Source organism: Tachyglossus aculeatus, chromosome 1 (assembly GCF_015852505.1).
Source record: "Tachyglossus aculeatus isolate mTacAcu1 chromosome 1, mTacAcu1.pri, whole genome shotgun sequence".
Lineage (NCBI taxonomy): Eukaryota > Metazoa > Chordata > Mammalia > Monotremata > Tachyglossidae > Tachyglossus > Tachyglossus aculeatus.
In genome coordinates, this window is record NC_052066.1 from 82,534,902 (window position 1) to 82,679,080 (window position 144,179).

Genomic DNA, 144,179 nt, shown 5'->3' on the forward strand with positions numbered 1-144,179 from the left:
GAGCAGAGTCGAGGATGACACCAAGGTTGTGGGCTTGTGAGATGGGAAGGGTGGTAATGCTGTCAACAGTGATGGAAAAGTCAGTGAGAGGGCAGGGATTGGGAGGGAAGACAAGGAGTTCAGTCTTGGACATATTGAGTTTTAGATGGCAGGCAGACATCCTGATGGAGATGTCCTGAAAGGCAGGAGGAGACACGAACCTGAAGGGAGGGAGAGAGAGCAGGGGCAGAGTTGTAGATTTGGGTGTCATCAGCATAGAGATGATAGGTGAAGCCATGGGAGAGAATGAGTTCACCAAGGGAATGAGTGTAGATAGAGAACAGAAAGGGACCAAGAACTGAACCTTGAGGAACCCCTACAGTAAGGGGATGGGAGGGGGAGGAGGAGCCTGCAAAGGATACTGAGAATGAACGGCCAGAGAGATAAAAGGAGAACCAGGAGAGGATGGAGCCTGTGAAGCCAAGGTTGGATAGCATGTTGAGGAGAAGGGGGTGGTCCACAGTGTCAAAGGCAGCTGAGAGGTCGAGGAGGATTAGGATGGAGTAGGAGCCATTGAATTTGGCAAGCAGGAGGTCATTGGTGACCTTTGAGAGGGCAGTTTCGGTGGAATATAGGGGACAGAATCCAGATTGGAGGGGGTCAAGGAGAGAGTTGGCATCGAGGAATTCGAGGCAGTGCGTGTAGATGACTCATTCAAGGAGTTTGGAAAGGAATTGTAGGAGGGAAATAGGGTGATAACTAGAAGGGGAGGTGGGGTCTTACCACCAACTCCTCGCCCACATCTTCCCTCTGACCTAGAACGCTCTCTCCTCAAATCCAACAATTACTCTCCTCCCCTTCAAAACCTTATTGAAAGTGCATCTCCTCCAAGAGGCCTTCCCTAACTATTTTCTTTCCTCTTCTCCCACTCCCTGCTGTATCACCAGCAGGCTTGCTGCTTTTGTTCATCACTTCTCCCAGCCCCACATATCTGTAATTTATTTATTTATGTTAATGTCTGCCTCCCCTGCTCTATACTGTAAGCTCATTGTGGGCTGGGAATGTATCTGCTTATTGTTGTATTGTATTGTCTCAAGCGCTAGTACAGTGCTCTGCACACACTAAGTGCTCAATAAATATGATTGCATGATTAAATTTCTCTGTGTCTCAATTCCCTTATCTGCAAAATGGGTTTCCTCTTCTCCCTTCTGCTTACTCTGTGAACCCCATGTGGGACCTAATTTTCATGTACCTGCCCCAGAGCTTAGTACAGTGCTTGGCACAAAGTAAGCACTTAACAAATACCACTATTATTATTAGTAATAATAATAGTATAGTGCCTGGTACATAGTAAGTATGTACTACTACTACATGAGAAGCAGCGTGGCTCAGTGGAAAGAGCACAGGCTTGGGAGTCAGAGGTCATGAGTTCTAATCCCGTCTCCACCACTTGTCAGCTGTGTGACCTTGGGCAAGCCATTTGACTTCTCTGTGCCTCATTTCCCTCATCTGTAAAATGGGGATTAAAATTGTGAGCCCCCCGCCTTGGGACAATCTGATTACCTTGTATCTACCCCAGCACTTAGAACAGTGCTCAGCACATAGTAAGCACTTAACAAATACCATGATTATTATTATTAATAAGTGCTTAACAAATACCATAAAAATAAGAAAAAAGAATCTGAGAGGAGTTTGGCAAAACGAAAACGTTCCTTTTTCTTCCCGGAGTCCTACAGATATGGAAGTTGCAAACTGTTCTCTTTTCTCTCTAAAGCATTAAGTTTAGTGCTTACACATAGTAAATATTCCATTGATTGATTTGCTCCCTCTGCCAAATATAGATGAATTCATCTTGTGGAAAGAGAAAATGCGGAATATATGTAGTGGGACAGGAGATAGACTGTGCTTTCTAAATCAACTTTTTGTAGGAAGTAGGATAAAAGCTGGTCTAAATCAGTTTCCTTGCCCACCAGTACATGTGAAACTCAGTCTAGGGACCAGGATAGAGTCCCCTTTGAGGCAGAACATCACCTAGCTCACTCTAGGAAGGACAGTCTCCCAAGACAGAAATTTTCCTTTATGCCCACAGACGGTACACAAGAGAGCCAACGAAATAGGGAGTAAGTGCTTTATCCAGAGCACTACTAAAAGACAACATAAAATGCATGGTCATTGGACAGATCCAGTGAACAGACCTGGGTTCTAATCCTGCCTCCGTCACTTGCTTGCTACGTGATTTGGGCAAATCGCTTAATCTGCGAAATGGGATTTAATACCTGTCCTCTCTCCTAGATTGCTAGCCCCATGTACGACCTGATTGTCTTTTATCCAACCCAGAGCTTAGTCTAGTGCTTGGCACATAGTAACAGATATGATTATTATTATTTTTATTTAATAATAATAGTAATAATGGCATTTATTAAGCGCTTACTGTGTGCAAAGCACTGTTCTAAGCACTGGGGGGTACAAGGTAATCAGGTTGTCCCACGGAGGACTCACAGGCTTCATCCCCATTTTACAGATGAGAGAACTGAGGTCCAGAGAAGTGAAGTGACTTGCCCAAAGTCACACAGCTGACAATTGGCGGAGCCGGGATTTGAACCCATTTCTTATTATCCACTGACACACCAAGGACAATGATGCCAGAATTCACCCCTTTCATTTTTAACTGTTCACTATTATAAAGAAATCAACAAAACGGGTCTCTGGGAAGAGGGTTAGATACAGAAATGGCTAAGAATCTTGCACACAACCTGCTTTCTCTCCCCTACTTCCCTTAGACAAGAAAGCAGGCAAAAATAGTCCAGCGTTTCAGTTTATAAATTCCTCTGGGTACCCCCATTCCTTCATATAACTTAATCCAACAGACCAAAAACCACAGCTCAAATTCCTCCTCTACGGTCAGAGGTAAAGACTTTATTTTTCCATGGACACTTCTTAAAAGGTATCTAACAGACAAAATATACAAAGCATTTAAAGTTTCATTTCTAAACAACTGCAAGGTTTGCCCTTATGAATTCACGATTACTTTAGTTCAGGTGATGAACCAAGGCCTGACTCTTGAGGTTCGGAAATTGCACGTGGTTAGCATATTCAATGACCAGGTAAATCATGCAAACTGAGAAGGAAAAGGAAAAATTGGAGCTTCCACCAGGAGACCAGTGGGATGAAATTTCTCAAGCAAGAATTAGTTCAGGGCTTAAATTTACCAGTTGGTTGGTTCACAATTCCTTCAGGCTCCCAATGATTCCCCACTCTGGTCCCGCTCCCCCTCCCCCGCCCCCACCCCCTGGTTCCCGGGCATGATTTCTATACAATTTTGTTTGTATAATGGCGTTGAGGAGGTGGCTTTTTCTTTCCTTTGTTTCCTTTTTAAAAGAACAATGGGTGTAAATCAAAAAGAAGCTCTCCGAACCTACGGACCTTAACCGAATTACAATTCATCACCATGAAATGCCTGACTGATATTTCTCATCCTGCAAATCATTTAGTGTCACTCTAAACCCAGATGAGAAATCCCCATTCTTCAAAGTCTGAATCTCTGGACAGATTCAGTTTCACAATCAATCTGATCCATTCTAAACGAACACATACACATTCTCTCTCTCTCACTCTTTTTCTTTCTCAATTGAGTCACCAGTTGAAATGCTGCTACCAGGTCATCAACATTCTAAGGCAGAGGGGCTTTTGGCTTGGAAGGAATAATCATTCTGAATTCTATCCCAGGACCTCAGGCCTTCCCATCCCCATTCTGCCCCTCCTCTTGAGACCTAAGGCACAACAAACCGAAGGAGAGAGGTCACTGTCCTTTGGGTTTGATGAGCGATTGTACTTGCTTCCATTTCATTGCTTCCTTCTCTGAAACATCAGGCTCTTTCAAGCAAACTGGCAGACTAAGCTGACCAAAGAGCTATGAAATAGGAATGTTCTAGAGAAAATTCTGAGTCTTGTGCTCTCTGTTCTGCCCTCTCCCACCCCCTGCCCCACAAAACGGAAAAAAAAAGGAGATGCTACCAAGATTTCCAATATTTCAGGAGGCAGTGGGCAGCTGAAATAGTCACATCATTTGCAAAAGGATAACGGAGGAAGCAAGGTCAAATATAATTACAACTTCTCCTATTTATTTTAGCCTACTGCTTGGCAAACTATATTTTCACTTTTTAAAAGAGGGGAGGGGAAGTAACCCAAGAGGAACATGGTGGGCAAAATCCAGCATTTTCATGGACTCGTGTAGAGTGGTTTCAAAATACGGATCGGGGCAAAAGCGTCTGCAGGAAAATTCATTAGCTGCTAAATGGTACTGCGTTTGGGAACAGCAAGCAACGTGTGAAGAAGTGTCTCGGTGGTGCTAGCAGCCCATGCTCTGCTGGGGAGACTACAGCGTCTGCCCTGAAGAGTGTCTGAGATCACAGCCTGGGGCCCTCTGGGAGAGGGACAGCAGAATTCTTGAGGGCTAGTAGCAAAACCATTGCTTGCACATAAATACATATTGATTTTGAGTATTCAAGATATAAATATGTTTATGTTTGTCTTCCACACTAGAATGTAACCTCCTTGTGTGCAGGGAACATGTCACTTCTTTATTCTGTTATTCCAAAGCATCTAGTGGGTGCTCAACAAATCTTATTACTAATACTGTGATCCAAGGGAAAAAAGGGTGTGGGGCGGGGAGGGAGGTAGGTAGGTTGACTTCCTGGGGAGGGAAGCTCAAAGTGCTCCATAACGTCAACCTGGAAGCCACTCAAGAGTGGCAGTTCCGACCTAGGGCGGCGGGAACGGGACCACCACTTTGGACCACCACTTTGACGGTAGCCAGAGCTCACAGCATTTGGGGAAACAATCAGTGCAGATAAGGCCTGCATGCCTCAGGCTGAAAACCCAACATGCCAAGGGAATCGCTCCTCAAAAGGAACTGAAGCTTCACTTCCAAAACCCAAATGAAGAAATCAGCCCTGCTGGCCCCAGCGAAGAAGCCAGCTGGCACCTTAGGCAGCTGACTATTTTAGTGTTACTTCAAAGTGGAGGTGCTACAGGACCGCTGAGGAAACTGGTGTTGGGGTCTTTCTTGCGCAGGGTTGAAGGCAGTGTGGGAGACCCATGGTCTGTGGAATTGGTCACCCCACAAGACTCTGAATGTCAGAACATCCCCGCTTCACCCAGTGGGGGTGCTTGGCCCAGCTGGGGACCACCATGCTTGAATTTTGCTAGAAATCTTTCATCTCAAACTTTTCTACTGGGTGGCAGTTTTGATCACCCTGAGAATGTTAATTAATAGTGGGCTCTAAGATTCTTGTTACTCCCTGCCTTCCAAGGTTATGTCCTTTTCTTCTATGCTGACTTTTTCCCCAACCATTTCTCCCACAACACAGGGTATTAGCCAAGGCCGAGGTCTAGGAAGTAAAAGCCCCAGACCCAGGGGAACCCATCCCCAATGACTCAACTGCCCCTTCCCCTCTGACCCTATCTCCAGACCTAGGAGGATTGAATTGCTGAAGACACCCCCTGCCGCAATGCTCAGATCACGAGGCCAGGCCTGGCATGCAACTGTTTCCATGTTACTAGGTAAATTTAAGCCCAGCAAAGCAAGTCTCGGGTCAGTGGTATGTACAGTTGAGAGACGCGAGAAGGGTGAATGTGTGATCACAGAGGAGCTGAGAGGTTACGGGGTGGTGCAAGCTGCAAGAAGGGCTGGCAAAGAAAAGTAAGACACATCACTTCTAAGGAGAGGCTCCGGGTGTGCAAGCAAAAGCAAAGGAGGACACACTGGCCAAGGGCTTTCACGACTTGTCACAGATCACAGTCTCCACCACAAAAGTATTTTCAAAATGGCGGATGTGGTTGCAATTTCCAGTTTCACGCCTGTTGATGCCTAGAAGGGAACACAAACAAAACAATCCAGTCAGTCCCGTGGCTATCACTGTAGGAAGACAGAATTGTAGCCATTCTGAAGTCTGAAGAATAGTCTAAAGACTCCCTCCCTTCTCCACAAAAACATAACTGGGATAATGCTGAAAGCTCACTGTGGGCAGAGAACAGACCTACCGACTCTCTTATGCTGTACTTTCCCAAGTGCTTACTACAGTGCCCTGCACACTGTAAGTGCTCAGTAAATACCATTGATTGATGCACTGAAAGAACAGTGCTGCAAAAAGGGGAGCCAGCAGCCGTCTTGTCCATGTGAACAGTCAGTCAATCATATTTATTGAGCACTTACAGTGTGCAGTGCACTGTACTAAGCGCTTGGGAGAGTACAATATAGCATAAGTGCCAATCCATGCCCACGCATTTGTATTGACGTCCGTGTATTTGTATCGATGTCTGTCTCCCCACCCCGAGACTCTGGGCTCGTTGTGGGCAAGAATTGTCACTTTATTGTTGTACTGTACTTTCCCAAGTGCTTAGTACAGTGCTCTGCACACAGCAAGCACTTAATAAATAGGATTGAATGAATGAATGAAAGAATGAATGAATGAATGAATGAGCTCTAGAAACCTAATCTAATGCTATGTCAGCAACCAAAGAAGCCTCATCTCTATTATTGATATTAACACTATCATTATTACCATGGTATTTGTTAGGCACAATGCCTGTCCCATATACTAACCAGCTGGCTTAACACCTCAGGTTAAGCAGTTCACAGTATTCAAGAGATGAAAACAACCAAATCAAGTTCTTTTTATTACTGGGCCCAGCAGCATATGGTTCTCTGGAAAAATAATAATTATAGTAGCGCTGGGGTAGATACAAAATAATAGGGTCCCACGTAGGGCTCACGATCTGGGTGAGAGGGAGAAAAGGTCTTGAATTCCCATTTTACAGATGAGGAAATTGAGGCCCAAAGAAGTTAAGTGACTTGCCCAAGGTCACACAGCATGTAAGAGGCAGAGTTGGGATTAGAACCCAGGTCCTCTAACTCCCAGAACCGTGCTCTTTCCATTAGGCAACGAGTTCATCTCAACCCTCCCTGCAATGTTCAGCATCAACAAGATGGAGACACCAAGACTGTGAGGGCTTAAAACAAGCTCAGTCAAGTTACACAACTGCGGCACTACGCAAATCCCACTCCTACCACAGACTTTCTCTCCGCCCTCGCTGAGCACTCAGTCCGGCAATCACGGTAAAAGATGTCAAGGGTCACTATATGTTGTCTATATGTATATATCATCATCAATCATCAATCGTATTTATTGAGCGCTTACTATGTGCAGAGCACTGTACTAAGCACTTGGGAAGTACAAATTGGCAACACATAGAGACAGTCCCTACCCAACAGTGGGCTCACAGTCTACAAGGGGGAGACAGAGAACAAAACCAAACATACTAACAAAATAAGATAAAAAGGATAGATATGTACAAGTAAAATAAATAAATAAATAAATAGAGTAATAAATATGTACAAACATATATACATATATACAGGTGCTGTGAGGAAGGGAAGGAGGTAAGATGGGGGGATGGAGAGGGGGACGAGGGGGGAGAGGAAGGAAGGGGCTCAGTCTGGGAAGGCCTCCTGGAGGAGGTGAGCTCTCAGCAGGGCCTTGAAGGGAGGAAGAGAGCTAGCTAGGCGGATGGGCAGAGGGAGGGCATTCCAGGCCCGGGGGATGACGTGGGCTGGGGGTCGATGACGGGACAGGCAAGAACGAGGTACAGTGAGGAGATTAGCGGTGGAGGAGCGGAGGGTGCGGGCTGGGCTGTAGAAGGAGAGAAGGGAGGTGAGGTAGGAGGGGGCGAGGTGATGGACAGCCTTGAAGCCCAGGGTGAGGAGTTTCTGCCTGATGCGCAGATTGATTGGTAGCCACTGGAGATTTTTGAGGAGGGGAGTAATATGTCCGGAGCGTTTCTGGACAAAGATAATCCGGGCAGCAGCATGAAGTATGGATTGAAGTGGAGAGAGACACGAGGATGGGAGATCAGAGAGAAGGCTGGTGCAGTAGTCCAGACGGGATAGGATATATATATATATATATATATATATATATATATATATATATATATATATATATATATATATATATATGTGTGTGTGTATATATATATATACACAGTCTATATGTATATAGACTGTCTCTATATGTTGCCAACCTGTACTTCCCAAGCGCTTAGTACAGTGCTCTGCACATAGTAAGTGCTCAATAAATAAGATTGATGATGATGATGACTGCCGAGACCAACCCCCCCGGAAGCCCAGATGGGATCTTACGTCTTCTTGTGGTTCTCCGCTTCAGTCTATACGTGTCTTTGCCACTGCACAGGCGGTAAATGAAGGAGCCCAGCTGTTCCATGTCATTGACATGCTCTGTGACAATCATCTCCTCCTGGATGATGTATGTTTGTGGCAGATACGTTCCCTTCTGCAAGAAGAGAGAGGGAGGGAGGGAGGGAGGGAGAGAGAAAGAGAATGAGCACTGTGGAGTGAGGAAAAGCACACAAGTCTAGCAATGTTCCAGGAACACTTAAAAAAACAGGCACACTTTTGACTCTCCCTTTGGGGATGGAGGAGGGCAGAAAATTCCTCTGAAATTCCACTAAAAGAGATGTTTAATATTATTGTTATTATCATTATTATCATTGTACTTGTTAAGCTCTTATTATGTGCCAATCACTGTACTAAGTGCTGGGGTAGATAAAAGACAATGAGGCCATAGTTCCTGTCCCGCATAGGGCCCACAGTCTAATTGGAAGGGGGGAGGATTTACTCCCCATTATTCAGAGGAGGTAACTGAGGCACAGAGAAGTGAATAGAGTAGCCCAAGATCCCACAGCAGACATGTGGTGGAGCCAAAATTAGAACCCAGATCCTCTGACTCCCAAGCCCATGCTCTATCCACTAGGCCATGCTGCTTCTCTAAAAAAATGAAGGAAACTGGGATTTTTAATCAGATGTTCAGAATTCCCTTTACAGGCTGGCTGAAAAATAAACCTCATTATGAGGCAAGAAGCCTAGCTGTATATTTACTCAGACCAACTTCCCTAATCAGTGTTCACAGGGCTCCCGGCTATAAATGTACAATGTAGCATGGCTTGCCGATCACTTCGGGAAATTCCCTCAGTCTAAAAAAAAAAACCCACCAAAGCACTTTTGAAGGAGGGAGATCATCAAACTCCACACTGGCTGTAGGATGGTACCCGCCTGACTAGTTTAGAGACTGGGCTTGGATGAAGCTCATCATTGTTTCATTTAAGTGACTGGAAATCCTGTTTAGCAGAGATGAGCTCTCTGAAATGTAAATTGGGGCAGCAAACGAAGTGCTGAACCCAGTACCTTCTTGGGTATCAAAATATCTGGGAATAAACCTCACCTTCACCACTGACTAAATGCGGGCCTGGCTGAAGAACAACTGTTTGCTGCCTCAGTTTCTTTTTATCATGCATCTGCCTCCCTCAGAAAAGGATGTCATAAAGACTTATGAGAGAAGTGCACCACATTTTAAATTGGTATTTGGAAGCCCTTTTTTACATGGTATTTGTTAAGAGCTTACTATATGTCAAACACTGTTCTAAGCTCTAGGGAAGATATGAGATAATCAGGTTGGACACAATCTTTCATTCATTCAATCAGTCATATTTATTATTATTATTATTAATAATAATAATAATAATAATGGCATTTATTGAGTGCTTACTATGTGCAAAGGGGTCCACACTTTATCCAGGGTGGGGGAGGGGTAATAATAATAATAATAATAATAATAATAATAATAATAATGGCGGCATTTGTTAAGCACTCACTATGTGGGAAGCAGCATGGCTTAGTGGAAAAGGCCTGGGCTTGGGAGTCAGAGGTCATCATCATCATCATCATCAATCGTATTTATTGAGCGCTTACTATGTGCAGAGCACTGTACTAAGCGCTTGGGAAGTACAAATTGGCAACAAATAGAGACAGTCCCTACCCAACAGTGGGCTCACAGTCTAAAAGGGGGAGACAGAGAACAAAACCAAACATACTAACAAAATAAAATAAATAGAATAGATATGTACAAATAAAATAAATAAATAAATAGAGTAAAAAATAATGTACAAACATATATACATATATACAGGTGCTGTGGGGAAAGGAAGGAGGTAAGATGGGGGGATGGAGAGGGGGACGAGGGGGAGAGGAAGGAAGCAGCTCAGTCTGGGAAGGCCTCCTGGAGGAGGTGAGCTCTCAGCAGGGCCTTGGTCATGGGTTATAATCCCAGCTCTGGTGTGCTGTGTGACTTTGGGCAAGTCACTTCACTTCTCTGGGCCTCAGTTACCTCATCTGGAAAATGGGGATTAAGATTGTGAGCCTCACATGCATGGCTCAGTGGAAAGAGCACGGGCTTTGGAGTCAGCGGTCAGGGGTTCAAATCCCGGCTCCGCCACTTCTAGACTGTGAGCCCACTGTTGGGTAGGGACCGTCTCTATATGTTGCCAACTTGTACTTCCCAAGTGCTTAGTACAGTGCTCTGCGCACAGTAAGTGCTCAATAAATACAATTGAATGAATGGGGAGGTTACAAGGTGATCCGGTTGTCCCATGGGGGATCACAGTCAATCCCCATTTTACAGATGAGGTAACTCAGGCACAGAGAAGTGAAGTGACTTGCCCAAAGTCACACAGCTGACAATTGGCAGAGCCGGAATTTGAACCCATGACCCCTGATTCCAAAGCCCATGCTCTTTTCACTGAGCCGCACGGCTTCTCTAGCGCTTACTCTGTGCAGAGCACTGTATTAAGTGGGGCTTAGTCTGGGAAGGACTTTTGGACTTCAGTAAGGCTTTGAAGTGAAGAAGAGTAATTGTCTGGCGTATTTGAAGCGGGAGGGCATTTCAAGCCAGAGGTAGGACATGGGCCAGGGGTCGTTGGCTAGACAGGTGAGATCAAGGCACAGTGAGAAGGTTAGCACCAGAGGAGCAGAGTATGTGCACTGGGTTGTAGGAGAGAAGGGAAGTGAGGTAGGAGGGGGCAAGGTGATGGAATGCTTTAAAGCCAATGGTGAGGAGTTTTTGTTTGATACAGAGATGGATAGGCAACCAAAGGAGATTTTTGAGGAGGGGAGTGACATGCCCTAAACGTTTCTGTAGAAAGATGATCCGGGCAGCGGAGTGAAGTATGGACTGGAGTAGGGAGAGGCAGGAGGTTGGGGGGTCAGCTGGAGGTTGATGCAGTGTAGAGTGAGTGATTGTATTCACCCTAAGCAGGATAGGGTGAGTGATTGTATTTCCATGGTAGCAGTCCCTGTTCCAACATAGCCTAAGTGAGGGAGGAGGATTTAATCCCCCTTTTACAGATGTGGCGACTGAGGCACTGGGAAGTTAAGTGACTTCCACAAGGTCATAAAGCAGGTAAATCTCACTTGTCTGCTGAGTTAATAATAATAATGGCATTTGTTAAGCGCTTACTATGTGCAAAGCACTGTTCTAAGCACTGCAGGGATACAAGGTGATCAGGTTGTCCCGCGTGGGGCTCACAGTCATCATCCCCATTTTACAGATGAGGTAACTGAGGCTCCAAGAAGTTAAGTGACTTGCCCAAGGTCACACAGCAGACATGTGGTGGAGCCGGGATTCGAGCCCATGACCTCTGACTCCAAAGCCCCTGCTCTTTCCACTGAGCCACGCTGCTTCTCTAAGTTTTTGGGCAAGTCACTTAACTTCTCTGTGCCTCAGTAAAATGGGGATTAAGATTGTAAGCCCCATATGGGACAAGGACTGTGTCCAATCTGATTTAGTTGTATCCACCCCAGAACTTAGAACAGTGCCTGGCACATACCACAAAGCAGATAGGCCTTGTCTGCCACTTTTCTGCTGTAAATTCTTGGGTAAGTCACTTAATTTCTCTGTACCTCAGTTACTTCATCTGTAAAATGGGGATTAAGACTGTGCACTCAATGTGGGACATGGACTGTGTCCAACCTGATTAACTTGTACTACCCCAGTGCTTAGTACAGTGCCTGGCACATAGTAAATGCTTAAAAAATACCATTAAAAAAAGTGACAGAGTCAGGATTGAAGCCCAAGTCCTCTGACTCAGGCCCTGAACTGTGGTTCTCACCTTTTAGGGTTTCTGGAAGAACAGGGCTATGTAAACTTGAGATCGAGATGTGGGATCAGGGCATGAGAATGAGGCCTGTATGATAAACCAAAGATCTAATAATAGCGTGGGAACCTCGCTATAAAAGTCAGTGTATTTCATTTCAATTTGTGTTCAATATGTTTAGTTCCTCTGGCCTGAGATGACACAAGTATTCCTTCTAATCTCATGGGATGTACACTCAGCTTGCCTTTCCGATGCTTCTAACAGTATCTCACTTCCTTGTCCAAGGTCAGTCAGAGATTAGACATACGCCTTAGGGCATGCTGTGCTAAAATAGCTTCCAGTGGGCAGAGTCTGGGCACCTAGAGCAGGGATGGGGAGAATGCCTGGCAACCTGCAGATTTCTGGCTGCTGTGGAGATGCTAGACCTAATTCAGAGAGGAAGATGAGTATGGAACAAAAAAAAATAAACCTGCAGCAGAGGCTTCATTCTCCTCAAAAACAAGGGGAAGCAAGTCTTCATGAAGGATCGCTCTGCCCACATCTCTCAATCAATTAATCAATGGCATTTACTGAGCACTTACTATATGAAGAGCACTATATTAAGTACTTGGGAGAGTACAATCTAACGGAGTTGGTAGACATATTCTCTGCCTACAAGGAGTTTACAGTTTTGAAGGGGAGGCAGATATTAAAATAAATTATTGATATGCATGTGAGTGCTATGAGACTTGGGTGACATAAAGGGTACAGATTCATTTATTCATTCAATTGCATTTATTGAGCATTTACTGTGTGCAGAGCATTGTATTAAGCCCTTGGGAGAGTGCAATATAACAATATTACAGATACATTCCCTGCCCACCATGAGTTTACAGTCTAGAAGGGGAGAAGACACTAATACAAATGAATAAATTAGATATGTATATAAGTGCTGTGAGGCTGGCAAGGGAGCAAAATAAAGGGAGCAAGTCAGGACAGCACAGAAGGGAGTGGGAGTAGAGGAAAGAAAGGCTGAGTCAGGGAAAGCGTCTTGGAGATGTGCCTTCAATAAGGTTTTGAAGGTGGGGAGGGTAATCATCTGTCGGATCTGAGGAGGGAGGATGTTCCTGGCCAGAGGCGGGATGTGGGCGAGGGGGCAGTGGTGCTGAGAAAGATGAGATCAAGGAACAGTGAGAAGGTTAGCATCAGAGTAGTGAAGTGTGTGGGCTGGGTTATAATAGGAGAATAGTGAGGTGAGGAAGGAGAGGGCAAGGTGATTGAGTGCTTTGCAGCCAATGGTGAGGAGTTTTTGTTTGAGAAGCAGCATGGCCTAGTGATAAGAGCACAGGCTTGGGATTCAGTGGATGTGTGTTCTGATCCCAGCTCCACCACATGTCTGCTGTGGACCTTGGGCAAGTCACTTCACTTCTCTGTGCCTCAGTTACCTCATCTGTAAAATGGAGAGTAAGACTGTGAGCCCCATGTAGGACAAGGGACTATGTCCTACTTGACTCCCTTGTAACTACCCAGTGCTTAGAATAGTGTTTAGCACATTAGTTAGCACTTAACAAATACTATTATTATTATTATGCGGAGGTGGATGGGCAACCACTGGAGCTTCTTGAGGAGTGGGGAAACATGCCTTGAAAGGTTTTGTAGAAAAATGATCCAGGCAGCAGAGTGAACTATGGATTGGAGTGGGAAGAGATTGAAGGCTGCGAGCTAGGCCAGAAGGCTGATACAGTAATCAAAGTGGGATAGGATAAGTGATTGCATTAACATGGCTGCAGTTTGGATGGAGAGGAAAGGGAGGATTTTAAGCAATGTTTTGAAGGGGTGGAACTGACAGGATTTAGTGATGGACTGAATAAGTGCAGAGGCAACGCAGTTGGGAGAAGGAGTAGGGGAAATGAGGACTTTGTCAGGGAAGACCTCTTGGAGGAGATGTGATTTTAATAAGGCTTTTCTAGTTGGAGAGAGTGGTGGTCTGTCAGATGTGAAGGGGTGGGAGTGAGTTCCAGGCTAGAAGGAGTATGGGGGCAAGGGGTCAGCAGGGAAATAGACTAGGTTGAAATTCAGGGAGTAAGTTGGCATTAGAGGAGTTAAGAGTGTGGGCTGGGTTGTAGTGGAAAATCAACTCAGTAAGGTACAAACAGACAAGCTGATTGAGTGCTCAAGAGCTGATGGAAAAGAGTTTGCATCTGATGCGCAGGGGCAAACACTGGAGGTTTTTGAGTGGTGGCGAGTTTTGAACTGCACTTTTTTTAGAAAAAATAATTCGGGCAGCAGAGTGGATTAAGGACTGGAGTGGGGACAGACAGGAGGCAGGGAGGTCAGAGATGAGGCTGCTGCAGTAATCAAGGCAGGATAAGTGCTTGAATCAACATGGTAGCAGTTCTGAAGGAGAGGAAAGGGTGGATTTTAATGATGTTTTGAAGGTTGAACCAATAGGATTTGGTGACAAATTGATTACATGGGTTAGGAAGAGCAGCATGGCCTAATAATAACAATGATGGTATTTGTTAAGCACTTACTATGTTTCAGGCACTGTACTAAATGTCAGGGTGGACACAAGCAATATGCCATATGGCGAGAAGCAGTACGGCATAAAGGATGGGAGTCAGAAGGTCATGGGTTCTAATCCCGGCTCTCCCACTTGTCTGCTGCATGGCCTTGGGCAAGTCACTTAACTTCTCTGTGCCTCAGTTACCTCATCTGTAAAATGGGGATTAAAACTGTGAGCCCCCCCGTGGGACAACCTGATCACCTGGTAACCTCCCCAGAACTTAGAACAGTGCTTTACACATAGTAAGCGCTTAACAAATACCATCATTATTATTTTTATTAATAAATACAATTAAATGAATGAAATATGGGCTTGGGATTCAGAAGGATATGGGTTCTAATCCCGACTGCCATTTGTCTGCAGTGTGACCTTGGCAAGTCATTTCATTTCTCTGTGACTCAGTTACCTCATCTGTAAAATGGGGATTGACTGTGAGCCCCATGTGATACCCATGTGTCCAACCTAAAATTAGCTGGTATCTACCCCAGCTCTTAGTACAGTGCCTGGCACAGAGTAAGCATTTAAATACCATTAAAATAAAAAGGACAAGGCTAGGACAATGCCAAAGTTACAAGCTTGTAAGACAGGGAGGATGGTGGAGCTGTCAACGGTGAGGGGAAAGACAAGGGGAGGATAGGGTTTGGGTGGGAAGATGAGGAGTTCTGTTTCGGACATGTTAACTCTGAAGTGTCAGTGGGACATCCAAGTAGCTATGCCCTGAAGGCAAGAGGAAATGTGAGCATGCCGAGGAGAGCCACCAGGGCTGGAGATCATCTGCATAGAGATGATAGGTAAAGTCATGGGAGCAAATGAGTTCTCCAAGTAGGTGGGTGTAGAGTAGAATAAAAGGGCACCAAAACTGAGCCTTGAGGGATCCCCACAGTTAGGAGGTAAGAGGCAGAAGAAGAGTCTGCAAAAGGGACTGGGAAGGAGCAGTCAGAGAAACAGGAGGAGAACCAGGAGAGTACAGTGTCAGTGAAGCTAAGGTTGGATGTTTCCAGAAGAAAGGGGTGGCCCAAAGTTTCAAAGCCACCTGAGAAGTCGAGGAGGATTAAGGTGGAGTAGAGGCCATTTTTTGACAAGAAGAAGATTGCTGGTGACCTTAGAGGGGGCAATTTTGGTGGAGTGAAGGGGGCAGAAACCAGACTGAAGGGGAGAACTGGAGGAGAGAAAGTGGAGGCAGAGAGGGTAGACAACTTTCTCAAGGAGTTTGGAGAGGAATTGTAGCAGGGCAATGGAGTGATAATCATAATGATCTGTGAAGTCAAGGGAGGGCTTTTTAGAATAAGTGGTACAGGGGCATTTTTGAAAGCAGTGGGGAAAAAGCCACTGGAGACAGAACAGTTAGTTGAAGGTGGCAGTCAGGGACAGAAGAGAAAGGGGACAAATATTTTGGTAAGGTGTGAAGGGATGGGATCAGAGGTGCAGGTGGAGGGATTCGTTTTTGCCAAGACATGAGAGTTTTCCTCTTGAAATACTGCAGGGAAGGATGGGCAAGTCAAAAACAGGACAGGAGCAGGGAGGGCCAAGAGAGGAACAGGGGAGATTTTAGGGACTAAGATCTCCCTGATGGTCTCAACTGCATCAATAAAGTACATGGCCAGGTCATTAGGAGCAAGAGAGGGGGAGAGGCAGGTGGACAGGGGGTTTGAGAAGGCAGTTAACGGGCTGAAACAGCTGCCGCAGGCAGTGGATGTGGCAGACAACAAAGGTGGAAAAATAATAATAATAATAATGTTGGTATTTGTTAAGTGCTTACTATGTGCCAAGCACTGTTCTAAGCCCTGGGGTAGATACAAGGTCATCAGTTTGTCCCACGGGGGGCTCACAGTCTTAATCCCCATTTTACAGATGAGGGAACTGAGGCCCAGAGAAGTTAAGTGACTTGCCCCAAGTCACACAGCTGACAAGTGGCAGAGCCGGGATTGGAACCCACGGCCTCTGACTCCCAAGCCCGGGCTCTTTCCACTAAGCCACACTGCTAAAGGCAAAGTTAATGTAAGGGAGGATGGTCTTAGGATGGCCAAGGTCACCCTGATGTCTGGGTTTTTCCTAACAGTGCCCCACAGCTCAAGCACAGGAGCGGATACTGTGGAGGTGTTCCGTGGCTGCAGGTTCGTTCATTCATTCATTCATTCATTCATTCATTCATTCATTCAATAGTATTTATTGAGCACTTACTGTGTACAGAGCACTGTACTAAGCACTTGGGAAAGTGCAATACAGCAATAAAGAGTGACAATCCTTGCCCACAACGAGCTCACAGTCTAGAGCGGAGACAGACATCAATACAAATAGACAGACATTTATATAAATAAAATTATAGATATATACATAAGTGCTGTGGGGCAGAAAAAGGGGGAAAGAGCAAAAGGAGCAAGTCAGAGTGAAGTAGAAGGGAGTTGGGAGATGAAAATTGGGGCTTAGTCTGGGAAGGCCTCTTAGAGGAGATGTGTCTTCAGTAAGGGTCTGAAGGAGGGGAGAATAATTGTCTCAAGGTTAGTATCAAGAGATAGGCAGAGGGAACAGAGGAGTAAGGAGTTGAGTTCAGTGGACAGGGAGGTGCTGAGGATGTAAATTTGTAAGTCAAGGGAAGGTAGTTTGGATATGGAGTCCAAATCGGGAATCATGATTTTAGAAAATTGGAAGGGGTTAAAACATCAGAGGTCTCGGTGGGGGAACGGGACAGATTTGCAGGGATGGGGTGTGTGGGAGAGAAAGCAGGTGAGGAGGTTGTGGCAGATAAAGGGATTTCAAAGTTAGTGAGGGTAGAGACTGTCCAGTGATTAGAGATGATGAGACTGAGTGTGTTTCCAAGTTGGTGAGTGGCTGAGGTGGGGTGGAGCAGGAGGTCAATAGAATTGAGCAGTGAGAGAAAGTGGGGAAGGGAAGGTTGTTGGAAATATCCACATGGATATTGAAATTCCCAAGAATTAATGTATTCTTTAATTAATTAAAGAAGAAAGAAAAAAGGAATGTGAGAAAGGGAGAGAAAGGGTCTGTTCTCAAGACCTTCCGCTAGCTTTCTGTGTTTCTCTGCCTCAAATTCAAACTCCTCTTACTTGGCTTTAAGGCTCTCCATCAACTCACCTCAATTTACATAACTGCTCTCTTCACTCGGTATCCCCCAGCCCCACTCTCTTCATTGCTTCCAAATTAACCTAAGCATACCTCTCTCTTGATCCTCCTGCCTCCATCCTTTAACTCACCCTTAAACCCTCACCCCCAACTTGAAGCTTCCTCCCTTCCCAAATGACCTAAGCTCTCTCCATAACTAAAGCCCTCCTGATATCTCCCCTTCAACAAGCCTTCCCTGATTCATTCCTAGCACTCTGAGTTAAAAAACCCATCACCCATCTCTAGCACTCATGCACATATCTATATCTATCCTCACCATTTCCGTATATAGTTTATTCAATCAATCAATCAATCAATCGTATTTATTGAGCGCTTACTATGTGCAGAGCACAGTACTAAGCGCTTGGGAAGCACAAATTGGCAACATATAGAGGCAATCCCTACCCAGCAGTGGGCTCACAGTCTATTCAGTTGTACGTTGAATATTCTTTTTGTAACTAGTCTAATGCTTCTAGGCTGTAAGCTCCTTCTGGACTGCAAGCTCATTGTGGGGAGGGAAGGTGTCTGTTTATTGCTATACTGCATACTTTCCCAAGCTCTCAGTAAAGTGCTCTGCACACAGTGAGCACTCAGTAAATATGACTGACTGACTGATTGCTCATCTCCCCTGTTAGAGTGTAAGCTCCTTGTGGGTGAATAACTGGTGCTCTTGTTGTACTTTCCAAACCACACAGTACTGGGCACTGCACCAGCTGAGGGCTCAATAAAAGCTATCATTGAGACTTCTATGGAAGCTTCAGAACAAGGACAGTTAGTACCTAGTCAAGGCTGGTGAAGAAGAGGCAGAACAGGATGGGGAGCGGTACGCAAAAGCCTCATTTGATGAGGCTGGCACAGCCTACTGAATCGATAGGTCCGTATTTTCACAGTGCAGGGATGTTCATCTCTCAGGGGAGATTCACTTAGAAGCTAACACACCATTCTATCAAAGTTAGACCATTAATTCAGCTTCATCAGAGATCCAGGGACTGCCCTGATGGGATTGAGTTATTGGTACTGCCTATGAGGACGGTTAGTGTCGGCGGATAGAAAAATGGATATTTTACAGCCTCTGGTCTCTGGGAAACCTCAAGTGGAGGAGAGGGAGATGCTTTGGCTCTGCAGCTGTCTGGGCCCTGCCTAGTCTCGAAGCAAAATGGCTTTCACTGTGTCTGCACCCAAGCAGGCCTTGCGGCAATGTCCATGTCCCCGGAAACAGGGATTGCTCAAGGCCGGGCCCAAACTGGTTCAGAAATACAGAAAGTGGCACAGTGCTGGTACCAGCTGCTGGGAGGCAGCTAGGCATAGAAGACCAATGAAAGCATGTCCCTTCCTATTTTACCTCACTGATTTCCTACTGCAATCTAGCCCACACACTCCACTCCTCTAATGCCAACCTACTCACTGTACCTCCATCTTGTCAAATCTCAAGGGCAGAGATGAACAGGGTGGTGCTGACTGGACCCCAGGCAGGTTGGGAGCCGCTGCAAGGGCAAGACCAATTGCCCCTGCCCATCAGTTCAGAATAATTATCATTACTAAGCACTCACTTTGTGCCAAGCACCGTCCTAAGCCCTGGGGGAGACACAGTTGGGTCTGACACAATCCTTGCTTCACAAGGGCTTCACACTCTTGGTGACGAGGGAGAACAGCTATTGAATTCTCATTTTACAAATGAGAAAGCGGAGGCAATGATTTGTCTAAGGTCACAGAGCTAGCAAGTTGCAGAGTCGGTATTAGAACCCAGGACTTCTGATTCCCGGGCCCGTGCTCTTTCCAGTAGGCCACGTAGTTTCTCATTTGGTGGTCAGAGCTGACGCCGGGACAAGAGTTGATCAACTGGGGTATTTGATTGGGCCCGCAAGCTGATCCGATGCGTCACTGTTCCAAGATCTCCCATCATTCCCTGCTACCTGTCCCCTTGGTTCATCGAAGAGAAGCAGCGTGGCTCAGTGGAAAGAGCCCGGGCTTTAGTGTCAGAGGTCATGGGTTCAAATCCCGGCTCCGCCACTTGTCAGCTGTGTGACTTTGGGCAAGTCATTTCATTACTCTGGGCCTCATTACCTCATCTGGAAAATGGGGATTAAGACTGTGAGCCCCCCCATGGGACAACCTGATCACCTTGTAACCTCCTCAGGGCTTAGAACAGTGCTTACCACATAGTAGGTGCTTAATAAATGCCATCATCATTATTATTATTATTATTATCCTCCTTCCCACCTCACTTTGCCACCTTAGGCCTGCCGGCAGGGGAGCCACAAACCAAAGATGCCTCCACTTCTACTGCTGCTGTCATTTTGCTAGCCCAGGCAGGGAGGATCTGAGCCAACATGTGGTGTGAGTGGAGGCTCCCAAGTCCGGAATCAAGCTGACCCTTTCTACCTTAGGTGCTCTCCTTCGTCCTGCCCACCTGCTGGAGTGACCCGCCTGTCTGAAAGCCCTTAATATCAGCCTCCTCTTTGAGACGGGGAGGGAGAGGGTGTCGCACATCAGTCAGAGCTGTGTGGGCAGGGCCCCAGGACCAACTGCCCCTGCCCATGCTCACCTTCACGTTGACCAGCAGCTCCCAGAGGTTACGTGGAGGCATCACGATGGTGGTGTTCAGCTCGATGACGTAGCACTTGTCCAAGGCTATGTCGTGATAAGCCGTCAGCCCCTGCGGCCGGAGAAGAGACAGCCATCTGGTCAGGTGATCAACTCTAACTACACAGAAGAGTTCAAGGAACCCCCCACCACCACCACCACACACACATCAGCAGGCACCCCGTCTCCCAGAGAGTCCAGCTCGGGGGCAGAGGAGGACAGACCCCACCTTTTGGAACTCTGAAACCTCAAATAATAATAATAATAATGGCATTTATTAAGCGCTTACTATGTGCAAAGCACTGTTCTAAGTGCTGGGGAGGTTGCAAGGTGATCAGGTTGTCCCACGGTGGGGCTCACAATCTTAATCCCCATTTTACAGATGAGGGAATTGAGGACCAGACAGGTTAAGTGACTTGCCCCAAGTCACACAGCTGACAATTGGCGGAGCCTGGATTTGAACCCATGACCTCTGACTCCAAAGCCAATGCTCTTTCCACTGAGCCACGTTGGGAAAAGAAGGGACTTCCGCTTCTAAAGCCCCTTGAAGCAACACCCTTGATAAATCTATGGTGACAGTGTCACTGATAGGAATATAATTACTAATGACAATAAATGGAACAGCCCCATGCCCTGCAAGCTCGAGGAGGGAGCTCCAGGAACTGAAGGCAGACTATTTCAGTTCTGCCTCTCTGAATTTCATCCATCAAGGCAAAGCTGGCATCAACACAACATCCCCCCCAGCGCTCCCTTCAATGGACACCCACATTCCTACCCCGCAACCTCACACCCCCAGTGCCTCATCATTCCTCCCACCGGCTCTGGGCCCTCCTCACCCGCTGGAAATCGTGGATGATGTCGGCTGGGTCACTGCCCCCAAACTGGGGTACAGGGACATTGATCTGTTCATAGTTCTCCTCGATGTAAATCTTCACGTCTTCATGCAGCTCCAGCTTCCCCTTGAAGGGGGAGTAGAGGGAATCTTCATAGAGCACTCCGCAGTGAAACACGCTCTCCCGAGGAAGCTGGGAAAACTGAGCAGAAACAAGACGGGAGGAAGGGTAATTACGGTAATTACCCAGCTCATTGGAGGGAAGGCAGAGGAGTCTTCATTACTGGGACTAAGCTCCTTATTTTCCCTATCTGTCCTCCCCTCTGCGTCAATTATGCAATTGGCTGAGTATCCATGAAAAACTTTTTTTATGGTATTTGTTAGGTGTTTACTATGTGATAGGCACTGTACTGAGTGCTGGGGTGGATACAAGCGAATTAGGTTGGATACAGTCCCCGTCCCACTTGGGCTTCACATTTTTAATCCCCATTCTACAGATAGGAGAAGCAGCGTGGTTTAGTGGAAAGAACCCGGGCTTGGGAGTCAGAGGTCGTGGGTTCTAATCCTGGCTCTGCCACTTGACAGCTGTGTGATCTTGGGCAAGTCACTTCACTTCTCTGTGCCTCAGTTCCCTCATCTGTAAAATGGGGATGAAGACTGTGAGCCCTTCATGGGACAACCTGATCACCTTGTATCCTCCCCAGCGCTTAGAACAGTGCTTTGCACATAGTAAGAGCTTAATAAATGCCAGTATTGTTATTATTATTATGAGGTAACTGAGGCCCAGAGAAGTGAAGTGACTTGACCAAGATCGCACAGCTGATAAGTGCAGAGTGGGTATTAGCACGCAGGTCCTACAACTCCCAGGTCTGTGCTCTTTCCACTAAGCCATGCTGCTTCCTACTTTGACGCTCACCCTAGCCTCACAGTACTTAAATAAATAGTCTTATGTACAATCTCCTTAAATGTATATCTCCCCCTGTAGACTGTAAATTTTTTGTGTGCAGGGATTGTGTTTATCAACTCTGTGGTACCGGGCTTTCCCAAGCATTTAGTACAGTGCAGAATATAAGCACTAAATAAATACCATTGACTGACTGATGAGTTGGTAAACGGCTGTGAGAAGGGGATTGGACAGTATTTTACAAAGAAGTCCTGCATGAGAACTAAGACAGATGGAGCCATCAAGGCAAAACAATGGAGTCATTTTCGAGACAACCCTCTTTCCCACCCTCCCTCTGGCCAGGACCTCCCTCTCGCTTCACATCTGAAGGACTACCACTCTTTCCATTTTCCAAGCCTTACTAAAATAAAATCTCTTCCAAGAAGTCTTCCCTGACAGACTTCTCATCTCCCCTTTTCTTCCTCCCTAATGTATCATCTAAGCACCTAATCCCATAATGCCCTAAACCTTTTTACACTCACCCTACCCCTACAGCCGTTATGGGCATATCCCTATATTATGCTATCCCTATGCTTTACCCCCTCTTCAAAGCCTTTTGAAGGAACACCTCATCCAAGAGGCCTTCCCAGACTAAGCCCCCCTTTCCTCTTCTCCCTTTCCCTTCTGTGTCACCCTGACTTGATCCCTTTGTTCTTCCCACCTCCCAGCCTCACAGCACTTACATACAAATCAGTAATTTATTTGTATTGATGCCTGTCTCCTCACCTCTAGACTGTACGCTCATTGTGGGCAGGGCATGTGTCTACTTACTGTTGTTTACTCTCCCATGAGCTTAGTACAGTGATCTGCACACAGTAAGCGCTCAATAAATATGACTGAATGAAACGAATGAACACCTGTAATTTATTTTAATGTCTGTTTCAACTGACAAATTGTAAACTCCATGAAGATGGAGATCATGTCTACCAACTCTAACATGCTTTCTCAAGTGTTGTGCATAGTGCTGTGCACACAGTAAGCACTCAATAAATACCAATGATTGATTGAGACACCAGCCTCTAATATAAGCTGTAGTAAAACATTCCAGTGTGTCCGGAGCTCTGTAGATGCAGCATACAGGAAAAATCATTAATTCATTCATTCAATCATATTTATTGAGCACTTGCTGTGTGCACAGCACTGTACTAAGCACTTGGGAAGTACAAGTTGGCAACATATAGAGACAGTCCCTACACAACAACGGGCTCGCAGTCTAGAAGGGAGAGACAGACAACAAAACAAAACATGTGGACACATGTCAAGTCGTCAGAATAAATAGACTTAAAGCTAGATGCACATCATTAACAAAATAAATAGAATAGTAAATATGTACAAGTAAAATAAATAGAGTAATAAATCTGTACAAACATGTATACAGGTGCTGTGGGGAGGAGAAGGAGGTAGGGCAGAGGGTGGGGATGGGGAGGAGGAGAGGAAAAAGGTGTCTCAGTCTGGGAAGGCCTCTTGGAGGAGGTGAGCTCTCAGTAGGGCTTTGAAGGGAGGAAGAGAGCTAGCTTGGCGGATGTGTGGAGGGAGGGCATTCCAGGCCGGGGGAGGACGTGGGCCGGGGGTTGACGGTGGGGCAGGCGACAACGAGGTACACTGAGGAGGTTAGTGGCAGAGGAGCAGAGGGTGTGGGCTGGGCTGTAGAAGGAGAGAAGGGAGGTAAGGTAGGAGGGGGCGAGGGGATGGAGAGCCTTGAAGCCGAGAGTGAGGTATTTTTGCTTGATGCATAGGTTGACTAGCAGCCACTGGAGATTTTTGAGGAGGGGAGTAACATGACCATAGCATTTCTGCACAAAGATGATCCGGGCAGCAGCGTGAAGTACAGACTGAAGTAGGGAGAGACAGGAGGATGGGAGATCAGAGAGGGGGCTGATGCAGTAATCCATTCAGGATAGGATGAGAGATTGAATCAGCAAGGTAGCGGTTTGGATGGAGAGGAAAGGGCGGATCTTGGCGATGTTATGGAGGTGAGATCAGCAGGTTTTGATGATGGATTGGTTGTGTGGGGTGAACGAGAGAGTGGAGTTGAGAATGACACCAATAGTATTTATTGAGCGCATACTATATGCAGAGCACTATACCTAGGGCTTGGAAAGTTGGTTAATTAAATTTATTGAATGCTTACTGTGTTCAGAGCACTGTATTAAAAGTTTAGGAGAGTAGAGTATAACAATAAACAGACACATTCCTGCCTACAATGAGAATACAGCAGAATTAGAAGACACATTTCCTGCTCATAATGAGCAAGAAAGGAAATACAACTACACACATGCACGCACATACGCGCACACACACGTAAACCCCGGAAACTACAGGGTGCACTTTTTGAGGAGATATTCTCTCTTCCTTGCCATCAAGTGAAGAAATTCACTCTAAAGTGGACACTTTTGCTTCTGGAAGTGCCATTTGGACATTGCCATTCAGTGAAACGTTTCAGGACTTGCGTTATGCTGCCCTGGAGAATGGTACTGTTTCCCCAGATTGCTTTAAGAGGAGGAGAAGAGGGAGAATGTTTCATCTAGAGAGGAAGCACAGCCATCCCCTACTGATTAAGAACATGATGAATTGTGAGGAATAAAACCTGAGGATAGACTCCTACAGCAGGAAGTGTGTGGAGGGTCGGGATGGATGGAGGGGAGAGGAGGCTTCTGCAATAAAGGGGAAGTGAGAGGATTGCTTTTTTGAGGGGGGCACATGGCTCTTCAAGAAGCAGGGGCATTTCTTTCTTACTCTATTCGCAGTTTCACTCATGTCTTCTTTTCTAGCCTAGATTCCAGGCTAGTGGAGTTTGGAAACGGGGACCTGAACATGCCCGATTTCCCCTGGACACTTAATCAGTATGAGAATCTAAACTTCATAAGCCTCCCTTTTCCTGATCTCATGGAGTGGACTCAAAACTGCATGGAAAATGTGTGTTTGTTATTTTCTTATGGCATTTGTTAAGTGCTTACTATATGCCACACATGTGGCTCAGTGGAAAGACCATGGGCTTGGGTGTCAGAGGTCATGGCTTCTAATTCCAACTCCGCCACTTGTCAGCTGTGTGACTTCAGGCAAGTCACTTTACTTCTCTGGGCCTCAGTTCCCTCATCTGGAAAATGGGGATTAAGACTGTGAGCCCAATGTGGGACAACCTGATTACCTTGTAGCTCCCCCAATGCTTACAACAGTGCTTGGCACATAATAATCGCTTAACAAATGCCATCATTATCATCATCATTACTAAGACCTGGGGGAGATACAAGCTAATCAGGTTGGACACAGTCCACATTCCACATGGGGCTCACAGTCTTAATTCCCATTGGACAGATGAGATAACTGAGGCATAGAGAAGTGAAGTAACTTGTCCAAGGTCACCCAGCAAACAAGCGGCAGAGCTGGGATTAGACCTCAAATCCTTCTGACTTCCAGGGCCATTTTCTATACACTAGGCCATGCTGCTTCTCTTTCCATTCTCCATGCTGTTCTTTCAATCAGCTTTCTCCCTCCTATCTTACCTCACTGATTTCCTACTACAAGCCAGCCCACACACTTCACTCCTCTAATGCCAACCTCCTCACTGTACCTCGATCTCGCCAATCTTGTCACCAGTTTCTCACCCACATCCTGCATCTGGCCTGGAATTCTCTCCCCCTCCACAGCTGACAGACCGTCACTCTCCCCACCTTCATAACCTTATGAAATTCACATCTCCTCCAAGAGGCCTTCTCCAATTAAGCCCTCTTTTCCCCAACTCCATCTCCCTTCTCTGCCATCCTTGCACTTGGATCAGCACTGTTTAAGTACTTACTATTCACCCCACCCTCAGTGCCACAGCACTTATGCACATATCCATAATTTATTTTAGCACAGTCTCCCCCTCTAGACTGCAAGTTACTTTGGGGCCGAGAATATGTTTACCAACCTTGGATGTATTGTTCTCTCCCAAATGCTCGGTACAAGTGCTCTGCCCACAGTAAATGCTCAATTAATACTACTGATTGATTGATTCTCTGTTATACACAGTCTGGCACCACTGAATTAATCCACACCTTATATCCCACTCCTCAGGGTCTCTTTTCCTGGATCTGACTGAATGGAGGCCCTAAGTAAAGGCAATGGATGAGACTATCCCCTTTTAGGAAAGTTAAGGCCTCACTGCACCAATACTTGCTCGTTGTGGGCAGGGAATGTATCCGTTTTTGGTTATGGTGTACTCTCCCAAGCACTTAATACAGTGCTCTGCACACAGTGACTGCCCAATAAATATGACTGACTGACTACTCTGCACATCAGAGTAGGAACGCATGTACGTATACATGTCTGCATTTGTGTGCTTTCTCCCCAGTAGGCTGGGAGTCCCCATCTTCAGTTTTTTGAGGGCCATAGCTCTCAGATGGCAGCACCAGATATCTTACCAGGTAGAATGGAAACTCCCCAGACTTTCAGAATCTGGATTAAGAGCGTGTCCATTTAGAACATAAAATATTTCCAATGTGTCGCTCTACCTTTGGTGATACGTCCCTAGCTCATAGTAAGGTGCGCTGCTCTCGAGCACTCAATATAGGAGTCATAGGCAGAGTCTCTGCAGCCCCTGAGAGCTACCTCTGATTTAGTAGTAACAGCATTTTTGAGCATTCATTGGGTGCACTATGTACTAATGTACTGGGTGTACTGTGCACTAAGAGAAGCAGCGCGGCTCAGTGGAAAGAGCCCAGGCTTTGGAGTCAGAGGTCATGGGTTCAAATCCTGGCTCTGCCATTTGTCAGCAGTGTGACTTTGGGCAAGTCACTTCCCTTCTCTGGGCCTCAGTTCCCTCATCTGTAAAATGGAAATGAAGACTGTGAGCCCCCCGTGGGACAATCTCATCACCTTGTAACCTCCCTGGTGCTTAGAACAGTGCTTTGCACATGTAAGCGCTTAATAAATGCCATCATTATTGTTTATTATTATTGTTTGACATGCACACATATGGCAGCCTCGTTGCTCCCGGACTGGAGTCTCTTTGCCCTTGAAAACTCATGGTATGGGTGTGGGCACATGTGTGTGCCTGTGGGGAATGGAGGAGAAAGGAGGGAGCACACAACTTCAGCCCTTCCCATTTTTATGATTGGTTATGACCCAGCTCAGGGGCTGACCTGCCATTTGGGAGAGCATATTTCATCACGGTCAGTGGTCTTTACTGAGCACTTACTGTGTGCAGAACACCATATTAAGTGCTTGGGACAGTACAACAGAGTTGGTAGACATATTTTCTGCCCACAGCGCGCTTACAGGGTGCAGTGGCTGATTCCATAGAAGCGCCTCTTGGCCATCCCTCAACAAAGAGATCGTCACCATTAGTGTTAGCCCCTCAAACTTATCGGCCCACATCCCAACCTCATCATGTAGCTGCTACCACACTCCCAGTAGTCGCCGTTCTTACTTGCTCCTTTATTCATCCTCCCTCCTGTCCCCACAGCATATACGCATATATCTGTAATTTATTTACTTAATCGATTTATTTATTTATTCATTCATATTAATGTCCTTCTCTTCCTCTAGACTGTGAGCTTGTTGTGGGTAGGAATGTGTCTGCTGTTATACTGTACTCTCCCCAGCGCTTAGTACAGTGCTTTGCATACAGCAAGGGCTCAATAAATATGATTGAATGAATGAATAAATAAATAAAGGAGTCGGGGGCTAAGAGCAGGGCCCAGACGTAGGTAGGGCATGTGTCTGGGGGGAGGGGGTGACATGTCCACTGAGTTCTCCCCTGTAGGAAAAGGAAGAGTCCCTTCCCAATGGTCACGGCTCACGTCTTCGGTGAGGGACATTCATTCATTCATTCATTCATTCACTCAATCGTATTTATTGAGCGCTTACTGTGTGCAGAGCACTGTACTAAGCCCTTGAGAAGTACAAACCGGCAACATACAGAGACGGTCCCTACCCAACAATGGGCTCACAGTTTAGAAGGGGGAGACAGACAACAAAACAAAACAAGTAGTCAGGTGTCAATACCATCAGAATAATTACCCTTCCCAAACTCACCCTGAAACTCAGAATTTCAGAATAGCAGGTGGGTGCCCATTTCCATCCAGGTGGTAATGGCCAGTGAAAATGTGCCCTGAAAACATTTGGTTAACACAGCCAAACGCCTTTTTATTTCCCTTTCCCTCAGCAGTGCTCATTTTCCCTCGGGGGCAAACGAAACCAACCGTAATTTAGGAATCTGACCCTCTGCTGAAGAAAAGTCGGGGTAATAATCAATCTTACCCACAGGACAAGGTGAGGGACAAATCTGAATTCAGGTCAAGGACCCTGTCCAGCCCAACAAAGTGGCCCCCCAAGTCGGCTGACGGTATTCTAAGAGAATCACATTCCCAAGGAAGAAAATTTTAGGGCTGCCCTTCAATTTCCTGCACCACAGGTCCTATTGATCAGTATCAGTGATTTGCCGGTGGCTCTCCTGCCTTAAAATCAGTAACTTATTAGGCAGAAACTCTTCAAACAATTACAACACGCCTGATCTAGCTTTCTCTGCACGAAGCCGGCCCAGATCTTGATTTTTCTGCAGAAGCACAGAAACCAGCTCCTTTTTAGGCCAGACGGAGAAAGTCTCTCTCTTCTCGCTACTTCCCATTTCCTTCCAGGAGCTTCCCAGAAGGGGAAGCAAAAGGGAATTTATAAGCGTAATGTCAGAATATTTACTTATTTTCCTGCCTGGAATTGGGGGCAGGGAAGGGGAATGTAGGAGCGAGAGCGAAACCAGAGAAATGGAGAGTGGCTTTTAATACTCAAACAGTGCAGCTGGTCTCACCTGTTCCTGTCACTGCTAATTAGCTTAAACCCAGAACTAGACAGAATTGTTTCTGAGCAGACTATTTAAACTGAGAAAACTGGGCCACTGCCTCCCCCATCTTGCCAATCTGTTTCTACGTCCCCAATGACAGTCTTCCCTCTCCGGCGATGGGTATTTCGAGTCCCTTTCTGGCTGCCTGCTTCGTTAGGATGATGCCTTTCCCTTTTGCGTGCCTTTATATCCCTTTGGTTTCCTGCTACTTCCTTTGCTGCCCTTTATTTGGAGTGGGCCTTTTTGCTTCCCAATCAATCAATCAGTTATATCAGAGAAGCAGCACGGCTTAGTGGAAAGATCCCGGACTTCGGAGTCAGAGGTCGTGGATTCTAATCCCTGCTCTGCCACCTGTCGGCTGTGTGACTTTGGGCAAGTCACTTAACTTCTCGGTGCCTCAGTTACCTCATCTGTAAAATGGGCATGAAGACTGTGAGCCCCATGTGGGACAACCTGATTACCTTGTGTCTACCCCAGCATTTAGAACAGCGCTTGGCACATAGTAAGCACTTAATAAATACCATAATTATTATTATTTATTCAACACATTGTGTGTAAAGCACTCTTTCAAGCACTTGGGAGAGCAAATACGACAGTCTAACAGACCCATTCCCTGCCCACGGTGAGCCTACAATCTAGAGATTCTAGAGTTCCCAGAGGAATTCCACCATCCTTAGCTCCAGAAACCACCTGACATACACCGTATTATCGACTGCTTTTCATTGGAATCCCTAAGCTGCCCACTCAAGGAAAAGACCCCAGGCTTGGGAGTCAAAGGATCTGGATTTTAATTCGGGCTCTGCCTCTCATATGCTGTGTGACCTTGGGCAAGTCACTTAACTACTCTGTGGCTCAGTTATCTCATCTGTAAAATGGAGATTATGACTGTGAGTCCACGCAGGACCTGAATTGTGTCCAACCTGATTATCTTGTATCTTCCCCAGTGCTTAGTTCAGTGTCCTGCACATAGTAAGTTCTTTAACAAATGTCATTAAAAAAGATACAAACAAAAAAACCCAACCTTAGGGCAGGACGGACACTAAGCAACTGAATCGGCTTTCCTTAAATTTGCTTCCCATCCTGTTCCTATTCCAGGCTTTATTTCTTTCCAAACCATCTGCTTGGACTATGGCATCTCAGCCTGAAAACATATCTGATGATGAGCCACGCGAGAAGCTGCGTGGCTCAGTGGAAAGAGCCCGGGCTTTGGAGTCAGAGGTCATGGGTTCAAATCCTGGCTCTGCCAATTGTCAGCTGTGTGACCTTGGGCAAGTCACTTAACTTCTCTGTGCCTCAGTTACCTCATCTGTAAAATGGGGATTAAGACTGTGAGCCTCCCGTGGGACAACCTGATCACCTTGTAACCTCCCCAGTGCTTAGAACAGTGCTTTGCACATAGTAAGCGCTTAATAAATGCCATCATTATTATTATTATTCTTAATGTTAGAGGGTGGGAACGAGATGGGTTGTCAACCTTGTGTCTATCCCAGTGCTTAGCACGGAAGTGGTTAATAAATGTCATTATTATTATTATTGTTATTATTATTGTGCATGGATCTAGGTAATGATACCACCCTGGTATGATACCATAGTGATATGATATGACATCATATCATATCATAATGATATCATATCGGTATGATAATGATAATGATACCATCTCGGTAATGATACCACCCCGGGGGGCGGCCAGGGTTGGGGCCGCCTCCGCGGCCCTTAGTGGCCCCACTGATAATGGCCCCCATGGCCCGCCTTTCTGCTGTCATGCCGCCTTATCATGGGGCCAAGTCGGCCTGCTCCGGTCGCCCCCTGCCCTGGGGCTCGCTGCCCTTGCCCTACAGCCTCGACCAGCCCCAGGCCCGACCTGGTGGCTAGAGCATACTCCGAGAGGACCTGGGTTCTAATCCCGCCCCTGCCCCTTGTCGGCTGAGTGACCATGGCCGAGTCACCTCCCTTCCCTCTGCCTCAGTTTCCTCTTCCAGGAAATGGGGATTAAGACTTCAAGTCCCACGTGGGACAGGGACCGGGTCCAACCCAATTAACCTGGATCTACCCCGGCGCTTAGTACAGCGCCTGGCACAGAGTCAGCGCTTAACAAATACGACAGTCATCATCGATCATCATTAGAGATGATTTCAAGAAGCAGCATGGCTCAGTCGAAAGAGCATGGGCTTTAGAGTCAGAGGTAATGGGTTCAAATCCCGGCTCCATCACTTGTCAGCTGTGTGACTTTGGGCAAGTCACTTAACTTCTCTGGGCCTCAGTGACCTCATCTGTAAAATGGAGATTAAGACTGTGAGGCCCCCATGGGACAACTTCATCACCTTGTAACCTCCCCAGCACTTAGAACAGTGCTTTGCACATAGTAAATGTTATTATTATTATTATAAAAATAATGATGGTGGTATACAACATAATCAGGTTGGACACAGTCCCCATCCCTTATTTAGAGCACAACCTAAGAGGGAAAAGCACATCTTGCCCCTTATCTTATCTCGCTTATTTCCTACTACGACCCAGCACACTCACTTTGCTCCTCTAATGTCAACCTACTCACTGTAACTGGATCTCATCTACTTGCCGCCGACCTCTTGCCCATGTCCTGCTCATGGCCTGGAATTCCCTCCTCCATCATATCTGGCAGGCAATCACTCTCCCCAACTTCAAAGCATCTTTAAAAGCACATCTCTTCAAGAGACCTTCCCCCACTAAGCCATTTTTTTACTCTTTCTGCATTGCTCTTGCACTTGGATTTGTACTCTTAATTCACTCACCCTCAGGCACACTGCACTAATGTACATATGTGTAATTTATTTTAATGCCTACAGGGAACATGTCTTTGTATATTGCACTCTCCCAAGCACTTAGTACAGTGCTCTGTACATAGTAAGCACTCATTAAATATGACAGATTGACTGAATCCTTAATTTACAGATGAGAAAACTGGGGCACACAGTAGATAAGGTCACCCAGCAGGTTGAAGGCTGAGCCAGTATTAAAACCCAGGTCCTCCTCCTAGATTTCGAGGGGTGAGGTGGGCATTTGTGGGAGGGGAGTTTGCTAAGGGCACAGGAGTTGCCTCAGGGAGAAGAGGCAGCTAAAGCAGATGGTTCTCAATCCAATCCGGTGCCCTACTCTGGTACACTTGTCTTCTAAAACTGTTTAGAAAATTATTGAGTGACTCATCCATTAACATCACAAATATGTGAAGAACTATGGTCAAGGCAACTAAGATTGAAAAGGGGAGAAGCATCATGGCCTAGTGGAAAGAGCACAGGCCTGGGGGTTGGAGGACCTGGGTTCTAATCCCTACTCCTCCTCCGCCTGCCTGCTGTGTGACCTTGAGCAGATCAGATTCATTTCTCTGTGTCTCAATTTGCTTATCTGTAAAATGGGGATTAAATCTTCCTCCCTCCAATTTGCACTGTGAGCCCCATGTGGGACAGGGAGTGTGTCCAACCTGATAATAGTTGTATCTACCCCAGCACTTAGAACAGAGCTTGACACTTAGAAGGCCGGTGTCCGAAAACCCTGGGCCTGCACAGTAACCTTCCCGGGCATGCTCAATTCATATACTGGGCATGGTCAGGTAAGCCAAATTGACATCCTGTTCCGCTTCAGCTCACTTCTGGTCTGGTCAGGTCCTGGGGGGAGTTACAGTCTGGGGCTGGTATGGCCAGGCCTCAGATATCAGGCAGCAATACAGTGTTACCTATCTCCACCCACCAGTTTTTCTTGAGGAACAGTAGACGGTAAACTGTTGTGGGCAGGGAACGTGTCTACCAATAATAACTGTGGTATTTGTTAAGTGCTTATTGTGTGCCAGGCACTGTACGAAGCTCTGGGGTGGATACAAGCAAATCGAGTTGGACACAGTCCCTGTCCCACATGGGGCTCACAGTCTCAGCCCCCACTTTACGGATGAGGGAACTAAGACACAGAGAAGTAAAGTGACCTGCCCAAGAAGGTCACACAGCATACAAGTGGCAGAGCCAGGATTAGAACCCATGACCTTCTGACTCCCAAGCCTGTGCTCTATCCACTACGCCATGCTGCTTCTCCATCAACTATCATATTATACTCTCCCAACAACTTAGTGCAGTGCTATGCACACAATAAAGCACTCGGTAAATACCACTGATTAATAAGGAAAAGTAATGAGCATTATGTTTTTTTTTTATGGTACTTGTTAAGCACTTACTATGTGCCAGCACTTATTACATGCCCATGTCTCTCCCATCCTAAAAAAAACCCTCTCTTGACCCCACCTCACCTTCTAGTTATCGTCCCATATCCCTCCTACCATTCCTTTCCAAACTCCTTGAACGAGTTGTCTACACGCGCTGCCTAGAATTCCTCAACAACAACTCTCTCCTCGACCCCCTCCAGTCTGGCTTCCGTCCCCTTCATTCCACGGAAACTGCCCTCTCAAAGGTCACCAATGACCTCGTGCTTGCCAAATCCAACGGCTCCTACTCTGTCCTAATCCTCCTCGACCTCTCAGCTGCCTTTGACACTGTGGACCACCCCCTTCTCCTCAACACGCTATCTGACCTTGGCTTCACAGACTCCGTCCTCTCCTGGTTCTCCTCTTATCTCTCCGGTTGTTCTTTCTCAGTCTCTTTTGCAGGCTCCTCCTCCCCCTCCCATCCTCTTACTGTGGGGGTTCCCCAAGGTTCAGTGCTTGGTCCCCTTCTGTTCTCAATCTACACTCACTCCCTTGGTGACCTCATTCGCTCCCACGGCTTCAACTATCATCTCTACGCTGATGACACCCAGATCTACATCTCTGCCCCTGCTCTCTCCCCCTCCCTCCAGGCTCGCATCTCCTCCTGCCTTCAGGACATCTCCATCTGGATGTCCGCCCGCCACCTAAAGCTCAACATGTCGAAGACTGAGCTCCTTGTCTTCCCTCCCAAACCTTGTCCTCTCCCTGACTTTCCCATCTCTGTTGACGGCACTACCATCCTTCCCGTCTCACAAGCCCGCAACCTTGATGTCATCCTCGACTCCGCTCTCTCATTCACCCCTCACATCCAAGCCGTCACCAAAACCTGCCGGTCTCAGCTCCGCAACATTGCCAAGATCCGCCCTTTCCTCTCCATCCAAACTGCTACCCTGCTCATTCAAGCTCTCATCCTATCCCGTCTGGACTACTGCACCAGCCTTCTCTCTGATCTCCCATCCTCGTGTCTCTCTCCACTTCAATCCATACTTCATGCTGCTGCCCGGATTATCTTTGTCCAGAAACGCTCTGGGCATATTACTCCCCTCCTCAAAAATCTTCAATGGCTACCAATCAATCTGCGCATCAGGCAGAAATTCCTCACCCTGGGCTTCAAGGTTCTCCATCCCCTCGCCCCCTCCTACCTCACCTCCCTTCTCTCCTTCTACAGCCCAGCCCGCACCCTCCGCTCTTCCACCGCTAATCTCCTCACTGTACCTCATTCTTGCCTGTCCCGCCATCGACCCCCGGCCCACATCATCCTCCGGGCCTGGAATGCCCTCCCTCTGCCCATCTGCCAAGCTAGCTCTCTTCCTCCCTTCAAGGCCCTACTGAGAGCTCACCTCCTCCAGGAGGCCTTCCCAGACTGAGCCCCTTCTTTCCTCTCCTCCTCGTCCCCCATCTTACCTCCTTCCCTTCCCCACAGCACTTGTATATATGTATATATGGTTGTACATATTTATTACTCTATTTATTTATTTATTTATTTATTTTACTTGTACATTTCTATCCTATTTATTTTATTTTGTTGGTATGTTTGGTTTTGTTCTCTGTCTCCCCCTTTTAGACTGTGAGCCCACTGTTGGGTAGGGACTGTCTCTATGTATTGCCAATTTGTACTTCCCAAGTGCTTAGTACAGTGCTCTGCACATAGTAAGTGCTCAATAAATACGATTGATTGATTGATTGCCAGGTACTGCATTAAGTACTGGAGTAAATACAAGATAATTAGGTTGGACACAGTTCACGTCCCACATGGAGCTCACAGTCTTAATCTCATTTTACAGATGAGGTAACTGAGGCACAGTACCAGGGTCACACCACAGACAAGTGGCAGGGCAGAAATTAGAACCCAGATCCTTGTAACTCTCCAGTCCATGCTCTAGCCAGTAGGCCACACTACCTTGGGATTCGACACAAGAGAGGCTGCATTCATACTGCATCACTGTCCAAGAGCTGGATTCCTCCCTCCCCGCTACCCAGTTTGGATTCACTAATAATAATAATGATAATGATAATTGTAGTATTTGTTAAGCCCTTACTATGTGCCAAGCACTGTTCTAAGCACTGGAGTAGATATAGACACAGTCCCTGTCCCACATGGGGTTCACAGTCTTAATCCCCATTTTACAAATGAATTAACGGGTACACAGAGAAGTTAAGAGATTTCCCCAAGGTCACATTAGCAACAAGTGACAGAGATGGAATTAGAACCCAAGTCCTTCTGACTCCCAAGCCTGTGCTCTATCCCCCACGGCACTTGTGTATATATGCATATATCTATAATTCTATTTATTTATATTGATGCCTGTTTACTTGTATTGATGTCTGTCACCTTCTCTCTAGACTGTGAGCTCGTTGTGGGCAGGGATTGTCTGTCTATACTGCTGCATTGTACTTTCCAAGTGCTTAGTACAGTGCTCTGCACACAGTAAGCACTTAATAAGTACGACTGAATGAATGGATGAATTTCCACTAAGCCACACTGCTTCACTGATATGAACTGTGGGCCACAGACTCAAGGCCCAGCTTTTTACAGAAACAAGGGCCCCAGTTGATTGGCAATATCTGCATCTCACCTTACCTGGGTAATGAAGAAGTATCTGTAGACATACATGGAGGCAAACACAAGTCCCAGGAGCAAAACGATTAGGCCCATAGTCAAGTAGCATATCCCACTAAGAGAAGACTTCCGAGTCTGGGCTGGTGGAGTTGGCTCCTCCTGGGAAAGAGAGACAACTGAAAATTAGTCACTTGCAGGAGGGAGGAAGACAAAGAATAGTGATATTTATTAAGTGTTTACTATATACAGACACCGTACGAAGCACTGACGTGGATACAAGCAAACTGGGTTGGACATAGTCCCTGTCCCATATGGCGCTCACAATCTTAATCCCTACTTTACAGATGAGGTAACTGAGGCACAGAGAATTAAGCGACTTTCCCAAGGTCACAAAGCAAACGAGTGGCAGAGCTGGGAGTATCAGAGGTCCTTCTGTCTCAGAGGCCTTGGGTCTTCCCACTAGATCATGCTGCTTCCCAAAGTCACTTTGCTTCCAGCAAAGTCATTCATGGGTTCCACCTTAAACACCTGGAGTTGGATTGTCAACTCAAGGGCAGGGATGGTGTCCACCAACAATACTGTACTATTCCAAGCATTTAGTACAGTGCCCTGCTCACAGTGAATGCTCATTAAATAGTTAGGCTGATTGATGATAAGTGGGCTGACTGATGGCTGAAAAATGCTCACCCAGAAAGAGTTCATCCAACACAAATAAAATAAAAAACAAACAGGGGTCTAGCCCTCCAAAATCCTGGGAGCCATGGGATGATTTAATGGAGGTATGTGATGGTTTGACTAGGAGGGTCCCATCGGGGTTAAAGGTAAAGGTAAAGGCAAGGAAGAACTACAATTGGTCACCACCAACAGATGAGTACCAGGCACTGTATGTCTGCAAACTGGGGTGTCATCATTAAGATAATGCTAAGTGCCGGGAAAAACTGGGGAACTCTAAGGCCTGTCTGCTAGATGGTATTAGCCACATTACTCAGGCAGGTAAACCGAGGGACAAAGCAAAGTGAGAACCTCTGTCAACACTGAAAATTCAGTAGTGTCCAGTCCCTTACAGCTCCTTGAGGGCAGGAATAGTGACTACTAATTATATAGTACTCTCCCAAGCATTTAGTACATTGCTCTGCACATAGTAAGTGGTCAATAAATCATCTTCCACATCCAAACCAACTACTCTCTAGAAAATTACTTTCCTAATTTGGTTGGGGTGGGGGGGGGGGGGGGGGGGGGGGCTCGCGCGGGGGAGGGGGAGGGAGGGTGAGAGCAGCTTCAGACTCTGCCAGTATGGAAATCTCTGAAGAAGTATTTGCTTCCTCTACCTAAACCCAAATGAAACTCCACTCACAGTTTATTCTCTGGAAGGCTTTCTGTAGGAGAGTTCAATGGGAAAGGTTCAAAATACTTTCCGCTAATACTTTCTATTTTATTATTATAATATTTGTTAAATGCTTACTCTGTGTCATGCACTGTCCTAAGCGCTGGGGGTAGATAAGAAGTAGCGTGGCTCAGTGGAAAGAGCCCGGGCTTTGGAGTCAGAGGCCATGGGTTCAAATCCCGGCTCCGCCACTTGTCAGCTGTGTGACTTTGGGCAAGTCACTTAACTTCTCTGGGCCTCAGTTCCCTCATCTGTAAAATGGGGATTAAGACTGTGATCCCCCCCGTGGGACAACCCAATCACCTTGTAACCTCCCCAGTGCTTAGAACAGTGCTTTGCACATAGTAAGCACTTAATAAATGCCATTATTATTATTATTATTATTATTATTATTATTATTATTATTATTATTATTACACAAGATAATCAGGTCAGACTGAGTCCCCGTCCCACAAGTGGCTCACAGTCTAATCTGCCTTGTCTTATGTTTTTGAGTTGCCTTCAACCCGTAGCAATTCCATGGACACATCTCTTCCAGAGTGCCCCACCTCCATCTGCAAATGTTCTGGTAGAGTATCCATAGAGTTTTTTGGTGAAAACACAGAAGTGGTTTACCAATGCCACCATCCGCCCAGTTAACTCGAGTCTCCACCCTTGACTCTCTCCCATGCCACTTCTGCCCAGCATGGGTGAGTTTTGACTTGCATCAGATTGCCTTCCACTCGCTAACCACTGCACAGCTAGGAATGGAACGGGCATACTGCTGCTTGACTCTCCCTCCCGTAGCCGAGACTGGTAGAGTACAGGAAACTCTCCAGGTGCAGTCCTGAGAAGGGGACAGTCTACTTTGTCATTAAAGGGCAAATGGCCATATAGTTTCCCTCATTATCAGAAAGAGCAAGTAATGGTCAGTTTTTAATGACAACATTAAAGCACCTCAATCGACGAGGTCAGAGTTTTGACATATGAGGTCTTGTAAGCTAATCTGCTGAACATTGGCCCAGGTCCCAAAATGACAAGCTACCAAACAGCTCACTTTGTCTGTAGCCCTGTACATAACTTTGACAGTGACTCACAAAAATTTCACAGATAGAAAGGGACCCACTCTACCTCCACAGACTCATTTAGGAAGAAGTTAAGGTAGAATATGCATTTAGTATAGTGCCCCCATCATAGTATACCTTTGCTCTGCAATTTATGCTGTTTACTCACAAAGTGTAGTCTACAATTAGCTACATTATGCAGTCGGTCATTGAGTCACATTTATTGAGTACTTACTGTGTGCAGAGCACTGTACTAAGCGCTTGGGAGAGTTCAATACAATAAACAGACACATTACCTGCCCTCAACAAGCTTAGAGTCTAAAGGGGGAGACAGACATGAATAGAAATAAATAAATTACAGATATGTACATAAGAATGAAAGTGGCAGAGCTAGAATTAGAACCCAGGTCCTCTGACCCCCAGGCACTAGGCCACGCTGCTTCTCTGTGTTCCCTAACTAGACCACAAACACTTCCCAGGCAGGGCTGGTGTTTTTAATACTGGTGATGAAAAAAGAAAAGCAAAAAGACTTCAGTGATGTTCTGAATAGGCTTTTCATTAACCTCAATGTAGTTGCTCCTAGGAGCTCCCTTGACTAAGAAGTACTTGTGTAGTCAAATGTCAATATTTTTCCAGTGCCTTCTTAGAAAGATTAGCCAGTTTTAGATGAATAAACTAAGGCCTGCTTCTCCCCTCAACCACCACACTGGCCAGGGTTCACTTGGCTAAACAGAGGCGGCTGTGGATTCCCCAAGGTGTGAACAGCAACCAGCTTTCTTTGGGATTTTCAAACCACACCAAAAGGGTCAGAGAGCTTTCATGAAAACTGGGGTCGGGCAGAAAAGCTGGCCAGGTAAATGGAAAAATCAGGCTGTTCAAATTAAAGGTTCTTTGAAAGAAAGTAACAAAAAAGATTAATTCAACAACATGGGGAACTACTCCAGAGAACCAAAAAGCAGACATCTTCTCCCCATACTGGGTGGTGAAAGTTTTCCTGCAGAAGGTGAGGTTGATGGAGGATAAAAAATGATAACGTTGGCATTTGTGAAGTGCTTCCTATGTTCCAGGCACTATACTAAGTGCTGGAGTGGCCCTGCCATTTCCACGTGGGCACATTGATGAGGAACTAGAAGGTTTGGCAGTTCTGCCCGAATGCTCTAACCCAGTTACCGTCATAATTTGAGGTAGTTGAGAAACAGCATGGCCCAGTGGAAAAAGCAGGGACCTGGGAACCTATGTTCTAAACCTGGTTCCACTGTGTAGCCTTGGGCAAGTCACTTCACTTCTCTGTGCTCTAGTTTCCTGTAAATTGGGGATCCAATACCTGTTCCCCCTCCTACTATGAGCCTCATGTAAGACAGGGTCTGGGTCCAACTTGGTTAGTATCTACCTCAGTGCTTAGAACAGTGTACTGCATATAGTAAGCACTTAAGTAGTAACAGTAATCACAATAATAATGCCTGATGCATGAACTTAGGCATGTCACTTGGCTTCTCTGTGCCTCAGTTGCCTCACCTGTAAAATGATGATTAAATACATGCTCTCCCTCTTATTTAGATTGTGAGCCCCATGTGGGACATGGGCTGTGTCTGATCTGATCGCACTGCATCTACCCTAGCACTTAGTGCAGTGCTTGATACATAATAGGTGCTTAACAAATACCTCCATCAGTATTATTACTGGAATTATTATTAGTAATAATAATGATGGCATTTATTAAGCGCTTACTATGTGCAAAGCACTGTTCTAAGCGCTGGGGAGGTTACAAGGTGATGAGGTTGTCCCATGGGGGGCTCACAGTCTTAATCTCCATTTTAAAGATGAGGTAACTGAGACACAGAGAAGTTAAGTGACTTGCCCAAAGTCACACAGCTGAAAATGGTGGAGCCGGGATTTGAACCCATGACTTCTGTCTCCAAAGACCATGTTCTTTATTGTTAGTATGTGAGTGTCCTCCCCATGTGAGACCCGTGAAGGGCAGGTCTTCATTGCCTTCCATATATCTTCCCCAGTGCATAGTACTGTGACTTTGCACAACGTTAGCGCTTAATAAATGACTGTGACAATGGCTTCCCATCTCATTGGGAAAACTGATTTTAAGGACTTGATTCTCCGAAAACCATTTCCCAGTGCCGCTCCAATCTGAACCTACTAACTAGTTTAATTTGGCTCGGAGAAGGATTCGCTCTCAAAGCCCCAACACCAGCCAGAACTATTAATGAAAGATAATGACAGCAATGTATGCAATAAAGGGGATGTTGTCTGTGGAAAAGCCCAAGGGACTTTTATGAGGTCCAGTCTTATTTAACATCTTTATTAATGGGCTGGAAGAGAAGTAAACAGTGTGTTAATGAAATGCACAAATGACACCAAACTGACAAGGGTTTGCAGGCAGCGGTGAGATCAGAGAAATTAGCACAAATGAGCCTGAAGAGGCTTGGGCAGAAAACCGAGATTCGACATGGAAAAATACAGGCAACTGTATTTCAGGAGATGAAATTGGAAACCCAAGGGAGTCAACAGCAGAAGAAATCTGGAAAAGAGAAATATCAAGAGTGATAGAGGGATGGCAAATTAGAAACACTCTGAAATGTGAGACAGCAAGAGGAGAAGAAACCCCCTGCACTCTCCCTATTTGCGAGCACCTCACAGAACTGAGAAATGATAGTTTCATTCTCCACGATTCCGAGGACGCTCCAGCCAGGAATGCTGAGTTCGGTCTTGGGCATCTCATTCCCAGGAAGGCATGAATGAATAGAAGGGATTTGGGAGAAGAACAGCTCAATTAGGATAAGGAAGACTGGGACTGATGGAAGATTGAGCAGGGTGACTGAAAAGGAACAGAGCCCAGGTCTGAGAGTCAGAAGGAACTGGGTTTTAATCCTAGATCCACCACTTGTATGTTTTGTGAACTTGGGCCAGTCATTTCACTTCCCTTGGTCTCAGTTCCCTCATCTGTAAAATGGGGATGAAGAATGTGAGCCGTATGTGGGACAGGGACTGTGTCCAACCTGATTAACTTGTATCTACACTTAACAGGTACCATAATTATTATTATTTTATTTTCAGGATATAGTAAGATAGATCCAATTTCAATTTGGAGGGACCTGCCTTCTACTGGCTACACTGCAAAGTCACTCAGCCCGCTCTAGCTTTTGTGGGTTTTCTGCTCCCCGTAGGCAGGGGTCTCATCTACCAACTCTGTGCATTGAGCTTGCCCCAGTGCCTACTGCAGTGCTCTGCACATAGTAGGCACTCAATCAATACAAGTAATGGATTGATCGATGCTAATCTGGCTAGTCACCAGAGGAGAAGCATCCTGGAACTGTATCCCAGTCACTGTCACATCTCAAAGGGTGAATGTTTCTGAAAAGAGAAAGAAATGGAAGTTTTCATACCAAACAAAGACCTCGGAACTGTTGAATCCTGGCTGAGATTTGGGGGGGGGTGTGCTCGCAAGTATGTGTGTGTGAGAGAGAGAGAGAAAGAGAGAGAGGGAAAGGGAGATGAATAATGACGTTCTTGATAATAATAATAATAATGATGATGATGGCATTTGCGAAGCACTTACTATGTGCCAGGCACTGTTCTAAGCACTGGGGTAATTACAAGGTAATCAGGTTGTCCCACATGGGGCTCACAGTCTTAATTCCCATTTTACAGATGAGGGAACTGACTTGCCCATGGTCACAAAGCAGATGAGTGGCGGAGCCGGGATTAGAACCCATGACCTTCTGACCTTCTAAGCCATGCTGCTTCTCCTAGCATGGAAGCTAATGGTCACCTTCACACAGCTTCACTGAGTGGGGCATGATAGGCGAATGTGCAACAGTAGGACACCCAAACAGCTGCTGCACAGAGTGTTGAAACTGGAAGCCAAAAACCAAGAGGGCAGAGGAAGCATTTTAATAGCAGGGTAAAACACAGCCTCAGACGGTGACACATGGCAGCTGAAAACTGGGAACGATGTGCTGAGGATAGACATGCACGGTGCACTGCCATTAAGTAAGGAAACATTTCCTAAGGAAGATGGAACAGGAGGAAACCATGTTAGATCTTGCAAACATCAAGTACAACAAAACAAGAGACAACATCTTTGCTTTTTCTGCATGCAATATGTGACCAAGACTATGGGTTCCTCCTTGGTCATTTTAGCCACCCTGAGATTAACTTCATTAATAATAATAATAATAGTATTTGTTAAGTGCTTAATACATGCCAAGCACTGTTGTAAGTGCTGGGGTAGATACAAAGTCATCAGGTTGCCCTTTGTGAGGTTCAGAGTCTTAATCCCCATTTTACAGATGAGGTAACTGAGACACAAAGAAGTGAAGTGGCTTGCCCAAGGTCACACAGCAGACCAGTGGCAGAACTGGGAGTACAACTCACATCCTCTGACTCCCAAGCTCATGCTCTTTCCACTAAGCCATGCTGCTTCACTGTAGCAAGGATTCAAATACCAAGGATTACTCCCTATGTATATGTGTTTGACAGAGAATAAAATTCCTCAATAACACCGTTCCTGAAAACCAGGGCTGGGAAGAGCTGCCTGGTAGGGAATGGCAGATTGGTTTTTAAATCCTCTCTCTCCTCCACATTTCACCCTCGAGAGGCTATGCAGCACTCACTCCCAAGCTATTTTCCACCTCCTTCAACTAACAGAATTCTGAAAGCCCTTGGCATCTTTCCTGTAGAATAAAATACTTACATTGAAAGAATTTGACCACTTATCTTGGAAGACCCCTCTTCTGTCATTGTTCAGTGCTGTCCTCCCACTGTATTGCTGAGCCAACACTGATCCGGAGAGTCATGGTGGATACTTAGGTGAGGTCTCTCGTAGCCTCCCAGAAACAAAATAGCTCAGCCACAGCTGAGCAGAAGGGTGTGGGGTGGGCTCAAAAAACAGCCCCTCCAAGCCATTGTTTTCCTGCCCCCCTAGCAATGACATGAGAAGCAGTGTGGCTCAGTGGAACGTGCCTGGGCTTTAGAGTCAGAGGTCATGGGTTCAAATCCCAGCTCTGCCAATTATCAGCTGTGTGACTTTGGGCAAGACACTTAATTTCTCTGGGCCTCAGTTCCCTCATCTGTAAAATGGGGACTAAGACTGTGAACCCCCTGTGGGACAACCTGATCACCTTGTAACCTCCCCAGCACTTAGAACAGTGCTTTGCACATAGTAAATGCTTAATAAATAGGATTGAATGAATAAATGCCAGTTATGATTATTATTATTATTATTATCCTTCATAATAATAAGAATCATGATAATATTTGTAGTATTGGTTAAGTGATTACTATGTGCCAGGCACTGTACTAAGCGCTGGGTTGGATACGAGCAAAGTAGGTTGGACACAGTCCCTGTCCCGCGTGGGACTCACAGTCTCGATCTCCATTTTACAGATGAGGCAACTGAGGCCCAGAGAAGTTAAGTGACTTGCCCGGGGTCATACAGAAGATAAGCAGCAGAGTCAGGAGTAGAACTCACAACCTCTTGACTCTCAGGCCTGTGCTCTATCCACTATACCACACTGCTTCATAATGATCACTGTGGCCTTTGTTAAGTGCTATGTGACAAGCCCTATACTAGGCACTGAGGTAGATACAAGATAATCAGATCAGACACGATCCCTGTCCCACATGATGCTCGTAGTGTATGCAGAAGGGAGAACAGGTATCTTATCCCCATTTTAGAGAAGAGGAAACTAAGGGAAGGAGAAGTTTAGAGAATTGTTCACAACCATACAGCCGGAAAGTGACAGAGCCAGGTTTAGAACTCAGGCCTTCTGAGTCCCAGGTCTGTGCTCTCTGCACTAGGCCACGTTGATTCTGCCCATCTCCTGATCATCTTACAGAATGATAGGGAATGGGATTGCACTGAGCACATTAAAGGACGAAGAAAGTGTTGAGGTGTTGGGAGACATTCTAGGGAGTGGAGGCTTGGGGGTGTTGGACTGGTTCCAGGACGCAGTGAGCATGATCTTCTTTCCCTTTCCCGGATTTGAGGGGAAGTTTTCTGGACCAAGCTCTGCCAACAGCCAGGCACTCTTTTCTTTAATGTCATCTATTAAGTGGTTAACTATGTATCAAACATGGTTCTAAGTACTGGGGTAGATACAAGTTAATCAGGACGGATAGAGTCCCCATCCGATGTGGGGTTCACAGTCTAAGTAGGAGGGAGAACAGATATTGAAACCCCATTTTGCAGTTCATTCATTCAATCGTATTTATTGAGTGCTTACTGTGTGCAGAGCACTGTACTAAGCACTTGGAAAGTACAAGTCGGCAACAGATAGAGATGGTCCCTACCCAACAACAGGCTCACAGTCTAGCAGGGGGAGACAGACAACAAAACAAAACATGTAGATAGGTGAAGAAACTGAGGCACCGAGAAGTTAAACGGCTTGCCCTAGGTCACACAGCAGACAATGGAAGAGCTGGGATTAGAACCCAGGTCCTCTGGCCCTCAGGCCTTTGTTTCATCCATTAGGCCACATCGCTTCCCACTCACTCAAGCGAGGAATTGTCCACAGATTTGCAGTGACTGACCATCATCCTGTATGGTCTACAGCATCAGTCCTTGGATAGGCAGTCAATCAATTAATCAATCATATTTACTGAGCACTTACTATGTGCAGAGTACTGTACTAAACTCTGGAGAGTGTACAATATAACAGAGTTGATAAATTCCCTGCCCTCAATGCACTTCCAATCTAGAGGGGGAGACAAACAGTAATATAAATCAATCAATGGTATTTATTGAGCATTTGCTGTATGCAGAACACTGTACTAAGTGCTTGGGAGAGTAATAATAATAATAATAATGGCATTTATTAAGCGCTTACTATGTGCAAAGCACTGTTCTAAGTGTTGGGGAGGTTACAAGGTGATCAGGTTGTCCCACAGGGGGTTTACAGTCTTAATCCCCATTTTCCAGATGAGGTAACTGAGGCACAGAGAAGTGAAGTGACTTGCCCAAAGTCACACAGCTGACAGTTGGTGGAGCTGAAATTTGAACCCATGACCTCTGACTCCAAAGCCCGTGCTTTTTCCACTGAGCCATGCTGCAATATAACAGAGTTGGTAGACAAGTTCCCTGCCCACAGTAAACTTAAAATCTGCACTCCCTCTATGAGGCATGAGCCCCCAACAAGGCTGGATGCTAACCAGGTGGAAAAAAGCACAGCACAGTCTCTCCACTCCACAAGGAGCTCCAGTCTGCTTCCTCTTAATTCTACCCTTTTTTATGGTATTTGTTAAGCGCTTACTATGTGTCAGACACTGTGCTAAGCCCTGGGGTAGATACAAGTTCATCAAGTTGGACACAGTCCCTGTCCTACATGGGACTCACAGTCTTAATCCCCATTGTACAGATGAGGCAACTGAGGTACAGAGAAGTGAAGTGACTCATCCAAAATCACAAAGGAGACAAGTGACGGAGCTGGAATTAGAATAGTGACGGAGCTGGAATTAGAATACAGGTCCTTCCAACTCCCAGGTCTGTGCTCCATCCCCCAGGCTATGCTGTTTCTCACTGAGCCTTTCCTCCTTAAGGGGGTAGGCAGATATGGATTGCTCTGTTCTGATTCAGGTGGGTTGATTTTCAAGAGAAAGAAAGTCGGGAGAAAAAAAGTCTCAGGAGGAATACCATTCCCCAACCTCCCCACAGTTTTCAGCTTGGCCTACTTATTTTCCCCCTTGCTTCCTCAGACTTCCCACTCTGACAGAGGTTCAGAACTCCCAACAGTATGATAATAGTGATTAACCCATTCCTCAAGCAAAAGACACAGAATGAGTGAGTTGTCAAGCTATTTTAAGCTTCACCTTCTCCTCCTCCTTCCCTGTCTCACCCTTCACCAACGGCAATAAAGGGGCCACTATGACAAGCTACCCAATTTATTCTGAATGCTTATTCACCCTTGCCTGAGAAGACCAGGGGACTGAGAGCCAGTCTTTACATCATTGGTCCTAAAAAAAATGCATTTCCCTTGGTGGTAGAGATCCCCAGGTGCTCAGAGGGATTGAATAACAGGAATGATGCAATATGCAGAAAGGCAAAAGGAGTGGAGGCAGGTGGTAAGACTCACCTTTCTCTGAAAAAATAAAGCAGTTTCAAGCAAGGAAAGCAAGACACACTTGTGTGCATGGAAACTAAGTCGAAACACCAAGGGGCTAGGTCAACCCTCTAGACTGTAAGCTTGTTGTGTGCAAGTAATTTGTCTGTTTGTTGTTGTATTGTACTCACCCAAGCGCTTAGTACAGTGCTCTGTACACAGTAAGCACTCAATAAATGCAACAGAATTAATGAATGATCCTCCTGGATCAACTAGGACCCAGAGGTGGCCGAGAAGGAAAGGACACAGGCCTGGAGAAAGTGTTCAATGCATACTGAATGTTTGCAGTGGGCCGAGCACTGGGCTAAGCACTCAGGATAATACAATAGTGCTGGGAGACTCTGATTGCTCCCCACCACTGAAAAATGGGGCTGTGTTTACACATAGCTGGAGTGGAGGGCTCCCTGTGTTCTCTGCTCACCGGCTCTGGGCAACCTATTGGCAGCTTGTAATGAAAATAATAATAATTATGGTATTTGTGAAGCACTTACTATGTGCCAAGCACTTTACTAAGCACTGGAGTGGATTCAAGCAAATCAGTTTGGACGCAGTCCCTTGTCCCATGTGGGGCTCAAAGTCTCAATCTCCATTTTACAGATGAGGTAACTGAGGTACAGAGAAGTGAGGTGAGTTGCCCAGGTCACACAACAGACAAGTGGAGGAGCTGGGAATAGAACCCATGACCTTCTGATTCCCAGGCCCGGGCTCTACCCACTAAGCCATGCTGCTTCTGCTCATATGGATCACACCGTAGCCTTATTTGGAGAGGATGTGCTCACTCTCCATTTTCAGGGGGAGTCTCTGGATGTGTGCAAGGAGACAGACTGGTTGGCATTTTCCAGGGGATGAAACGGTAGTCCATCTCAGGAACAGCTGAGATCACAGGATAAAATGACACAACATGAAAAAAGAAACCAAAGACTGAGAAGAGAAAAATGGAAAAGTTATTGAAGCTGTAGAGTTTTCATTTGTGCCATTTCATTGAAGGCATCCTCAGCCAGTAGGAAATGGGTGCCCTCCGAATTAGGAGCAGGATGGCCTAGTGGAAAGAGCACAACCCTGGGATCTAATCCCGGCTCTGCCACTTGTCTGCTCTGTGACCTTAGGCAAGTCACTTCACTTCTCTGTGCCTCAGTTTCCTCATCTGTAAAATGAGGATTAAGACTGTGAGCCTTATGTAGGACAGGAACTGAATTCAATCTGCTTAACTTGTATCTACCCCAGAGCTTACTATAGTGCCTGGTACATAAGAAGTGCTTAACAAACACTATTATTATTATTATTAATATTATTATTCCCAGTGCAGGGTTGAGCAGCAACCCTGGCTTCTGGTAATATCAATTACAGCTGTCAACAATAAAAAACTTTGCTGATGGCCCAAACTGTTCTACAAAAATTAACTAGCAAAAAGATCCTGGAGCAAAACTACGAAAGTCTAGCCTCCTGTACAACCCATCCCAATCAATCAATCAGTGGTAATTGTAGAGCTTGGGTACAGAGTACTGTACTAAGCACTTGGGAGAGCACAGTATTTTACAGAGACAAAATCCCTACCCTCGAGAAGTTTCAATCTAGCTGGGATGAATACAATAAAATACATTTACAGGACACAACTAAATATTGAGAAGCAAGTAGCAGAGTGGAAAGAGCAGGGTCCTGGGAGTCAGAGAACCTGGGTTCTAATCCCAGATCTGCCAGGTGCCTGCTGTGTGACCTTGGACCAGTCACTTAACTTCCCTGTTTCCTGTAAAATGGGGATTAAATACCTGTTCTCCCCATGCAGAACAGGGACTTTGTCTGACCTGATTAACTTGTACTTACCCAAGCATGTAAAGCAGTGTTTGCCACATAGTAAGCATTTAACAAATACAATTAAAAAAAGGATATGTAGCTAAGTGTATGAGGTTGGGGAGGAGCAAGTAGCTAAGTGTTTAAGGGGGTTTGTACTGAGTGCAAAGGTCACTCAGAAGGGAGGGAAAACAATAATAATAATGATGGCATTTATTAAGCACTTACTATGTGCAAAGCACTGTTCTAAGCGCTGGGGAGGTTACAAGGTGATCAGGTTGTCCCTCGGGGGGCTCACAGTCTTAATCCCCATTTTACAGATGAGGTAACTGAGGCACAGATAAGTTAAGTGACTTGTCCAAAGTCACACAACTGACAATTAGCGGAGCCAGGGTTTGAACCCATGACCTCTGACTCCAAAGCCCATGCTCTTTCCACTGAGCCATGCTGCTTCTCTAAGGTGGGGAAGATAAAAGAGTCAGGAAAGGCTTTTCAGAAAGGGTATAATTTTAGTAGAACTTTTAAGATAATGATGGTATTTGTTAAGCACTTACTATGTGCCAAGCACTGTTCTAAGTGCTGTATGGAGACAGCAGTGATCTGTCAGATATAATAATAATAATAATGGTACTTGTTTAGCACTTTCTATGTGTCAAACACTGTTCTAAGCATTGGGGCAGGTATAAGGTAATCAGGTTGTCCCACCTGGGGCTCACAGTTTCAATCCTCATTTTACAGATGAGTAACTGAGGCACAGAGAAGTGAAGCGACTTGTCCAAGGTCACAGGGCAAACAAGTGGCAGAGCCAGGATTAGAACCCATGACCTTCTGACTCCAGGGCCTTTGCTCTATCCATTACGCCATGCTGCTTCCCCTACTGTGTGCAGAACACTGCACAAAGTAGTAAGAAAAAAATACGCAAGTGAAAATTAGACAAGGCCTTGGCCCCTTGAAAGCTTTACAATAAGGGAGGGGAGGGAGGACAGATAACAGACAAAAGATGCAATGATAAAAACACAAAGCTGACATAAAAGACAAAGAAAATCATCATGAATGCTATTATCGAACACATCCGATGATAGATACAACAAGAGATACAGGGGACCATGGCTAAAGGAATAGAATTTCAGACTTCATCGATCCTGTTAAGGTCTGATTTTTCAAGGAAAAAGGGATCAATGGTATGACATAAAAATCAAACCGGTAGCAAAGTATGGTCAGAATATGACACCCTTCTCTTCCCCAGATAAATGAAAGACCTTCCTATGACTTTGTATTTCACTGCAAAGTCTCATTCTTTTGGACAGTATAAGAAGCAGCATAGTCTAATATGGAACAATAATAGCATTTGTGGTATTTCATTCATTCATTCAATCGTATTTGAGTGATTACTGTGTGCAGAACACTACTAAAGTGCTTGGAAAGTACAATTCAGCAATATAGACAATCCCTGCTAAGTGCTATCAATCAATCCATCGTATTATTAAGTACTTACTGTGTGCAGAGCACTGTACTAAGCACTTGGGAGAATACAATACAACAGAGTTAGCAGATGTGTTCCCTGCCCACATCAAGCTTTACCATTTAGAGGAGGAGACAGACATTATTATAACTAAGTAATTTATGTGTCAGGCACTGGGATAGTTACAAAATAATCAGATTAGAGGCAATCCTTGTTCCACATGGGTGTCACAATCTAAAGGGAGGGTACAGCATGTTTTTAATACATTAAGTTGTATTTATTAATGGGAGAGTATTTTACAGAGGAAACTGAGGTACAGAGGTCCCTTCTGTAGGCAAGTGAGAGAGCCAGGATTAGAACCCAGGTCCTCTGACTCCTATGATGGTGTTCTTTCTTCCAATCCATACTGCTTCTCATTTAGTGGAAGGAGCACAGGTCTGGAAACTGGGCGATCTGAAGATCCTGGGTCCTAGTCCCAGGTCTGCCAATGACCTGCTATATGAACTGGGGCAAGTCACTTCACCTCCCCATCCTCCATTTCCTCAACCGTAAATTCAGAGTGATAATAATAATAATACTTATTATTATGGCATTTGTTAAGCGCTTACTATGAGCCAAGCACTGTTCTAAGCTCTGGGGTAGATACAAGGTAATCAGATTGTCCCACGTGGGGCTCACAGTTTTAATCCCCATTTTACAGATGAGATAACTGAGGCACAGAGAAGTTAAGTGGCTTGTCCAAAGTCATACAGCAGACAAGTGACAGAGCTGGGATTAGAACCCACATCTTCTGACTCCCAATATCACACTCTTTCCGCTAAGCCATGCTGCTTCTGTCTCTCCCTAGATGGGGAATCAGTGGAAAGAGCACGGGCTTTGGAGTCAAAGGTCATGGGTTCAAATCCTGGCTCTGCCACTTGTCAGCTGTGTGACTTTGGGCACGTCACAACTTCTCTGGGCCTCAGTTCCCTCATCTGTAAAATGGGGATTAAGACTGTGAGCCCCCCGTGGGACAACCTGATCACCTTGTAACCCTCCCAGGGCATAGAACAGTGCTTTGCACATAGTAAGCACTTAGTAAATGCCATCATTTTTATTATTAATAACAATGCCCAAAGGGCTCTGGAAAATTCAAGATGGGACAGAAAACTCAAGGTATGATTACTAGGAATGTAGCCAGAGCTGGTCAGGGAGCTGAACACAGCCAGCTGATGTCCCTTAGATAATAATAATAATAATAGTGGTATTTGTGAAGCACTTACTTTGTGCCAGGCACTTTACTAAGCGCTAGAGTAGATTCAAGCAAAACAGGTTGGATACAGTCCTTTTCCGAAATGGGGCTCACAGTCTTAATCCCCATTTTACAGATGTGGAAAATGAGGCCCAGAGAAGTGAAGTGACTTGCTCCAGGCCACACAGCAGACAAGTGGCGGAGGCAGAATGAGAACCCTGGTCCTTCTTACTACCAGGGCCGTGCTCTTCCACTAAGCCATGTTGTTTCAAAGGCAGTCCTGTCCAGGGCTGAGGGGGCCTTCTCTGTGGATTCTAGCAACCAGCACCACTTAGAGAAGCAGCGTGGCTTAGTGGCAAGAACCCGGGCTTGAGGGTCAGAGGTTGTGAGTTCTAATCCCGCCTCCGCCACTTGTCAGCTGTGTGACATTGGGTGAGTCACTTAACTTCTCTGTACCTCAGTTACCTCATCTGTAAAATGGGGATTAAGACTGGGAGCCCCCCCATGGAACAACCTGATTAACTTGTATATCCCCCAGCGCTTAGAACAGTGCTTTGCACATAGTAAGCACTTAACAAAAACCATTATTATTATTATTATTAAGCTCTTTTGGAGGGAAGAGCGGAATCCCAACACGAACCCACACCAAGCCCCGTATCCACTGTTCCAATGAGTATGTTCACTCAACCTTAATTTTTTACAAAACTTCTACATCTTAGCTAGTAAGTCCAGCATGCTGGAAGGAGCAGCTTTCATCCAGAACTTCATCCCTTCATCCAGAACTCGTACTGCCATGGAAAAACTCAGAAAGGGTGGAAAACAGCACCTCTGGAGAAGAGCCTTTCACCTCACCTCACACTGTGCTCAGAACAAAGACTATTTTGATTCAACCTTAGACCCTCTGGTGCAGAACAAAGGAGAAAAAAGAAGGGGCAGACGTGCTGTGTGTGCATATTTCTGAATTTTTTATAGGTAACAGTAGGTGAAACAGCTCAAGGGTATTCTGAGGGGGGGAAGGGGGTAGTGTGTGTGTAATTAATCGCTGAAGTCAGTATGCCCCTGGATTTTCAGATCCAACCCCCAAGGAAATGAAGCCACAAACGTCCTCTGAGATTTGGGTTGTTCAGCCAGGGCTAAGAGGGGAGAGAGAGATGGTGGGGCAAAAACTTCTCCCACCAGCTTGGCAGCAGAGAACCGTGCCTGGAGCCTCTCTGAAGGCCGCTCTCTTTTATGAGAGGTGTGGTGTCTGGCATGTGACATTACATCACCGTTCTTACACCCGTAGGACTTGGCTCCAAGGCTCGATAATGCTAATTCAATGCTGGAACGGGCAGCCTGAGATCTGACAGGATGGCGAAGGTCACGGCACAGAGGAAGCTACTTACAGCTGGGCGGATGGTCTTAAATTATTCAAAATGGAGAAAGCACCACCTAATGAGACAAGTACACACGTCGGCTTTCTGATTTAACAGGAAGTTCATCACACATTGTGCCTTGAATAGAGAGAGCATCCCAACTAGATTTTCCCCAGAGGAGAGTGGGGAAGAGGGAGCTCATGGAGGAACTTCATAACTAAGCCGGGAAGCTTGCTTCTCCTGGCTTTTATTCAATCGAAGCTCTCTTGGGAACGACGCCCTCTGCCATGATTAGAAGGGCCTCCATCAAAGCCAACAAGACTAAAATTCACCCGCTGGTGGCTCTACAAGTTGAGGAGGTCCCATGCTCCATTTCTGCAGACTCACATATCTACCATTTTATTTATTTATATGAATATGTCTCCCTCTCTAGACTGTAAGCTCAATGTGGGCAGGTGTGTCTGTTCTATTGTACTCTCCCAAGTATTTAGCGCAGTGTTCTGCACACAATAAGTGCTCAATAAATACAACTGACCGACTGCAGGATATTGCAGTGCACACTGCTCTCTATCTCAGATAAACAATGAGTCTTGTCTGTTTTGATCCCTGGCCTGATGAGGGAACAAAGCAGATAAGAAAGCACGTGGGGAGGGAGAAAGGGGAAATGAAATGTTCGGCTGTCCTTAAAGATGACTTATCCCAGCTAAGCACTGTTAACCTCCCAGCTTCCAAACTCAGGACCTCACAAGCCAAGGTCCTGAAGAGGTTAGAGCTGGGCTGTAAACTCTACACTTTAAGCTCATCTCTAGACTTTAAGCTCGTTGTGAGCAGGGAACGTATCTGTTCTATTGTACTCTCCCAAGAGCTACATATACAGTGCTCTGCATAAAGAGCTCGATAAATACAATATGACCACTGGTCTGAAATATAGTGAAACGTGTGGCTATTAACGAGCCAATCGGTGCAAAACGACTTTGCTTAATTAGCTGGGAAATCTTAGGTTGACAAAACCTTTTGTTACTCAAATTAGTCTGTTGACCCAAAGGTAAGAATTGGAAATTGCTTGGATAAGACAAGTCCCCACCAGCACACAAACTTCCTTCCCAGAGATGCAGCTTCTTCGGGGGCCAGTCCCTGCTGTGGGATAAATGCTATCCATGTAGAAAGGCAGATGGGAACCAGGAAGGGGTGGAGTAGGGTGGAAGAGGAGAAAGATGTCTATTGTATGAAGGCAGTTGGTCCAAGTGAAGAAAGCACCTCCGTCACCTTTGGACACTTGAGAAGCAGTGTGGCCTAATGGATAGAGCATGGGCCTGGGAGTTGGAAAGACCTGGGGTCTAATCATGGCTCTGCTGCTGTGTGAACATAGGCAAGTCACTTAGCTTCTCTGTGCCTCAATTCCCTCATCTGTAAAATGAGGATTAAGACTATGAGCCCTGTGTGGGACAGGGATTGTGTACAACCTGATTATCTTCTATCTACCCCAGCACTTTGAACAGTGCATGGCACAGAGTAAGCACTTAACAAATACCACAATTACTATATTCTCCCCACCACCACCATCACAGGACTTATGTGCACATTTTTATATTATATATTATGAATTATTTATTCATATTAATGTCTGCCTCCCCCTGTAGACTGCAAACTCGTTATGAGCAGGGAATATGACTGTCAATTCTGTTGTACTGTACTCTCCCAAGAATTTAGACTGACTGAGGGTGTGGGTTTGGGCATCAAGAGAAGGGAGGTTGGGTAGGAAATCCAAATCAATCAATCATATTTATTGAGTGCTTACTATGTGCAGAGCACTGTACTAAGCGCTTGGGAAGTACAAGTTGGCAACATATAGAGACGGTCCCTACCCAACAGTGGGCTCACAGTCTAGGGGGTCATGCTGTCTTGGGATAAGTGGATGGAGATCTAGAGATCAGAAGTTGCTGTGCAGGGAGAGTGGTTTTCTGGAGAGGGGTGGGTGGGGGAGAAGGCGGGTCAGCAGGTTGTGGTGGAACAGTGAAAACTCAGGGTTGGGGAGGTTAGGTGTGACGTAGTGACTGATGATGATGGGATCCAGTGTGTGTCCAAGCTGGGGAGTGGGAGAGGAGGTTGGAAGGGTTGAGAAGTACAAGGAAGTGGGTGGCTGGAGGGAACAGTCATCAAAAGCATCGGCATGGATGCTGATGTTTCCAAGGAGCAGTTTAGGCAACAAGGAGAAGGAAGGTGAGTTATGGGGAGCGAAAAAAGGGGAAGCCCCCTCAGGAGTGGTTGTCTCAGTGATCTCAGTGACAGCAAGGAGGGGGCAGTGACCTCTTGAAGGTTGCTCTCCTCTCACCGCCAGTAAGCTGGGTGGCCAATAATACCTCTCTCCCCAGAGTTTCTTAGGTGGAGCACCAGAGAATTTTTATGGAGATATTTGGGAAATCCTGGCCCCTGAGACCCCACTGAAATAGGAATTCCACGGAGGTCTAGGTAGGAGGCAGGGGAAAGGAGGGAGCTAGCACCAGCAACAGGAACTCTACCAGGAAAGGGGACAGGGCAAAGCTCCCATATTACCATATTACTGCTGGCAGGAGGGCAATCTTTGTGTTCAACCCCAAGATGACCTAGCCATACAGGCATTTCCCGGGCCATCCTAGAATACAAGTGGAAGCAGGGACCAAAGAGCCAAGCTCGTTGTGGGCAGGGAATGTGTCGTTGATGTTATATTGTACTCTCCCAAGCACTTAGTACAGCGCTCTGCACACAGTAAGTGCTCAGTAAATATGATTGAATGAATGAACAAGATAGGGTGTGAGAGAAGATACTTAAAGTGGGGAAGGGGTTGTGAGGGAGGGAGGGAGAGAGAGGGAGAGAGAGAAATGAGTAGCAGAGAGGAGAGAAGGAAAGAGAGAAGAGAGGAGGGAAGAGGGAGGAAGGAGGGGGGAGAGAAAGGGGAGAGGAAGGGGAATAGAATCAATCAATCAATCAATCAATCAATCGTATTTACTGAGCGCTTATTGTGTGCGGAGCACTGTACTAAGCGCTTGGGATGTACAAGCTGGCAGCATATAGGGACAGTCCCTACCCAACAGTGGGCTCACAGTCTACAAGGGGGAGACAGAGAACAAAACCAAACATACTAACAAAGTAAAATAAATAGAATAGACAGGGGGAAAATAGAGGTGGAAAGAGAGGGAGAAGGGCAGGAAGAGAGGGGAGAGAGAGAAGGGGGAAGAAAGAGGACAAAAGAGGCAAGGGGAGGGAGGAGGGAGGAGGAAGAGAGAAGGATGGGGTCAGAGAGAGGGCTGAGGCTCTATGCCACTTTACACCCCATCACTTTCCCATCCTCTTCCTCTCCTTTCCTTATCTCATTTTCTGGTTCTTCCTCCCGTGCATACATACATTCATTCATTCAATCGTATTTATTGAGCGTTTATTGTATGCAAAATACAGTACTAAGTGCTCGGGAGAGTACAATGTAACAACAAACAGATACATTCCTGCCCACAACAATCTCACAGTCTAGAGACAAACTCTGAAGACCTGACAGGGAGGCTTCTGAGAATGGGGGAGAGAAGCAGCCTGGCCTAAGGGAATAGCACAGGCCTGGGAGCTAGGAGACTCAGGTTCTAATCCCAACTCTGCCACTTGCTGGCTTTGTGACCTTGGGCAGGTCACTTAACTTTTTTGTGCCTCAATTTCCTCATCTGTATAATGGGGATTAAATCCCTGTTCTCCCTCCCCCTTAGACTGTGAGCCCCATATGGGATGGGGCCTCTATCACACCTGATTATCTTGTGTCTCCCCCAGAGTTTAGTACAGTGCTTGGCACATAATAAGTGCTTAACACCACAATTACGATGATTAATATTCAATCAATGCAGTCACCAAAACATTGTGGTGGCCAAAGCAGTCTGAGAAGCACCATGTGCCTTTTCCCAGTGGAGTGGCTCAGCCTGAGTGATGTGTTCACAATCCCTGAACCAATTAGCTGCCTTACAAGCCTTCTTTTTCTCTTCACCTCATGAGCCGCTTAGCCACAGAGCCTAACTTTGTGTAATCCTGAGGAATTCATTTCAAATGGACCATCCTCCCACTCCCTTCTAATTTTTAGCATTCACACTGATAAAGTCAACCTTATGGCCATTGGTTAGGGTGGATAGCAAGGAGCACCTATTAAATGGTAAAAGGGTGGGCAAGGGGGAACTCCTTTTATCCAACTTCATCTCAGGGAGCCTCAGATGAAGGGGGAAGTGTATTCTGAAGACTAATAATAATTATAATATTTATTAAGTACATACTATGTGCCAGGCACTGTTCTAAGTGCTGGGGCGGACACAAGCAAATCAGGTTGGACACAGTCCCTGCTCCACATGGGGCTCACAGTTTCAATCCTCATTTTACAGATGAGGTAACTGAGGCCCAGAGAAGAGAAATGACTTGCCCAAGGTCACACAGCAGACAAGTGGCAGAGCCGGGATTAGAACCCATGCTCTATCCACTACCACTACGTCATGCTGCTTCATAAGTATAATCACTCTCCCCCTACTTGAAAACCCTATTGAAGGCACATCTCCTCCAAGAGGTTTTCTCTGACTAACCCCTCATTTCCTCTTTTCTCACTCCCTTTTGCGTCACCCTTGCACTCGATTTGCTCCCTTTAATCACCCCTACCTCAGCTCCATAGCACTTATGCACATAACCATAATTTCTTTATTCATATGAATGTCTATCTCATCTTCTAGACTGTAAGCTTGTTGTGGGTAGGGAGCGAGTCTAAGTCTGCTACATTATACTCTCCCAAGCACTTAGTACAGTACTCTGCCCACAATATCTCAAAAATACAATTGATTGATTGATTGATAGAAGAAAACAAGCAGCTGCCAGAATGCCCCCGACACATTTAATAACAGTCAAATGACTGGAAATCAGTGATTTTAAGTCTATTTCCTATTTCCCTTAAATCTCTTCAACTTCCTTCTCCATCACACTGATTTGCTCCCTTTATTCATCCCCTGCTCCCAGCCCTACAGCACTTATGTACATATCTGTAATTTGTTTATATTAATGTGTCTCTCCCCCTCTAGACTGTAAGCTCACTGTGGGCAGGGAATGTATCTGTTTGTTATTTTGTACTCTCCCAAAAGCCTAGTACTATGCCCTGCATACAGTGAGTGCTCAATAAATACAACTATCTGACTGACTAAATTCCTGTGTGTGCACCCAGGTATTGGGTGGGCTGGGGGCAACCGTTTACTGGTAGTTCCATTGGCTGCTCTTGCCCACCACGTTGGCTCACAATAACAATGTCATTGACTTCAGGAGCTCTAAATGGCAGGCCACCTTGAAACAAACGATGAGGTTCATTCTAAAAAGACAGACAAATACCAAGCCTGTGCTTTGTCAAATCACTTTTACACACAGCCTCATCCTAGATTTCACAAAAGATTCATTCAGAGCCTGGGTTTCCCAGCAAGTCAGGGGCTTTAATAGGTGAGAAAAACAAGTGAGCATCAGGCAAAGAGGCATTAAGGAGAAGCAGTTTAATTTATTTGCAACTGATGGAAATGAATCGACCCAAGAGCTCCTCTGAGTTTAGAGAGGGCTAGAAGAGCATCAGATTGAGTGAGAGCCCATCAGCAAACAAAAGCAGCACATTGCCAAGGCTCCTTGGCTTCTGTGGCTGGACCAGTCTCTCAGAATTGGTCAACTGAGGAAAGGCAATCCCACTCTAGACAGGGGCAAGGTTGAGAAGTCAGGCAAAGCACTGCATCAGCCTCCTTTCTGATCTCCCATCCTCCTGTCTCTCCCTGCTTCAGTCATTCATTCATCCATTTAATCATATTTATTGAGCGCTTAATGTGTGCAAAGTACTAAGTGCTTGGGAAGTACAAGTCTGCAACATGTAGAGACTGTCCCTACCCAACAACAGGCTCAGTCTATACTTCACTCTGCTGCCCGGATTATCTTGGTAAAGAAACGCTCTGAGCATGTCACTCCCCTCCTCAAAAATCTCCAGTGGCTGCCTGTCAACCTTCAAAGCAAGCAAAAACTTCTCACTCTCAGCTTCAAGGCTCTCCATCACCTCACCCCATCCTACCTCACCTCTCTTCTCTCCTTCTGTAGCCCAGCCTGCACACTCCACTCCTCTGCCACTAACCTCCTCACCGTGCCTCGTTCTCACCTGTACTGCCGTCAACCCCAGCCCACGTCCTCCCCCTGGCCTGGAATGCTCTCCCTCCACACAGCTGCCAAACTAGCTCTCTTCCTCCCTTCAAAGCCCTACTGAAAGCTCACCTCCTCCAGGAGCCTTCCCAAACCAAGCCTCCCCTTTTTCCTCCCCTCCTCCCTCTCCTCACTCTATTCCCCCCCACACCCCCTTCCTCCTCCCACAGCACTTGCATATATTTCTACATATTTGTTACTCTATTTTATTTGTACATTCATACTATACTCATTTTATTAATGATGTGTATATAGCTTTAATTCTATTTATTCTGATGGTATTGACACCTGTCTACTTGTTTTGTTTTGTTGTCTGTCTTCCCTTTCTAGAGTGTGAGCCCATTGTTGGGTAGGGTCTATCTCTGTATGTTCCCGTTTTGTACTTCCCATGTGCTTCGTACAGTGCTCTGCACATAGTAAGTGCTCAATAAATACAATTGAATGAATGAATGAATGAATGAATGAATGAATGAATGAATGAAGCAAAGGGCAGTGGGAGAAGCTAGAAAATTGAAAAAGCTAAGGAGAGTTCCTTTGCTCACTAGGGCCTGGCAGGACCAAAGATAAGCGGCCAAGGAAAAAGCCACAGAACTCTAGCCTAGCAATGCAGTTGTAGTCTCTCAGGCATCCTGCTGGGACTTGGACTTCCACTCCCGTCCCCTCAGCTACCAGTTCCCCAAACTAATTTTATTCATTCAATCGTATTTATTGAGCGCTTACTGTGTGCAGAGCACTGTACTAAACGCTTGGGAAGTACAAATCGGCAACATATAGAGACAGTCCATACCCAACAATGGGCTCACATTTAGCTGCACCCAGAACCCCAAATCTTAACCACCCTTCAGCCACTTCTTGCACTTACTTACTACTATCAATGGAATTGATTGAGCGCTTACTGTTTACAAACCACAATACTAAGTGCTTGGGACAGTATAGTACAGCAAAGTTGGTAGAAGTGTTTCCTGCCCACAATGCGCTTCTGGTCCAGAGGGGAAGACAGACATTAATATAAATAATTTGTAATATAAAATGCATAGCTGTGTACATGAGTGCCGTAGGGATGCCCATCATCTGCACCTGAGCATGTATACATAGGCAACTGAAAACTCAGTGTTACTCTGATTTCATTACTTACTAAAAATAATAGTATTTATTAAGTGCTTATTATGTGTCAAGCACTGTTTTAAATGCTGGGTAGATACAGGCTAATTAGGTTGTACACAGACCCTCTGTCCCACATGGGGCCCACAGTCTTCATCCCCATTTTATAGATGAGGTGACTGACACAGAAAACTGAAGTGATTTGCCCAAGGTCTGGGATTAGACCCTATGTCCTTCTGATTCCTAGGCCTGTTCTGTATCCAGTAGGCCATGCTACTTATGAATGTCAGGGGCCATGGCTTGTGCTTTGTGCAGGCTAGAACACCACCCAATAGGTACACAATAAATACAAACAATGCAACTATTCTTCAATTCTGCTAGTCAGGACAGAGACGAGCAGGTTGCCCAAGCAGCTATTGCTACTGCTATTTGATGAGTTGTCTGTGCGGGGAGGGAGAGGGAAGGCGTGAGCATGGAAAGGGGAAGAAGCAGCATGGCCTACGGACAGAGGATGGGCTTAGAAGTCAGAAGGACCTGGGTTCTCATCCCAGCTCCACGACTTGTCTGCTGTGTGTGACCTTGGGCAATCCCCTTCAGTTCTCAATGCCTCAGCTACCTCATTTGTAAAATGGGGATTAAGACTGTGGGCCCCATGTGGGACATGGACTGCATCCAACCCGATTAGCTTGTACCTTGTATTCCCGCCGTTGACCTCCAGCCCACGTCCTTCCCCTGGCCTGGAATGCCCTTCCTCCAATCACATCTGCTACGCTAGCTCTCTTCCTCCCTTCAAAGCCCTACTGAGAGCTCACCTCCTCCAGGAGGCCTTCCCAGATTGAGCCCCCTTTTCCTCTCCTCCTCCCCATCCCCCCCCCCGCCCAACCTCCTTCCCCTCCCCACAGCACTTGTATATATTTATACAGATTATTACTCTACTTATTTTACTTGTACATATTCATTCATTCAATTGTATCTATTGAGTGCTTACTGTGTGCAGAGCACTGTACTAAGCACTTAGGAGGTACAATTCGGCAACAAACTGAGACAATCCCTGCCTACAGCAGGCTCACAGACTAGAATGAGTCACAGTTGTTGACTGATGGAGGCCTGTAATACCAGCAGTAATAATAATGGTATTTGTTAAGGGTTTAGTCTCTGCCAAGCATTGTACTAAGCACTGGGGTAAATCCAGAACCATCAAGTCAGATGTAGTCTGGCCACACCTGTGAGCCCACCCAGGGCTCACAGTATGAACAGTGGGGAAGAACAGGGATTAAATCCCCCGTTTTAGAGGTGAGGAAACCAAGGGCCAGAGAAGTTAAGCGACTTGCCCGGGGTCACACAGGAGGCACAGGGCAGAGCCGTGATTAGAGCCTCTGTTTCTAAAGCCAGTGAGGAAAGGAGAGATTTCTAGGTTCCTCTGTTTTGTCTGGGGCTCTGCTTCGTTTGGACACTTGTAGGTGTCTGTGGATCATTCCGTCGTCTTTACTGAGCACTTCCTGTGTGCAGAGGACTGTACTGAGAGCTTGGATCTGCAATCCTAGTCCCCCAACCTGTTCTGTCTCACAGGGGAGGATCATCGACATATTTACTATTCTATTTATTTTGTTAATGATGTGCATATAGCTTTAATTCTATTTGTTCTGACGATTTTTGACACCTGTCTACATGTTTTGTTTTGTTGTCTGTTTCCCCCTTCTAGACTGTGAGCCCACTGTTGGGTAGGGACTGTCTCTATATGTTGCCGACGTACTTCCCAAGCATTTAATAAATATGATTGAATGAATGAATGAATCTACCCCAGCACTTAGTACAGTGCCTGGCACATAGTAAGCACTTTATAAATAACACAAAAAAATAAAAGTGTCTCAAAGGTTTGGTGAAGTCCAGGTTTAGTCAATGTAGTAGGCTGGGGCACTGGAAATCAACCTAGTCTGGGGTTCTCAGGAAAGGGGGTAATTCTGCTTGAATGGAGGCCTCAGACGATCATGGGATTCGGAATAAGAACTAGAGACACCGCTACTCCGCATTACGGGAAAAGGATCAGTTTTACAGGTGCATGAATGTGGCAGAATTTGGACATTATATACTGGGTTTTCCAGTTAAATCCAGCTAGTAACCACTGAAAGCAACATCCTTGAATGTGAAGGACATCCTTACATAATTCAGACTCTAAACCCAGTGGACTTCCATGTCCTTGACTGCCTCTGCCACTTTCTTGGCACGAAGGAACTAGCCCCATTAATATTAATAGGACACATGGAGTTAAAGAAGGATACTCATGGCATACTGACTCTTACAGCGCTTGGACCTGCAATCCTAGTCCCCCAACCTGTTCTGTCTCACAGGGGAGGATCATCGACATATTTACTATTCTATTTATTTTGTTAATGATGTGCATATAGCTTTAATTCTATTTGTTCTGACGATATTTGACATCTGTCTACATGTTTTGTTTTGTTGTCTGTTTCCCCCTTCTAGACTGTGAGCCCATTGTTGGATAGGGACCGTCTCTATATGTTGCCGACTTGTACTTCCCAAGCGTTTAATAAATATGATTGAATGAATGAATTCAATTCTGCTTGAATGGAGGCCTCAGACGATCATGGGATTCGGAATAAGAACTAGAGACACCGCTACTCCACATTACTCAACATTATTCCACATGTACTCATGGCATACTGACACTTAGAAACTTCAGAACGTAAGTCTAAATAGTTTGGGCAAGTAGTTTCCAGAACTGGTAGTGACCCGGCTCACTCGCTCCCCATCCAGGCCTTCCCTCGTTTACACCCTTAGAACACCACCATCATCTGCCTGAGTCAAACCCCTCAGTTTCTCCGCTAAAGGAGGTTTTCACAGGAACCCAACATAAAATCTGATCGGTCGAAAATCATCCATGATATTTACCAAGAGCTTACTGGATTTCAAAGCCCTGTACTGAGCGCTTAGGAGAGTACAATGCAATAGGTATGTTTTCATTAGGTCTGCCCTTGTCTTGCTTATTATTGTTGTTGTCTTATACCGTCGAGTCGTGTCTGACCCTTAGCGACGCCATGGACACATCTCCCTCAGAACAGCCCACCTCCATCTGCAATCGTGCTGGTAGTGTATCAGTAGGGTTTTCTTGGTAAAAATACAGAAGTGGTTTACCATTGTCTCCTTCCGCACAAGTAAACCCGTGTCTCCGCCCTCGACTCTCTCCCATGCCGCTGCTGCCCAGCACAGGGGAGTTTTGACTTGTAGCAGATTGCCTTCCACTCGCCACCACCTTAGCTAGGAATGAAATGGGTATGCCTTTACTTGAGTCTACCTCCAATAGTCCGGCTCCAACTACAATCCCGGCTCTGCCACTTGTCAGCAATGTGACTTTGGGTAAGTCACTTAACTTCTCTGTGCCTCAGTCACCTCATCTGTAAAATGGGGATTAAGACTGTGAACCCATGTGGGACAGCCTGATTACCTTTTTTCTACCCCAGCACTTAGAACAGTGCTTGGGACATAGTTAAGCACTTAACAAATACCATCATCATTATTATTTATTTTTAGTCGAGACTTTCCAGGTGTGACCCTGAGAGGTGTGTCTTGCTTATACCATCATTAAATTTCTGACCTACCTAAATACTAAGAATGGGGAAGGCAGCCCCAAGAACAAGCCAGACAAGGGACTGCACTTCCTCTTTTCTGCAAAACAAAGAACGAGGGACAGGGGATGAGGTGGGGGATTTCGGCTTCACATGGCTCCATGTCTCATACAGTTGAGAGCGAAGCTTGCCGGCTGCATTGGTCAGATACTCCCTTGCTCCTCCTGGCAAGAACATGCCACATCCCATGTCTCTACCACCCTAATCCTAATCAAAGGTAACCCACTCCTCCATTTTGGAGGGGAGGGGATGGGAAGTAGTATTTGTCAAGCGTTTACTATGAACCAAGCACTGTACTAAATGCTGGGATAAATACAAGCTAATGGGTTTGGTCACAGTCTGTGTCCCACATGGGGCTCACAATCTTAACCCCCATTTTACAGGCACAGAGAAATGAAGTGACCTCCCCATGGTCATAGAGCAAATAAGTGGTGGCCCCAGAATTCCAGCCCAGGTGTAGAACTCAGACGGATGTAGAGCCATGCAGGGGCCAGGCCTGTCCCATGAGCCCTGCGAGAACGGAATTTGGGGTCTAGCTCAGGCTGGCGAACAGTCAACACAATCAGGTTCATTTCTTCATTTTCCCCTGCTCTTGCTGTTACCAGTTGTTTCCACATTTTGCCTCCTGCCCCTACTATTCCAGAATTTGTTCCTTCCTCTCCATCCAAATCACCACCAAGCTGGCCCAGGAACTTGTCATATCCTGGCTTGTCTACTGTGTCAGCCTCCTCATTGACATAATAATGATAATGTTGGTATTCGTTAATTGCTTACTATGGGCCAAGCACTGTTCTAAGCGCTGGGATGGATACAAGGTAATCAGGTTGTCCCACATGGAACTCACAGTCTTCATCCCTGTTTTACAGATGAGGTAACTGAGGCACAGAGGAGTTAAGTGACTTGCCCAAGGTCACACAGCTGGCAAGAGGCAGAGCCGGGATTAGAACCCATGACCTCTGACCCCCAAGCCCGGGCTCTTTCCACTAAGCCACGCTGCTTCTTATCCCTACCTCCCTACATCCAGCCTCTCCCATCTCCAGTCTACACTTCACTCTGCTGCCTGAATTATTTTTCTAAAACACTGTTCTGTGCACGTCTCCTCACTCCTCAAAAATCTCAGTGGCTGCTCATTCCTCTTGGCATTAAGCGGGTAACTCTTGGACAGCCAATCACGATTTAGTGGGCTTGGGAGTCAGAGGCCTAGGGTTCTAATCCTGGCTCAGCCATTTTTTGCTGTGTGACCTTGGGCAAGCTAATTAACTTATCTGTGCCTCAGTTACCACATCTGCAAAATGGGGATTAAGACTGTGAGCCTCATGTGGGACAACCTGACTACCTTATGTCTACCCCAGTGCTTAGATCAGTGCTTGACACTTAGTAAGCACTTAACAAATACCATAATTATTATTATTATGATTACTGAGCACTCACTGTTGCAGCGTACTGTACAAAGCATTTGATAGAGTAAAATAAAGAGTTGGTAAAAATAATAATAATGTTGGTATTTGTTAAGCACTTACTATGTGCCAAGCACTGTTCTAAGCACTGGGGAGGTTACAAGGTGATCAGGTTGTCCCATGGGGGGCTCACACAATTTTAATCCCCATTTTACAGATGAGGTAACTGAGGCACAGAGAAGTGAAGTGACTTGCCCAAATAATAATACTAATGATAATAATAATAATAATAATGGCATTTATTAAGTGCTTACTATGTTCAAAGCACTGTTCTAAGCACTGGGGAGGTTACAAGGTGATCAGGTTGTCCCATGGGCTGCTCACACAATTTTAATCCCCATTTTACAGATGAGGTAACTGAGGCACAGAGAAGTGAAGTGACTTGCCCAAAGTCACACAGCTGACAGTTGGCGGAGCAGGGATTTGAACCCATGACCTCTGACTCCAAAGCCCATGCTCTTTCCACTGAGCCACACTGGGCTTACAGTCTAGAGGGGGTGACCAGTCTTGGACTCCAGCATCCAATCACTCTCTCCCTATTACTTACCCTCTCTCTTTTCCCAAGTGCTTAGTACAGTGCTCTGCACACAGTAAGTGCCCAATAAATACCACTGAATGAATTACAAACCAGCTCACAAACTTCATGCCTCACAAGCCACCATATCGATGGCCTCATTCTTGTCTTTACCTCAGCCATCCCCTAGTTCACACCTTCCCTCCTGCCTGGAGCTCCCTCCCACTTCTCATTCAGTGGACCACGGTGATCCCGATCTTCAGCAGCCTGATGAAATGACATAATAATAATAATAATAATAATAATAATAGCATTTATTAAGCACTTACTATGTGCAAAGCACTGTTCTAAGCGCTGGACATCCCCTCCAGGGGCCCTTCCCCAATTAATCTTTCATGTCTCTACCTTGTGGGCCCCAGCTGCCACTTTAGCATTCCTGAGTCACCTAAATCCTCGTGCACTCATTCCACTTGTTACCCTATAACACTTACGTACTTATGATTTTACTCTATTACTTCATCTCACCTTTCATTTTAGTGCTTGTCTCCTCTTTAGATGCTAAGCACCTTAGGGAGGAGATCATATCTACTAATTCTATTACACTTACTCTTCTAGTTGGTGCTCAGTCAGTTACTATTGATTGATTGGTGACTACTGCTTCTCTCCCCATTAGAGTATAAGCACCTCTATAGGAAAGATATATACAAATATCATAGATTATTATTGTGATGATTATTGAGCACTCACTGTTGCAGAGCACTGTACAAAGCATTTGATAGAGTATAATAAAGAGTTGGTAATAATAATAATAATGTTGGTATTTGTTATATACACATAGGTGTGTGTTTGTGTGTGCATATATTTATCTATTTGTCTATGACATATATTTATTTACGACACACACTCATAGATAGATAGATTTATGAGCCATAGGTAAAATAAATGGCATTTATTGAGCATTTACCATGTGCCAGGCACTGTGGTAAGAGCTGGGGTAGATACAAGATAAACAGTCCCTGTCCCAGATGAGGCTAACATTCTTAATTCCCATTTTACAGATGAGGTGACTTGGGCAGAGATAACTTAAGTGACTTGGCCAAGGTCACCAAGCAGACAAGTGCCTGTCATAGCATTTCCTGGGTTCCAATGAAGGAAGGAAAGGAGAGGGGAAGTAGTTTGTTTGCTCATGTCTACATCCACTTTCTTGGCCAAGGGAAGATGCTATATTTTGTGACCTAGCTGAGAGTGAACTAGAGGTGGTGATGTGGTAGCAGTAAGTGCTTAGTAGAATATTCTGCACGTAGTAAGCGCTCAATCAATACCACTGATTGTTAGTAACAGTAGGAATGTTTGTTGGTAGTAATGATAGTAGTGATGTTTATTGGGTGTAAACAGTATCTTTGGAGGGTATTTAATTTATGGAAATGGAAAATATCATCAAATAAAGCTAAAGTAGAGAAGCCTAAGTATATTAGAAAGCAGAAGATTTTAGGAGAAAGTCATACATAATGATATTTGGTCTACATAATTAGATGTCATTCTGGCAGAAATGGAATATGAAAACACTGATAAGTGATGACGCCCCCCTCAAATATTTGAGGACACAGTAAAGGTTTTTTGTCTTCCTTTTTTTTTTAAGAGCCATTTTGGGTTCCAGGCAGCACTAAACACCCCTTTCATGTCAATCAGTTGTATTCTCCCTCTAGATTAAATGGTCTTTGTGGACAGCGAATTTGTCTACCAACTCTGTTATATTGTTGTACTGCTGGCTTAGTAATAATAATAATGGCATTTTCTAGGTGCTTACTATGCTCAAAGGACTGGCTATTCTAAGTGCTGGGGAGGATACAAGGGGATCAGGTTGTCCCACGTGGGGCTCACAGTCTCCATCCCCATTTTACAGATGAGGGAACTGAGGCACAGGGAAGTTAAGTGACTTGCCCAAGGTCACACAGCTGACAATTGGCGGAGCCGGGATTTTGAACCCATGACCTCTGACTCCCAAACCCGTGCTCTTTCCATTGAGCCATGCTGCTTCTCTGCACACAGTAAGCTCTCAATAAATATGACTGATGACTGATTCCTCCACTACTCTAACAGATAACAAGAGTTGAACACCAGGCAGTACACTGAGTAAATGGAACAACCACCTGCGCTCCCCTCAAACACACACAAACACAAACACACACACACTTACAAGATTATATACCATTGATCCCATGTAGTTGCTGTAAACCCACAAGATTCTTCGGACTTATCGCTTACTAAGAATGCTGTTGCAGGGATACAAAATAAATCTATAATGAACGGCACCTCTTCTTTTATGACCAATCATTAAGGTTGAGAAACAGAACTGAGGCCTTCTGGCAAGCAGAGCAAAGTCACTCTTCACATCGCCTATGATTCATGCTGCCAAAATCCATCTCCTCCACAGAAGGGATTTAAAACGTGTGCTGGTTCTTTGTCATCTCTTCGGTTGCTAAAATAGTTTTCTATGCCTTATTTTGTCAGCCACTGCCAGAAGATCAGAGCATGAGAATGAAACAACTTTACCAGAAATGAAGTTAAGGGCATTCAACCCTTCCAAACATATCAGTGTTTTCATATTCTATTTCTGCCAGAATGACACCTAATTACATAGACCGAATATCATTATGTATGACTTTCTCCTAAAATCTTCTGCTTTCTAATATACTTAGGCTTCTCTACTTTAGCTTTTTTGGGGGTGATATTTTCCATTTCCATAAATTAAATACCCCCAGAAGATGGCATTTAGTCACTACCGATGTCATCTTAAAAGCTTAAAGTTCATTTTAAGCTCCTTGAGGGCAGGGATGATATTTTAATTTACTGTATATTCTGAGGTTTTACCCTGCACTGTCCTAAGTGCTTGTGAGAGAACGAGAGACTTGTAGACACAGCCCTGCTCTCCTGGAGCTTACAGTATGCTGGGGAAAACAGACGCTTCAATAAAAATAGGATTCTGTGCCTTGCATACAGTAAAGCAATCAGCAAATACTGATGATGATGATGACGATAAGCTGCATTTAGTGTAGCCATCTCCTAATATCACCATTATAATGAATAAATACTTGGTAGGTGCTCACAGTGCATGGAAGACAATGCAGAAAATGAGAGCTGGTCTCTACGTTCATGGAGATGCCCCCTCTCCCAACCCACCTCGGTCAGTCTAGAATTTTCTATCTTTGCTTTTAGGTGGACACTTTCAAACTTTATCTTGATTTAATGGGGTTCCAAAAATGAGGTCTGGGGAGATCTCACAGAGCCTGGGGGTATGCTACCAATCTGGACAATTTTTCATTACTCCAATCTCTGACCATAGGAACAATTTTCCCAACTGCAATAGTAGCTGGGGAGATTTCGAAAGAAAGGCCACTTAGGGATGAAAGAATAAAACATGGTGCTTTAGGCAAAATGTTGAATCTTTAAGGTCGGAAAGCAATTGTAAGCTTGCAATAAAGCAGTGTCTCTGATTTCCTCCCCCAGGCCCATTCCTGAAATTCAGCAGCAGTGACTTTGCACCATTTTCCTATCAGCCTCTATCAAAAATTAAAATTATCCTCAAAACATAATTTTCCCTTAGAAAATACCAATTCATCCATCCTTCCCAGATCTCTCCTTCTCAGAGCATATTCTGGTCTTCTAACTGAACTGCAGCTCAGACCCTTGGTCTCCCCAGATTTTATTTTCAAAAACTGCTTAAAATGCTCAGACACCCCAATGTGCATGACAAATCTGCTAAAGAAGTGGCAACATTTCTTATCTTGTCATAAAAAAAAAATCTGTCCTCCCCATTCAGACGTTTACTTCAGAAGCATAATTCATTTTGCTAAGGACCGATATTGCCTTTTATTTTCCCCTCCTTAAATGTCCTTTCCAGAGCACGGTCTCTATATGGGCAATAGGGGTGGTTGTCACATATAAAGCGCTTAGTACAGTGCTCTGCACACAGTAAGCACTCAATAAATACGATTGAATGAATGAATATCTGGAGTGGCTGATTTCTCATCAGACATGCACTGCATTTTTATCACTGATGTACGCTTTAATATTGTTCACTATATTTTTTGTGGTATTTGCCAGGCACTGTTCTAAGCGCTGGGGTAGATACAAGGTAATCAGGCTGGACATCAGGTTGTTGCCAACTTATACTTCCCAAGCGCTTAGTACAGTGCTCTGCACACGGTAAGCGCTCAATTAATACGATTGATTGATTGACTGATTGGACATAGTCCATGTTCCACATGGGGCTCACAATTTTCATCCCCATTTTACAGATGAGGTAACTGGGGCCTAGAGAAGTTAAGTGACTTGCCCAAGGTCACACAGCAGACATGTGATAGAACTAGGACTAGAACCCAGGTCCTTCTGACTCCCAGGCCTGTGCTCTATTCACTAGATCATGCTGCTTCTCTATATTTTCATTCATTCAATCGTATTTATTGAGCGCTTACTGTGTGCAGAGCACTATACTAAGCACTTGGGAAGTACAAGTTGGCAACATATAGAGACGGTCCCTACACAACAACAGGCTCACAGTCTAAAAGGGGGAGACAGACAATAAAACAAAACATGTGGACAGGTGTCAAGTCATCACAATAAATAGAACTAAAGCTAGATCAATCAATCAATCAATTGTATTTATTGAGCCCTTACTGTGTGCAGAGCACCGTACTAAGCGCTTGGGAAGTACAAGCTGGCAACATATAGAGACAGTCCCTACCCAACAGTGGGCTCACAGTCTAGAAGGGGGAGACAGAGAACAAAACCAAACATACTAACAAAATAAAATAAATAGAATAGATAGGTACAAGTAAAATAAATAAATAAATAGAGTAATAAATATGTACAAACATATATACATATATACATGTGCTGTGGGGAAGGGAAGGAGGTAAGATGGGGGGAATGGAGAGGGGGACGAGGGGGAGAGGAAGGAAGGGGTTCAGTCTGGGAAGGCCTCCTGGAGGAGGTGAGCTCTCAGTAGGGCCTTGAAGGGAGGAAGAGAGCTAGCTGGGTGGATGCACATCATTAGCAAAATAAATAGAATAGTAAATATATACAAGTAAAATAAATAGAGTAATAAATCTGTAGGAACATATATACAGTTGCTGTGGGGTGGGGAAGGAGGTAGGGCTAGGGGGATAGCTCTGGCAGGGCACATGTTGCTAACCACCAGGACAAGTCCTCAGTGACTAGTTTGTTGTTTACAATGGTATTTATAGTATATAGTAGTACACAATATTAATTAATATTAGTATGAATTGTATTTATTAAGTGCTTGTGTGCAAAGCATTACACTACACACTGAAAAAAAAAAATATATATATATATACAGGTGAGAGATAGACCTGTTTCCTCATTACAGGGGCTCACAATCTAAAAATAAGGTGGGGAAGGTTTTAGAGATGACACGATAGGGAAAATAAATAAAAATATAAATATAAAACAATGTAAAAGGCCATGGCTGTTCTCCCAACCTCACCCATGCAAATCTGCAAAAACAGCCTTACAGAGTGTTAAATTTCTTCACATACATCTTCCCTCTTAGTCATCTGTTTCCCAAACCATGTTTCATTATTGCTCTTCCTCAACTCCTCTTCCATTTCCTACCTTTTATCCTCGGCAGTCATTCTTGAAAGAGGATTCAGTTTCCATTCCACGTTAACAGTTCATTTTGACCTCTATCCAAGTGGGACTCTAATGGGAATGATTTTTTGCATAGGTGCTTTTTTGCACACAAAGTCAAGTTAGTCATCAGTGGACTGCTTAATCTCATTTATAAAGATCTGGAGATTGTGCTCAATGTCATGAAGGCCTTAGATTATTGCCAAGGCAATTCCCAGCCAACATGACTGCTCCTTTCCCAAATTTAGGTCTTACAGCCTTCGATGATTTCACCTCAAATCCACAATGCCCTATTGGCCATTCTGATCTGATTTCACTGTATTTACACAAAGGTTTAGTATGGTGCTTAGCACAGACTGCTTTAACACTATTATCATTATTATTATTATTATTGTTATTGTTATTAACAACATATTGTGTGTTAAATGGCATTTGTTAAGCACTTACTATGTGCCAGGCACTGTTCTAAGCTACTCAGGTTGGGCTCCCTGTCTTAATCCCCATTTTACAGATGAGGCAACTGAGGCACAGAGAACTGAAGTGACTTGCTCACGGTCACACAGCACACAAGTGACAGAGCTGGGATTAGAAACCCAGGACCTTCTGACTCCCAGGTGATGGTGATGGTATTTGTTAAGCGCTTACTACATGCCAAGCAGAATTCTAACCACTGGGGCAGATACAAGGTAATCAGGTTATCCCACATGGGGCTCACAGTCTTAATCCCCATTTTACATATGAGGAAACTGAGGTACAGAGCAGTGAAGTGGCTTGCCCAAAGTCACACAGTTGACAAGTGGTGGAGTCAGGATTAGAACCCACAGCCTCTGACTCCCAAGCTCAGGCTCTTGCCACTAAGCAAAAAAGCAGTTTGAGGCAGATTTATCTGGATTTGCTTGGGAAGTAAAGAAAGGCCTAGATTCGGGTCACTTATTCCCTTCTGAACCAATTCACCCATGGCCCGTAATGTACAAGTAATGAGATTTTGTAGGCATTTTAGTGTCACAACTCCTTCTTTCAGACTCTGGCTGACAAAGCCTCCATCAGCGAACGGCAAATCTAAGCTAGAGGCATCACAGTGTCCTGCCTGTGATTTTGAGAGGTCGTTAACTCAGTGTTAGCAGGAAAGATTCAAGAAAATTATCTATTACCTATACAAAGAAGAAAGGTTCAGAGCAGTTGTTACAGGCAGCAAACCATTTTTAGTGCTTCAATTTAGGAAATAGAAAAATATTGCATACAGTTTCCAAGGCAACCAATTTTCCTGTGCAAAGTACTTAAACGGAGTGTTTTTGCCGTCTGTGTAAGCAAAATTTCCAGAGAAAACACTTGCTATGACTTTTCAACTTTGGGCTGTCAATCTTCAGAAGCCCAAAATTGCACTAATTAAGTGATTTACCCAAACCTGAGGCAAGAAAAAGGTCAAGCAATCGAATGCATAAAATCAGGCTATTAAATCACTGCATCTACATGAATTCGAGCACAAGCTTAACCACCTCTCTAATCACTTCACAGCCTCCATTAGAAAACCATCAAAATGAACTTCTTGCTAATTAAGCAATAATTTGTCACCATACAATAGAGGCAACAAACCTCACATTGTGACAAAAGATTTGGACTGTGCATTTAGGCAAGTGAATCATGCCTAAATAATATATTTATGATGATTCTGCTCCAAAAGAAGCTCCCTTTTAATTTTCATGTTTTGGAGATTGTGGACGCCACTTTTGTCAGTGAGTCAATCGCATTTATTGAATGCTCAGGTCCTGTGTGTGAAGCACTGTACTAAGTGCTTGGGAGAGTACAATAAAACAATAAACAGACACATTCCCTGCTCACGATGAGCTTACAGTCTAGAGGGGGAGACAGCCATTAATATAAATAAATTCATTCATTCAATTGTATTTATTGAGCACTTACTGTGTGCAGAGCACTGTACTAAGCGCTTGGGAAGTACAAGTTGGCAACATGTAGAGACGGTCCCTACCCAACAACGGGCTCACAGTCTAGAAGGGGGAGACAGACAACAAAACAAAACATGTGGACAGGTGTCAAGTCATCACAATAAATAGAAGTAAAGCTAGATGCACATCATTAACAACATAAATAGAATACTAAATATGTACAAGTAAAATAAATAGAGTAATAAATCTGTACAAACATATACACAGGTGCTGTGGGGAAGAGAAGGAGGCAGGGCAGGGGTAATGGGGATGGGGAAGTGGAGAGGAAGAAGGGGGCTCAGTTGGGGAAGGCCTCCTGGAGGAAGTGAGCTCTTAGTAGGGCTTTGAAGGGAAGAAGAGAGCTAGCTTGGTGGATGTGCAGAGGGAGGGCATTCCAGGCCAAGGGCAGGACGTGGGACGGGGGTCGACGGCGGGACAGGTGAGAACGAGGCACAGTAAGGAGGTTAGCGGCAGAGGAGCAGAGGGTGCGGGCTGGGCTGTAGAGGGAGAGAAGGGAGGTGAGGTAGGAGGGGGCGAGGTGATGGAGAGCCTTGAAGCCGAGGGTAAGGAGTTTCTGCCTGATGCGCAGATTGATTGGTAGCCACTGGAGATTTTTGAGGAGGGGAGTAACATGCCCAGAGCATTTCTGCACAAAGATGATCCGGGCAGCAGCATGAAGTATGGATTGAAGTGGAGAGAGACAGGAGGATGGGAGATCAGAGAGGAGGCTGATGCAGTAATCCAGTCGGGATAGGATGAGAGACTGAACCAGCAAGGTAGCGGTTTGGATGGAGAGGAAAGGGCGGATCTTGGTGATGTTGCGGAGGTGAGACCGGCAGGTTTTGGTGACGGACTGGATGTGAGGGGTGAACGAGAGAGCAGAGTCGAGGATGGATTCATTCATTCATTCATTCATTCAATCATATTTAATGAGCGCTTACTCTGTCCAGAGCACTGTACTAAGCACTTGGGAAGTACAAGTTGGCAATATATGGAGAGGATGACACCAAGTTTGCGGGCTTGTGAGACGGGAAGGATGGTAGTGCCATCTACAATGACAGGAAAGTCAGGGAGAGTGCAGGGTTTGGGAGGGAAGATAAGGAGTTGAGTCTTGGACATACTGAGTTTTAGATGGCGGGCTTACATCCAGATGGAGATGTCTTGAAGGCAGGAGGAGATACGAGCCTGAAGGGAGGGAGAGAGAGCAGGGGCAGAGATGTAGATTTGGGTGTCATCAGAGTAGAGATGATAGTTGACACCATGGGAGCGAATGAGTTCACCAAGGGAGTGAGTGTAGATAGAGAACAGAAGGGGACCAAGAACTGACCCTTGAGGAACCCCTACAGTAAGGGGATGGGAGGAGGAGGAGATAAATAAACTACAGGTATATACATCAGAGCTGGGCCTGGGATAGGGGGAGGAGGATTGACAAAGGGACTAAGTTAGGGCAACAAGTCACTTTTGTAAAGTACCTATTCCATTCCTTCCCTAGACTCTGAGCACCATATGGTATCAGTGGTATTTATCGAGCACTTACTGTGTGCAGAACACTATACTAAGGGCTTGGGAGAGTACAATAGAGTTGGTAGACAAATTCCCTGCCAGCAAAGAGCTTACAGTCTAGATGGGCTGACCAAACATTCAAATTAATTACAGCTAAGGGAAATGGGAGACCACAGGGATGCATAAGTAAGTGAAAGTGCTTTGGGGCTGGGGTGAATATTAACTGCTTAAGGGGTACAGATTCAAGCACTTACTGTGTCCAGAGCAATCAATCAATGATATTTACTGAGCACCTACTGTGTGCACAGCACTGTGCTAAGTACTTGGAATACAACAGAGTAGGTAGACACATTAAAGAGCACTGGGCTAAGCACATAGAAAGAGTATACAGGTACTACAGTACAGAGCACTGTACTAACTAAACACTGCTAAGCACAGGACAATATACAGATACTACAGTACAGAGAATTGTAGTAAACATTCTACTAACAGTTGGGAAAGAGCACCCAGGTGGGAATCAGACATGGACCCTATCCCTTGAGGGGCTCATGTGTGTTGGACATGAGGAAACAGGAGTGTACAGTAGAGAGTAAGGCTGATCTGATGGTTTTGGTTCTACCCAGTGCTTTAGCTCAAAAAAAATAAATACCAGACGTACACCTGGCTCTATGGAAAGAGCAAGGAGCTGGGAGTCAAGAGAACTGAATTCTAGTTGCAACACTGCCCTGCTTGGTAATTCCTCTAACATCAGCTTCCTCAACTATAAAATAGGAATAATGCTCTCAGTCATATTTATTGCACTTACTGTGTGTCGAGCACTGTACTAAGTAAGCACTGGGAAGAGTACACTACAACAGAGTTGGTAACACGTACCTTGCCCACAAGGAGCTTTTAGTCTACAAGGGGAGACAGACACTAAAATAAATTACAGATATATACATAATTAATCTATTGTATTTACTGAGTGCTTACTGTGTGCAGGACACTGTACTATAAAACTCAACATGTCCAAGACTGAACTCCTTGTCTTCCCTCCCAAACCCTGCCCTCTCCCTGACTTTCCCATCACTGTTGACGGCACTACCATCCTTCCCGTCTCACAAGCCCTCAACCTTGGTGTCATCCTCGACTCCGCTCTCTCGCTCACCCTTCCCATCCAAGCCGTCACCAAAACCTGCCGGTCTCAGCTCCGCAACATTGCCAAGGTCCGCCCTTTCCTCTCCATCCCAACCGCTACCCTGCTCGTTCAAGCTCTCATCCTATCCCGTCTGGACTACTGCATCAGCCTTCTCTCTGATCTCCCATCCTCGTGTCTCTCCCCACTTCAATCCATACTTCATGCTGCTGCCCGGATTGTCTTTGTCCAGAAACGCTCTGGGCATGTTACTCCCCTCCTCAAAAATCTCAAGTGGCTACCAATCAATCTGTGCATCAGGCAGAAACTCCTCACCCTGGGCTTCAAGGCTGTCCATCACCTCGCCCCCTCCTACCTCACCTCCCTTCTCTCCTTCTCCAGCCCAGCCCGCACCCTCTGCTCCTCTGCCGCTAATCTTCTCACTGTGCCTCGTTCTCACCTATCCTGCCATCGACCCCCGGCCCACGTCAACCCCCGGGCCTGGAATGCTCTCCCTCTGCCCATCCGCCAAGCTAGCTCTCTTCGTCCCTTCAAGGCCCTACTGAGAGCTCACCTCCTCCAGGAGGCCTTCCCAGACTGAGCCCCTTCCTTCCTCTCCCCCTTGTCCCCCTCTCCATCCCCCCCATCTTACCTCCTTCCCTTCCCCACAGCACCTGTATATATGCATATATGTTTGTACATATTTATTACTCTATTTTACTTGTACATATCTAGTCTATTTTATTTTGTTAGTATGTTTGGTTTTGTTCTCTGTCTCCCCCTTCTAGACTGTAAGCCCACTGTTGGGTAGGGACTGTCTCTATATGTTGCCAACTTGTACTTCCCAAGCGCTTAGCACAGTGCCCTGCACACAGTAAGCACTCAATAAATATGATTGATTGATTGATTGATTGTACTAAAGACTTGGGAGAATGCAATATAACAGAGTCGACACACATGTTCCTGCCCAAAAGGAGGCTACAGTCTAGAGGGGGAGACAGACATTAAAATAAATCATGAATATGTACATAAGTGGTGTGGGGCTGAGAGTACAAATCCAAGCGCAAGAGCAACCACGAAGATAGAGGGACTGGGGAAATGATGGAGTTAAGTCAGGGAAGGTCCTTTGGAGGAGATGTGACTTTAATAAGCTTTGAAGGTGAGGAGAGTGGTGGTCTGGCATTTATAAAAGGGGAGGGAGTTCCGGGCCAGAGGCAGGGCATAGGTGATGGGTAGGTAGAGGGATAGGCAAGATGGAGGTACATTGTATAGGTTGGGGTCTGTCCTTATCTTATAGAAATGTTGTGAGGTTAAAATGAGATCTTTAATATGAAACAAGCTACCCAAATACAAGTTATTATTATGAAGCCAGTGTGGGGTAAGAATGCCGGTGAGGAGTTAAGGCTGACAGACAGATGGATTAAGGGCTTCTGAATGAGACTTATGTGGGACAGGGACTGTGTCCAACCAGATTATCTTATTATCTACCCCAGTGCTTAGTACAGTGCCGGGCACATAATAAGTGTTTAACAAGCTCTGAAGCTCTCGGTAACCCTCACTCACCCTTTCATTCGGCTCAAGTGGAGCCCTTGGTTGGCATTAACAGACGAATGTTTATAGAGATGCACAAACTTTGATGCCACATTCTAAGGAGATCAAGATTAAATTTAAGAAAATAAATGGTCACAGTAAGGATGACAGCTGCTATCTGCTTATCTGTAAATTCCCTGTAAGGGATTAGCTCTCCATGTTCTGGGCATTGTTTCCTTTCTGAAAGATTCCTGGAACACAAAGGGCTCATTTGTTCTGCTCACTACTGAGAGCATCAGAACATTTCTTTTTTAATTAGGCTAGTAATGACAGATGCCTTTAGTCGGATGGTAGCTAAGAAAATAAGAACTCAGTAAAAGATATGAAAAGTGAAGTTTCCAACGAAAACATTGAGTCTTTTGTTGATTGGAACAGTGACTACCCCTAAATAACAAAGAGCTGCACCTAAGAGCCACCGAACATGACTAAGGGTTAATAACACTAATGATGTTCAGTCAATCTGTGGCATTTATTAAGCGCTTGCTGAGTTCCCAGCACTGTACTAAGCGCTTGGGAAAGTACAACACAACAGAGTTGGTAGACAAATTCCCTGCCCACAACATATAGAGGGGAAGGCAGACATTAATACAAATAATTTATAATCTATAATTATGATATAATTTATAACAGAATAAATTATATCAAATTATAATCTGTAATTTATATATATGTACGTATCTATACTACCTATACATTGAGAAACAGCATGGGTAGAGCCTAGGCCTGGGAGTTGGAAGATGATGGATTCTAATCCTGGCTCTGCCACTTGTCTGCCCTGCGACCTTGGGCAAGTCACTTCACTTTTCTGTGCCTCAGTTACCTCATCTATAAAATGGGGATTGAGACTGTGAACCCCACGTGGAACAGGGACTGTGTCCAACTCAATTTGCTTGTATCCACTCCAGCACTTAGAACAGTGCCTGGCACATAGTAAGTGCTTAACAAATACCGTATTATTATTATTATTATTATTATTATTATTATTATTATTATTATTATTATTACTGTGAAGCTAAGTGTAGGGTGAATATCAAATTCCCATAGGTCACAAACCCCAGTGCAATCATAATTTTTGAGGGCAGGGTTGAGTCTACTTTCTCTATTGTACTCTCCCAAGAGCTTAGTACCCAGGGTAAGTGTTCAATAAACACCACCAATTGATTAATAATAATGATGGCCCTCATGGGCACACTCTGTGCTAAATGCTGGGGTTCAGACAAGGATATAAGAATGGACCCAGCCCCTGCACTACACGGGGCACATAATCTAATCTCCATTTCAAAGATGGAGAAACTGAGGACCACCAGAGAGATTAAGTGGCTTTTACCCAAAGTCCCTCAGTAAGGCCAGTTGTGGGGCTGGGCCTCAAACATGGGTCTCCTGATTTGGGGCCACATGCCCTTTCCACTGGGCCTCCTCTCATGTGCAATTTTGCCTCCTTGGGTGGGCGTAAGCAAGACAAAGTTTTGCTGAGAACCAAAATCACTACAATGGGAGACACAGCGACGCCTAATGAAAAGATCGCAGGTTTGGGAGTCAGAGGACCTGGGTTCTAATTCTGGCTCCTCCACTTGTCTGCTGTGTAACTTTGGACAAATCACAACTTCTCCGTGCCTCAGTTACCTCAGCTGTGAAATGGAGATTAAGACTCTGAGCCCTACGTGTGCCAGGGACTGTGTCCAGCCTGATTATCTTATTATCTTCCCCAGTGCTTAGTACAGTGCCTTAATAAGTGCTTAACAAACACCCACCCCCCCACGACCAAAAAAGTGAACTGAATTGGTGGGATGTACGCTCCCTGAGGGTAGACAGCATGCTCGAGGTACAATGCTTAGCACCAGTAAGTCCTCAATAAAGAGCTCAGATCAGAGGATAAGACATTTTTGTCATCTAAAATCCTCAAACTGACACTTCTGAATCTCCCTGAACCTAAGTTCAAAGCAAAGTTACTGGGGAGTGAAATTTGAGAAAAGGGCCGAACATTCCCTAGGCCAGGGATGAGCTAGCTCCCTTCCCAAACTGGCTGAGCCGGAACTGCTTTCTCAGAAATAAAAGGATAACTCTTAGCTGCAGCCAACCAGGGCTGTTTCAGACACTCAGCTGCAAACACATAGGAAAGAGAAAAATGTTCTCCTTCTACCAAGGTTGTTTCACAAAAAACCTCACCTGCATTTTTCGTTCCAAAGACTTTTAAATCCATTATTTCTGTCGCTTCATTTCTTTGTGTACAAGGTGACCAGTTAAAATGGTTAGAGCCTCAGTACGTGAACCAAGAGAATCATAGCAATCAATTAGTGGAATTTACTGAGGCCCTGTGAAGTAGCTTAGGAATCATTCAATCTTATTTATTGAACACTAACGGTGTGCAGAGAACTATACTAAACACTTGGAAGAGTACAATATAACAGAATTAGTACATATGTTCCCTGCCCACAATGAGCTTACAGTCAAGAGGGGGAGCTTACAGTCTAAAAGGGAGAAAGTACAAGAGTAGCAAGGTACATGTTCCCTGTCTTCAAAGAACTTAAAATCTAATGGGAGAGACAGACAAAGTATATTTTCCATAGCAAAAGTGGGAGGAAGACCTAGCATAAAAGCGGAAGTCGTACAAACACAACAGGATGAAACAGCTGAAGAAATAATTGAATGTACAGATGACTCTCATCATCATCAATCATATTTATTGAGCGCTTACTATGTGCAGAGCACTGTACTAAGCGCTTGGGAAGTACAAATTGGCAACATATAGAGACAGTCCCTACCCAACAGTGGGCTCACAGTCTAAAAGGGGGAGACAGAGAACGAAACCAAACATACTAACAAAATAAATAGATAGAATAGATAATCATTTAAATGATTATTATTAGTCTCATGCTGTGAGAAGAGCATGGCCTAGAGGAAAGAGTACAGGTCTGGCAATGAGGAGGCTCGGGTTCTAATTCCAGCGCCAATCACTTGCCCATCGTGTGACCATGGGCAACAAAGTTAACTCTTCTATGCCTTACTTTCCTCATCTGTAAAATGGGGTTTACATACCTCTTCTCCCACCCTCTTTGACTGTGAGCCCCATGTGAGCCAGGGACTGTGTCCATCTGGATTATCTATTTTATCACTAGGTATAGTACTTGGCACATAGTAAGTGCATAAATACCATAATTATATTGTTATTATCTGATGGTTTCTACCCCAACACTTAGCCCAGTGCTTGTCACATAGTGAATTCTTAAAAAACACCACAATAATAATGATAGCTATTATTAATAGTAGTAGAAGTGTCATTAAATAAAAGTGGGTATATGTACTAGAGTGCCAAGATGGGATCAAAGTACACAAATATCTAGGGTGGTGCTAGCCTGAGGCAAATAAGGTGCTGTGAATTAATCAGAGAATAAAGGTGGGATTTTAGAAGGGTTTTAAGGATGGGAAGGGCTGTGATCTGACAGATTTGGCAGAGAAGGGAGTTCTTGGCTGAGCTAACTCAGCAAACCAAAGCATGCATGTTTAATTACAAGACTTATTCCACTCGTGCTTCATAATCGGGTGTTGGCTGAAGGCTTCCACAAAAACCTCCTCTAGCAATATTTCTTCGATGAGCGTGCCACTCTGTAATGAATACTTACATCCTTTCTAAAGTCACTGCCCAGGCTCTCTGACTTTGTGCTGAAAGTCTTGGAACTCAAAAGGCTAGGCGGTAAGTCTTCAACAATGCAGATAGCAGAGGAAACTGCTAATATCAGGAAGAGAGGCAGGGAGGGAGGTTAAAGATGTCAGCTTCAGTTGTGTGTGCCAAAAAAAGTGATGAATTTCTATGAGCTGGCATGGATCATGCTAGAAAGGAAAAAAAAAAACCTCCCTAATTACGGGAGGCACAAGGAGGAAAATGTGCTTGCCCTATGTTGCCAGCGTAGTGCTTAGGCAAATAGACAGTCAATACAAAGGCAAATCCATTGCAACCATAGCAGCAAAGACATGGCAGTGTCATTAATAAAATGCTTTGCTAAAAATGCCTTCTTCTCAAGATCATTTAAGTCAGGGTTTCTTGGCTTTGCAGCACACAAGCTATCCCCTTAAGACCGGAACCACATTAAAGCAGTCAAAACAGTTGGCTCCTGAAGACAGAGCTGGGGCTGACAGTGTTCATTAGAGCACAAAGAGAGGTGCATGGAACAAGGAAAAAAAAAGAGTTAAAGCTCTGCTTTGTGTATGCGCACCCCCCCCCCCCACCACATATTCACTCTCTTTCTCTCTCCCTCTTTTCCTCTCCCCCTCTCTCTCTCTGATTTCCCCCAGCTGAATCAGAGGTAGGCAGGAGAACCACTGTTTAGCCTTCATCGGCTTCCTTTATTTTATATGCTTATCAGAAAATTACTCCCCAGGAAGGAGACTCAGCTGCAGTGATTTACACTGGCAACCAGAACTGCCAGAACACCGTGGAGTTTGGAGGCACCCTGGATTTAAACAAAATATTGTGTTAGCTTATTTCACTGGCTTGTAAAATAGGCCCACAGATGCCCAAGGCCATGAAACACCACAGGGACTAGAGTACTTAGAAAAATTGCTTTCATAAAGTCTGGCAGACTGAATTCGGCCACTTTTCAAAAGGCAAGTTTCAAACTTGTTTTAAGACGCTCCCCTCAATGCCCCCACATTTTTGCAGGGGGGGCGGTCCTCTGGCGTAATGGGAGGGCTGGACTCCTGCCATCACTTATGTGGAGAAATTGGCTTCCCCACTTCCCTAGACATGCACAAGCTCCTGGACACACGTACACACATGTGAAACTGCTCCCCTTCCCGCACACAGTCAACTAGGCCTGATCTTCCAACTTCGCCAGACAATGCTGAATGGTTGGAGTTTAGGGGGCAGAGAACAGGAAGGTTGAACTCCCAGATAATAATAACAATAATAATGATGATGGTATTTGTTAAGCACTTACTATGTGCCAAGCACTGTTCTAAGCACTAGGATAGATACAAGGTAGTCAGGTTCTCCCCATTAATCCCCATTTTACAGATGAGGTAACTGAGGCACAGAGAAGTTAAGTGAGTTGCCTAAGGCCACACAGCAGACAACTGGTGGAACTGGGAGTATAACCCTCGTCCTTTGACTTCCAAGCCCATGCTCTTTTCACTAAGCCACTCTGCTTCTCACTTCAGGCTCAGCTAAGGGTGGCTATTACCTCCCTCGATGAAGGAGAGAAAATGTCCAGAGGGAGGGCTTTCATTCCCAATAACAAAATAAAATTCAGTTTCAAGACCTTCCAACAAATGGAAGGGCACCCCAACCTTTTCTTTGGAAGATTTCTTTTGGTAGCTGACTCACATTTTGAGGTCTGTTTGGAATTTTTATCACTGAGTTTCTCCTCCCCAGCATTGTTCTCTATCTTCGATCCCACCCACATGCACAGCAAATGAATAAATGCAACGTGGGGTCACTCTGGATAGACAATCTAGAGACTACCTTCCTCCCAGTTCATAAGATCTTCCCATTTGCAAAGACAATATTCATCTGTAGTCCATTCTTGTGCTGAAGTCTTTTAGACTGTGAGCCCACTGTTGGGTAGGGACTGTCTCTATATGTTGCCAACTTGTACTTCCCAAGCGCTTAGTACAGTGCTCTGCGCACAGTAAGCGCTCAATAAATACGATTGATTGATTGATTGAAGTCTCCCCTGTAAAAAATACCTTTCTCCCCACATGGCCCGGGTATTCCCGAGCAAAGAGCCAAGAACTGGGCATTAGCTTCACCTAATTCATTCATTCAACCGTATTTATTGAGCGCTTACTCTGTGAAGAGCTCTGTACTAAGCACTTGGAAAGAACAATTCAGAAATAAAGAGAGACAATCCTTGCCCACAATGGGCACACAGTCTAGAACGGGAGAGAAAGACATCAAAAGAAGAGCATGGGCCTGAGACTCAGATGACCTAGGTTCTCAACCCAGTTTCACCACTTACTTGTTTTGGCAACTTAGGCAAGTCACCCCTTTCCCACATCCTCCCTCTGGCCTGGAACTCTCTCCTCCTCCATGCCACCAGGCCACCACTCTCCCCACTTTCAAAGTCTTATTAAGGTCGCATCCTTCTAAAGGCCTTCCCCAATTAAGCTATCTTTTCCTCAGCTCCCTCTCCCTTCTGTGTCATCTATGCACTTGGGTCTGTGACCAATGAACGCTTGATTTTCACCCCATCCTCAGCCCTACACCTGTTATATACATACCTGTAACTTATTTATAGTAATATCTGCCTCCCCCTCTAGACTGTAGACAGTTTCTAGACTGTAAACTTGTTATGGGCAGGGAATGTCTGTTTATTGTTATATCATACTCTCCCAAGCGCTTAGTGCAGTGCTCTGCAATCAATCAGTCAATCAATCAATCAATCATATTTATTGAGCGCTTACTGTGTGCAGAGCACTGTACTAAGCGCTTGGGAAGTACAAGTTGGCAACATATAGAGACAGTCCCTACCCAAGTGCTCAATAAATATGATTGACTGACTGACTAGACTGTAAGCTCTTTGTGGGCAAGGAATGTGTCTATCAACTTTGCTGTATTGTACTCTCCCAAGCACTTGGTACAGGGCTCTGCACACAGTAAGCGCTTAATAAACACCGGTAACTGATTGGTTGGCTTAATTTCTCTGTGCCTCAATTTCATCATCTGTTAAAGTTGGGATTCACTACTTGTTCCCCTCCTACTTAGACTGTGAGCCCCATGCGGCACATGGATTATATCCAATCTGCATATATTTTATCTACCCTAGCTCTTAGTACAGTACTTGGCACATAGTAAGTGCTTAACAAATACCACTGTTATTATTAGCTATCTTCATGGACTTTGTTCTCTCCAAGTTTGCCCAGGGGAGAGCTTCTGGAACTCCATTCCTAAGCATCAGTGCCACAATCCACAACGGAGTCCAAGTCATTGGAAGCAGGAGTCCTATTACCTGACTGAGTTCTACGGTTCTACGCATGGAGGCAAGAGCACACGCCAAAGACCTAATTGCCCCTCCACAATGATAAATCATATGATGATGGCTGATCAATCAATCAATCGTATTTATTGAGCGCTTACTGTGTGCAGAGCACTGTACTAAGCGCTTGGGAAGTACAAGTTGGCAACATATAGAGACAGTCCCTACCCAACAGAGTAAATTATAAAAATAAACAGACACATTCCCTGCTCACAATGAGCTTACAGTCCAGAGCAGGAAGACAGCCATTAATAAAAATATATAAATTCTGTATATGTGCATAAGTTCTGTGGGGCTGGGAGGGGGAGATGAATAAAGGGAGCAAGTCAGACTTCTACACACAAGAGATGTTTGAGACAAGATTTATTTAGAATCTAAAACATATTCCTCTGAAGAATTAAACTTGAACAGCTCTGACAGTATAAGATCCTGAAACTTTACCAAATTATGAGTTGCTTATCGTGTGAGCCCACAGTCTAAAAGGGGGAGACAGAGAACAAAACCAAACATACTAACAAAATAAAATAAATAGAATAGATATGTACAAGTAAAACAAATAAATAAATAAATAGAGTAATAAATAAATAAATAGAGTAATAAATAAATAAATAGAGTAATAAATAAATAAATAGACAGAGTAAGTCTATGGAGTGAGCTGTTTGTGTTTGCAATCAGCGTTCTATTATTAGGACCAGTGATCATAATAGTATTGTTTCTGCACCTATGTATTAGGCTTTTGCCGAGGATACAGAATTCCTTCTCATAGATCTGAATCTGTTGGAACAGTATTTCAGGGGCATAGGCAGAAATTAACCATAAATCAGAGCTGGAAAAATAATGCCTTTCCCGAGGTCAATGGGAGTATCATGGCCAGGTGAGAATCACACTCGGATGCAGTCCCTGTCCCATAAAGGGGCTCACAGCCCAAGAGGGAGGAAGAACAAGTACTTAATCCTCAATTTACAGATGAAGAAATAGGCACAGAGAAGTGACTTGCCAAGTTCTAAAAGACACGGGCATACCTCTCGTTGTGGATAGGGACTGTGCCTACCTACCAACTCTGTCATATTGTACCCTTCCAAGCGTTTAGTACAGTGCTCTGCACATAGGAAGCACTCAGTAAATACCATTAATGATGATGGCCTGCACCTGTGCATGTAGGTAGCGTCAGGATACACTGCATTAATACCACCACCACTCTATCCTGCAGGGATCCAGTCCTAGGGCTGCTTTCTTGAGGTTCTGCCTCCCCAACTTTCAGATGGCGAGTCACTGACAAAGGTGGGCTAGAATGATATAGTGAATCGAGCACAGGCCTGTGAGTCAGAAGGTCATGGGCTCTAATCCCAGATCCTCCACTTGTCTGCTGTGTGACATTGGGCAAATCATTTCATTTCCCTGTGCCTCGGTTACCTCATCTGTAAAATGGGGATTGAGACTGTGAGCCCCACATGGGACAGGGACCATGTCCAACCCGATTAGCTTGTATCCATCCCAGCGCTTAGTACAGGACCTGGTACATAGTAAACACTTAACAAATACCATTGTTATTACTATTAGAACCCAAATCACCCAACTTCATGCTCAATACTCAATCCTGTGTTCAATTCTTGAAAAGAGGAAAGTACCCATAAGCCGGAGGACAGTGCTCTCAGAGGGCAGGCACCACTTCTCAAAATACAGTTCCAGGACCAGCATTTTGCCACCTCCAAATGGGTGACTGGGGAGGGCTGGGAGGAAGAAGGGACCAAGCCGCAACACCCCAACCTTTCGCATCCTTCTTTGCCTCCCGTCATATCTCCCAAAGCCTCCCACCCTCCAGCAGAGAATGAGAGCCAGACCAAGCAAGAGGCTGAGTCAGGAGGCAAGATCGATTTTCATTTTCATTTGCAAAAACTTCTTGTGGTGGGCAGGGAATGTGTCTACCAACTCTGTTATATTGTAATAATAATAATAATAATGACATTTATTAAGCACTTACCATGTGCAAAGCACTTTTCTAAGCACTGGGGAGTTATAAGGTGAACAGGTTGTCCCACAGGGCGCTCACAATCTTAATCCCCATTTTACAGATGAGGGAACTGAGGCCCAGAGAAGTGAAGTGACTTGCCCAAAGTCACACAGCTGAAAATTGGGGGAGCTGGGATTTGAACCCATGACGTCTGACTCCAAAGCCCGGGCTCTTTCCACTGAGCCACGCGAGTGCTTAGTACGGTGCTCTGCACACAGTAAGCACTCAATAAATACAATTGATTGATTCCCCAAACCATCCTAAGAGTCCAAAAAGAATGGACAGCAGGAACTGATCACCTGTCTCACAGCCGAGCCCTGGAACACCCTCCCTCCTCTAATCCAATAGATAACCACTCTCTCCTGCTTCAAAATCTTACTGAAGGCACATCTCCTCCAAGTGGCCTTCCCAGACTAAGCCCCATTTTTCCCCATCTCCCACTCCCTTCTGTGTCACCCTGACTTGCTCCCTCTGCTCTTCTTCCCTCTCCCCACCCCAAAGCACTTATGTAAACATCTGTAATTTTATTCATCCCTCTGCTCTTCCCTCCTCCCATCTCCAAAGCACTTATGTACATATCTGTAATTTTATTTAATTGTATTGATGTCTGTCTCCCCCACTCTAAACTGTCAGCTCGTTGTGGGCAGGGAATGTTGCTGTTTATTGTTGTATCGTACTTTTCCAAGCACTTAATACAGTGCTCTGCACACGGTAAGCTCTCAATAAATATGAATGACTGAATGAATGAATGAATGAATGAATGAATGAGCTGGAGGAAGCCCTGATGCCAAACCTGGACCAAGTTGCATGAGCCTGGGCTAAACAACACTTTAATCTACTAAGTCTTGACCAATATCCAAATTCATTCATTCAATCATATTTATTGAACACCTACTGTGTGCAGAGCACTATACTAAGCACTTGGGAAGGTAAGGAATACAAAGTCCCCACCCGGGTGCCTTCAGTTTGAAAGCATAAACCCATATATGCATCACTTCATTCACCATCTATCTCTGCACCTTTTGCTAAATTACCCAGAGACGTAAAGATCTTTTCCACACCACCCCACATCCTGTCTGCCTTCTCAGCTTGACTGTGAGGGTGACAGCAACCCATTTCTAAATGCCAAGAGTGTGATTACAAGCAATATTGACTTTAAAGCTGGAACATGAATTGAAATCGGGTTGCAGTAGAGAGTCGGGTCAGGGGAAGCTATTCTTGATCAAAAGCAAGGGTCATCACAAACATCGGGAGAGAGGGAGAAAACTACGGGGCAGAGAAAATGACTACATGTAAATGTTTTTCTCTCCTTCCACTTCTCCTCTTTTCCCCCTCAAAACACTCACCCATTCTTATAGAAAGAAAGTTCCCTGAGCTGGAGGTCATCACAGGAAATACAAGGTTGGCCTGTCCCAGAAACCCCCTCCGAGGAATAGCTAGGACCCAACTAGGCTCTGTCCTATATTAATTCACTCATTCCGTCAATCGTATTTATTGAGCACTTGCTGTGTGTAGGGCACTGTATGAAGCACTTTGGAGAGTACAATATATCAATTAACTGACACATTCCCTGCCCACCAGTTTACAGCTTAAAGCCAAGATCTGGGACTACGAAACCGTAAACTAGCTCCTTGTCTTTCATTCCTTCATTAAATCAATAGTATTTATTGAGTGCTTAATGAGTGCAGAGCACTATACTGAGCACTTTGGAGAGTACAATACAATATCAGACACATTCTGTGCCCACAGTAAGCTCACAGTCTAGAGGGGGAGACAGATATTAATATACATAAGTAAATTGCAGATACATATGTGCCTTGGGGCTGGGAGGGAGGGTGAATGAAGGGAGCATGTCAGGGCGATGCAGAAGGGAGTGGGAGAAGAGGAGAGGAGGGGTTAGTCAGGGCAGACTTCTTAGAGGAGATGTGCCTTCAAAAAGGCTTTGAAGTGGGGGAGAGCAATTAATTACCTGTCTGATATGAGGAGGGAGGGCATTCCAGGCAAGAGGCAGGATGTGGGCGAGAGGTCAGCAGCAAGACAGACAAGATCGAGGTACAACTAAAAGGTTAGTATTAGAGGAGTGAAGTGCGCAGGCTGGATTGGAGTAGGAGAGTAGCAGGCTGAGGTATGAGGGGGCAAGGTGATTGAGGACTTTCAAGCTGATGGAGAGGAGTCTTTTTTTGATGCGGAGATGGATGGGCAACTACTGGAGTTTCTTGAAGAGGGGGGAAACGTGGACTCTGTCCACTCCAAGACCATCAGGGGAGGGCGAGTAATACGGGGGGGGGGGGGGGCTGAGGCAGACTGGGATGGTCGGTGGGGAAGGAATCAATCAATCTGTGGTGTTTACTCCTCTGACACTTGTCAGCTTTGTGACTTTGGGCAAGTCACTTAACTTCTTTGTGCCTCAGTTACCTCATCTGTAAAATGGGGATTAAGGCTGTGAGCCCCATGTGGGACAACCTGATCCTAGCACTTAGAACAGTGCTTGGCACATAGTAAGTGCTTAACAAATACTATCATCATCATTATAGTGGAAGCAGCGTGGCTCAGTGGAAAGAGCATGGGCTTTGGAATCAGAGGTCATGGGTTCAAATCCAGGCTCTGCCAGTTGCCAGCCGTGTGACTCTGAGCAAGTCACTTCACTTCTCTGTGCCTCAGTTATCTCATCTGTAAAATGGGGATTAAGACTGTGAGCCCCCCGTGGGACAATCTGATCACCTTGTAACCTCCCCAGTGCTTAGAACAGTGTTTTGCACATAGTAAGTGCCTAACAAATACCATCATTATCATTGTTATTATTACTCAGCATTTTGTACAGAGCACTGTACTAAGCACCTGGAAACGTACAATATAGGTGATAGACCCAATCCCTGCCCTCAAGGAGTTTACAGTCAAGTGGGGGAGACAGACATTAAAGTAGACTGTAGCCTGTACGCTTGCTATGGGCAGGGACCATGTCTGCCAATTCTGTTGCATTATACTCTCCTAAGCGCTTAGTATAGTGCTCTGCACACAGTAAGTGCTCAATAAATACAATTGATTGTTTAAAGTAAACTACAGGTAAGAACTGGAAAGCTCCAAAAAGCGACAAAGACAAAGAACTCAAATGGTGAGCAAAGTGGTGGCTCCAAAAGCAGGCACTCCACTGGTGTTCCCCCAGCTAAATGATCTTGGACCTGGCCCAACCCCAGCTGGGCTCCAGGACCACAGGTTCAAATTCAGCCCAGATCTGGTCAGAACTGGAAGGAGCCTGGGCCTGGCACCCTGGAGAGGCCTAGTGGAAAGAGCATGGGCCTGAGAGGACTTGGCTTCTAATCCTGGCTCTGCCACATGTCTGCTGTGTGACCTAGGGAAGAGTCGCTTAACTTCTCTGGGCCTCAGTTACCCCATCTGTAAAAAGGGGACTACTTCCTCCTACTCAGACTGTGAGCCCCATGTGGGACAGAGACTGTGTCCAATCTGATTAACTTAGAAGTAGCACGGGCTCAGTGGAAAGATCACAGGCTTGGGAGTCAGAGGTCATGGGTTCTAATCCTGGCTCTGCCACTTGTCAGCTGGGTGACTTTGGGCAAGTCACTTAACTTCTCTGTACCTCAGTTCCCTCATCTGCAAAATTGGGATTAAGACTGTCAGCCCCACATGGAGCAACCTGATTACTTTATATCTTCCCCAGGTGCTTAGAACAGTGCCTGGCATATAGTAAGCACTTAACAAATACTGTCATCATCATCATCATCTACCCCTGCGTTTAGCACAGTGCTTGGCACACAGTAAGTGCTTAGAGTCCTCCGGACTGTAAACTCATTATGAGTAGGGAATGTGTCTCTTATTAGTAACTTGTACTTCCCAAGTGCTTAGTACAGTGCTCTGCACACAGTAAGTGCTCAATAAATACGACTGAATGAATTATATTGCTGTGTTGTATTTACTGTCTTTGTTAAGGGCTTGCATGCTAGTGCTAAAGTGCAAAATGCTTTGCTAAGCACTAGGGAGTTACAAGATCATCAGAATATACTCCAAGAATGTAACCAATCCAGAAGAAGTCAAAGTAGTATGCTTAGCTGCATAGCCAGAATACAATCATTGGTGTCTGTGTTCCCTTCCACTAGAGGAGCCCATGTTGGTTGCTGGGCGCTCCAGAATGGCTTCTACAGCTCTGGACTTTCTTTCTTGAATGTCCTAACCTGTCCATGTCCGCTCTGTCCCTTCCTCCTGATCACCCCATCCTCCCCTCTTATAACTTGCTCAAGGAATTTGGAAAGGAATGGCATCAGGGAGATTGGGTGATAACTGGAGCGAGTCAGGGAGTGGGGACAGGGGAGAGGGGAGTTGTCAAGGGAGGGCTTTTTAAGACAGGGGAGACAAGGGCATGTTTGAAATTGGTGGGGGTAAAGCCAATGGAGAGGAAACAGTTGAAGATGGTAGTACAGGGAGGAAAAAAGGAAAGGGGGGCAAGAGTTTTGATAAGGTGTGCAGGGATGAGGTCAGAGGCATAGGTATAGGCATAGGCATAGAGAAGCAGCGTGGCTCAGTGGAAAGAGCCCGGGCTTTGGAGTCAGAGTCATGGGTTCGAATCCCAGTTCCGCCACAAGTCCGCTGTGTGACCTTGGGCAAGTCACTTAACTTCTCTGAGCCTCAGTTACCTCATCTGTAAAAATGGGGATTAAGACTGTGAGCCCCACGGGGGACAACTTGATCACATTGTATCCCCCCCAGCGCTTAGAACAGTGCTTTGCACATAGTAAGCGCTTAACAAATGCCATTATTATTATTATAGGTAGAGGGCATGGATTTTGAGAGGAGGCAGGAGATCACCTCTTGGGATACTGCTCGGAAAGATGCAGTGTAGCCTAGTGGAAGGAGCATGAACCTGGGAGTCAGAGAACCTGTATTCTAATCCCGGTTCCACCATTTTACCTTTTGTGTGACCTTGGGCAAGTCACTTAACTTGTCCATGCCTCAGTTTTCCCCATCCACACAATGGGGATTCAATGTCTGTTCTCCCTTCTGTTTAGACTGTAATCCCCGTGTGGGACTTGATTATCTTGTATCCACTCCAGTGCTTAGTACAGTGCCTGACACCCAGTAAATGCTTAACATGCAGTCCTCTAGACTGTGAGCTTGTTGTGGGCAGGAATGTGTCTGTTGTTATATTGTACTCTCCCAAGCGCTTAGTACATGCTTTGCACACAGTAAGCACTCAATAAATACGATTGGATCAAATTGAATTACCAAATACTAGTCCAATTACTAGTACAACTAGTTGTGCAGAAGACAATTACCTATTTTTTGATGCTGCTCTTGTTTCTTATCCTGTTTTTCCATTTCTCATTTTTTTGCAAGAAAGGGGAAGGAAGTCCCCTCACCCCCACGTGGAATATGAAACTCAGTAACAGCTACAAAATGGGTGAGGGCTCAGTGGTATCTGCTGCTGTTGAGAGCTCAGATATTCTCTTCTGGAATTGATGATCGCAACCATTGTCTTTATGGGCCACCTTGCAGTGAGTGTTACTGGACATAGGAGGACCAAGCAAGAGGGTGTGGATGGCTTAATGCAAACCATCCTCACTGCTGGAAAAACAACTAAGACAAATGTCCTCTGCGGAAGTAGGTCATACGTTTCTCCTCAACTACTGGGGTCTGGACAATTCTCATCCCAAATGTCAAAGCGTCGGAAAAGAAAAGATGTAAATCACAACCTCACTTTGCCTCAGTTATCTCTTCTATAAAATGGGGATGATATACCTGCTCTCCCTACCTCTCATTTAGATTGCAAGTCCTGTGTGGGGCAGGGATTTTGACGGATTCTCTTGAGCTATCACAGTAGTGAACACAGAGCTCTAACACAGGATGAATACTTGATAGATATTACCTCTGGAAAAAAATTGATTAAGCTACAAAAGTTAAAACAGGGAAAACATCGGTGATAGTCTCCCTTGGTGTTCTACTTGGACTTTGCGGTGCACAAGGAAGAATTTATCTTATTGTTAGCCTGATGAGGTCAGAGGGCCTACATACCAGGCACAATCTCTCCCATTTATCTAGAAGAGGTTATGCTATAAGAGTAGTTATGATAGCAACTCCAACAAGTTGGAGTCAGGCTTTGTCCTGGTAGGGACAACTAGAACCTGAAAGTGTCAAAGAAATGAAACCGGGCCCAGAGGAGGTCAGAAAATCTTCTTTTAAAGCCTTCAAATGTGGGTCATGAATCATAGTTGACTAAAGCCCTGACCTGTTGGATCCATTCCTCCTCCTGCCATTTTAATTCAGTAAGCAGTGTGGCCTAGCAGATAGAGTCCGGTCCTGGAAGTCAGAAGGACCTGGGCTCTAATCCCAGCTCCGCTACTTGTCTGTTGTGTGACCTTGGGCCAGTCATGTCACTTCTCTGGACCTCAGTTATGTCATCTGTAAAATGAGGATTGAGACTATGAACCCCATGTGGAACAAGGACTGGGTTCAAACTGGTTTGCCCGTATCCACTCCTACACTTAGTACAGTACCTGGCACATAGTAAGCACTCAGTGAACACCACAATTATTATTATTATTATACACTAGTTCAACCAGTTGAAGTAGGAATAGGAATAGCATTCATTGAGCATCCGTGGAGTACACTGTGCTGTTCTAAGAGCTTTATCGCCAGTTACTCAAAATAAAAGCAGGAGCATGAGGAAGGAGAGCCTTATTCCAGGGTCTGCTGCTCACCACTTGCAAACAAAAACTGCTCACCACTGGCTTGAAAGTACTCAATCACCTTGCCCCCTCCTACCTCACCTTGCTACTCTCCTACCATGACCCAATCCACACACTTTGCTCCTCTAATGGTAACCTTCTCACTGTACCTCCATCTCCTCTATCTCACCATCAACCTCTTGTCCACAGACTGTGAGCCCATTGTTGGGTAGGGGCCGTCTCTATATCAATCAATCGTATTTATTGAGCGCTTACTGTGTGCAGAGCACTGAACTAAGCGCTTGGGAAGTACAAGTTGGCAACATATAGAGACAGTCCCTACCAAACAGTGGGCTCACAGTCTAAAAGTCTCTATATGTTGCCGACTTGTACTTCCCAAGCGCTTATTACAGTGCTTTGCAGACAGTAAGCGCTCAATAAATACGATTGAATGAATGAATCCTGCCTCTGCCTCCTGCCTCTCTCTTCATAGTCAAGAGACAAGAACTTTCCCCAGACTTCAAAGTATTATTGAAGACACATCTCCTCCAAGAGGCCTTCCCTGACTAAGCCCTCCTTTCTTCTTCTCCTATTCCCTTCTGCATCACCCTGACTTGCTCCGTTTACTCATGCCCCGGAGTACTTATGTACATATCTGTAATTTATTTATTCACTTATATTAATGTCTGTCTCCCCCTCTAGACGGTAAGCTTGTGGTGGACAGGGAATGTGTCTGTTTATTGTTGTAGTGTACTCTCCCAAGAGCTGAGTACTCTCCCAAGAACTTGATAGGATAGAATGAATAAATCTAGACCCCCACCGCACTTATGTACTCATCTTTATGCTCAGTTCATTCATTCATTCATTCAATTGTATTTATTGAGCGCTTACTATGTGCAGAGCACTGTACAAGGCACTTGGGAAGTACAAGTTGTTTGTTTCCCCTACCTGTTGTTTATTTTAAGTCTGTCTCTCCCCTAGATTGGGCATAGATAGTATCTACTAACTCTATCGGACTCTCCCAAACTCCCAAGGTATAGTGCTCTGCACACAGTAAGCACTCGATAAATACCATTAATTTGACCCTAAAGTTATCATCAAAACTCATTCATCATCAGCAAGCTCAACCAGCAAGAAGGAAGCCCCAAGAAGAATTCAGTGAGGCATTTGCTGTGCAATTTGCTTTGAAAACCCCTTTCCCTGTCCTAATAACAATAATAATAATAATAATAATAATAATAATTGTGGCATTTGTTAAGCACTTACTGTGTGCCAGGTATTCATTCATTCATTCAATTGTATTTATTGAGCACTTTCTGTGTGCAGACCACTGTACTAAGTCCTTGAGAAGTACAAGTCGGCAACATATAGAGACTGTCCCTACCCAACAACGGGCTCACAGTCTAGAAGGGGGAGACAGACCACAAGACAAAACATGTAGACAGGTGTCAAAACCGTCAGAACAAATAGAATTATAGCTATATGCACTTCATTAATAAAGCAGAGTAATAAATATGTACAAGTAAAATAAATAGAGTAATAAATACGTACAAATATATACAAGTGCTGTGGGGAGGGGAAGGAGGTAGGGCGGGAGGGGCGATGGGGAGGAGGAGAGGAAAAAGGGGGCTCAGTCTGGGAAGGCCTCCTGGAGGAGGTGAGCTCTCAGCAGGGCTTTGAAGGGAAGTACAGGCACTGTACTAAGTGCTGGGGTGGCTACAAGCAAATAGGGCTGGACATGGTCCCTGTCGCATCTGGAACTCACAGTCTTAATCCCCATTTTACAGATGAGGTGACGGAGGTTTAGAGAAGTGAAGCGGCTTGCCCAAGACCACACAGCAGACGAGTGGCAGAGTTGGAATTAGAACCCATAACCTTCTAACTCCCAGGCCTGTGTTCTATCCACTATGCCATTCTGCTTTCTCCTAGGAACAAGCTGCTGGATCCACTGAGGAAGAGATGCCCCAATCTGCCCTGGGTACAGAAGCATAGATGTTGCAGCTGTGCCGCTCAGAAACCACGGCAGGCGACCAGGTGCAGCCCAGCCCGTCTCCAGAGCAGGCCCCGACTGCACCCCTCGTTAAAGGTTGACGAAACTCTAAACCGCGACTCACTGGCTTCTTGGATCCCAGCAAATTCAAAAAACAAAGGGCCGTTTTCTAAAAGTGCTCGCAAGTACTGGGTAGCAGATTCAAGATCCATTAAAGGGAAAATGTTTACATTTTCATTTTATGGTGGGGGAGTTCGCAGAAGAGGGGTAAGGGGAGAGTAAATCCCAAATTTCAGGGTCTGATTAAAACCCAAATGCTGAGCGCAATTTTGTTTGGCAGGTAATACAGATCAGCCAGTTTCTGCATGCCCATTCAGTTCCGTGAGGCTATGAGTTTCTCGTAGGCTGTAGAACGGTGATGAGTGTATTTTTATTACCGACCCTTAAAATATTGTGATTTCCTCAAAATTAAGTGGAATTTCTGATTGAGTTTGAATTACATCCACTCTCAAATCCTCAAATTGACCATCTTAAGTGGACTGCGGGGCAGGCTCAGATAGGAACCGCTCTAGGGCCCTTAGTCTATTTCCCCATTAGGCTAACATTTTGTGTAACAAAGAATTAGCATGTGAGCTTTCAGCATTCCTAGTCACCAAATCTCTCTAGGTCTGCCAAGCTCCCCAGGGCGGCAGAGGCCGAGCCCGATCCCTTTCCAGCGGAGCCTTCTGTCGCCAGAACAGTCATCCTGAGGAAAGCCAAAAGCATCTGGTAGAGACCTTTTCTTCCCACTGCCGTTCATTTTACAGATATTTGAGCACTCGAGGACACACTCAGGAGTGGGCAATCTCTCGGGGAAGAAAACTGATTTGGGAAGAGCTGACCCTAATTTGCACTCTCCCAAGTGCTTAGTTCAGTGCTCCACACGCAATAAGTGCTTAATAAATATGACCAATTGATTGATTTCCTTTTGAGCCTATCACCAACTGCTAAATTGAAAAAAAACCCCACTCTCCCCACCCCCGATTAAAAATGGATGTTTTTAAGGGGCCTAAACCTTCTGACCACTCTCACAGATAGGAACGACCCCGCTGTGAGCCTACAGGCTTCTACAACGTAGTTACTAGGCTCCACCGCAAGAAGTCACAATCCCCGTGACCTCACAATAACTTTTTTCCAAGATTCAGGTTTTCGGCAAATCGTAAGCCAATTGTCTAAAAGCCAAGAGAGCACAATTTCTTGGTGTTTTAGTGCTTTTAAAGAAGAGCGAATAGCAATTGGTGATTTAGTTCCAGCCTTTCGACAGTCCTCTGGCTGAAACACCCAAGAATGCGTGACAAGGTCTGTTCTTAATGCATCAACAGATTTCATCGTTAGTCACCCTTGCCTGTACATGACAGAGACACTGACCGCTCCAGCTGGGAACCTTCCTCCGTTCCAACTAAGTAGAGCCAATCCGTGTCCAATCATGCGTGGCGGACACGTTGCCAATCCCCACTCTCGCAGCCCTTGACTCGGTGCCATCCCTAGAAGGCCAGCCTGTCTGTCAAAGTACTTCTCTACCGCCTCACAGCTCTGGCGCAGGCACCCAACGCGGTGCCCTTAACATGGCCAGATTTTTCCAAGAGCCAAAGGGTCAGGAGGAACCAACTCTCTCCGCGTCTATTTTCTGACAAGATGTCGTTTGTTTTGTTCTCGGTTGGTAGGTGCAGCTTTCCCATTCCTCAAACTATGATAGCTGCCAATTTGTGGCAGCTTTCTTTGAATTCAAGCATAAGAGGCCAACGCACTCAAATACCACGGGACACTCTTAATGCAATTGCTCAACCCCTCATCCCGTCCCATCGGACAATTGTCTAAACCTAGTGGGTCAGGACGTGTCTAGCTCTACTAAGTAGGCTATATGTAGTCGAAATGAAGGAACTTTTTAGAACAGCCAAGCAAACTAGCACAGGCCTGCAGTCCCCCGGGTCAGAAAGAATGGAGGCCAGGCCTCAAAAAATAATTCAAGATGAGAGCCTCCCAAGTTATTCTCCTAAGATGCCTAATACTGCATCATCTAAGACAAAGGGTTTCCGCCTTTCAAAGAAAAGGTACTGCTTCAGTCTCAAGGTTTCTCTCTAAGAAACTCCTTCACCTCCCCAACCCTGTCCCAAACACCCCAAAACATCAAAATCAATGCAGCAGCCTGGCAGATGACATGAGGAAGCAGCTTACGAGTGCCTCCAAAAGCAGGAGTATTAAGCAAGGCTCACTCATCACCTGCTCCTGCACTGCTTCTTGCTGTCTTGCTCGAGGCCCAGAATACTCACGCTTACTTTCTCCAGTGCCTGTCCTGCTGGCTGTATCACCTAAAATTAAGGGCAGCAAGTATGGCCTAGTGCAGTCAGAGGACCTGGGTTCTAATCCCCCTCCGCTTGTCTGCTGTGTGACCTTGAACAGATCGCTTTATTTCTCAGTGCCTCAGTTACCTCATCTGAAAAATGGGAATTAAGAGGGTGAGCCCCTTGTGGGACATGGACTGTGACGAGCGTGGATATAGCCCAGTGCTTACTATAGTGCCTGATATATAGTAAGCACTTAACAAATACCATTGAAAATAAAAGTGCACAGAAAAGGGTAAGCATGGAAGACCATACAAACCTAAGGTACAGGCTTGGGAAGGCTCACAATTTTGTCAAACTCACTTACAAGGCTGGTTTAAGTAAAGCCAAATATCATTTATTAATAGCAATTATCAGACACATAGAATTATTCTGTACTCTGGCAGTTAGTTTGAGATTGCCTCCCCTCCCACAGTCTCAATCATTTGATCTGACAACTTCAGTGATAGATCTCCCATTTTCTGTACAGCCTGAATGGTTACACAAAGCACTCAGGCACAAAGATGGGCTTTGACAAAAAAAAAAATCAAGCATTAAGTTGAAATGGTCTGTACCCATCAGGTAATATTCCCTACCCATTTACTTCCCCAAGCGAGGGAACAGCAGATCCAAGGTCAGAAATGTTACTGGACTGTAAACAACATTTCTATTTATTGCTCAAACCTGGAGGCTTTTTAAAAGGCCATTTTCTCCTCTGGCAACACATGCCAATCTCCTCAAATTCATATCTGTTCTCCAGGCAGAAAGCTATTAAATGATTTTGTTCTCTAGTAGTGTCTTCTCAAGTCAAGTCCCATGACCCCACTCCTGCAGATCCACGCAGAGCCCCGCAGCCAACATCTGGGAGTGCACCGAGGCAGTGTGGCCTATTGGACGGAGCACATTCCTCATAGGCAGAAGAACCTGGGTTCTAATCCCGGCTCCATCACTTGTAGGCTTTGTGACCTTGGGCAAGTCACTTAGCTTCTCTGGGCCTCAGATCCCTCATCTGTAAAATAGGGACTAAGACTGTGAGCCCCACGTGGGACAGGGCCTTTGTCCAACCTGATTATCTTGTATCTACCCCAGTGCTTATACAGAGCCTTGAACATAGTGAGTGCTTAACAAGTACCATAGAAAAAATTGGCACAAAACTGTATTGGAAGGGTTGGCCTGCTCTTATGGACTCTTTCATCAATCAAAAGCCCGTACTGAGCGCTCACTGTGGAGCAAACAACAGAGTTGGTAGACGCATTCCCTGACCACAGAGAGCTTACTTTTATGCTCAAAATGAGCTAAAAGGGGCAGATTGTAGGAATTCTCTGGGTAGACAATACAATTCTAGTGTATTGCGAAACCCATTAAATAAGCAGCAGGCAGGACTTTGTGGGCAAAAAGAAGGGGTCCGCTACAGAGTCCTAAGGGAATACTGATAGACTCAAGCTGGGGGAATAGTTGGGCTGGGGCGGGGAATAAACACAGAAAAATGAAGCAGAAGTAGAGAAGAGGAAAGATTGAAGAGGATCCTGCCTTCAGCTACACTGTCAATCATCAGCAGCATTTTCTGAGAACCTAATGTGGGCAGCACACCTTCTAGGTGCTTGGGGAGCATTAACTAGAAGAGACCTAGTCCCTGCCCTGGAGGAGTTCATGAGCTACGGTCTAATTAATGTGTCCCCGAAGCCGGAGGGGCATTAGCATAAATATCACCTCTGGAAAAGTGGTTTGCTCACCCAATAAATAGCACTTAACACTGTGAGGGCAGAGGGCTCCATTTTACAAATTTCACAGAAGGAATATTTTCACCGATGGGAACAGAGAGAGGGAAAAAAAAGAGTGTGGGAGTCAGCTATTTCAGCCTTGCATACAAAATGCCCAAAGTCACAAACATCTTACCGGTCCTCTCATTTGCCTTCGCAGATTTCAGCCTGTACCACTCGAATAGGAAAACAAAATTTGAAGGTTGATATTTTGACTGTAAACATTTCGATGTTTTTGTGCTTCCACAGAGATGGTCCAGTAGTTAGGTTATACTGCCTATTAATGCTTTTAAAGGCTAATGCACATTTCACGAGAAGCAGCGTGGCTCAGTGGAAAGAGCCCGGGCTTTGGAGTCATAGGTCATGGGTTCAAATCCCAGCTCCGCCACTTGTCAGCTGAGTGACTTTGAGCAAGTCACTTAACTTCTCTGTGCCTCAGTTACCTCATCTGGAAAATGGGGATTAAGTCTGTGAGCCCCACGTGGGCAACTTGATTACCCTGTATCTACCCCAGCGCTTAGAACAGTGCTTTGCACATAGTAAGCGCTTAATAAATGCCATCATTATTATTTCCCACTAGGGTTGAAATGTTTAGGAAAGAGCTGATGCATCCGTCGACCTAATGATTCTTTAACGCTACTTGCGCAGTTACAAGCCCTGGTTATTTTGCGACCTGCAAGATGAGGCTGCCAGTGAAGTACTGCTCCCCCTAAGGAGACTGGATGTGTGCGTGAATGTGGAAACTGAGTTTTCTGAATAAGGAATTTGTCCCTTTTTGTTCGGTTATTCCTCGCTGAAGGGAAGAACTTATCATTCTGTGACCTCACGCAGTTTGGAAGTTAAGGGCATCACAGGTTCAACATGACTTCACTGCAAAGGAGGAAGATGGAGACCTGAAAAGGACCTTATCCCCTAACCACAGACTGATGGATAGTTGCAGGGTCATGGGGAGAAACAAGGGGACAGATTCCTTCAAGTCAGGAAGATTGCGCTTTTTTTATGGTATTTGTTAAGCACTTAAAAAAGAGCGTGGGCTTTGGAGTCAGAGGCTGTGGGTTCAAATCCCAGCTCCGCCAATTGTCAGCTGTGTGACTTTGGGCAAGTCACTTCACTTCTCTGGGCCTCAGTTCCCTCATCTGTAAAATGGGGATTAAGAATGTGAGCCCTGCTGTGGACAACCTGATGACATTGTAACCTCCCCAGCGCTAAGAGTAGTGCTTTGTAAATAGTAAGCGCTTAATAAATGCCATTATTATTATCATTATCCAGTGCTTAGAACAGTGCTTTGCACATAGTAAGCGCTTAATAAATTCTATCATCATCATCATCATCAGGCACTGTACCAAGCACCTCACTTTTGTCTCAGGAGTTTCTGAAATGGTTTTTAAAAAGGGCCTAAGTTAAACAGCACAGGGTCTCATCATCGGGATTTACTGGGCGCCGATGTTTAATGCACACTATTAGGTACTTGGTAACGTGATAGAAGCAATGTAAGCTCCTTCATCTCCAACGTGGTCCTTTCTGCCATAGGACGACAGAGAGAGACCTTCGTTGAAGTTCAAGCCCCTAGAACCTGAGAAAAGTTTCCCCTTCTCCCTGTAACCCTGTTTCTGGCACAGCCGATGGAGCAGAGTGGGGACTGCGAGTCCCTTTCCCAGGGAAGAGGGGATGGGAAGATGCCGCAGGAGGTGGGGTCAGGGAGAAAAAGGAAGAGGGGGCCCCGATGAAATCACCACCCAAATCCAAGCCGGGGGAGCTGCTCGGAGGGAACGGGAAGGTGGGGCGACCACCGGCCTGGGGCTGGGGGACCATCCTTCTCGGATATTTTGACATCAGCTACTTTCCAAATGCCACTGTCCCCACTGAGAAGCAGCGAGGCTTAGTGGAAAGCCTCTCCCTCTCTCTCCCCCTCTCCATCCCCCCCGTCTTACCTCCTTCCCTTCCCCACAGCACCTGTATATATGTATATATGTTTGTACATATTTATTACTGTATTTATTTATTGTACTTGTACATATCTATTCTATTTATTTCATTTTGTTAATATGTTTGCCTTTGTTCTCTGTCTCCCCCTTCTAGACCGTGAGCCCACTGTTGGGTAGGGACCGTCTCTATATGTTGCCAACTTGTACTTCCCAAGCGCTTAGTCCGGTGCTCTGCACAGAGCAAGCGCTCAATAAATGCGATTGATTGATTGGAAAGAGCCTGGGCTTGGTTGTCAGAGGACGTGGGTTCCAATCCCGGCTCCGCCACGTGTCTGCTGTGTGACCTTGGGCACGTCACTTAACTCCTCTACACCTCAGTGACCTCACCTGTAAAATGGGAATCGAGACTGGGAGCCCCACGTGGGACAGCCTGGTTACCTTGGTCCTACCTCAGCGTTTAGAAGAGGGCTTGGCACCTAGTAAGCGTTTAGCAAATGCCGACATCATCATCATCATTATTATTAGAAGCCAAAGCCCTCTAGCCCTTCTGGGATGCTTTTGCACGACGCCCCCGGGGCACTCCAGACCCCTGGGGCGGGGCGGCGTGGATTCTCCTACTAAAGGGGCCGGGGCGAGAAGAAGGGGACTTGCTAAGCGCTGACTCTGTGCCAAGCGCCGTCCTAAGCGCTGACTCTGTGCCAAGCGCCGCTAAGCGCTGGCTGTGCGCCCAGCGCCGCTCCAAGGTCCGACTATCATCATCAATCGTATTTATTGAGCGCTTACTATGTGCAGAGCACTGTACTAAGCGCTTAGCACTGTACCGACTCTGCGCCGAGCGCTGTTGTAAGCGCTGGAGAAGCAGCCCCAGGGTGGGGCGGGGCTCCCCGGGGTGGGGGTGGGGGGCCCCTTCCCGCAGAGGCCGGTCCTCGGAGGGGCCCCGGCCCCCCGATCCCCCCCGCCCCCCAACGCCCCGCAACGGTCCCTTGTCTTCGCCTTGCAGGCTGAGCCTTCCCGAGGGTCCGGGGGTCCGGGGTCCCGGGGAGAGGGGTCCCCCTCGGCGGCCGCCCACGAGGCTGGCCCCGAGGAACAATCGCCCCCTCCCCCGGCCCCTGGGCCCCAGCCCTCCCGGCTCCCCTGGACCCCCCGGACCCCAGGGACCCCCGGTCCCCCGGCCCCTGGACCCCTGCCCTCCCGGCTCCCCCGGACCCCCCGGACCCTGGACCCCTGGACCCTGGCTCCCAGCCCTCCAGGCTCCCCCGGGCCCCCCTGGACCCTGGACCCCTGGAGCCTGGGCCCCAGCCCTCCAGGCTCCCCCGGGCCCCCCTGGACCCTGGACCTCCGTCCCCTGGCCCCCAGCCCCCCCGGCTCCCCCGGACCCCCTGGACCCTGGACCTCCGTCCCCTGGGCCCCAGCCCCCCCGGTTCCCCCGGACCCCCCGGACCCTGGACCTCCGTCCCCTGGCCCCCAGCCCTCCCGGCTCCCCCGGACCACCGGACCCCCCCGGACCCCCCCGCCCCCCCCCCTTGCCCTGTCCCCGTGCCCACCAGGCAGTGCGGGAGCAGGATCTCCGAATTGTCCCCATCGGCCGCCGCCTCCTTGTCGGGCTTGAGCCCGGCGGCGGGCTGCTGGAAGCTGATCTTCACCATGGTCCGGGCACCGGGCACCGGGCACGCGGGCACGCGGGCACACGGGCACGGACCCCGGGACCCTCGGGCAGGAGGGCACTCCGCGGGCACACGGACGGTGCCCGGGATGCTCCGCTGGGCTGGGCTGAAGGCTGGGCTGGGCGCTGACTCTCCAGCAGCCACGGGAAGGTTTCTCTCTTTTTCCTCCTCCCCTCCCCGGTCCCCCCCCCCCCCGCCCCCGTGTCCCCCTCCCCGGCCGAGGGCGGGCTTTCCCGCCGCAGGGGGTCACAGCGCCCCCCAGCGGCGGCCGGCGCCATGACCCAGCCCGGCGGAGGGCCGGGCCCCGGGCGGGAGCAGGGCGGGAGGAGGGAAAAGGAGGAGGAGGAGGAGGAGGATGGGGGGAGGGGGAAAGGGGGAGGAAGAGGAGGAGGAGGAGGAGAGTCGGGACAGGAGGAGGAGGAGGAGGACGGCCGGGACAGGAGGAGGAGGAGGACGACGATGGTCGGGACAGGAGGGGGAGGAGGAGGATAGTCGGGACAGGAGGGGGAGGAGGAGGGGGAGGAGGAGGATAGTCGGGACAGGAGCGGGAGGAGGAGGAGGAGGAGGAGGATAGTCGGGACAGGAGGGGGAGGAGGAGGGGGAGGAGGAGGATAGTCGGGACAGGAGCGGGAGGAGGAGGAGGAGGAGGATGGCCGGGACAGGATGAGGAGGAGGAGGACGGCCGGGACAGGAGGTGGAGGAGGAGGACGGCTGGGACAGGAGGAGGAGGAGGAGGACGGCCGGGACAGGAGGTGGAGGAGGAGGACGGCTGGGACAGGAGGAGGAGGAGGAGGACGGCCGGGACAGGAGGAGGAGGAGGAGGAGGAGGAGGATGGCCGGGACAGGAGGAGGAGGAGGAGGAGGACGGCTGGGACAGGAGGAGGAGGAGGAGGACGGCCAGGACAGGAGGAGGAGGAGGAGGAGGACGGCCGGGACAGGAGGAGGAGGAGGAGGAGGAGGACGGCCGGGACAGGAGGAGGAGGAGGAGAAGGAGGACGGCTGGGACAGGAGGAGGAGGACGGCCAGGACAGGAGGAGGAGGAGGAGGAGGGCCGGGACAGGAGGAGGAGGAGGCGGACGGCCAGGACAGGAGGAGGAGGAGGAGGAGGACGGCCAGGACAGGAGGAGGAGGAGGAGGAGGACGGCCGGGACAGGAGGAGGAGGAGGAGGAGGAGGGCCGGGACAGGAGGAGGAGGAGGAGGATGGCCGGGACAGGAGGAGGAGGAGGAGGAGGAGGAGGACGGCTGGGACAGGAGGAGGAGGAGGAGGACGGCCGGGACAGGAGGAGGAGGAGGAGGAGGAGGACGGCTGGGACAGGAGGAGGAGGAGGAGGATGGCCGGGACAGGAGGAGGAGGAGGAGGAGGAGGAGGACGGCTGGGACAGGAGGAGGAGGAGGAGGATGGCCGGGACAGGAGGAGGAGGAGGAGGAGGAGGAGGACGGCCGGGACAGGAGGAGGAGGAGGAGGACGGCCGGGACAGGAGGTGGAGGAGGACGGCTGGGACAGGAGGAGGAGGAGGACAGCTGGGACAGGAGGAGGATGAGGAGGACAGCCAGGACAGGAGGAGGAGGAGGAGGAGGAGGACGGCCGGGACAGGAGGAGGAGGAGGAGGAGGAGGATGGCTGGGACAAGAGGAGGAGGAGGAGGAGGACGGCTGGGACAGGAGGAGGAGGAGGAGGAGGAGGACGGCTGGGACAGGAGGAGGAGGAGGAGGAGGAGGACGGCCGGGACAGGAGGAGGAGGAGGAGGATGGCCGGGACAGGAGGAGGAGGAGGAGGAGGAGGAGGACGGCCGGGACAGGAGGAGGAGGAGGAGGACGGCCGGGACAGGAGGTGGAGGAGGAGGAGGAGGAGGAGGATGGCTGGGACAGGAGGAGGAGGAGGACGACGACCGGGACAGGAGGAGGACGGCTGGGACAGGAGGAGGAGGAGGAGGATGGCCGGGACAGGAGGAGGAGGAGGAGGAGGAGGAGGACGGCCGGGACAGGAGGAGGAGGAGGAGGACGGCCGGGACAGGAGGTGGAGGAGGACGGCTGGGACAGGAGGAGGAGGAGGACAGCCGGGACAGGAGGAGGAGGAGGAGGAGGAGGATGGCTGGGACAAGAGGAGGAGGAGGAGGAGGACGGCTGGGACAGGAGGAGGAGGAGGAGGAGGAGGACGGCTGGGACAGGAGGAGGAGGAGGAGGAGGAGGACGGCCGGGACAGGAGGAGGAGGAGGAGGATGGCCGGGACAGGAGGAGGAGGAGGAGGAGGAGGAGGACGGCCGGGACAGGAGGTGGAGGAGGAGGAGGAGGAGGAGGATGGCTGGGACAGGAGGAGGAGGAGGACGACGACCGGGACAGGAGGAGGACGGCTGGGACAGGAGGAGGAGGAGGAGGATGGCCGGGACAGGAGGAGGAGGAGGAGGAGGAGGAGGAGGACGGCCGGGACAGGAGGAGGAGGAGGAGGACGGCCGGGACAGGAGGTGGAGGAGGACGGCTGGGACAGGAGGAGGAGGAGGAGGAGGACGGCTGGGACAGGAGGAGGAGGAGGAGGAGGAGGACGGCCGGGACAGGAGGAGGAGGAGGAGGAGGAGGACGGCCGGGACAGGAGGAGGAGGAGGAGGATGGCCAGGACAGGAGGAGGAGGAGGAGGAGGAGGAGGAGGAGGATGGCCGGGACAGGAGGAGGAGGAGGAGGACGGCCGGGATAGGAGGTGGAGGAGGACGGCTCGGACAGGAGGAGGAGGAGGACAGCTGGGACAGGAGGAGGATGAGGAGGACAGCCAGGACAGGAGGAGGAGGAGGAGGAGGACAGCCGGGACAGGAGGAGGAGGAGGAGGAGGAGGAGGACAGCCGGGACAGGAGGAGGAGGAGGAGGACAGCCGGGATAGGAGGAGGAGGAGGAGGAGGACGGCTGGGACAGGAGGAGGAGGAGGACGGCTGGGACAGGAGGAGGAGGAGGAGGACAGCCAGGACAGGAGGAGGAGGAGGAGGAGGAGGAGGAGGATGGCCAGGACAGGAGGAGGAGGAGGACGGCCGGGACAGGAGGAGGAGGAGGAGGACAGCCAGGACAGGAGGAGGAGGAGGAGGAGGAGGAGGAAGAGGAGGAGGAGGAGGATGGCCGGGACCGGAGGAGGAGGAGGAAGAGTAGGAGGAGGACGGCCGGGACAGGAGGAGGAGGAGGACAGCCGGGAAAGGAGGAGGAGGAGGAGGACGGCCGGGACAGGAGGAGGAGGAGGAGGAGGAGGATGGCCGGGACAGGAGGAGGAAGAGGATGGCCTGGCCAGGTGGAAGAGGAGGAGGAGGATGGCTGGGACAAGAGGAGGAGGAGGAGGATGGCTGGGACAGGAGGAGGAGGAGGAGGAAGATGGCTGGGACACGAGGAGGAGGAGGAGGAGGATGGCCGGGACAGGAGGAGGAGGAGGAGGATGGCTGGGACAGGAGGAGGAGGAGGAGGATGCCCGGGACAGAAGGAGGAGGAGGAGGAGGACGGCCGGGACAGGAGGAGGAGGAGGAGGAGAAGGAGGACAGCCGGGACAGGACGACGAGGAGGAGGAGGACGGCTGGGACAGGAGGAGGAGGAGGAGGAGGAGGATGGCCGGGACAGGAGGAGGAGGAGGATGGCCTGGCCAGGTGGAAGAGGAGAAGGAGGATGGCTGGGACAGGAGGAGGAGGAGGAGGACGGCCGGGACAGGAGGAGGAGGAGGAGGAGGATGGCTGGGACAGGAGGAGGAGGAGGATGGCCGGGACAGGAGGAGGAGGAGGAGGAGGACAGCCGGGACAGGAGGAGGAGGAGGAGGAGGAGGAGGACGGCCGGGACAGGAGGAGGAGGAGGAGGACAGCCGGGATAGGAGGAGGAGGAGGAGGAGGACGGCTGGGACAGGAGGAGGAGGAGGACGGCTGGGACAGGAGGAGGAGGAGGAGGACAGCCAGGACAGGAGGAGGAGGAGGAGGAGGAGGAGGAGGATGGCCAGGACAGGAGGAGGAGGAGGACGGCCGGGACAGGAGGAGGAGGAGGAGGACAGCCAGGACAGGAGGAGGAGGAGGAGGAGGAGGAGGAAGAGGAGGAGGAGGAGGATGGCCGGGACCGGAGGAGGAGGAGGAAGAGTAGGAGGAGGACGGCCGGGACAGGAGGAGGAGGAGGATGGCCGGGACAGGAGGAGGAGGAGGACAGCCGGGAAAGGAGGAGGAGGAGGAGGACGGCCGGGACAGGAGGAGGAGGAGGAGGAGGAGGAGGATGGCCGGGACAGGAGGAGGAAGAGGATGGCCTGGCCAGGTGGAAGAGGAGGAGGAGGATGGCTGGGACAAGAGGAGGAGGAGGAGGATGGCTGGGACAGGAGGAGGAGGAGGAGGAAGATGGCTGGGACAGGAGGAGGAGGAGGAGGATGGCTGGGACAGGAGGAGGAGGAGGAGGATGCCCGGGACAGAAGGAGGAGGAGGAGGAGGACGGCCGGGACAGGAGGAGGAGGAGGAGGAGAAGGAGGACAGCCGGGACAGGAGGAGGAGGAGGAGGAGGAGGATGGCCGGGACAGGAGGAGGAAGAGGATGGCCTGGCCAGGTGGAAGAGGAGGAGGAGGATGGCTGGGACAAGAGGAGGAGGAGGAGGATGGCTGGGACAGGAGGAGGAGGAGGAGGAAGATGGCTGGGACACGAGGAGGAGGAGGAGGAGGATGGCCGGGACAGGAGGAGGAGGAGGAGGATGGCTGGGACAGGAGGAGGAGGAGGAGGATGCCCGGGACAGAAGGAGGAGGAGGAGGAGGACGGCCGGGACAGGAGGAGGAGGAGGAGGAGAAGGAGGACAGCCGGGACAGGACGACGAGGAGGAGGAGGACGGCTGGGACAGGAGGAGGAGGAGGAGGAGGAGGATGGCCGGGACAGGAGGAGGAGGAGGATGGGCCTGGCCAGGTGGAAGAGGAGAAGGAGGATGGCTGGGACAGGAGGAGGAGGAGGAGGATGGCTGGGACAGGAGGAGGAGGAGGAGGAGGATGGCTGGGACAGGAGGAGGAGGAGGAGGAGGAGGAGGATGGCCGGGACAGGAGGAGGAGGAGGAGGATGGCTGGGACAGGAGGAGGAGGAGGATGGCCGGGACAGGAGGAGGAGGAGGAGGAGGACAGCCGGGACAGGAGGAGGAGGAGGAGGAGGAGGAGGACGGCCGGGACTGGAGGAGGAGGAGGAGGAGGACAGCCGGGATAGGAGGAGGAGGAGGAGGAGGACGGCTGGGACAGGAGGAGGAGGAGGACGGCTGGGACAGGAGGAGGAGGAGGAGGACAGCCAGGACAGGAGGAGGAGGAGGAGGAGGAGGAGGATGGCCAGGACAGGAGGAGGAGGAGGACGGCCGGGACAGGAGGAGGAGGAGGAGGACAGCCAGGACAGGAGGAGGAGGAGGAGGAGGAGGAGGAAGAGGAGGAGGAGGAGGATGGCCGGGACCGGAGGAGGAGGAGGAAGAGTAGGAGGAGGACGGCCGGGACAGGAGGAGGAGGAGGATGGCCGGGACAGGAGGAGGAGGAGGACAGCCGGGAAAGGAGGAGGAGGAGGAGGACGGCCGGGACAGGAGGAGGAGGAGGAGGAGGAGGAAGAGGAGGAGGAGGAGGATGGCCGGGACAGGAGGAGGAAGAGGATGGCCTGGCCAGGTGGAAGAGGAGGAGGAGGATGGCTGGGACAAGAGGAGGAGGAGGAGAATGGCTGGGACAGGAGGAGGAGGAGGAGGAAGATGGCTGGGACAGGAGGAGGAGGAGGAGGATGGCTGGGACAGGAGGAGGAGGAGGAGGATGCCCGGGACAGAAGGAGGAGGAGGAGGAGGACGGCCGGGACAGGAGGAGGAGGAGGAGGAGAAGGAGGACAGCCGGGACAGGACGAGGAGGAGGAGGAGGACGGCTGGGACAGGAGGAGGAGGAGGAGGAGGAGGATGGCCGGGACAGGAGGAGGAGGAGGATGGCCTGGCCAGGTGGAAGAGGAGGAGGAGGATGGCTGGGACAGGAGGAGGAGGAGGAGGATGGCTGGGACAGGAGGAGGAGGAGGAGGAGGATGGCTGGGACAGGAGAGGAGGAGGAGGAGGAGGAGGAGGATGGCTGGGACAGGAGGAGGAGGAGGAGGATGGCTGGGACAGGAGGAGGAGGAGGATGGCCGGGACAGGAGGAGGAGGAGGAGGAGGACGGCCGGGACAGGAGGAGGAGGAGGAGGAGAAGGAGGACAGCCGGGACAGGACGAGGAGGAGGAGGAGGACGGCTGGGACAGGAGGAGGAGGAGGAGGAGGAGGATGGCCGGGACAGGAGGAGGAGGAGGATGGCCTGGCCAGGTGGAAGAGGAGGAGGAGGATGGCTGGGACAGGAGGAGGAGGAGGAGGATGGCTGGGACAGGAGGAGGAGGAGGAGGAGGATGGCTGGGACAGGAGGAGGAGGAGGAGGAGGAGGAGGATGGCCGGGACAGGAGGAGGAGGAGGAGGATGGCTGGGACAGGAGGAGGAGGAGGAGAAGGAGGACAGCCGGGACAGGACGAGGAGGAGGAGGAGGACGGCTGGGACAGGAGGAGGAGGAGGAGGAGGAGGATGGCCGGGACAGGAGGAGGAGGAGGATGGCCTGGCCAGGTGGAAGAGGAGGAGGAGGATGGCTGGGACAGGAGGAGGAGGAGGAGGATGGCTGGGACAGGAGGAGGAGGAGGAGGAGGATGGCTGGGACAGGAGGAGGAGGAGGAGGAGGAGGAGGATGGCCGGGACAGGAGGAGGAGGAGGAGGATGGCTGGGACAGGAGGAGGAGGAGGATGGCCGGGACAGGAGGAGGAGGAGGAGGAGGAGGACGGCCGGGACAGGAGGAGGAGGAGGAGGAGAAGGAGGACAGCCGGGACAGGACGAGGAGTAGGAGGAGGACGGCTGGGACAGGAGGAGGAGGAGGAGGACGAGGAGGATGGCCGGGACAGGAGGAGGAGGAGGAGGATGAGGAGGATGGCCGGGACAGGAGGAGGAGGAGGAGGATGGACGGGACAGGAGAAGGAGGAGGAGGAGGAGGATGGCCGGGACAGGAGAAGGAGGAGGAGGACGGCCGGGACAGGAGGAGGAGGAGGAGGACGGCCGGGACAGGAGGAGGAGGAGGAGGATGGCCGGGACAGGAGGAGGAGGAGGAGGATGGCCGGGACAGGAGGAGGAGGAGGAGGACAGCCAGGACAGGAGGAGGAGGAGGATGGACGGGACAGGAGAAGGAGGAGGAGGAGGAGGATGGCCGGGACAGGAGAAGGAGGAGGAGGACGGCCGGGACAGGAGGAGGAGGAGGAGGACGGCCGGGACAGGAGGAGGAGGAGGAGGACGGCCGGGACAGGAGGAGGAGGAGGAGGACAGCCGGGACAGGAGGAGGAGGAGGAGGACAGCCAGGACAGGAGGAGGAGGAGGATGGCCAGGACAGGAGGAGGAGGAGGAGGAGGATGGCCGGGACAGGAGGAGGAGGAGGAGGAAGAGGAGGCAGAGGAGGAGGAGGAGGAGGACGGCCGGGACAGGAGGAGGAGGATGGCCAGGACAGGAGGAGGAGGAGGAGGAGGAGGAGGCCGGGACAGGAGGTGGAGGAGGAGGATGGTCAGGACAGGAGGAAGAGGAGGAGGAGGAGGAGGACGGAAGGGACAGGAGGAGGAGGAGGAGGACGGCCGTGACAGGAGGAGGAGGAGGAGGAGGAGGAGGACGGCTGGGACAGGAGGAGGAGGAGGAGGAGGAGGACGGCCGGGACAGGAGGAGGAGGAGGAGGAGGAGGATGGCCGGGGCCGGGGCCAGGGGCCAGGAAAGGCACAGGTTGCCCTCCACTGCAACATCAGTGTGGCGACCAGGAGAGGAATGGCCGATGGACTGCTTTCAACTCAACCGGAAGGAGCTTCTGTTACAGGGGGTTAAGATTCTAAACCCTATGTGGGACAGGGCCCATGTCCAACCCGATTATCTTGTATTTGCCCCAGTGCTTGTTGCCAACTTGTACTCCCCAAGCGCTTAGTACAGTGCTCTGCACACAGTAAGCGCTCAATAAATATGATTGATTGATTGATTGATTGCTTAGTTCTGTGCCTGGCACATAGTAAGTGTTTAGGAAATATCACAATTATTTATTATTATTATTATTATTATTATTATTATTATTATTGTTATTATTATCATTCTCCCTGGCCTCTGGGAGAGTCCTGCCAAGGCAGGGTGTCACACTCCAATGGTGGGGGTAGGCCCGCCTTGTTCCCATTAAGAAGAATCCATCAATCAACGGTATTTATTAAGTGCTTGCTTTCATTCATTCATTCATTCATTCATTCATTCATTCATTCATTCGTATTTATTGAGCATGCATTGTATGCAGAGCACTGCACTAAGCACTTGGAGAGCAGAGCACTGGATTAAGCATTGGGAGGGGCCTTCTTTGACTCATCCTTCAATTCCCCAAGTATTTGTCCCTTCTCCATCCCTGCTGCCACCCCACATCATTTATGCACTTAGGACTATACTCCTTTAGCACTTTTATTCTCTCCCCACCCCAGCCCCATGACACTTATAATCATTATTATTATTACTACTATGGTATTTGTTAAGCACTTACTAGGTGCCAGGCACTATACTAAGCACTGGGGTAGATATAAGCCAATTGGTTTGGACCCAGTCTCTAACCCAGGTGGGGCTCCCAGTCTCAATCCCCGTTTCACAGATGAGGTAACTGAGGCACGGAAAAGTGAAGTGACTTGCCCAGTGGCACACAGCAGAGAAGCAGAGGAGCCAGAATGAGAACCCATAACCTTCTCAGTCCCAGGCCCGTGCTCTATCCACTCGCCATGCTGCTTCGCTAATATACTTTTATACATACCCTTGTTCTCAGCTTTTTCCCCTAATTTATTTTTAATTCCTCTCCCCTCCTACTAGACTGCAAGCTTGTTCATTCATTCATTCATTCAATTGTATTTATTGAGTGCTAACTGTGTGCAGAGCACTGTACTAAGCGCTTGGGAAGTACAAATCAACAACATATACAGACGGTCCCTACCCAGCAATGGGCTCAGTCTAGAAATGGGAGGGCAGGGATCATGTCTACCAACTCTCTCCCAAGAACTTAGTACAAGGGCTCTGCACTCAGGAAACACACAATAAATGCCATTGATTGATTGATTGATTACAACGGAGTTGATGGACACAATTCCTGCCCTTCAGGAGATTGCAATCAACTGGCTTAGTTAATGAACATATTCCCACATACTGCTGCACCAGCCTGGAATGCCTTTTTAGGTTCATCACACCATTCTTCAGGCAATCAAAGGTATTTACTGAGCACTTACTATGTGTAGAGCACTGCACTAAATGCTTGGGACAGCACCATCAACAAAATTAGCAGACAAGTTCCCCACCCATACGAGCTTACAGTCTAGAGGGGGAGTCAGACATTGATATGAATGAATAAGTAATTCATAATATATAATTTAAACATATGTACACAAATGCTTCTGGGTTGGAGGTTTGGCTCAGTGGAAAGAGCACGGGCTTTGGAGTCAGAGATCATGGGTTCAAACCCTGGCTCTGCCAACTGTCGGCTGTGTGACATTGGGCAAGTCATTTAACTTATGTTATTTAACTTTATGTTGCCAACTTGTACTTCCCAAGCACTTAGTACAGTGCTCTGCACACAGTTAGAGCTCAATAAATACGATTGATGATGATTGATGATTTAACTTCTCTGGGCCTCAGTTACCTCATCTGTAAAATGGGGATTAAGACTGTGAGCCCCCCGTGGGACAACCTGATCACCTTGTAACCTCCCCAGTGCTTAGAACAGTGCTTTGCACATAGTAAGCGCTTAATAAAATGCCATTAAAAAAGTGTCCAAAGGTCACAGATCCAAGGGCATAGATGACGTAGAAGGAAAAGTGAGGCAGGGAGCATTGGGGAAGACCTCTTGGAAGAGATGTGATCTTAATAATGCTTTGATGGCAGAAAGAGTGGCAGTCTGGCATTTATGGACGGGGAGAGAGTTCCAGGCCAGGGGGATGATGTGGGAGAGGGGTTGGCAGAGAGATAGACATAATTGGGGCACAGTGAGTAAGCTGATGCTAGAGAAGCGGAGTGTGTAGACAGGGCTGGAGTAGGAAATCAGTGAAGTGAGGTAGGATGGGGCAAACTGATTGAGTGCTTCACCCCTAATCTCAAATAAAATGATGCCTACTCATCAAAATAAAACCTGAACACAAACTCATCCACAAGCTCTCTGTTCTAGAGAAGCAGCGTGGCTCAGTGGAAAGAGCACAGGCTTTGGAGTCTGAGGTCATGGGTTCAAGTCCCGGCTCCGCAAATTGTCAGCTGTGTGACCTTGGGCAAGTCACTTACTTCTCTGTGCCTCAGTTACCTCATCTGTAAAATGAGGATTAAGATTGCGAGTCCCCCAAGGGACAACTTGATCACCTTGTAACCTCCCCAGTGCTTAGAACAGTGCTTTGCACATAGTAAGCACTTAATAAATGTCATTATATCATTATTATTATTATTATTATTATTATTATTATTATTATTATTATTATTATTATTATTATTATTACTATTCTAGGTCCACACCCACAGGTCCTTCTAACTCTTCCCTAATGGCAAGGCCCAGACAGGGAATTCCAAGGTAACCTCCACAGATGCCAACCTTTCTCCCTCCAAAGATGGTTGAGACACCCGCACTCCACCATCCCTTGCCTCTCCTTGGTTAGTGACAAGCCTCACTTGGCCTCCCCTTATAATTAAGAGTTGATCTTTGGGTCTTTACCAGGACTTCTCTTCCTCTGCCTCGCCCCACCCCTCCTTCCCCTCCTCCTCCATCCCCCTCACCCAGAATATGAGATGTCGAAGCCTGTTGTATCTTTGGACTAAACACTACAGTGTTCCTTAGTGTTGTGGTGTGCTCCTTATCCTGTTTTTATTTAAATATGGGGTCAATCTATCAATCTATCAATCCATCAATCATACTAACTGAGTGGTTACTGTGTGCAGAACACTGAACTAAGCTTTTGGGAGAGTACAATATAACAGAGTTGACAGTCTTGTTCCCTGCTCATAGTGAGCAGACAGGCATTTATTAAGCGCTTACCATGCAGCACACAAGTGGCAGAACTGGGTTTAGAACCCAGGTCCTTCTGACTCCCAAGTCCACACATTATTCATGATAATAGTCCTGGAAAAGAATTTGCCAGAAAGATAACATTGTTAATGTACTCCACTTAAATGGTCTTTCCTGAGCAAGTGCAATGATGAGCAGCCTCCGACCTACCTCCCTCTCTCACCCCTCACCACCAACTGCAATAAATGATGCCATTACTGAGTTAGAGCAATTTACAGTCAGCCCCATATTAAAGTGATGGCATTTATTAAGCACTTACTAGGAGTCAAGCACTGTTCTAAGCACTGGAGTAGATACATGATAATCAGGTCAGTGAAGAGTCCCTGTTCCACATAGGCTCATAGCCTAAGTAGGAGGGAGAACTAGTATTGAATCCCCATTTTACAGTTGAGGAAATTGAGACACAGGGAAGTTAAGTGACTTGTCCAAAGTCACTCAGAAAGCAAGCGGCAAAGCTGGGATTCAAACTCAGATCCCCTGACTCCCGCTGCATCTCCAAGAGTGGCTTGGAAGAACCGTGTGATGGAGATTCTCCTTGAAATCCATCTTCGTGGTTAGGGATGTGCTAACTTCTCTCCCATTCTGTCCCTTGCATCCATGAATTCATTAAAATCCTCTTGCTATTTTTGGCTCACATACTGCCCTGTAGGACTGAAAATCCCATATGTTCACCATCTGCCAGGGAAAATGTTTTCTTTTGTTTTGTTCTGAACTTTCTCCCTATGAGTCTTTTTTTTAAATGGAATTTATTAAGCGCTTACTATGTGCAAAGCACTGTTCTAAACACTGGGGAGGAAACAAGGTGATCAGGTTGTCCTACGGGGGGCTCACAGTCTTAATCCCCATTTTACAGATGAGGGAACTGAGGCACAGAGAAGTGAAGTGACTTGCCCAAAGTCACACAGCTGACAATTGGCAGAGCTGGGATTTGAACCCAGGACCTCTGACTCCAAAGCCTGTGCTCTTTCCACTGAACCACACTGCTTCTCTAAGTCTTAACAGTCTTAACTGTTGCCTCACCCCGTGGAGATGTGGGAATTAGTGAATATCAAAATTCTGTAGAAATCATTGTACTTTGGATTTATTAACAATCATAATAATAAAGCTGTGGTATTTGTTAAGTGCTTCCTATGTGCCGTTCATTCAATAATATTTATTGAGCACTTACTGGGTGCTGAATAGAGTGCCAGACACTCTACGAAGCACTGGAGTGGATACGAGCAAACTGAGGCAGACACAGTCCCTGTCCCATGTGGGATTCATAGTCTTAATCCCCATTTTACAGATGAGGTAACTGAGGCACAGAGAAGTGAAGTGACTTGCCCAAGGTCACACAGCAGACAAGTGGTGGAGTCAGGATTAGGAACCCATGACCTCCTGATTCCCAGCCCCTTGCTCTATAATAATAATAATGATGGCATTCATTAAGCGCTTACTATGTGCAAAGCACTGTTCTGAGTGCTGGGGAGGTTACAAGGAGATCAGGTTGTCCCACGGGGGGCTCACAGTCTTAATCCTCATTTTACAGATGAGGTAACTGAGGCCCAGAGAAGTTAAGTGACTTGCCCAAAGTCACACAGCTGACAATTGGCAGAGCTGGATTTGAACCCATGGCCTTTGACTCAAAAGCCCATGCTCTTTCCACTGAGCCATGCTGCTTCTCGTCACTATGCCGTGTTGCTTTCTATAACATTTTAACTTTCTAAGAACTCAGAGCACCAAAAGATAGGTTTTTCTCCAAAAGATAAGCACAGCACTACCCCAAAAGAAACTGAGATGTGGAAGTTGTTTCTAAATGAAAATATCCTGTCTGGAAGGGTAACAAACTCTAGGACAAGCAGAGTATACTAAGTGGAGGAGGGGAAAAAAGGGAGAGAAATAGTGGGAAAAGGGACAGTTAGTGCTGTGAATTCCATCACCTACATCTTCTGACTTTCCCTACACCTTTTTCTCCTCCACGCCTTTTGTTTTACAAGGTTACTGAGAAGCCGCGTGGTCGTGGACCAGTTGAAAGAGCACCCCTCTGCCCATCCACCAAGCTAGCTCTCTTCCTCCCTTCAAAGCCCTACTGAGAGCTCACCTCCTCCAGGAGGCCTTCCCAGACTGAGCCCCCTCCTTCCTCTCCCCCTCCTCCCCCTCCCCATCCCCCCACCTCACCTCCTTCCCATCCCCACAGCACCTGTATATATGTATATAAGTTTGTACGTATTTATTACTCTATTTATTTATTTTATTTGTACATATTTATTCTATTTATTTTATTTTGTTAATATGTTTTGTTTTGTTGTCTGTCTCCCCCTTCTAGACTGTGAGCCCACTGTTGGGTAGGGACCGTCTCTATATGTTGCCAACTTGTACTTCCCAAGCACTTAGTACAGTGCTCTGCACACAGTAAGCGCTCAATAAGTACGATTGAATGAATGAATGAATGAATGGAAGTCGGAAGGACCTTGGTTTTAATCCCAGCTCCTCAACTTGTCTGCTGTGTGACCTTGGGAAAGTCACTTAACTTCTCTGAGCCTCAGTTACCTCATCAGCAAAATAAGACTGTGAGTACATGGGCTGTGTCCAACCTGATTAGATGGAATCTACCCCAGTGCTTGGTACAGTGGCTGGCACATAGTAAGTGCTTAACAAATACCATTAAAAAAAAGATAAGGCAATGGAAGGGCTAAGGAATCTAAGTTTCACTAACCCCCACTTTAAGGGCACCCCGCCCTGCCCCACTCCACAGCACGTATTGCACACACATAATTATCATTGGTAGGATGGAAGGAAGGAATGTGGAGCAATCTCGAATAACATTCCTCTCTCTCTGAAGGAACTGTGCCTGGGAGATCAGATCTCTGATTGCACCTTCTGCGTCTTGTGGTACCAAAGAAACCTTCCAGTCATTTCCAGAAAAGGGGAGGTCTGATTCAAAAGAGGTCGTGGGTTCTAATCCCAGCTCCGCCACTTGTCTGCTGTGTGACTTTGAGCAGGTCATTTCAGTTTTCTGGGCCTCAGTTCCCTCATCTGTAAAATGGGGATTAAGACCGTGAGCCCACGTGGGACAACCTGATTGCCTTGTATCTACCCCAGAGCTTAGAACAGTGCATGACACATGGTAAGCGCTTAACAAATACCATTATTATTATTAAAAGAACCATCCTGTGCTTAGTACGGTGCCGGTCGCTAGTACAGTGCCTGGCACATAGTAAGCACTTAATGAATACCACAGTTATTATTATTATAGCTCCATGGCCCCATGTGTGTGCTACTCTCATTCATTCATTTATTCATTCATTCAATCATATTTTTTGAGCGCTTACTGTGTGCAGAGCACTGTACTATGCACTTGGGAAAGTACCCACAAAGAAATTGAGAAGCGGAAGTTGTTTCTAAGTGAAAATATCCTGTCTGGAAGGGTAACAAGCACTAGGACTAGCAGTAAACAATGACAACAATAAAAAGTGGCATTCCCTGCCCACAACAAGCTCACAGTCTAGAGTAGGGGAAACAGACATCAATACAAATAAATGAAATATAGATATGTACATAAGGGCCTTGGAACTGGGAGGGGGGAAGAGCACAGGGATAAATAAAATTACAGATATGAACATAAATACTTTGGGGCTCAGAGGAGGGAAGAGTTAAAGGGAACAAGTCAGGTGATGCAGAAGGGAGTGGGGGCTGAGGAAAAGTGGGCCTGGGAAGGCCTCTTAGAGGAGCTGTGCCTCCAAAAGGCTTTGAAGCAGGGGAGAGTGGTTGCTTGTCGGATTAGAGGAGGGAAGGCGTTCCTGGCCAGAGGCACGAAGTGGGCTAGGAGTCAGTGGTGAGACAGGAGAGATTGAGGCACAATGAGAAGGTTAGCACTAGAGGAGTGAAGTGTGTGGGCTGGGTTGTAGAAGGAGAAAAATGGGGTAAGGTAGGAGGGGAAAAGGTGATGAAAGGTGATGAAAAGGGAAAAGGTGACTTTAAAGCCAATGGAGAGGAGTTTTTATTTGATATGGAGGCGAATGGGCAACCATTTTTAAAGAGCCGGGTGTCATGTCCAGAACGTTTTTGCAGGAAAGTGAACCAGGAAGCAGAGTGAAGTATGGATGTAGTGGGGAAGGACAGGATCAATCAATCAATCAATCAATCAATCAATCAATCGTATTTATTGAGCACTTACTATGTGCAGAGCACTGTACTAAGCGCTTGGGAAGTACAAATTGGCAACATATAGAGACAGTCCCTACCCAACAGTGGGCTCACAGTCTAGAAGGGGGAGACAGAGAACAAAACCAAACATACTAACAAAATAAAATAGAATAGATATGTACAAATAAAATAAATGAATGAATAGAGTAATAAATATGTACAACCATATATACATATATACAGGTGCTGTGGGGAAGGGAAGGAGGTAAGATGGGGGGATGGAGAGGGGGATGAGGGGGAGAGGAAGGAAGGGGCTCAGTCTGGGAAGGCCTCCTGGAGGAGGTGAGCTCTCAGCAGAGCCTTGAAGGGAGGAAGAGAGCTAGCTTGGCGGATGGGCAGAGGGAGGGCATTCCAGGCCCGGGGGAGGGCATTCCAGGCCCGGGGTACAGGAGGCTGGGAGATCAGCAAGGATGCTGAGGCATTAATCCAGGCAGGATAGGATAAGTGCTTGTATTAGTGTGGTAGCAGTATGGATGGAAAGGAAAGGGCAGATTTTAGCAAAGTTGTGAAAGTGGGACCAAGAGGATTTGGTGATGGATTGACTATTTGGGCTGAATGAGAGAGAAGAGTCAAGGATAACAACAAGGTTTTGGGCTTGTAAGACAGAAAGGATGGTGGTGCCATCTGCAGTGATGGGAAAGTCGGGGGAGGACGGGGTTTGGGTGGGAAGATAAGAAGCTCTGTTTTTGGTTATGTTAAGTTTGAGGTGACAAGAGGACATCCAAGTAGAGATGTCTTGAAGGCAGGAGGAGACGCGAGCCTGGAGAGAGGGTGAGATCAGGGATGGAGATGGCGATTTGGGTGTCATCTGCATAGAAATGATAGTTGAAGCCATGGGAGCGAATGAGCTTTCCAAGGGAGTGGGTGTAGATGGAGAATAGAAGGGGACCCAGAACAACCTCCTACTACAACCCAAGCCTGCACACTTCAGTTCTCCAGTGCTAACCTTCTCACTATGCCTCAATCTCTTCTATCTTGCCACTGACCCCTAGCCCACATCCTACCTCTGGACAGGAAGCCTTGGCCAGGAATCCTTGGCCAGGAGTCCTCCTTAAATCTCACAGACAATTACTCTCCCCGCCTTCAAAGCCTTATTGAATACACACCTCCTACAGGAGGCCTTCCCTGACAAGGCATTCCTTTCCTCTTCTCCCACTCCCTTCTGCATCTCCCTGACTTGCTTCCTTTATTCATTCCCCCTGCCTCAACTCCCAGCCCCATGGGACTTATGTATAGATCTGTAATTTATTTCTATTAATAGTTGTATCCCCCTCTAGACTGTAAACTCATTGTGGGCAGGGAATGTGTCTGTTTATTGTTATATCCTAGTCTCTCAAGCGCGTAGTACAGTGCTCTGCACACAGTAAGTGCTCAAAAAATGCGAATGAATGAATGAATGAATGAATGAATGAATGAGAGTGGTCAGCCTCTGCTTCTAGCCTGTCCTCTTGTCGAAACATGGAGACTAACAGGGTCTCACTGGGACCTCACTTTCCTAGACCTCACTTCCCTAACAAGCCCCAGCCCCCACAGACAGAACGTTAGCGGGAGAACCAGGGATGAGGAGCTTTATCGGAAACACTCAACCCTTTATCCATCAGATTACTATCTGTCTTCCCTTTCTCCTGCTTGGAAATGACTTTTAAAACTCAGTTCCTGAAAAATGTTCTATGTGATTTTTGGACTTCGCTCTTCCCTTTCTGCCTCAATCCCTTTGATTTTTTTTCCCCCAGTGCCCAAGACACTCTATTCATGGACACATTTCAGTAAGAACATTGGGCCTATTACTTAGGACTTTCCAGGATCCATTAAAGGCTTACATTCATTCTCATATATATATATGATTTGTAATGCAAAGAATCGCCTTGTCTTTTTATTATAAAGTTCCAGTAATGAAGGAAATGGAAAACTTTTACACGCTCATTAACTATTAGCAAATCCTCATAAATGATAAAACAGATACACAAGCACAGCTTAAATATGCCAAAGTCAGACAAGTTAAGAATTTAAATTGCTTTTTTATCTGCTCTATTCATCCTACAGACTGCCAGGGTCTTTTCAAGCAGAAAGTAATTTTATGTACTGTACCAGGCAGTGTGATAATACATAGTCTCAATAGGACAGGAAATAACAGCACAGCTCTATAGTAACTCTAAATTTCCTGGCACTTTTAACATAACTCTGCGCACTTTTTTTTCCCTCTCCACTAACCTTTCCTTGTGAAGAAAAGGGTGTCCCGTGGAATCATGTATTACTTGGAAAGTGCAAAATATCAAGCAGCCATAAATGCCTCTACATATTGCATCAGCCCATAAAACTGTTGCGTTTTAATCTTTTTGTCCCCACTCAGATTCCCAACCTCCACCCTAACCATTCTGTCACATTATTGACCATAAGAACTTAGCAAATATTTTAGATTTTTTTCTTCTAGGGCAGCAAGCTCGGGAAATACCTTCTGAGTGTCTGCTGATGTTGGGAAATGGGAAATGATTTTGTGAAGAGATGAAGAGTTTAGGATGAATTAATAGAATGGAAGACAGGAGTAATAATCATCAGTGGTATTTATTGAGCACTTACTATGTGCAGAGTACTGTACTAAGTGCATGGGTCAGTACAATACAACAGAATTGGCAGATATGTTCCCTGCCCACAATGAGTTTACAGAGTAGAAGGGGAGACAGACTTATCTAATTTATAGCTATGCATATGAGTGCTGTGAGTCTGGAGACAAGAGATCTCTTTCAGTTCAGCCATTGAACCACTGGTCATGGTTATGGAAAACCACTCTAGGCAGTCATTCCACCACAGCAACATGATAAAAATATCACCGTGGTGGTGCATATAAAGCACTAGAGAGTCTCATAAAAGACAATAAACAAAACATTATTACGTAACGATCAAGCCCTTTGAACATAAACACTGTAGTACTGAAAATAAAAATGTAGAGAAAGTTCATTCATAAGGGTTGATGCTCCAATCTGTAATCTTTCCCATTTAAGCCTCAATCATTTGATCAGTCAGTGGTAATGTTTCCAATTTAAGCATCAATCAAGTGATCGATCAATCAATGGTATTTACTGGCACTGACTATGTGCAGAGCACTGCACTAAGAGCAGAGGAGAGTACGAAACAAAAGAGTTGGCAGGCACAATCCTTGCCTTCAAGGAACTTGGAAGGCCCCAACACATTCAAATTCCAAGTTCTACTTACTCTGAGGGGAAAGCCTTGATAACTCAGGGTCTGATTATCCAGTTTGTGGATTATCCAGACTTTTGCTCCTTTCACTTCTTGCAGTCTGCCAGGGAGCAAGCTGGGAAAAGAGGTGAAATCCCCATCAGTCCCTTTTCTTTCAAAGAAGGAATGGTGGGGGGAAAGGGAGAAAGACTATCAGTCAATCAATCCAGTTTATTGAGAACTTACTCTGGGCAGAGCACTTCACTAAGCACTTAGGAGAGTATACTGGAGTTAGTAGAAATGATCCTGACCCTAAAAATTTTACAGTCTATTGAGGGAGACACTAAAATAAATTACTAGTAGGAGAAGCAACAGAGTTTAAAGATCTGTACATAAGCGCTACAGGGAACTGTGGAAGGCATTGGGAAGCAGCATGGCCTAGTGGATAAAATACGCACCTAGGAGCCAGAGGACTTGGATTCTAATCCTGCCTCTGACAGTTGTCTGTTGGGTAACCTAGGATAAGTCACTTAACTTCTCTGTCCCTCAGTCTCTTCAACCGCAAAATGGGGATTCAATATATTTAATTCCTCCTATCAATCAATCAACAGTATTTATTGAGTGCTTACTATGAGCAGAGCAGTGTACTAAATGCTTGGGAGAGAACAATACGGCAGAGTTGGCAGATACGTTCCCTGCCCACAGTGAGTTCACAGTCTAGAGGGGGAGGCAGACTGTAATATAAATAAATAATTTACAATATGTAATTTGTAGCTATGTACATAAGTACTGTGACACTAAGGATGGGGTGAATAGCTTAGTGGCAAGAGCACAGGCTTGGGAGTCCGAGGTCATGGGTTCTAATCCTGACTCCACCACTCGTCTGCTGTGTAATGTTGGGCAAGCCACTTAACTTCCCTGTGCCTCAGTTACCTCCTCTTTAAAACTGGGGATTAAGACTATGAGCTCCATGTGGGACAACCTGATTACCTTGTATCTACCCCAATGCAGTGCAGTGCAGTACAGTGCTTGGCACATAGTAAGCACTTAACAAATACCATAATTATTATTATTATTGCTACCAAGTGTCCAAAGGTCACAGACCCAAGTGCATAGATGACATAGAAGGGAGAGGGAGTTGGGAAAAAGAGGGCTTAATTGGGGAAGACCTCTTGGAGGAGGTGCAACCTTAATAAGGCTTTGAAGGTGGGGAGAGTGGTGGTCTGGCATTTATGGAGGGGACGGGAGGTCCAGGCCAGAAGGAGGATGTGAGAATGGGGTCTGCAACAAGATAGATGATATCGGGGCACAGAGAATAAGTTGATGTTAGAAAAACAAAATGTGTGGGTTGGGTTGTAGTAGGAGAGCAGTGATGTAAGGTTGGGGAGAGAGCTGACTGAGCGCTTTAATGTCAATGGTAAGGAGTTTCTGTTTCTTGCAGAGGTGGATGGGCAACCACTGGAGGTTCTTGAGAAGTGGGGACTCACAGACTGAATGTTTCTTCAGAAAAATGATCCAGGCAGCAGAGTGAAGTAAGGACTGGAGTGGGGAAGGATGGGAGGCAGGGAGGTCAGCAAGAAGGCTGATGCAGTAGTCAAGGTGGGATAGAATAAGTGCTCGGATCAGCACAGTAGCGGTTTGGGTGGAATGGAAAGGGTGGATTTTAGCAATGTTGTGAAGGAAGGACTGACAGGATTTCGTGACAGTTTGAATGTGTGGGTTGAATGAGAGATGAGTCAAGGACAACACGTAGGTTAGGGGCTTGTGAAATAGGGAAGATGGTGTTAATAATAATAATAATGATGGCATTTATTAAGCACTTACTAGGTGCAAAGCACTGTTCTAAGCACTGGGTGATAGAAAATACAGGGGTAGGGCAGGGTTTGGGTGGGAAGATAAGAAGTTCTATTTTGGACGTTTTTAATTTTACTTAGACTGTGAGGCTCATGTGCGACAGGGATTGTATCCTGCCTAATGAACTTCTTGTATTTACCCCAGCGCTTAAAACAGTGCTTGACACCTAGTAAGCACTTAACAAATACCAGTTTTTAAAAGTGCTCAGATGATGGCAGAATTTCTGAAGTAGCTGTGGTGTTGGGGATGAAAGATTACCAGAGAATGCTTCAGAGAAGCTATAATTTTAGAAGGGCTTGAAGATGGGGAGAACAGTGGTTCATAGGATATGAAGTGGAAGGGAGTTCCAGGCAAAAGTGAGAGCCTGAGGAAGAGGTCAGTGGTGAGAGAGATGAGACTGAAGTATAATGAGTAGGTTGGCTGGAGAGGCTAGTGGGAAAGATGACTGAAATCATGAGCTTGTGAGGTTTGGCAATTATCTATAAAAATTTAGGTGTCATGCTTTTCCTAGATCCTATAAAATCTTCTTGGCTCTAGCGTGAAAAGTTGAAGCATTCTAATTTTAATCCTGGAGGGCATACAGTCTATATTTAAAGAAACAGTGAGGCCTAGGGGAAAGAGCACAGGACCGGTAGTCAGGGGACCTGGGTTCTAATCCCAACTGTGTCATTTACAGGCCGTGTGGCCTAGGGACAGTCACTTAACTGCTCTGTGCTTCACTTTCCTCACCTGTAAAATGGGGATCAAGTACCTGTTCTTACTACTCTTTAGATTGCGAGGCCAAGTGAGATGGAAAACGCATCTGATGAGATTAGCTTGACTCTACCTCCAGAGTTTATTACAGTGTTCTGACATAATAAACACTTAACATGGACAACAATTATTATTTACTCCCGGAGCTCTATGTCCTCTAGGCACAAGAAAGTGTGGCCTTGGGGGGCAATGAGGCGATGCTCTCCCCTCCTAACCCCATGCGTGGAGGCTGTGAGGAAAGGGAACCATTCTGCTCACTGAAATTCTGAGTGTCCCAGGCCCCAAAAAAGAGGTGCCAGAAAGCAGTATTATACCAGCCACACTTCATCAATCAATCAATCATTCAGTGAGCAGCATGGCTTAGTGGACAGAACATAGGCCTGCGAGTCAGAAGGACCTGAGTTCTAATCCTTATCCTGCCACATGTCTGCTGTGTGATTTTGGGCAAGTCACTTAACTTCTCTGTACCTTAGTTCCCAAATCTGTAAAGTAGGGATTAAGAGTGTGAGCCCCATGTGGGACAGGGACTGTGTCCAACCTCATCATCATCATCATCAATAGTATTTATTTAGCGCTTACTGTGTGCAGAGCACTGTACTAAGCGCTTGGGAAGTACAAGTTGGCAACATATAGAAACAGTCCCTACCCAACAGTGGGCTCACAGTCTAAAAGGAAAGCACTGTTCTAAGCACGGCAGAGGTTACAAGGTAATCAGGTTGTCCAAGGCGGGGCTCACAGCCTTAATCCCCACTTTACAGATGAGGGAACCGAGGCACAGAGAAGTGAAGTGACGTTCCCAAATTCACACAGCCGGTAATTGGTGGAGGTGGGATTTGAACCCATGACCTCTGACTCCAAAGCCCGCGATCTTTACACTGAACCATGCTGCTTGTTTGTTGGCAATTGTTAAGCACTCACTATGTGCAAAACACTGTTCTAAGCGCTGGGGGGGATACAGGGTGATCAGGTTGTCCCACATGGGGCTCACAGTCTTAATCCCCATTTTACAGATGAGGTAACTGAGGCCCAGAGAAGTTAAGTGACTGGCCCAAGATCACACAGCAGGCATGTGGCGGAGTAGGGATTCAAACCCATGCTCTGACTCCAAAGCCCGTACTCTTTTCACTGAGCCATGCTGCTTCTCTGGTTTACTTGTATCTACCCTAGTGTTTAGAATGGTGCTTGGTACATAATAAGCACTTAACAAGTACCATAATTATTAATTATTATTATTAGACTGAATGCTGACTGTGCACAGACCACTGTATTCAGCCTAAATAGACACGATCCCTGGCCTCAAGGAGCTTGTATTCTAGCGGGGGAGACCACCGCAAAAACAAAGTATAGGTAGGGGAAGCAACAGAGTTTAAAGCTAAGAGTTCTTTGGGGGTAGGTTGAGCACCTAGGTGCTTATTCCCTCTGTACTTTGCCTAGGAAATATAGCACGGTTAATGGAGAAGCAATTTCATTTCATTTTTTCATTTAATCATATTTATTGAGCACTTACTGTGTGCAGAACACTGCACTAAGCACTTGGGAAGTACAAGTCGAGAACATATAGAGAAGGTCCCTAACCAACAACGGGCTCACAGTTTAGAAGGGGGTGACAGACAGCAAGACAAAACATGTAGACAGGTGTCAAAACAGTCAAAATAAATAGAATTATAGCTATATGCACAGCATGAATACAGTAGTAAATGTGTACAAGTAAAATAAATAGAGGAATGAATGGAAAAAAACAAAATTGAAAAGTTAAATGATACTCCTCCCATCCCCCCCACAAAAAATAGGATAAAAATGGAAAGTATTAACCCAAGATAATGATCAGTAAATCAATAGCTTCTATTGTGCCCTTATTCTATGAAAAGCTTTGCACTAAGCACTTGTATGAGTACAAAAGAAATACAAGGACATGTGTATACCTACATAAGTGCCTCACTGCACTTACGGACATATCTGTAACTTATTTATTTACACTAATGTCTGTTTCCTCCACCAGGACTGTGAGCTCTATTACGCTGTACTCTCCCAAGTGTCCAGTGCAGTGCTCTGCACCCAGGAAGCACTGAATAAATGATTGATCAAGAATTTTCAATCTAATGGAGGGAGAAAGACACTGCAATAAATTACAGGCAGGGAGAAGCAACTGACTTTTAAGATATGCATATGAGAGCTACTTGGAGGGAAGGAGCACCCAATGTTTAGGAAATCACGAAAGTGCCAAAGTGGAAAGAGTGTGTGTCGGGGGGGCGGGGGGGTAGGGGGAGAGAAATGGGATGGGGAGATCATCATCATCATCAATCGTATTTATTGAGCGCTAACTATGTGCAGAGCACTGTACTAAGCGCTTGGGAAGTACAAATTGGCAATATATACAGACAGTCCCTACCCAACAGTGGGCTCACAGTCTAAAAGGGGGAGACAGAGAACAAAACCAAACATACTAACAAAATAAAATAAATAGAATAGATATGTACAAGTAAAATAAATAAATAAATAAATAGAGTAATAAATATGTACAAAAATATATACATATATACAGGTGCTGGGGGGAAGGGAAGGAGGTAAGATGGGGGGGATGCAGAGGGGGACGAGGGGGAGAGAAAGGAAGGGGCTCAGTCTGGGAAGGCCTCCTGGAGGAGGTGAGCTCTCAGCAGGGCCTTGAAGGGAGGAAGAGAGCTAGCTTGGCGGATGGGCAGAGGGAGGGCATTCCAGGCCAGGGGGATGACGTGGGCCGGGGGTCGATGGCGGGACAGGCGAGAACGAGGTACGGTGAGGAGATTAGCGGCGGAGGAGCGGAGGGTGCGGGCTGGGCTGTAGAGGGAGAGAAGGGAGGTGAGGTAGGAGGGGGCGAGGTGATGGACAGCCTTGAGGCCCAGGGCAAGGAAGGGAATTTCTCCAAGAAAAGATGTGACTTTAGAAGGGCTTTGAAGATGGGTGTGCATGTGAAGCTGGACGGAAACATAATGCCATCCCAGGGTAAGGGGCCAGTGATCCACCTGACCCATATTCCATCTCCAACAGTGACTGAGGTTCTTATATGAACAATGGGGTAGCATTATATAATTCATAAGAAGAGTGTCTTCTTTTATCTCTTACTGTAATGTAATTTCAAAATGATTGGCATGGTACGGAATGGACTCAGACAGCAGTCGGTACTCCAGACAGAAATTTTATAAAATAATTTTTGTGACAGGCCCCTGTCTACAGTTATATTGCTCCAATCTCCAGATGTACTTTCAATAGATAGCTCCTTAGGCTACACATAAAGGACCTGCAATAAAGCTGAAAGCTGTTATAATTACAGGAAAATTACAAGACTACCAGATTTGGAAGAAGCCAAGCTAAACAACTGCAAATCATTTACAAGGAGCTGGATTTCCTTTCCAAATGAAAATACAGGTAAATTTTCAAAATAATCCTGGACAAATTTTTAAAACAATAAAGTCTGAGAGGCCTAAATGATGACGTTTAAAAGATCTGTTGAAACGGATTTCCTTTTCAGAGGATTGCTTATGAAAACATCTATTGCAAAAATGTTAGATGAATTACTTCCAGCACAGAATGAAACCAATTGTAATGGACAAAAAAAACCCTATTTGAAGGGTGATAAGAAAAAAGGTGGGGGGTTTTCCCCCAGATTTGGGATAAGGATAATCTATGGTTCTCCACTGTTAGATGTCAATAGAATGTTAGCAAAATCCAAGAAATCAAATTGTCCAGTTACATACATACCTTTTCTGCCTTCTTGTCAGATATATCTTGCTTTTCCAGAACTGCCATACTTTCCTTCAGATTCTTCGCTACGTCTGCAGGAGAATTATGAGATTTTCCAAAGGGGAATGGCATGGCTGCAAACTAGGTGAACCTTCTATCTTCTCTTTCTGCTCCACCAAAGCAATGTGGCCTAGTGGAAAGAAGACGAGCCTGGGAGTCAGAGGCCCTGGGTTCTAATCCCAGCTCTGCCATTTGTCTGCTGGGTGACCTTAGACGAGTCACTTTACTTCACTGAGTCTCAATTTCCTCGTCTGTAAAATGGAAAATTCCTTCCTAATAGACTGTGAGGACTATATGGGACAGGGACTGAGTCCAACCTAATTATCTACCTCAGTGCTTAAGAAGAGTGCTTGGCACATAGTAAGCACTTAAACTCCATGACCATGATTATTATTAGACTGAGTTGGGCTGAACAGAGAACAGCATGTGACAGTACACGGGGGCGCCTCTCAAGCAGAAAGGGAGGGGAGTAGGGGCAATGCTCCCCCTACTTTAAGGCCACTCCAGTCCCCTTAATAATAATAATAATAATGGCATTTGTTAAGCGCTTACTATGTGCAGAGCACTGTTCTAAGTGCTGGGGGGTTACAAGGTGATCAAGTTGTCCCATGTGGGGCTCACAGTCTCAATCCCCATTTTACAGATGAGGGAACTGAGGCTCAGAGAAGTTAAGTGACTTGCCCAAGGTCACACAGCAGACATGTGGGGGAGTCGGGATTCGAACCCTTGACCTCTGACTCCAAAGCCCGGGCTCTTTCCACTGAGCCACGCTGCTCCCCTTACCACTGATTCCCCTGTACATCATCATCAAAGGTATTTATTGAACACTTACTGTGTGCAGAGCACTGTACTAAGCATTTGGGGGAGTACGCCATCTTAATATCGTTATAATAACACATCTCCTCCAAGAAGTCTTCCCTGACCAATCCCTCTTCTCCTCTTCTCCCACTCCCTTCTGCATCACCCTGACTTGCTCTTTCATTCATCCTCCCTCCCATCCCCACAGCACATATGTATACATCTATAATTTATTTATTTACTTATTTATTTATGTATATTAACGTCTGTTTCCCCCTCTGCTGTGAGCTTGCTGTGGGCAGGGAATGGGTCTGTTGATATATTGTACTCTCCCAAGTGCTTAGTACAGTGCTTTGCACACAGTATGAGCTCAATAAATACAATTGAATGAATGAATGAATGAATAAAACACTATAACAGATACATTCCCTGCGAAGCACTTGGAAGATGACAGGACAACAGAGTTGATAGGCAAGCTCCCTGCCCACAATGAAGGTTACAGCCCTGGGGTCTGCTCGTGGGATCTCGGAGCGCTGAAATATGATTATATTCCCAGTGTTACTGCTCAGTCCACCCTAGCAGCTCACCGAAATTCAGAATGCCCCCAATCCAACAATAAAGGCACCAGAAAGCAATATCGTGCCAGCCACACTCAATCAATCGTATAGACGGAATGCTTAACTGTGCACAGAGCACTGTACTCAGCCTAAGTAGACACAATTCTGCTCACTAGGTCAGTGCTTAGCCCAATCACTTAGACTCTGACAGAGATACCAGGAATCCAGGGAGCTGTGAAGGAGTTCCATGTGCTAATTAAAATGTTTGTGATATAACGGGCTTGCACCCAGAAATCCATGTAAAAAACATCTTATTTAGAAATCGAAACTTATTGCTGCTGCAGCACTCTTGCTTAAGGGAGCAAACCAAAATGAAGGAACAAAGGCTCTTTTAGGCACAGCCTAGTAAATTGATCCAAAGAGACAAATCTTTAAAATGGAAGGGGCAATGCCCAACACATTCAAGAACTGAAGTTAAATCAAAACCATTATGGCAGCTCCCACTGAAAATAAATATTATCTAATCTTCCCTTAAATCAAAGCTAACTTTCCTCTGCTATAGGTTGCTTTTAGCCACTTCACATCTCTGTTTTTCTCAGTTACCTCATTTGTAAAATGGGATTGACACTGTGAGCCCCGTGTGGGACAGGGACTGTGTCCAACCCGATTTGCTTGTCTCCACCCCAGCACTTAGTACAGTGCTTGGCACACAGTGAGTGCTTAACAAATGACATTATTGTCATTATTGTCATTATTATTATTATCTGGCCAAATGAGAAATGTCCCTATCAGGCAATAGATTTTCTATTACAACTTCCGTAATTGAAAAGGTGCCAGCTTCCCCTCGTCCCCTGGCCCTGCTGATGTTCTAAATTGTTTGTGGCTCAGGCATCAGCAGACCAAGTTTCTGTTCCTGGGAAATGGTTTTTAAAACCCACAGTAGCTCCAATTTCCCTCCCCCACTCTCCTCTACCTCAAGGTTTATAGTATCGTTGTTGACAGAAACAACCTAAATTTTAGCAACAGGGGATATTGCACATTTTTTTATGATATCTGTTAAACACTTACTGTGTGCCAGGCACTGTATTAAGTGCTGGGGTAGGCACAAGCTGATCAGGTTGGACACAGTTCGTGTCCCACATGGGGCTCACAGTCTTAATTCCCATTTTACAGATGAGGGAACTGAGGCACAGATAAATGAAGTGACTTGCCGAAAGTCACACAGCCAGGCAAATGGTGGAGCCGGGATTAGAACCCAGGTTCTAATAAATAGTTAACTGAAGCCTAAACTCATTTGTACTATTTTAGGGGCCAATTTAGTTTCAAAGTGCTTCATTTGTGATTTCCTTGAACAGCCCGGGTTTGAAATAGCAACAGAGTTCTCTATCTACAGCAGGATTTCTGGGGACATCTTTGACTTTCATTAGTTACAGCAACAAAATAATATGCCTAGAGTATTGAATCAGTGGCAATTTCTTCCCTAATAAGGAAAACTGTGGACAATACCACTACCCTCTAGCTCACAAGCCCATAACCTTGGCGTTATCCTCGACTCACCTCTCTCATGCAACCCACATATTCATTCTGTCCCCAAATCCTGTCAATTCTACCTTCACAACAGTGCTTAAAATCCACCCTTTTCTCTCCATCCACACTGCTACCATGTCAGTCCAAGCATTTATCCTATCTTTCCTTGATTGCTGTATCAGCCTCCTTGCTGACCTCCCTGCCTCCTGTCTCTCCCCATCCCAGTGCATACGTCTTTCTAAAAAATTGTTGAGTTCACTTCTACCTAGTCCGCAGGAACCTCCCCTTGTTGCCCATCTGTTTCCTCACCAAACAGTATCTCCTTACCATCAGCTTTAAAACACTCATTCATCTACCTTATCACACTGATCTCCTGATACAGCCTAGCTCACACACTTGGCTCCTCTGCTGCCAGCTTATATAATAATAATAATAATAATAATAATAATAATAATAATAATAATAATGGCATTTATTAAGCACTTACTATGAGCAAAGCACTGTTCTAAGCGCTGGGGAGGTTACAAGGTGATTAGGTGATTAGTCCCACGGGGGGCTCACAGTCTTAATCCCCATTTTACATTCATTCATTCATTCATTCAACAGTATTTATTAAGTGCTTACTGTGTGCAGAGCACTGTACTAAGCGCTTTGGAAAGTACAATACAAGAATAAACAGTGACATTCTCTGCCTGCAATGAACTCACAGTCTAGAGCCGGGGAGATAGACATCAATACAAACAACACATATAATAACTGTTTGTTTCATTTATTCTGACGGTGTCAATATTTTTATGCTCGTCTTTCAGGTTAGCATTTAGGCTCCTAGTAGCAGCGAACGTGTCTCTTCTTTATTCTGCATTTCCTAAGTACCTAGTACAGAGCCCTGCCCCAAGTGAATGCTCAATACATGCTATTCCTGCTAGTAAGTGACACGCAGATTCCACACTCTGAGGCTATAAGGTAGGAAAGGTAAAATGCCATAACAAAGTTCAGGAAACAGGAGTAACAGAGTTTATGGTATGCTATTATTCTTCCTTACTCTGTTCTTCATCCACTTCCACTTTAAAAGCACAGCTAGGATAAACTGACTTCGGTGGCTTATTTTTTTTTTCTTAAAAATTCACTCATTCATTCATTCAATCGTACTTATTGAGCGCTTACTGTGTCCACTGTACAGATGAGGTAACTGAGGCACAGAGAAGTTAAGTGACTTGCCCAAAGTCACACAGCTGACAATTTGCAGAGCCGGAATTTGAACCCATGACCTCTGACTCCAAAGCCCGGGCTCTTTTCCACTGAGCCACGCTGATCTCATCTTTGTCGGCACTGACCCGTTTCCCATATCCTCACTCTGTCCAGCCATACTTCACCCTCCTTGTACACCAGACCACCACTCTTCAATGTCTTATTAAGGTCATAATTCCTCCAAGAGGGCTTCCCCAATTAAGCCCTCTTTTCCCAACTCCCTTTCCCTTCTATATTGTCTATACGCTTAGATCTGTATCCTTTGGGTGCTTGATATTCACCCCACCCTCAGTCCCACAGAAGTTTTGTACATATCCATAACATTTGCAGTGTGGTCTAGTGGATAGAACATGGGCCCGGGAGTCAGAAGGCTCTGGGTTCTAATTCCAGCTCTGCCTCTTGTCTGCTGTGTGCCCTTGGGTAAGTCAGTTCCCTTCTCTGCGCTTCAGATACCTCATCTGTAAAATGGGGATTGAGACTGTAAGCCTCATGTGGGACAGAGACAGTGTCCCACCTGATTTGTTTGTATCCACCCCAGCACTTAGTACAGAGCCTGGCACAGAGTAAGCACTTATCAAATACCACTATTATTATTATTAATTTATTACATTACTGTCTGTCTCCTGTCTAGACTGTCAACTCTTTATGGGCAGAGCATGTGTCCATCAACCATGTTGTATTGCACTACCCCAAGTACTACTAATAATAATAATGATGGTATTTATTAAGTGCTTACTATGTGAAAAGCACTGTTCTAACCACTGGGAAATTTACAAGGTAACCAGGTTGTCCCACGTGGAGCTCACCATCTTAATCCCCATTTTACAGAGGAGGTAACTGAGGCCCAGAGAAGTGAAGTGACTTGCCCAAAGTCACACAGCTGACAAGTGGCACAGTGCTCCACATACAGTAAACACTCAATAAATACCACTGATTATACCTCCTGCTTCCTTCACCTGGTCAAACAAACCACCAAAGGTTGATTCCAAACAATATACCTAAATCAACATTGTTCAGTCAGCAGAATCAAGTGAACCTGGATTAAGCCAAGAGGCAAAGATGATTTTCCAGATTTATAGTTTTTCATTTACAATTTATCACTTTATTATTTATCATCTCACATGAGGAAAATATGGTCTTTATGCCATTAAGCTCTCCCAAATGTTTAGCTCAGTGCTCTGTACAGACTAAGAGCTCAATTGTATTTCATAAATTAAAAAAATGAAATGAAAACATTAATAGTGACTATTAAGGAGCAGCATGGCCTAGTGGAAAGACCATAGGTCTGGAGTCAGAGGACCTGGTTCTCATCCTGGCTCCGCCACTTGCCTGCTATCACTTAACTTCTCTGTGCCTCATTTTGCCCACCTATGAAATGGGAATTCAATGCTTGTTCTCTCTCCTACTTAAATTGTGAGTCCCACAGCAATAATAACAATTATAATAATGGTTACCACTAAGTGCTTACTAAGCTTCAAAAGCTGTACAAGCTCTGGGCTAGGTAGAAAATAAACAAGTCCCACAGAGAGCTCACAGTCTAAGTAGGAGGGAGAACAAGCATTGAATCCCCATTGTGCAGATGAGGGAATTGAGGCACAGAGAAGTTAACTGACTCACTCAAGGTCACACAGCAGCCAAGTGGCAGAGCTGGGATTAGAAACCTGGTCCTCTGATTCCCAGGCTTGGGCCCTTTCATTCATTCATTCATTCAATCGTATTTATTGAGCGCTTACTGTGTGCAGAGCACTGTACTAAGCGCTTGGGAAGTACAAGTTGGCAACACATAGAGACGGTCCCTACCCAACAACGGGCTCACAGTCTAGAAGTGGGAGACAGACAACAAAACAAAACATGTGGACAGGGCCCTTACCACTAGACCACACTGCTTCACATGGGACAGGGACTGTGTCTGACCTGGTTAACTTATATCTACCCCAGTGCTTAGAACAGTGCTTGACACATAGTAAACACTCAACAAATACAATAATAATAATGATACTACTACTAATAATAATGATAATAATGATGGCATTTGGTAAGTGCTTACTATGTGCGAAGTACTGTTCTAAGCGCTGGGGGGGATACAAGGTCATCAGGTTGTCCTATGTGGGGCTCACAGTCTTCATCCCCATTTTACAGATGAGGCTCAGAGAAGTTAAGTGACTTCCCCAAAGTCACACAGCGGACATGTGGCAGAGTCAGAATTAGAACCCACGACCTCTGACTCCCAAGCCCGGGCTCTTGCTGCTGAGCCATGATGATTGATCATTAAATTAAATTTGGGTAAGGACCGTCTTTATCTGTTGCCAACTTGTACTTCCCAAGTGCTTAGTACAGTGCTCTGCACACAGTAAGTGCTCAATAAATACAATTGAATGAATGAATGAATAAATTCTACTGCAAAAATGCCACTTATCCCCAAACAATTTCTACCTGCATTCAGGATTCCTGGACTTCAAAATTCTCAATAGCGTATTCACCCCATCGAACAGAAGGATGGACAGAGAAAGATGATTTATTTTAGGTCTGGTCAAGCTGTGTGAGAGAGATAATCTGCCCATTTACACCTGTCCTTGCTATTTTCACCAAGCCACTTCACACACTCCAGCATCTCCAGCTACTCAAGGAAGAACAACAGCAACGCCATGGGCCAGGTGGCCATTCTTATAGTTCCCTGCCCACTTCCTGGGATTTCAGGCCTGCGGGCTCATTTAGCACATACCTGGGAGTCAGAAGGACCTGGGTTTTAATCCTGGCTCTGCCACTTGTCTGCTGTTTGACCCTGGGCAAATCACTTCACTTCCCTGGGCCTCCGTTACCTCATCTGTAAAATGGGGATTAAGACTGTGAGTCCCATGTGAGACAGGGACCTTGACCAACACAACTTGCTTGTATCCATCATTGTGTTTAGAACAATGCCTGCCACATAGTAAGTGCTTATCAAATACCACAATTATTATTACTATTATCATTACTTCTCAGCTCCTTGAATAGAGCTGATGGTCAGTGCACGGATAGGCACAAGCATCCTGGAAGGTGAGGGACACTTCCCTTCACTTGATAACTCTCGGGATGTGTACAAATCATCATCATAATAATAATGCTGGTTTTTGTTAAGTGACTTTGGGCAAATCACTTAGCTTCTCTGTGTCTCAGTTACCTCATCTGTAAAATGGGGATTAAGACTGTGAGTCCCACGTGGGACAACCTGATCACCTTGTATCTATCCCAGCGCTTAGAACATTGCTTGGCACATAATAAGCGTTTTAACAAATGCCATCATTATTATTATGTTCTTTCCACTAGACTATGCTGCCTATCCACTGAAGGGTAATGCCTGTCTTTGTTCCCTGGTTCCCCATCATCAGTGGTATTTATTGAGTGCTTATTGTGTGCAGAGCACTGTACCAAAGTGCTTGAGAGAGCAGAATACGATAGAGCTGGCTGACGCTATATCCCCAGAACAAAAGCTCTTGGACCTGAGTTCCCAAAAACTTTCCCATTGGGTTCTCCACCATGGTTTAGTTTCAAATTGACCCTGTAGGCTGGATCTGTAAAATCAGGGTTAATTCAGTGAATGGGCATCTCTCCATACCACTGTGTGGCTGGACTGTGACTGTGAGCCCACTGTTGGGTAGGGACCGTCTCTATATGTTGCCAACTTGTACTTCCCACGCGCTTAGTACAGTGCTCTGCACACAGTAAGTGCTCAATAAATACGATTGAATGAATGAGTGACCTGGAGCTTGTCTCAGGCTGGGCAGCCCCAGGGGGGAGTGATGGGGTATGGCACAGGTGCTGGGGCCCAGTGGAGAGTATCAGTCCGTCAGTCAGTCAATTGTATCTATTGAGGGCTTACTGTGTGCAGAGTACTGTACTAAGCACTTGGGAGAGTACGATATCACAGTATAACAGACAATGAGCTTACAGTCTACAGGGGAGACAGACAGAAAAGAAATAAATAAATGACAGATATGTACATAAGTGCTATGGGGCTGGGAGGGGGATGAATAAAGGGAACCAGTCAGGGGGAGCAGGAGTGGGAGAAGAGGAAAGGATGCTTATGTCACAGAAACGAGGTGGCGGTTAAACATCTAGAAGCAGCGTGGCTCGGTGGAAAGAGCATGGGCTTTGGAGTCAGAGGTCCTGGGTTCAAATCCCGGCTCCGCCACTTGTCAGCTGTATGACTTTGGGCAAGTCATTTAACTTCTCTGTGCCTCAGTTACCTCATCTGTAAAATGGGGATTAAGACTGTGAGCCCCCCATGAGACAACCTGATCACCTTGTTACCTCCCCAGAGCTTAGAACAGTGCTTTGCACATAGTAAGTGCTTAATAAATGCCATTAGTGGTAGTAGCAGTGGTGGTGGTAGTAGTAGTAGTAGTAGTAGTAGTAGTAGTAGTAGTAGTAGTCGTAGTAGTAGTATGTGCAAGCAACCACCCGTCAGAAGTGGCACCTGTGGCAACCACCCGTCAGAAGTGGCACCTGTGGCAAAGGGGGCCTACAAGGGATTGCAATGGCTCTGGAGCAAGGGGAGTGGTCAGGACTCCCCAATTCTAGATTGTGAGCCCATTGTTGGGTAGGGGCTGTCTCTATTTGTTGCCAGCTTGGACTTCCCAAGCGCTTAGTACAGTACTCTGCACACAGTAAGCGCTCAATAAATGCGACTGAATGAATGAATAATAATCCCCCTCTCCCTGTCTTATGACAGAGAGCCCAGGTCTTCTGATCCTTAGGCCCATGCTCTTTCCACTAGGCTTGGGCTTCAGGTCAGCATAAAGTCCATTATAGCGTCCGAGCCTCGGATGGCAGCGGCAGGGGTCGCAGTGCTCAAGGTAGACCAGACAGACAGTTGCTTCCATATTTTTAATGGTATTTATTCATTCATTCCTTCAATTGTATTTATTGAGCACTTACTGTGTGCAAAGCACTGTACTAAGTGTTTGGGAGAGTACAATATAACATCAGACACATTTCCCACCCATAGGTGCTTATTACATGCCAGGCACTCTTCTAAGCACTGGGGTAGAAAAGAGACCATCAGGCTGGATAAAGCCCCTGTCAGACGGGACTCACAGTCTTAATCCCCATTTTACAGATGAAGGAACTAGGAACTAAGGCACAGAGAAGTGAAGTGACTTGCCTAAGGTCACACAGAAGACAAATGGAGGAGCCGGGAATAGAACCTAGATCCTTCTGCCAGGCCCGTGCTTTATCCACTAGGCCACACTGCTACACATTGGTACTGGACAGGGGATTGGGTGCTTTACCATCAGCTTTCGAGCAAACAATTAATCAATCCTATTTACTGAGTGCTTACTATGTATAGAGTACTGTATTAAGTGCTTGGGAGAGTACAACACAACAATATAACAGACACATTCCCTGCCCTCAAGTCCCCTTTTACCTATCCTCGCTCTTCTCCCTTTGCAACCCAGCCCACATTCATTCATTCATTCATTTAATCGTATTTATTGAGCGCTTACTGTATGTAGAGCACTGCACTAAGCACTTGGGAAGTACAAGTTGGCAACATATAGAGACAGTCCCTACCCAAAAGAGGGCTCACAGTCTAGAAGGGGGAGACAGACAACAAAACAAAACATATTAACAAAATAAAATAGATTAGTAAATATGTACAAGTAAAATAGAGTAATAAATATGTACAAACATATATACAGGCGCTGTGAGGAGGGGAAGCGAGGGGGAGGAGGGGGGGAGGAAGAAGGGGGCTCAGTCTGGGAAGGCCTCCTGGAGGAGGTGAGCTCTCAGTAGGGCTTTGAAGGGAGGAAGAGAGCTAGCTTGGTGGATGTGCGGAGGGAGAACATTCCAGGACAGGGGGAGGATGCGGGCTGAGGGTCAATGGTGGGACAGGTGAGAACGAGGCACGGTGAGATTAGTGGCAGAGGAGCAGAGGGTGCAGGCTGGGCTGTAGAAGGAAAGAAGGGAGGTTAAGTAGGAGGGGGCGAGGTGATGGACAGCCTTGAAGCGGAGAGTGAGGAGTTTTTGCCTGATGCGCAGATTGATTGGTAGCCACTGGAGATTTTTGAGGAGGAGAGTAACATGCCCAGAGCGTTTCTGCACAGAGGTGATCCGGGCAGAAGCGTGAAGTATAGATTGAAGTGGAGAGAGACAGGAGGATTGGAGATCAGAGGGGAGGCTGATGCAGTAATCCAGTCGGGATAGGATGAAAGATTGAACCAGCAGGGTAGCAGTTTGGATGGAGAGGAAAGGGCGGATCTTGGCGATGTTGCGGAGGTGAGACCGGCAGGTTTTGGTGATGGATTGGATGTGAGGGGTGAATGAGAGAGCGGAGTTGAAGATGACATCAAGGTTGCGGGCCTGTGAGACGGGAAGGATGGTAGTGCCGTCAACAGTGATGGGAAAGTCAGAGAGAGGGCAAGGTTTGGGAGGGAAGATAAGGAGTTCAGTCTTGGACATACTGAGTTTTAGATGGCGGGCAGACATCCAGATGGAGCTGTCTTGAAGGCAGGAGGAGACCCGAGCATGAAGGGAGGGAGAGAGATCAGGGGCAGAGATGTAGATTTGGGTGTCATCAGCGTAGAGATAATAGTTGAAGCCGTGGGTGCGAATGAGGTCACCAAGGGAGTGAGTGTAGATAGAGAACAGAAGGGGACCAAGAACTGACCCTTGAGGAACCCCTACAGTAAGGGGATGGGAGGAGGAGGAGGAACCCGCAAAAGAGACTGAGAATGAACGGCCGGAGAGATGAGGAGAACCAGGAGAGGACAGAGTCTGTGAAGCCAAGGTTGGATAGCGTGTTGAGGAGAAGGGGGTGGTCCACAGTGTCGAAGGCACCTGAGAGGTCGAGGAGGATTAGGATAGAGTAGGAGCCATTGGATTTGGCAAGCAGGAGGTCATTGGTGACCTTTGAGAGTGCAGGAGCACATACTTTGCTCCTCTAACACCAACTTACTTACTGGACCCAGATCTTCTCCTTTCTCATCGTCAACTCATTCTCACACCCTCCCTCCTCTTCATATCTGACAGACCACCACTCTCCCCATCTTCAATGATTTAGTGAAATCATATTTGCTCCAGGACACACCTCTCATCTCCCCCACCCTATTCTCTCCTCATTCTGTATCATCTATAAGTAGCTTCTTGTCTCCCTACTCTCCCTCTCCCTCCTTCAGCACTTAAAGTCTGTGACCCCTAAGCCTTAGATACTAACCTCACCCCCAAAATACTTGGGAATATCCTTATCCTGGGTTCTGGGTTCTAATCCCAGTTCTGCCACTTGCCTCCTGTGTGACCTAGGGCAAGTCACATCTCTTTGCATCAGTTTTTCAACTGCAAAATGGGGGTTCAACACCTGTTCTCCCTCCTATTTGACTGTGAGACGGTGTCTGGCCTGATTAACTTGTATCTACTTCAGTGCTTAGAACAGTGGTTGACATATACTAAGAACTTAAATAACCATAGCAAAAAGGGTATTTACCTGAAGGGTGAGGATGAAAATAAAAATAAACAAATGGCCATACATTTCCAAATATATTGCTATAAAAAGTAGATAGTGGATAAAGCACAAGCCTGGAAGCCAGATGGAACTGGGTTCTGGTTCCAGCTTCACCACATGTCTGCTGTGTGACCTTGGGCAGGTCACATAGCTTCTCTGGGCCTCAGTTGTCTCATCTGTAAAAATAGGGATTAATAGTGTGAGCCCCATGTGGGACAGGGACTGTGTCCAACCAGATTAACTTGTATCTACTCCAGTGTTTAGAACAGTGCTTGGAACATAGTAGTAAGTGCTTAACATGTACCGTGATTATTATTATTTATTACTATTATTATTATCATCCTCTGTTTCCCCTACATGCAATTTATTTGAATGTCTGTCTCCCATATGTGATTGCAAGCTCCTTGAGGAATCGTATCTATCAACTCTACTGTACTCCTCCAAGTGCTTAGTACAGTGCTCTGCACACAATAAGCACTCAAAAAAGTCCACAGAGTGTTTGAGTTGGGCAGGTACCAAGTGAGATCAGGATAAGGCAGTTGTGCCCTTTTGAACCATCCAGTGAAAAAGGAGCATTCTTTAAGTCCTGAGGGTTTCAAACCTCCCAGTGCAGAATAGGAAATTGAATCAATCAATGGGTATTTAATGAGTGCTTACTATGTGCAGAACACTGTACTAAGCACTCAGGAGAGACAGGAATGAGCAGACTTGTTCCCTGCCCATAACGAGCTTAAATTGAAGACAACAAAAGAACCTTTCAGCCAGGACCCCTGGATCTACACAAAAGCCCCCTACCTGAGAATTAGCATGGGGCAATGAATGCCCCCTCCAGTGTGGACACTTGAAGGAGATATTGTTTATGCCTCATAGTTCTCATCATTTATTTGGAGTAATTATTCAGCCTAGCAACAATTCCTATTTCTAGAATACTTTCCTTTCTAAAAGACATCTAACCACAAATGGCTCCAGAGAGGAGAAAACATTTTAGACCTCTACTGCTTCATTAGGCCTTGTGTTCATTTTTCAATGTCCCTCATTAGTGGCTCAAATCATATAACAGTAATTTCTGATTGATTGAACAGTAATTTTGACTTCTGAGTCTAGGATCCATAGCTTTTTACAGTTATTGCTCAATGGCCGTAATTCAATCAATCCAGCAGTGGTATTAATTGAAGGCTTATTGTGTGCACTATACTTAGCCCTTGAGGGAGCACAGTATAACAGGGTTGGTATGCACGCTTCCTGCCCAGAGGGAGCTTAGAGTCTAAAGGGGGAGACAGATATTACAATAAATAATGGATATGTAAGGAGACTGTCATTTCCATCACATCACATCCAGAAAACCAGACCCTGAAGGAGTATGTGCAGGGAACATGTCTACCAACTCAGCTGAAGTGCTCTCTCCCAAGTACTTAGTACACTGCTCTGCATGTAATAAATGCTCAATAAATAATTATAGTATTAATAATTGTGGTATTTGTTAAGTGCTGACTATGTGCCAGTACATTATGTGTACTAAGCACTGGGGTAGTTGCAAGCAAATCGGGTTGAACACACTCCTTGGCCCACGTGGGGCTTACAGTCTCAGACTCCATTTACAGATGAGACAACTGAGGCACAGAGAAGTGAACTCACTTGCTCCAGGTCACACGGCAGACAAGTGACAGAGCTGGGCTTAGAACACATGGTTTTCTAACTCCTAGGCCTGTGCACTGTCCACTATGCTGACACATGGTAAGCTTTAGAAATCCCCTTAACTATTATTATTATTACTACATGTCTTGAGCTCTGTTGGGCAGGGACATCAGCAGTACATGACACAGAAAGCTTCCCAGACTCTTCTCAGATTACCTATTCCATAGGTTTGCATTAGAGCTGCAAGGCCATGGCAGGTAACATCAGTCACGTTTCCAGTTTAGTATAAAAGCCTTTTTTCTGGTCAGTGGGAGGGCCCTACTAGTTGGGGATGGGTGAGGAAGGGGAGAGGAGGAAAGCAAAGATAAAGTTGGAGCCCCTCCCTCCTCCTTGCTGACTTATGCAGAACTCTGTTTAAACAAATTTACTACTCTATTTTACTTATACATATTTACTATTCTATTTATTTTATTCTGTTAATATGTTTTGTTTTGTTGTCTGTCTCCCCCTGTCTAGACTGTGAGCCCGCTGTTGGGTAGGGACTGTCTCTATCTGTTGCAACTTGTACTTCCCAAGCACTTAGTACAGTGCTCTGCACACAGTAAGCGCTCAATAAATATGATTGATTGAATGAATGAATGAATGAATGATGAAGATGATGCTGCCCAGTTTCTTTCTGAAGGATTTTATGTTCATTCATTCATTCAATCGTATTTATTGAGCGATTACTGTGTGCAGAGCACTGTATTAAGTGCTTGGGAAGTACAAGCTGGCAGCATATAGAGATGGTCCCTACCCAACAACGGGCTCACAGTCTAGAAGGTTATGTTGGTGTGTGTTAGCTTGTAACTGTGGAACGAGCCGGTTCACAGGTTTTCCTTCCCACTGGGGAAAATGACTCAGTCACCTGGCCCGCAGTTGTAATCAACCCCCATTCGCATTATTCGCAACACTGAAATTGACCAGAAATTGAATAAGGGGGAAATAATCAGAGGTCTAAGTGTCTTCCCCTGGCAACATGGATCATCACTCTAAACTGCACAGCACATAATTACCACTGAATGAGGGTACCTTTTATCGGAGCCATTCATATTGACTCAGAAAAAGCTTTCAGAGGGAAGGAGCCAGAGTGACAGCATATACCCTGATTTCGGTCCTACAAAACACAAGGAGGCCTGTTTGTGAAGAAAGAACAAACAGATTCTTTCTCCTCTGAAAGGGAAAGTTATAAATATATAATTGCATGGATCCTTTCCTGTCAGAATGAAATTTTCCATCAGAACAAGGCCTGTGGCTTGAGGAGGGCGATGGGAGGGGAAGGGAAGGTCTGTACAAAACCCAGGGCATTACTGCTTCCCACTGCCTCTCAGCCCTTCTAGAACCTGTTTCAATCCATCAATCAATTAATCATAATTATTAAGGGATTATCATGCACAGACCACTGTACTAAGCCCCTGGGAGTGTACAAAACAATGGAATTAGTGGACACATTGTCCACCTCTAATGAGCTTACAGACTAGAGAGGGAGACAGACATTAATAGGAATAAAAGACGTTACTATGAATTGTAGGATTATTACAAATTCCTCGAACTTTCTAGGGCACCACTGTAGTTGAGTTCCTTACTTTGCTATGTGCCATTAGAGTTTCTGTGGGGTACAGGTTCTGGGAGTGATATTTGCTAGAAATCCTTCTTGTAACGTAACAGGTTTTTATGTTGATATATTCATTGTAGATCTGACACTGCTCCACAGAGATGGAAGAAGAGGTATTTCAACCTTTCATCGCCATTTTAGGACTCAGTTAAATGGATACGGCTTCCAATTCTGCCTAATGAGATATCAGTGGATGAGCACAGTTGAGAAATCATATTAGAAGGACCTGGGTTAATAATACTAATAATAATTATGGTATTTGTTAAATGCTTACTGTGTACCAAGCACTGTGTTAAGGACAGGGGTAGATGCAAGGTAATCAGGGTGGACACAGTCCCTGTCCTACATGGGCTCACACTCTTAATGCCCAATTTTTATAGATGAGGTAACTGAGGCCCAGAGAAGTGGAGTGACTTGCCCAAGGTCAGACAGCAGACAAGTGATGGAGCCGGGATTTGAACCCATGACCTTCTGACTCCCTGATCTGTGGTCTATCCACTATGCTATGCTGCTTCTCTGATTAATCAATCAGCCCGAGCTCCCAGGATCCCGAGCCTCCGAGGTGCGGGTTCTGTCCTCTAGGCCCCACTGCCCCTTAAAAGGGATCCGGAAAAAGAGGCAATAGGAAGGGGGCAATGGATGCATTCAAATTTTACATGCTGTGGGGAGAGGAGGAGGAGAAGGAGGAGGAGAAGAAAGGGGAGGAGGAGAAAGGGGTTACAGGTCCAGTGTTTGGTGATGGAGAGCCTGCGAGGCCGAGGGTGGAGCCGTATGTTGGAACCCCTTCCCAGCCCCAGAGATCTGTCCCCTGCCAGTCCAAAGGGTCACTTCCATAACAAAGTGTTTTTAGGAGGACTGAGACTGAGCCCCCTCCTTCCTCTCCCCCTTCTCCCCCTCCCCATCCACCCACCTTACCTCCTTCCCATCCCCACAGCACCTGTATATGTATAATAATAATAATAATAATGACATTTATTAAGCATTTACTATGTGCAGAGCACTGTTCTAAGCACTGGGAAGGATACAAGGCAATCAGGTTGTCCCACAGGGGGCTCACGGCCTTAATCCCCATTTTACAGATGAGGTCACTGAGGCACAGAGAAGTTAAGTGATTTGCCCAAAGTCACACACCTGACAATTGGCAGAGCTAGAATTTGAACCCATGACCTTTGACTCCAGAGCCCGTGCTCTTTCCACTGAGCCATGCTGCTTCTCTAAGCAGCATGTATAAGTAGCATGTATGTATGTATGTCTAAGCAGCAGCAGCAGTATATATGTTTGTATGTATTTATGACTCTATTTTATTTGTACATATTTATTCTGTTTATTTTATTTTGTTAATATGTTTTGTTTTGTTCTCTGTCTCCCCCTTCTAGGCTGTTGGGTAGGGACCGTCTCTATATGTTGCCAACTTGTACTTCCCAAGCGCTTAGTACAGTGCTCTGCACACAGTAAGCACTCAATAAATATGATTGAATGAATGAATGAATGAATGAGGAGCAGCCTGGCATAGTGGATAGAGCCCCGGCCGGGGAATCAGAAGTTCATGGATTCTAATCCCAGCTCCATCACTTTTCTGCGGGAATCAGAAGTTCATGGATTCTAATCCCGGCTCCATCACTTTTCTGCTGTGTGACCTTGGGCAAGTCAATTCACTTTTCTGGGCCTCAGTTACCTCATTTGACTGGGACTGGGACTGTGAGCCCCACGTGGGACATGGACTGTGTCCAATCTCTTGATCTTGTATCTACCCCAGAGCTCAATACAGTGTTTGGCACATAATAAGCATTTAACAAATACTTGGAGGCCTTCCCAGACTGAGCCCCACTTTTCCTCTGCTCCTCCTCCCCATTTCCCCCACTCCCTCCCTCTGCCCTACCCCCTTACCCTCCCCACAGCACTTGTGTATGTTTGTACATATTTATTACTCTATTTTATTAATCACGTGTATATCTCTATAATTCTATTTATTCTGATGGTTTTGACACCTATTTTGTTTTGTTGTCTGTCTCCCCCTTCTAGACTATCAACCCATTGTTGGGTAGGGACCATCTCTATATGTTGCCGATTTGTACTTCCCAAGCACTTAGTACAGTGCTCTGCACACAGTAAGTGCTCAATAAATACGATTGAATGAATGAATGAATGAATCAAGTAACACAATTATTATTATTATTATTATCGTTATTGTCAACCTTTCCAGGACTTTACTTCATGTCAGAGCTGAGTTCCAGCTCACTGTGGCTTGTTTCCAGCATTTGTTTTATTCTCTGTCTGGGCTACAGTTAGAGAGGGCAGGTGCAATGCCATTTTATGCCTTGGCCTATCCAGAACCTGGTACCTAATCTAGCTGGCTGGGCTTCTGCTTTGTGTATTAATTTGGGCTTTGAAATGGAGAAATG

General features: G+C 46.5%; 1 protein-coding gene across 1 annotated transcript; it reads right to left on the reverse strand.

Moving 5' to 3' along the window:
* Positions 1-2,861: 2,861 nt before the first annotated feature.
* On the reverse strand, positions 2,862-102,204 carry ITM2C (integral membrane protein 2C). Its single transcript, XM_038747775.1, has 6 exons — positions 101,942-102,204; positions 35,635-35,772; positions 21,067-21,264; positions 20,193-20,303; positions 8,180-8,330; positions 2,862-5,848 (listed from the first exon to the last, which is right to left on the reverse strand). Exons 1-6 carry the CDS (start codon positions 102,041-102,043, stop codon positions 5,757-5,759), a joined length of 792 nt encoding a protein of 263 aa, XP_038603703.1. The 5' UTR covers positions 102,044-102,204; the 3' UTR covers positions 2,862-5,756.
* Between the last annotated feature and the right edge of the window lie 41,975 nt (positions 102,205-144,179).

What these genes read in the sequence shown, in the direction of transcription:
- ITM2C (XM_038747775.1), bottom strand. Translation starts at nt 102,043, where the DNA reads ATGGTGAAGATCAGCTTCCAGCAGCCCGCCGCCGGGCTCAAGCCCGAC. An exon ending in GATACTTCTTCATTACCCAG is followed by an intron (nt 21,265 to 35,634) that starts GTAAGGTGAGAT and finishes GTTTCTGCTCAG; the next exon opens with TTTTCCCAGCTTCCTCGGGA. An exon ending in TCATCCACGATTTCCAGCGG is followed by an intron (nt 20,304 to 21,066) that starts GTGAGGAGGGCC and finishes CTCCGGCCGCAG; the next exon opens with GGGCTGACGGCTTATCACGA.